General features: G+C 41.4%; 15 protein-coding genes, 1 long non-coding RNA gene and 1 other non-coding gene across 21 annotated transcripts; 10 read left to right on the top strand and 7 right to left on the bottom strand.

The window, feature by feature from the left end:
• The first annotated feature begins 6,003 nt into the window (after positions 1-6,003).
• On the top strand, positions 6,004-7,886 carry LOC107304084 (UPF0481 protein At3g47200-like). The gene has a single exon (XM_015836445.1). The coding sequence runs from the start codon at positions 6,025-6,027 to the stop codon at positions 7,600-7,602; it is 1,578 nt and encodes a 525-aa protein (XP_015691931.1). The 5' UTR covers positions 6,004-6,024; the 3' UTR covers positions 7,603-7,886.
• A 1,264-nt stretch (positions 7,887-9,150) lies between these two features.
• Positions 9,151-13,295, top strand: LOC102708988 (ubiquitin C-terminal hydrolase 22). Its single transcript, XM_006652852.3, has 3 exons — positions 9,151-10,005; positions 11,026-11,150; positions 11,713-13,295. The coding sequence occupies exons 1-3, from the start codon at positions 9,212-9,214 to the stop codon at positions 12,474-12,476; spliced, it is 1,683 nt and encodes a 560-aa protein (XP_006652915.2). The 5' UTR covers positions 9,151-9,211; the 3' UTR covers positions 12,477-13,295.
• Positions 13,296-17,079: 3,784 nt separating this feature from the next.
• Positions 17,080-20,852, top strand: LOC102708709 (uncharacterized vacuolar membrane protein YML018C). The gene is made up of 8 exons (XM_006652851.3): positions 17,080-17,519; positions 18,138-18,533; positions 18,642-18,859; positions 19,123-19,193; positions 19,263-19,364; positions 19,977-20,094; positions 20,173-20,308; positions 20,500-20,852. Exons 1-8 carry the CDS (start codon positions 17,433-17,435, stop codon positions 20,560-20,562), a joined length of 1,191 nt encoding a protein of 396 aa, XP_006652914.1. The 5' UTR covers positions 17,080-17,432; the 3' UTR covers positions 20,563-20,852.
• Positions 20,853-21,524: 672 nt separating this feature from the next.
• LOC102709643 (methyltransferase-like protein 23) lies at positions 21,525-22,435 on the bottom strand. The gene has a single exon (XM_040523598.1). It carries the CDS (start codon positions 22,382-22,384, stop codon positions 21,668-21,670), a length of 717 nt encoding a protein of 238 aa, XP_040379532.1. The 5' UTR covers positions 22,385-22,435; the 3' UTR covers positions 21,525-21,667.
• A 3,163-nt stretch (positions 22,436-25,598) lies between these two features.
• Positions 25,599-26,639, top strand: LOC102709363 (VQ motif-containing protein 31). Its single transcript, XM_015836444.2, has one exon. The coding sequence runs from the start codon at positions 25,784-25,786 to the stop codon at positions 26,390-26,392; it is 609 nt and encodes a 202-aa protein (XP_015691930.2). The 5' UTR covers positions 25,599-25,783; the 3' UTR covers positions 26,393-26,639.
• Positions 26,640-30,753: 4,114 nt separating this feature from the next.
• On the bottom strand, positions 30,754-44,129 carry LOC102708430 (protein TSS-like). The gene is made up of 23 exons (XM_040523443.1): positions 43,894-44,129; positions 43,200-43,261; positions 42,815-42,907; positions 42,519-42,591; positions 39,553-39,870; positions 39,414-39,472; positions 39,169-39,300; positions 38,971-39,012; positions 38,334-38,867; positions 38,052-38,242; positions 37,419-37,911; positions 37,111-37,173; positions 36,627-36,728; positions 36,215-36,535; positions 36,046-36,138; positions 35,851-35,952; positions 35,614-35,718; positions 35,365-35,498; positions 34,463-34,646; positions 33,767-33,898; positions 33,571-33,683; positions 33,421-33,502; positions 30,754-32,682 (listed from the first exon to the last, which is right to left on the bottom strand). Exons 1-23 carry the CDS (start codon positions 43,964-43,966, stop codon positions 31,027-31,029), a joined length of 5,157 nt encoding a protein of 1,718 aa, XP_040379377.1. The 5' UTR covers positions 43,967-44,129; the 3' UTR covers positions 30,754-31,026.
• A 1,420-nt stretch (positions 44,130-45,549) lies between these two features.
• On the top strand, positions 45,550-45,688 carry LOC121054327. Its single transcript, XR_005811731.1, has one exon. It is a non-coding gene; the product is annotated as a small nucleolar RNA Z247 (small nucleolar RNA).
• A 7,129-nt stretch (positions 45,689-52,817) lies between these two features.
• On the bottom strand, positions 52,818-54,655 carry LOC102708237. The gene is made up of 3 exons (XR_423452.3): positions 54,039-54,655; positions 53,556-53,647; positions 52,818-53,467 (listed from the first exon to the last, which is right to left on the bottom strand). It is a non-coding gene; the product is annotated as an uncharacterized LOC102708237 (long non-coding RNA).
• Positions 54,656-55,427: 772 nt separating this feature from the next.
• On the bottom strand, positions 55,428-60,495 carry LOC102707955 (synaptotagmin-5-like). 2 transcript variants are annotated; one of them, XM_015836814.2, is made up of 13 exons: positions 60,376-60,495; positions 59,203-59,307; positions 59,065-59,115; positions 58,836-58,956; positions 58,168-58,289; positions 57,622-57,723; positions 57,462-57,536; positions 57,293-57,372; positions 57,034-57,184; positions 56,708-56,938; positions 56,271-56,567; positions 56,000-56,113; positions 55,428-55,896 (listed from the first exon to the last, which is right to left on the bottom strand). In XM_015836814.2, the coding sequence occupies exons 1-13, from the start codon at positions 60,478-60,480 to the stop codon at positions 55,723-55,725; spliced, it is 1,728 nt and encodes a 575-aa protein (XP_015692300.2). In that variant the 5' UTR covers positions 60,481-60,495; the 3' UTR covers positions 55,428-55,722. The 2 variants fall into 2 exon arrangements, with proteins under 2 accessions (XP_015692300.2, XP_040379361.1); XM_040523427.1 differs by lacking the exon at positions 60,376-60,495 and adding an exon at positions 59,908-59,983.
• Positions 60,496-61,444: 949 nt separating this feature from the next.
• On the top strand, positions 61,445-63,714 carry LOC107304144. Its single transcript, XM_015836815.1, has 5 exons — positions 61,445-61,942; positions 62,372-62,533; positions 62,952-62,995; positions 63,074-63,105; positions 63,339-63,714. Exons 1-5 carry the CDS (start codon positions 61,519-61,521, stop codon positions 63,490-63,492), a joined length of 816 nt encoding a protein of 271 aa, XP_015692301.1. The 5' UTR covers positions 61,445-61,518; the 3' UTR covers positions 63,493-63,714.
• Positions 63,715-72,341: 8,627 nt separating this feature from the next.
• On the bottom strand, positions 72,342-78,067 carry LOC102707670 (putative chloride channel-like protein CLC-g). 2 transcript variants are annotated; one of them, XR_001550191.2, is made up of 8 exons: positions 77,762-78,067; positions 77,432-77,632; positions 77,171-77,348; positions 75,907-76,169; positions 75,510-75,779; positions 74,105-75,233; positions 72,664-73,158; positions 72,342-72,582 (listed from the first exon to the last, which is right to left on the bottom strand). XR_001550191.2 is itself a non-coding variant. In XM_040523414.1 (7 exons), exons 1-7 carry the CDS (start codon positions 78,010-78,012, stop codon positions 73,024-73,026), a joined length of 2,427 nt encoding a protein of 808 aa, XP_040379348.1. In that variant the 5' UTR covers positions 78,013-78,067; the 3' UTR covers positions 72,342-73,023. The 2 variants fall into 2 exon arrangements, 1 of the variants encoding a protein (XP_040379348.1); XM_040523414.1 differs by having other exon boundaries at positions 72,342-73,158.
• Positions 78,068-80,137: 2,070 nt separating this feature from the next.
• Positions 80,138-82,250, bottom strand: LOC102708520 (coatomer subunit epsilon-2). The gene is made up of 7 exons (XM_006653756.3): positions 81,948-82,250; positions 81,764-81,856; positions 81,499-81,650; positions 81,169-81,304; positions 80,901-81,056; positions 80,719-80,798; positions 80,138-80,554 (listed from the first exon to the last, which is right to left on the bottom strand). Exons 1-7 carry the CDS (start codon positions 82,125-82,127, stop codon positions 80,461-80,463), a joined length of 891 nt encoding a protein of 296 aa, XP_006653819.1. The 5' UTR covers positions 82,128-82,250; the 3' UTR covers positions 80,138-80,460.
• Positions 82,251-85,405: 3,155 nt separating this feature from the next.
• Positions 85,406-91,452, top strand: LOC102708241. 3 transcript variants are annotated; one of them, XM_040523666.1, is made up of 9 exons: positions 85,406-85,512; positions 86,158-87,145; positions 88,001-88,121; positions 88,641-88,700; positions 88,792-89,212; positions 89,281-89,342; positions 89,427-89,669; positions 89,742-90,765; positions 90,930-91,452. In XM_040523666.1, the coding sequence occupies exons 2-9, from the start codon at positions 86,289-86,291 to the stop codon at positions 91,130-91,132; spliced, it is 2,991 nt and encodes a 996-aa protein (XP_040379600.1). In that variant the 5' UTR covers positions 85,406-85,512; positions 86,158-86,288; the 3' UTR covers positions 91,133-91,452. The 3 variants fall into 3 exon arrangements, with proteins under 3 accessions (XP_040379600.1, XP_006653818.2, XP_015691333.1); XM_006653755.3 differs by having other exon boundaries at positions 85,406-85,624; positions 89,436-89,669; XM_015835847.2 differs by having other exon boundaries at positions 85,406-85,624.
• Positions 91,453-91,788: 336 nt separating this feature from the next.
• LOC102707394 (cis-3-alkyl-4-alkyloxetan-2-one decarboxylase) lies at positions 91,789-97,332 on the top strand. The gene is made up of 11 exons (XM_006652847.3): positions 91,789-92,217; positions 92,340-92,415; positions 92,934-93,019; positions 93,445-93,538; positions 93,616-93,692; positions 93,775-93,902; positions 94,719-94,790; positions 94,998-95,068; positions 96,266-96,341; positions 96,678-96,821; positions 96,991-97,332. Exons 1-11 carry the CDS (start codon positions 91,906-91,908, stop codon positions 97,028-97,030), a joined length of 1,176 nt encoding a protein of 391 aa, XP_006652910.1. The 5' UTR covers positions 91,789-91,905; the 3' UTR covers positions 97,031-97,332.
• Positions 97,333-99,451: 2,119 nt separating this feature from the next.
• On the top strand, positions 99,452-100,068 carry LOC102707115 (putative lipid-binding protein AIR1). The gene has a single exon (XM_006652846.3). The coding sequence runs from the start codon at positions 99,495-99,497 to the stop codon at positions 99,903-99,905; it is 411 nt and encodes a 136-aa protein (XP_006652909.2). The 5' UTR covers positions 99,452-99,494; the 3' UTR covers positions 99,906-100,068.
• A 2,547-nt stretch (positions 100,069-102,615) lies between these two features.
• LOC102706838 (36.4 kDa proline-rich protein-like) lies at positions 102,616-103,781 on the top strand. Its single transcript, XM_006652845.2, has one exon. It carries the CDS (start codon positions 102,714-102,716, stop codon positions 103,467-103,469), a length of 756 nt encoding a protein of 251 aa, XP_006652908.1. The 5' UTR covers positions 102,616-102,713; the 3' UTR covers positions 103,470-103,781.
• Positions 103,782-103,797: 16 nt separating this feature from the next.
• LOC102707959 (NEDD8 ultimate buster 1) lies at positions 103,798-108,362 on the bottom strand. Its single transcript, XM_006653754.3, has 11 exons — positions 107,922-108,362; positions 106,989-107,111; positions 106,818-106,914; positions 106,620-106,655; positions 106,346-106,533; positions 106,017-106,119; positions 105,703-105,884; positions 105,542-105,619; positions 104,709-104,811; positions 104,591-104,627; positions 103,798-104,498 (listed from the first exon to the last, which is right to left on the bottom strand). The coding sequence occupies exons 1-11, from the start codon at positions 108,275-108,277 to the stop codon at positions 104,110-104,112; spliced, it is 1,692 nt and encodes a 563-aa protein (XP_006653817.2). The 5' UTR covers positions 108,278-108,362; the 3' UTR covers positions 103,798-104,109.
• Positions 108,363-110,337: the final 1,975 nt, after the last annotated feature.

Below are 110,337 nucleotides of genomic sequence, written 5' to 3'. Positions count from 1 at the left end.
AACCTTGCTGCACTTCTAGTAACAGAAATGGGAGAGGACCCTGCCTTTTCTAGCTTTGAAAGAAAAAGAAACAGGTTAAATTTTCTTTTAAGCACCGTCTAAACATTGATAGTAGACCCACTAAAGTGAGTCGGCTAATTAACACGTTTATAGGCTTACCCACTTAATTTAATATCTCTGTAAGCGGGTTAATGGTTAACTCACTTATACCACTAAGTGGAGGTGAAAACAAAATACTAAACAAAAAGCTTGGTACATAGTTACGATTCTTGTATTTATGTCGATTGCATCAAACGGCACAAAACAAGAAACAGGGAATACGTTTTTCTGCGGTAGACGAAATATATCTTGGGATAAGGACGGTCCACTGCTTTATTGTCTTCAGCATCTTCGATTGTAACTAACATGCTCTCGACCTGCACGGCGGAAGGCGGGGAGGACGGAACGTAATGTCAGGAGCATAAAGAATTGCCTTCTCTTCAGTTGCATCGCCTAGTTTATGAGTTTCTCCTATAAACAAAAGGAGAAATATGTATTGTCATTTGAACCTCTAGTATATAAGCATATTTAAGTTACGGCAGGAGGAAGGCATTGAGTAAGAGAGAACAAAAATAACAGTATACCGTTGTAAGTGCTTTCTTCCTCATGAGCAACCAACGGTGGTTTTCGTAGGGATACTTGCGGCGAAGCCCATACAGAGATGAGCTGGCTGTTGGCCAGAAACAAGATGGTGAAGGTAACAAATGCTTTCGAAACCATTTTGCACTACGGTCTGCTCCGCAAAGCTGCTACCTATAAATGGGATGCTATTTCCAAGAGAGAGAGAGAGGAAAGTAGCAGCGTAATCTCTGCAACTTTGCGAGAGCTCGAACACTCCCACGTGTCGTATGTAGGTGGGATCGAAATCTAGTAGCCTGCCGACCTGTGTCGCATGTGCGGATGTGCCTTGTGAATCGTTGACAACAAATTTAGCCTGATTGTATAATTTGTAGAAAATTAAACGAAATAACTTAAAAATAATTTGTTGGTAAAATTTGTAGTATATATCATTCACAATTTAAAAGGCATGCTAAAAATAGAGTATGATAAAAAAAACCCTCAAATCAATCACTATATCTATCTATTCTACAATACAAGAGATTATTGAATATATTATTATAAATTTTAGAATTTAAATTTTGGTCGAGGCTCTTAAGCCACTGAGTAGACGATGCAGGGCATTGCTTTGGTAGTGTCATGAAGAAAAATAATAAAATATATACCCTTAGATCTTTGTGAAACAAAATTATAATGATGTAAATTGACATAAATAGTCATATACAAAATACAATAAGTCCATGTGTAGCCCTTGAACTTTGCTCAAAGCCTATTTTTCACCCGAACTACAACACCGGTTAATTTCATCCTCACTTTTAAAACTTGACAAAAGAATGCCGTGTCGAGTTTTTTTAGTGGTTTTGTTTGAAATGGAAGTCACTTTCCTATTTATTCCATTGGTTATGCATATTTTGTTGACACAATATCACATAATTACGTCTACAACCAAGGAAGAAGAGCTATCGAGAAAGCCCAAGGCTCACGGCCTGCTCAAACTCTTCTCTTCCTACGCTGGATTCGAACTTAGAACAAGCTCCAAAGGAGCTGAATCCGAGTTTGTGTGTAAGCTCGCGAATTTAAATAAGTCTCTAATAATATATATTTTTTATCATTTATTTTATAAACTAGTTAATCAAATATGCTATTTTTATATCTACATAATGAATTAATATACGTCGGTATCATATATTATCATATTCCTTTTACTCCTTTCCCATTAATACTATTAACTGATTGTTTTATTAGAATTTCTTCATAAAATATATGCCGTGTCATTTATAATTTATAAACCGAGCTCGGCCAAGCCTACTTTAAAAGCTCGAAGGTTACCTAAGCTAGACTCGGCCTTCTCATTAACGGTCCTACATGAAACTAATCTCATTTAAGTTTACACTAACATGGAACTACTAGCATGTACGTCAAAACCATTGTGCCGTATGGTTTAGGTATTATTTGTCTGGTTTTAGAAGTTGAGGATGAAAAATAACATGTTTTGAAGTTTATGATAAAAATAGATTTTGAGTAAAGTTCAAGGGCTAGAAATGGTATTTTTATAAGATCTAACTGCATATGAAGATAAGGGATAATAGTTGTATATCAAATGTAATTTAACTGGCCTCTGCAAACGCGTGGAAAAATACCCTAGTTATATATTAATAAGAAATAACATATTTTTATACACATGGCATGCTTATGGTTTAACTATACAGCTCAAGATTCATATAATGATTATTTTGAGAACATGAGCACCGGCTGGGCTTGCATTCTGCCTGACCTTATGGGCTGTACAGTGGGCCAAAGCTAAGCGTGCGTCACAATCGCCTTGATTTTCCTGCCTGCTTGGCCTATCGGCCTCCTGCCGCTCCTGCGCCACTATCTCGTTACTCTCGTATTCTCGTAGCCCGGTTCTTTCGTTCTTGGATGTCTTCAGTTAATCGCCTGGCGACGCCGGCCAAATTGTCTTCAGTTGTTTGCCCATTCGTCTTCTAATAATGGCCATTAGACCATTCACATCTGCAGCACCGCCCTGTTGAAGATCCTAAATTCGATGGAGTGATCTCGGTTCAACTTCCTAATTCACATACTTATGCTTTCGTTGTTGAATTCGTAATGTTGATCATGTCCCCTCGTTTAATGTTTGTTTTGGGCTTTCTCCCAAAAGCCGGATGGTTCATTTGCAATTCCTTTCTTAAATTTTGAAGTATTTCAGTTTTTGGTTCTTGAATTTCTCTCAGACATTTAATCAGGTTCGCTAATTTAGATCTTGGGGAATCTGTCAATTTCCACGTATGAGATTTACGTCAAAATGGACGTTTATAAACAATCATGGAGAGCCGTCCTCCCAGTTATATCATTTTCAACAGAGGCGACGGGCACGCTTCTGGAAAGAATAAAAAAACACAATATAAGAGGCTGTGTGCTGTGTGGATCACGAGGATTCAGCTTAAACCTGAATCATAGCCTACTGGTCATCTCTTATGCATACACTCACTCTTTCTCTCTCGGTGCATGTATACATCCTAGGCTCCTAGCTAAATAACTAAGTGTTGCAACTTATTATCGAAAATAGCAAATATATGTCCTTTTAAAAAGAATATTTTTAATTAGTTGAAACAAGATTATATGTGTTTCATACCGTGTTTAAAAATTACACACAAATCATTCATATAAAAAAAACAACAACAAAAGTATCGTGCTTAGAAAAATAAGTTCTAAGGCTAGTAGCAGTCAAATATTTACACATGTGTCGTGCTGTGTTGCTTGACAACAATGGTGGACCGCTACCACTAATGTCTTTTATAGTTGTAGAGATATGTCATTTAAAGCTCAATGAAATATTGTCTCCAGATTTTTGCTTGGCCTCATTGATTTTGGACCAACATTTAGCAATTTGTCTTATTTAAAATTTATGTAGAAATATACAAAATTATAACTTAGGCTTAAAATACCTAAAATAAATACAATTAATTAATTAATTAATTAGTTAAATATAGATTCAAAAGTCAATGATATCAAATGAAAATAAAATGTTGTAGTACAGATTACTTCACAAATTTCTCTAAAAAATAACATGGTATCATAGGCTCCACCCAAACTATAACCACATAATCACCACCGCCTTGAGTGATTATTTGGATTTTCCAGAAAAAGAACCAAATGGTATATTTACAAATGAAGAAAATAATTTATGAATAAAACTTTTATATACACGTTCTTAACGATTACGATTTAAAAGTAAAGAGTACAGATAAAATACGAAAGAAAACTTCAAAATCAACTCTAAGTTTAAGGTTAAAAATTTAAATTTTGGCTCGTCAAAGCAAATGTGAAACAACGGGGGTCACAGTTTCGCAGCAGTAATTCTGGTGTTTGTCAATACTAAGCAACAAACCAACAACAGCAAAGCTGATCAGTGGTCATGATCTCAAAGTCTGGGAATGTCCAAAAACATTTTCTAAAGGGCCTTCCTCAACGTCAACATCTCCGATCAATAAAAGGCCAAAGAATAGGTTGTGGGTTTAATCGTACTAAGAACCGAAAAACAATTTGTGAAGGCTATGAGTCCAATTCATTAAGGATGTGATAGTTTCCTCTTACTCTTCATTCAAGAGCAATACTTCGACAACATTTTTAACCATGGACTTTTTATTTGTCGTAGTTTGTCCTTAATCTAGTTTTTAGTTTCAAATGCAATATTATTTTATACATTGCATTTGAGGGGTGGTATCAAAAGTAATATGTGTTCAGGGTATATTAGTAATCTCTTATCTCTTATGTACACAACCTTTATGTGCCATTTAGACCCAACTCAATGGAATACACATTATTCCCTAAATTACTCTCCTAAAAGTAACATGCATGGTATTAGAGCTTAGATCCAAATTCTAACCACCATATTACCAACATCACTATCCTCGCCGTCGGTGCCGTGACCATTGACCAACTTTGCTATTGTTGCTTATTGACAAACACCAGAGTTGTTGATGTGACTAGTGATGATGGGATGATGTAGGATGTCAACGATGCCTCGCCCTGTGAAGCATCTAGGCCCCGTTGCTAATTTTGGTAATTAATGATAAGCACTAATCATGCACCAACTATTCTCTTGAGTAATACATTTTGAGATAGGACCACATGATGTGTGTGCCATGGTTGATCACCGAGGATTTAAATCGATGGAGTATAGCAAAAGGAATGAAGAAAGTAAAAGTAGCGGTTTATTTTGTTTGATCGAGGAGTTTGGGCGATCAAATTTGCTATTTTTTATATAGATTTGTCGTACTATCAAGAAGGTAATGACCTAAACTATGAAATGATCAAAATGCCACATTAGGTTATTTGCAATTGCATTTTCTGACCAGGCCCGGTCTGACCGAGGGCCCCATGCCGGTCTGACTGAAGTGTGCTGGCAGGTCTACCGGACCAGGCTCGGTCTGACCGACCCTCTCTGAGCCAGTTGGATGCCCCTGGGCTAGCGATCTAGAGCCACCAGAACCAAGATTGGTCTGACCAAGCCCCTGGAGGTATGACCGAGTTTAGGGCGGTCTGATCGACCAACCCATGGTGGTCAGACTAGGCTAGTGTCTACCAGTGCATTCAACGCACTGTAACGACTAGAAAACTAGTTGTTACGACATTGGCTGGTCTGATTGGTACCTCGAGATACTTTTTGTTGGACTGAAGCAAATCTCTCTCTATATATATCCCTAAGGTTATACAAGTTGGGTTAAGCTCACTGTAACATGGATATTACGTTACAAGGAATATTACAATGGTTTTGGAGCATTGCATATTCTTGTTCACCACTTATAAGAATAGGTGTGTGTGGTGTGGTGGGGGGGGGGGGGGGAGAGGGGTATCTCCTTTCCGTCGCCTATTCCCTTTATAGTTCATGGTCACAACAAGAAGAATTTGAGAATAATCCGTATTTCGTTGAGTTGGACCTAAATGACACATATATGGTGTACACATAAGAGGTGGGTAACTACCATGTTATGTTGTACTCTAGCACCTCAACTGGCAACTCAAATGCAATATGTATCTATACTCCTTTAAAAGAAGACAATGGTATTGATAATGTTTTTTTACTAACTACTCTATGTCCTTTAGTATTAAAAAATAATTTTTCTACATGTTATTAATATCTTATTTTATTTCTATAATATAAGTTTACCCTCTCAAAAAATCTATGGAACATTTAATGCACCGTAGCAAAACATGGGTACTAGTATAAAATAATATTGCATTTGAAACTAAACACTAGATTAACGACAAACTACTCATCCAAACAAGAAAACGTGCTATGATGCTTCATCTTCCTATGTGCTGCATGCCCTATTCCATTACTGCAATCGGTAGGCTAACTTAGATGTTTTACTACAGGTCGTGATGTCTCAGATCAGTAATGATACAAGTCGCAAAGTAGACATGAATAGACTTGTAATTTCCATGACCCATGAGCTTGATTATTACTGGTCACTGGGTGAAGTCCCTGACAATGGGCAGAAGCCATGTGTCATCTACAAAGTTCAGGAGCACATTCGCATGGTTGACAAGTTCTCTTACGAACCCTGCGTGCTATCAATTGGCCTTTATCATCATGGAGCTCTAGCCCTACAAACCATGCAGAAAGAGAAGTGGAGTTATCTAGATTATGTTCTCAATATAAACTGTGAGAAAAGCTTGCTGGATTACCTACTTGCACTCGAAGACCTAGCAAAGGCAGCAAGGAGCTGCTACTCTGATGACATAAAAATGGACGACGAAGAGTTCTTGCAAATGCTGTTACTTGACGGGTGCTTTGTCTTAGTGGCACTTGGTGGAACCAAAGGAGTTTTAGCATGCGGAAGACAAGTACAGATGGACAGTTTAAGTTCTGAAGAGGCCGTGGCGGAAACTGGAGGACAGAAGAGATCCCATCCTGATGATGTTAAGGAGGCGAACGAGATAAAGAACCAAACTTCGAGTCAAGATGACAAAGAGGGTGTTCAACGAACTAAATACGATGAAGAAATTGGACAATGGTTCTTCAGATTTTTAATCCATGATTTATTCTTGCTGGAGAACCAAATACCTTTTTTTATTGTGGAGAAGATATTCAAGGTTGTTGCTGGTGACGTCTGTATGGATCCACCATTTACTCATGATATAGCAAACTATGTGGAATGTGCTTTACGTTGGTTTCCAAAATCAATTCAAGAGTACGATAGGCCCAAAGACTTCCATCATTTGCTTCACTTGTGCCACATGTATTTTAGGCCAAGCCATAATGCCGAAGTGAACTGCCAAACAGGGCAACAGTATTTTCTAAGGTTTCTAAGCTTTGGACGTAAATATTTCAGACTTGGGCACTATCTCGACGAGACGGAGAACAGTTCGTCATTCAACCTTGAAATGCTGCCCTCACAAGATGGCCACCAACTAAATCGCTGGCGCCGAACCGCGCAGTACCTAGAAGCTGGAGCTAAATTTATGAAACGGAAGAATGAAAAATCGCAACCTCATTCACTATTAGACATTAAGTTTAGCAATGGGACAATGGAAATTCCATGCATTGTTGTAGATGAGTACACAGGAACTCTTTTCAGGAACCTTATTGCGTTTGAGCAAACGTGTCCTCAGTTTGGAGACGACTTTACATCATATATTGTTTTCTTATCTCAGCTTATAAGTATGCCTGAAGATGTCACGCTTCTTGCTCGGAGACAGATCATTGTGCATCACCTTGAAAGCGATGAAATGGTATCAGATTTGTTCACCATGCTCAGTAAGGATGTGGTCTTTGATTTTAATGGTCAATATTATCTGAAATCTTTATGCCAGACGATGGAGACGTACTATCAAAGTCGTCTTAATAGATGGATTGCATGGCTTTGGCTGAATCACTTCAGAAATCCATGGTTGGTTTTAGCTGCATTTGCCACGGCTATTGTTCTTCTCTGTACGATAGTACAGACTGTTTATGGAATATTGGCATATGTTAACCCACCAGGTTCCAACCCGTGAAGTATCAGGTTAACACGAATCAGACATATATCTCTGACCACCAGTTTATCTAACTGTCAAATTAACTTTTTATCCCGGTGATATTTTGTTCGGATGTAGCTTTACAATACTGTCATTACCTTTGCATACATTTTTTGATGATGCCCCAACCCCATCAATCTTCTGAAACTCTTCACTAATTGGCAGAAGGTCGCATTCAGAACAAATAGCATTCGTATATAAAGCTACAGGTTGTATGAACAGTAGACCTATATTTGTGAAGAATTTCATTTTCAGTCAAATGCTCTACCACTGAGCTATTTGTGAAGAATTTTTTTAAGCTATTTGTGAAGAATTGGATGGCCATTCTTGGGCCTTCCCAGCAAAAAGGAATTTCATTTGCTGCACTTAGTGGCTGTTTGGATCAAAAACTTTTTTTTGTCGTTTGTCACATCGGATGTTTGGACGTTAATTATGAGTATTAAATATAAATTGATAACAAAACTAATTGCATAAATAAAGGCTATTTCATTAGATAAATTTTGTAAGCCTAATTAATCCATGATTAGCAAATGTTTACTATAGCATCATATTCTCTAATTATGGACTAATTAGGTTCAATATATCGTCTCGCGAAATAGTCCAGAGTATGGGGTGAATTTTATTAATAGTCTATATTTAATACTTCTAATTAGTGTCTAAACATTCGATATGACAGAGACTTAAAAAAAAAGTTGAAAGGATCCAAACAGGCCCTTAGTTTCCTTCATTCTGTAAAGATTCTCAAGTTTAAATCATCTACGGATATATGTTTACCGATGCAAACCAGTATGATTGGTCGGAAGAAGTTTGCAGCATAGATGACGCTGGCTAATTTCACGCAGTCACGCTTGCAATTCAGAATGTCCCGAATTTTCGTTCAAAAAGAAATGTCCCGAATTGCATATAATGATGATTGGCACGTTTGTACTGCTCTAGCATAGTGCTTTTCTCAAAGAACACAGCTGCCATATCTCGTGAAAGCAAATGCAGATGCAGTCTTTTTAACCATAGATGTGACGATGTTGGCAAAATGCCAACATACAGCGTGGGCCTGATCCTGCATTCATATCACAAAGTTCATGAAGTTCAAGCCTGCAAGAAGCCTCTATACACGAAAGAAAATGAGACGAAAAATGGTTTTCTGATTTCTCCCAAGGCTCGATAGAGTGATTAGTGATAGAGTCCACTCTGAAAATTACATTCCATCCTGACACCTTTTGCAAGTGATGGTCATTCCTGTTTCTGGGACTGTTGGATCGGTGTTTTTCAAGTAGTTTGCGAGAGGTTTCGAGTTCATAATTTCTAACTTCGCCTGAAATTTACTGTGCCCTCTGCTACAGCGCTACACTAGACGGAGTGATCACCCGCACGGCCAGATCGCCGTGCACCGGATCCGCCTCTGCTGCAGTGTCCATGAGACGATATACAATCCATCACTCACCACGACCGCCACCGTCCCGACTACCACCACCACCACCACCACCTCCACCTCCACCTCACCCCGCGCCATCAGCAGCCGCCACTCCACGCCCCATCCCCCCCACCGCCACTCCCGCGCCGCCTCCTCCCCCCATCCCGCCCGACCCCAATGACCACCCCGTCCGCGCCGCCGCCGTGCCCGCACCTCGCCGCGTACCGCCACACCACGCGCTCGCTGCGCTTCCTCCGCCGCTGCCTCCGCGTCCGCCCGCTCGGCCGCCCCGAGATCCGCCGCGAGCCGCGGGAGCTCCCCCGCTGCTCGCCCTGCTCCTCCTCGCCCTCCTCTTCCTCCCGCCTCTACGCCTGCCTCTCCTGCGCCACCGTCTTCTGCCCCACCCACGCCGCCTCGCACGCCTCCGCCTCCACCTCGGGCCACCAGATCGCCGTCGACGTCGACCGTGCCGAGCTCTTCTGCGCGGCCTGCGGGGATCAGGTCTACGACCCCGACTTTGACCACGCCGTCGTCATCGCCCAATCCTCTTCTCTCCCTCCCCCCTCTGCCTCCGCCTCCCCCTCCCCTGCGGCTGCGCCCCGCAAGCGCCGCCGCGTCGAGTACCGCGCCTGGGCGCCAGATCCGGCCGAATTCGCGCTCATGAGCTCCGCCGATCCCACCACCTCCGCATCCGCCGCCGCGCCCGCGGGGCTGCGGGGGCTCAACAATCTAGGCAACACGTGCTTCATGAACTCCGTGCTCCAGGCTCTGCTCCACGCGCCGCCGCTCCGGAACTACTTCCTCGGCGATCGGCACAATCGCTACCTCTGCCCGCGCCAGACGCCCATGAGGCGCCGCTCAGCCGAGGCCAGCGACAAGGCTGCGTGCCTGGCGTGCGATCTCGACGAGATCTACTCCGCCGCCTTCTCTGGGGAGCGCACGCCCTACAGCCCCGCCAAATTCCTCTATAGGTCTGGATCTAGCGCTCTGTTTGCATTAGTTGATGTCGTTATGTGTTCTTTTGAGCAACGTGCTGCCTTTTATGTTGGGTTCGTTGCTTGGAAAGTTGAGATGAATCCGTTATAAGTTGGGTGCGTGATGTATTGTAACTGCGGGGAAGGAATCTTGTTTTGTATTGAATTGTATAAGTCTCTTGCAAATGATAGTGTTATTTCTAAGCTATGGCTTGAAGCTGTTTGATATAGATCATGGTTGTGTAGGTTGAAATTGGAACTACTTATCAGTTAGAACGAAATGGGATGATGTGAGCAAGATACGCTACTAAAAAATGCAAGATATGTTTCGCTAGAAAAGGGCAATGGTTTCACGTTTGGATGCATATGGCCTGCTTGATGAAATGTCACATGGTCTTAAGTATATTTGGCATGCTTAGAAATTGTTGTAATCATGTATCAAGCACAAGTACTCCAAATGCATGACCGACTTTTAATTCTTTAGAGCACCTTCTTAGCAGGTGCATTTGAAGCTGTTTGCTCTATCATTGGATATGGCCAAGTCATATTGCATAATTTAAGTTAAGTTTTGTGCGACTACATCATATCTTGCTGCTGCGAAGGATAGTGTACAAGTATGTGGCAGGTACATAAGTTATTGCTAACAGTGCTGACATTTTGTCGGGGTATATTATTATCTTTTAAATCTGATCATTTGTTTTTACAACTTAGTCCTTGTGAGTTTATGACATATGGATATGCACCAAACTATTGTCATCATTTTGTGGCGCTGTGTGGTACAAAGGGTCATTAACAACTAACAAGTTGAAGTAACAGTGTTCTAAAAAAAGCCAGGCTAATAGTTTTTAAACGCTAGTTTATATCTATGTGAAATTTTAAATATGTGAAGTCTTTTTTTGGCGGCATGTCTGGTTTGACGAACATGGACTTATGCAGTAACATGACATACTAGTTTATTCTGGTTCATGAATTAAAGTGGTTGGTTTTGTTCTGATTATTGTCATTATGGTTTCTTAGCTGGTGGCAGCATGCATCAAACCTTGCGAGCTACGAGCAACAGGATGCACATGAATTTTTTATCTCCATCCTTGACCATATCCATGAAAATATAAAGGATGATCAACACAAATCACATGCCCAAGGTAGTTAGCTTTTCTCTTCCTACTATTTGAATTAATGTTTTACCATCTATTAACTATATTGATATGTGAACAAAAAGAAGAGTTACATATCAGTCTTTTTGTTGTGAGACAATGCATCCTTGAGATACTATCAGACTGAATTAAGATAAATACGTTGTGCATATGACTGGTACATATTGTGTATGCAAAGTAACGGTATTTTTTTTCTGATGTAAAAGTGAAGCTGAATACATTTGTTGCTGGTAGAATGGTGTATATAAGTATATTAAAGGTTTTTTACTGCTTTTGTACTATTTTTATCTGTTGCTTGTACTTTTCTTTGGAGGATGAGTTGATGACCCTACAGTAGGTTCCCCACCCTAAAATGCAAACAGGCGAAGTGGAAAATACTAGTCCTGCACTGTATGGAAACTGGGGCACATATCAGACAAATGTTTTGGCCTTTTTGAAAGAAGTGGAGAGCATAATCTGTCTGTTGTTCTAACAGGCTGAACTATGATTTATCTTGATGCTGATGTGCTGTTATAGCTCTAACCATGACGTGCCATTTTTCTCCTAATAGGACATGGAGACTGTTGCATTGCACACCGGGTATTTTCTGGCATCTTGAGATCAGATGTCACCTGCACACATTGTGGGTTCACATCAACAACTTTTGAACCCTGTATGGACATCTCTCTGGACTTGGATGCCAGATACAACAATTCTCTTGGTGTTGCAAGCCCAAAGTTACATGTACGGAATGGAGAGCGGAGCTCCGGTGGCACTAATTCCAAGGTATCAACGCTCATGAGATGTTTGGAGCGGTTTACAAGGGCTGAGAGGTTGGATGCTGAACAGAAGTTCTTCTGTGAACGTTGCAAGGAGAGGCAAGAGTCCCTGAAGCAAATGTCCATTCGGAGACTTCCATTGGTTTCCTGCTTTCACATTAAGAGGTTTGAGCATTCATCTGTTAAGAAAATGTCAAGGAAGGTTGATCACTGTTTGCAATTTCCTTTTTCTCTTGAAATGGCACCATATCTATCATCCTCTATTCTCAGAAGCAGATTTGGGAACCGTATATTTCCATCAGAAGCTAGTGATGTAGATTCAGTTTCTGAATTTTCATCAGAATTTGAAATATTTGCAGTGATCACACATAGTGGTAAACTAGAAGCTGGCCATTATGTGACATATCTCAGATTAAACAATCACTGGTACAAATGTGATGATGCCTGGGTAACCAGAGTTGAGGAGCATACTGTCAGAACCTCTCAGGCATATATGCTCTTCTATGTGCAGAAGACACTTTACTACAAAGCTTGTGAAAGAGCAACTGCTGTCTGATTTGGCAAATGTTGATGGAACTATTTTGATCCGCCACAAAATATAGCCATCAGAGTGTGTACCATGTAATTTTATCCAGAGAAAAGTGCCTGTCATTTGTACAGTCACTATGTCAGGTGAGATTGAAGGTTTTTTGCATTCAGTGGTCTATGGATTCAGTTGACCAAGTGGTTTTTGGCAATTTTCTCAACAGCCAGTCACCCGAACGAAGGAGGTCAATTTTATGTGCTCAATTATCTTATTACCTGATTAATGGTTTTTTTTTGTCAATGATAAATCATAAACTGGAAGTGTTTGACACCATTTAGTCATGGGGGTGATCTAACCCTGATCATGCTGGTATTTAAGATTTTATTGAGCAAGGAAATAAGTGGACTATGTAGAAGTGAGAAAAGGGAACCGAGTTTTTTGATGTGTTCCTTTCAGTAATTGAATGCCATCCTACTAAAGGTAGAGCTATCATGTTGATGCTGGCCATTCTGCCTCCCTTAACCATTCTCCTCTCAATTTTGTTCTGTTCTGCTTGTACTCCATGGCACCATGGTCCATGGATGGGCTAAAGATATAGAGGAAACTGCTTTTTTTGGCCATCTTTGCTTTCACTCTTGTGCTGTTGTTATTCTGTGCTATTTGCATCTTACAACCTCACAGTTTGTTCCTGTCAAACAAATCTCTACTCAGGAACTCAGCTATATATTAACTACTGCATTTTGTGTCTTCGGCTGTATAACATGTTGCATAAACAGGAGCTGCTCTGCGCTTTGGTTCAGATGAAGTGTGCGGCATCAACCTTGTCACCCTGACAGCTCTTGTTCAAACTTCTTATTTAAACTTGAAATTCAGTTCTCTCATCGGCTTAACTAGGCTCAATGAAACTGAAGTCCCAAACTGATAATCAAATGCAAGCTGGTAATTGTCACTAGCAAGCTGATAAGTACTACATCCGTTTTATAATGTAAGACTTTCTAGCGTATCTTAAATTCATATAGATAGCAATGAATCTAGACATATATATATATAAACAATATACATTGGTTAATAGATGAACCTAAGCATAGCTAAAACGTTTTACGTTATGAAACGAATAAAACGGAGGGAGTAGTAAGGATTGATGCTTTAAATCTCTTTTTTTTCACTGTTTTTGCAATGGAAGATGAGTAAAAACATAAGGGCAATATATAAGCACAGTTTGAATGAATGGCTGGTTCATGTAGCGAGAACAAAATCATCCACAGGCTTTAGAAAAACACACTGTTCCCTTATTCAGTATGGAGTGGGCAAAGTCACATATTAGAGATGAGGGCATGAACATCCCTGATCAACTTTACAGAGGATCAAACCTGTAAACAATCAATGTGGTCCCGAGATCCAGATCTGATCATTATGTGAGATTCTGATCTGAGTACGGACGACTGCTTGCTGGTAAGAAAGCTTCAGCATTTGGAGTTTGGGACAGAGAAAACCTGAACCATGCAGCTTCAGTTCAGCAAACAGCACTGCACCAGCGCTACGGATTTTTGCCATGCACGGACACGCTTGACCAATTGAGCCGCAGCCAGCACTGGTGATGTCTCGTTACGTAATGGTTCACCCATCACCATCCTTAGCTTAACCTTCGCATTCCACCGACCGAACACGCGAAGAGTGAGGCATCTAGCTATTCTGCATTCTGCACTCTGAATCTGCAACTGATCAACACGAAGACGCTTTTCTGCCACTGAAAGGAACTCAACACACAGCGCATCCACACCAAGTCTTTTGCTTTCCATCTAGCTAAGCTTCGCTGGCCAGCAACTAAACCAGCACTAAAATGTGGCCCAGACCTGTCAGTTTCATGCTAATCACTCTTCGTCTCCACGTGTGTTCAGCTCTCCAAATCTCACCCAACTAGTATGGCTAGATTAAACAAAGAGTTAATGACAGAACATAAACGCAGACTTCCATTTGCTTAGATCGTTTAGTTACGTACGCTTGCATAGTCTGCTTTTCTTAACTGCGTTTGTGTATGTTCCTTGTGTGCACGCAACGGGTATGTTGCATGAAAATGACGCAAACAGTTTGTTCACACTCCTCTGAATGTGTTTTTCGCACGGTTGCATTTCAGTGAACTTTGTCTTCTCTTTAGTGTCTTCAGCAGAAGTTCAGATCAGATTGTTTTCTATGCAGCTACCCATCTCTGTCAGATAAGGGCATCTCCATATAGCTCCATATACTGTTATTCAGATATCTCTCTTATTTATATTTGATTGGATATGGGTCACCCGACATCGGATACCTTGATTGTTCTATTGGAGTAGTAGTATATACTGACAACTGACAAGTCCGTCCTACCTGAATAATTCTCTTAAGTTAATATGAAATGAATTATGCAGGAGGGTATCCATTTGGAGACCACTAGTTAAGAGGTCAGGTTGCTGTCAAACGCTCCATTAAGCACACTAATGCATATTTTCTTCTGTAGTAAAAATGAAGTAGGAATTTACGATAATCTTCCATTGCAACTGTTAATGCTACTGCACATAACCAATGCTCTAGGGACAAATTGATGACCCACCCAATCAGAAATGCTACAATGACAAACTTTGTCTGGCCAATAACGGGCCAGTTCTTAATCTTCTCTTTATCTTTTCAAGCAATGGTAGGCCACCCGTTTGTTTTGCCGTATCTATTCGTCAGGTTGGCTGCAAAGCAGAAAAGTAAAGGTTGGCAATGAATATTCTTCCCATCCGTTTCGAACTGCAGTTGAAAAGGAAATTACTACCGTCTATGAGTGAACGATGCTTTTGTTGATAAGGAATAACTACCGTGTCACTCATTTTTTCGTTTTTTTATGTTTATAAGTTAAAATTTAAATTTTTAACCTTAAATACAGAGTTGATTTTAAAGTTTTTTCACCGAATGTTATTTTCTAATCTTAGTTTTTAGAACGTTAAGAATATGTATATAAAATTTTTATTCTTGAATTATTTTTGTTTACAAGTATATCGTTTAACAATCACCCCCTCTTCATGTGTAGCCAGTTTAGCCTTTCTAAATCTGACAATCTGTAGCTGAAGCTGAAAATATGCCTTGCTGTTGTTAGTAACTGACAGGCTGTTCCGTGACTTGATAGACTTCAGTTTTCAGTTTTATTAACAATAACTCCATGCATTGATTTCGTTCCAACAATTTTTTCATGCGTTGAGCTCAATTGAAGTTAATCACGATCCGGAATTCAGTAGATCATGGAAGTTCGTTTGTCAATTCTCCTCGAAATTGTCGATCATCTTTGCAGGCCTTTCAAGTCAAGGTACACTGAAGTCCTGAACCCTCACGCGGACGACGTGTATAATACTTCTCCCCGTAAAACGCAGAGTCCAGAAAATCAGATGCAGTTACACTATGCCAGGAGATCAAAACCATCCACGTCCGTTCCTTACGAACTTGTCATAAATAAATTCATTAAATAGTAAAACGTTTAAATTACTCCTTTTGTATTATATTATACTCACTGTGTATCAAAATAAATAAACTAGCGCTGAACTTGATACTTTCTAGTGCTATAAATCTAGACTCACTATTATCAAGATTCATAGCAATTAGAAATGATAAATAAAGTATTGTTAGACATAAGAAATAATGCAACATACTTTTATGGATGAAAATTATCTGATTTTTTAGGTATGTAATAGAATAAAAGATGAAATTAACTAGTAAAAAGATAAAATATACTTTAAAAAGATGAGATAATAAATTTTTGTATATAAATATTTTATAAAAAATATACCGTTTATAGTTCAGAAGCGTGCGTGCAAAAGCCGAGAAAAATTTAGGAACAATTTGATAAAACAAACATAGTCTAAGTTACTAAGTTTGTTCTAAATTAAACCTCATTATGTCTAACAAGTTTATAAATTAACACGCCCGTCCTAAGATATACATATTTTCATAAAATTTAAATTTTATACTCAGTATTTCTGACGCTGTTTACTATATTAACGACCAGAGTGCAAAATCGCCGGCCGTCAATTACTTTTGAGTTTTGCGTCTATTGACCGGTCCAACCTAATAACCTATCCCTTTCGTCCCAAAACAAATCAACTTTTCAGTTTTTATATAATGTTTGATTTTTCGTCTTATTAAAAAATTTATAATTTATAATTTTATTCTTATTAGATAATAAAACATGAATAATTTTTTTTATGTGACTAATTTTTTTTTAATTTTTTTAAACACCGAAGCCAAAATGTTTTTTTTTAACGAAGGAAGTATCGTTCACGCCCACGAATCCAAACACACCACCCAACTCCCACCCAACAAGCCATAGCACCGAAGGCTCCGCCAATCTCTTCCCTCCGCCGCAGCCCAACACAACACCGAAGCCGACGCCCGCCCGCACGCACGCACGCACGCACGCCGAGCCCGTCCCGTCCCGTCCCGTCCCGCCTCGACAGCAACGGCCACCCCGCCCCCGTCCCACTACCACCGACACGGCACCCACCGCAATCCCACACCACGCGCGCGCCACTTGAAATCCCACGCAAAAAAGAAGAAAAAAACCTCGCCATCCCGCCGTGCCGCGCCGCGCGCTTCTCCTCCCCTCCGCGCCGTTCCGCCTCCGCCGCGCTGCCGAAAAATAGAAACTTCCACCGGTAGGTCACGCCCGCTATTAACCCCACCCACCTCCTCCCTCCTCCTCCTCTTCGCATCCCCTCTCTTTCTGTGAGGGGCGGGCGATGAGGCGAGGCCAGGGGGCGCCGCGGAGCTCACCCACCTCCACCGGGCACCGCGCCGCACGCATGCTGCCTCTCGGGGAGGAGAGGGGCAGGTGAGGAGGTGCTACCCGCCGCCCTCCGCCTCCGCCACGCCGCGAGCGCGCCCGCGCGGTTAAATTGCTCTCGCCTTTCTCGCGCGCTCCCTCACTCGGCCACCCCACCAAGGCGGGCGGGCAACGGGAAGAGGATTGGTCGGAGGGTAATGGGTTCCGGCCTCAAGTACCGTGCTGGGCTCGCCCTCATCGTGGCCGTCGTGCTCATATGGGTCACCTCCGCGGAGGTCACGCAGGTAACGAGATTTCTTCGCGTTCTCCTTGTTTCTTTTTTTACTTGTTTCGTGGATTCCTAGATCTTGGCCGGGGATGCATGCTTGGTTATTTGATAATGAATACTGGGACAACATTCTTCGTCTGACTTGTTTAATCTTTCGCGCAGTCCTTCCTGCCTGTAATTAAAAATTGTTCAGGCAACGTTAGAATCTGATCGAGTTATAGATTCTTCAATTCTGTTCTTCCCCTTACGAACTTATATGTTCATTCTAATTTGCTTGAGGTGGTTGTGGCATTTCGCATCATCAGTACCTGCCTGGTTGGAGGTGGTTATGATATCCTTGCTCACCTACAATGCATGATTAAGTAATACATGGGCAGTCTTATTTTAGTTTTTGCAACCAATATGTTTTTCTGTTTCGTTATCAAACAAAATGTTGATCCCCTTACCATTGTTCAGTACCTAAAATTGTGTTCTGAAAAAGTAAAACAAAATGTTAATTTAACTCTCAATTAACAAGCCAATTATAGCAACCCACTATTAAGATACGTTTTTGTTTCTTATAGTTTTGATATTATATCTTGCGCGATGAATGGGATTTTATTTTAGCAACTGAGCTTGACTTTTATGTGTGCAGGGAATATTCACTAAATACAAGCAACCTTTTGCAATTACTTACCTGGGGGCCTCCCTTATGATCATCTATATACCTCTGTCATTTCTAAAGGATTTTATATGCAATTTATTGAGAAGGTGTTCTTCAAGCAATAAAGCCTCAAAAGTCACAAACAAATCTTCTTTTGGTGGTAGTGCTCCTCTGAAGAGTGGTGATTTCCAGAAGATGTTGGAAATGGAATCGCAAAAAACTATAGTCATTAACTATACTGAGGTGGATATTCCTGTAATAGAAGAAACAAAACCACTTATCTGTGGAATCAACCAATGTGATAATGTTTTGAAGGAGCAAGAACTTTCCACTTGGGATATTGCAATGTGCGGATTGTATCTTTGTCCCATATGGTTTGTGACGGAGGTAATTTTCTATTATCTACCTGTTCTGAGATCATTTGATTTCAATAAAAAAAACAGCAGTTTCATCAGTAAATATTACTCATTTCTCTCTCTTTTTTAATGGGTATAGTACTTATCAAATGCGGCACTTGCAAGAACTAGTGTTGCTAGTACTACTGTACTATCTTCAACATCAGGACTCTTCACTCTTTTCATTGGTGTGCTACTTGGTCAAGATTCCATAAATGCTGCAAAAGTTATTGCTGTTTTTATTAGCATGGCTGGTGTGGTAATGACAACCATGGGCCAAACCTGGGCATCAGATGAATCAGAAGTTAGCAATTCTGGGTACGTGCATCTTATCCTCATGATATAATATTGTTTGTGTTTAATTACTTTGCTCATGAAGCCCTTACACTTGGTTGCTGCAACTAATTGGTTTTCATATAAATATAAATGCATCAAAAAACATTATATATTCCATTGTTCATGCGACATGCACATGCTGGACGAAACCGATCATCATGCTTTAGATGATTTTGTAGTTTTAAGATAGAGCTCACTTGTTAACTACAAAATTTACAACTATTTTGTGAACTTTATGAATGTAGTGGCACACAGAGAACTCTTCTAGGTGACATGTTTGGTCTTCTGTCAGCTATGTCATATGGTCTATTCACTGGTAAGTTCTGTTAATTTCCTTGTTTGATCCATCTTGGTTCAACAGCTAATTGTTTCAACATTATTTTAGTGCTTCTAAAAAAGTTTGCTGGAGAGGAAGGAGAAAAGGTTGATATCCAAAAATTGTTTGGCTACCTTGGATTTTTCAGTCTTGTTCTTCTCTGGTGGCTTGGTAAGATTTCCCTTAACCAACTGAAAGTCTAAAATATTCAGATTTCAAATTGCAGTAATGCAGTTTGTATAAACTAGCATCTACAAAAAATAGGAATCTCTAAAGGATGTAGTACCACAAAGTTGCTGGTGTTATTTTCTTATGAGAATTTTAGATTTTCTTGATTATATGATTTTGTGATAGCTATTTGAAGATATAAACAATTGAATTAACTACTACAAAGTTTTTAAAAAGGCTTTAGAAAGGTCAGATGAGGAACTTCTATATAGTTCTTTTTTTTTTTTTGCACGAAATGCACTGTTTAGGAGCTGGGGAAGCATGCCCGTGATAATCTATAATCGATAGCAAGGAAAGAACAGGGTCATTGTGTGGGCATCCGCCGCATCTCATATACTGCTAGAGGCTGAGTCTATTGTTCGTAGTCTAAATTATCTTTGATAAGCATCATGCATGCAGTATCTTTTTATTCAGGAATTGTCGTCTACTTTGTAGGATAAGCCTTTGGGGCCATGTTCTTTTTAGTTTGGTGCAAGCGCATAAGCCATTCAAGTATTCCATTTCCATGGTTGGTTCTTTGATTCAGATATGCTAAATTTTTCTCTTTTATTTCAGTCTGGCCATTGACCGCACTAGGTATTGAACCAAAGTTTACAATGCCCCACTCAGCTAAAGTGGATGAAGTGGTGTTGGCAAATGGCCTTATTGGAAGTGTGCTGTCAGACTATTTCTGGTACGCACTAAACTAGGATAGCAGTTTTGTTATATTGTTGCCAAGTTGTACTAATTTTGACATGGAACTTCTGGCCAGGGCTCTTTCTGTTGTTTGGACTACTCCCTTGGTGGCCACCTTGGGCATGTCACTCACAATTCCACTAGCGATGGTGGCTGATATGATCATTCATGGTCGTCATTATTCAGCAGTCTATATTTTTGGTTCTATCCAGGTTAACTGATGCCCTTGAGCTCAGGATTTTAAGTACCATTTTTTCAATTAAATCAAAATGAAGAAAAAACTCGTGTTATTATAATTATGAAAATCTGACTGATTAGTTCTTTTTTTAATCTTTTATTATCTGTTCTAGATCAATTTTGCTTGAACCTAGTCATTTTCTTCACCCTGCATGTGCTTTTGCAGGTGTTCTCTGGGTTCGTCATTGCAAACCTTGCGGACCGCTTTTCACGTTTTCTTGGGCTCTAGTGTCACAAAATCAACCAGGTTTTATTAGAGTGTACATCTGTAAGTGAGGATCGTTAGACAAATAGTACTGGGCACTTTGCCCCCTTTACACACAGGAATGGAAATATTTTTGTGGATAGAAAAGAGTGAAAGCTAGCACATGAAACAATGCTGTAGCAAGAAGCAACCCTTGCAACTGTAAATTCTTTTGCTATGAAGTCCTGCTCAATGTATACTACTGTAGCTTTCTACGGTAGTCTTGCTATGCTGCTTGCATATTTTAACTGAATGCATGTCTTTGTTTCGTTGAATCCTGGAATGGGAGAGTATTCTAGTCCTTCGAGGGATGTCCTCGTAACCTTTTTCTCTAAAATTCAGTGTAAATGGTTGTGACAAAATCAAAAAAAAAAGCACCACTCCATCAATATTCAAATTTGATCTACACATTGAGAAACACAAAAGATAAATTTAGATGTAAGAACAAGTTAAATAGTATTGTCAACTACTCGTTTCAATTCATCTATATTCAATCTAATAGTCAATTCATATAATCGTTATCTACAATATATCAAGGCATGGTTCTACATGTCATACATACCTGTCATACATACCCGTGTATATCTGGTTATAAATTAGTAGCCCACATCTCTCCTCTCTTATCTCTTTAAAATTATTGTACCTGCTCTAAACAGTACCATACTATTCGTACGTTGGCTTTGTCATTTCTCAAGATGATTTGGTTTTGACTTTTTTTTTTCTGTTTGGATGGTGTTTGGACATACCCGAGAGTTTAAAAACTTTGGGGTGGGGGTGATTGTTTAGATGTTTTAAGTAAAAAGCCCAATAACATATTTGTAAATAAAAAAGAATTTGTGAACAAAAATTTTATATATGTATTTTTAGTAATATAAAAATAATGGTGAAAAATAAATTTCGGTGAAAAAATTCCCAAAATCAACTCAAATGAAAAGATGGAGGTGTTACCTCTTGGAATTATTCTGTTTCATCGCAAAGTTCATTTACATTTCCTACAATAGTTGGGAGGGAAGTGCAAAATGGCTCGTGGAAAAGGAAAGGTCAAAGGTGACTGTGTTGCTGTAGTTAAACTTCCAAGGCTTTTACATATCTACAGAGTGAAGTCAACCCCTAGCTGTAGTTGTCGGCGTTGGAGACGATAGACGGCGAAGACGGCGACCTGCTCGGGGTCTCGCAGCAGCGGCCTTGTGACCCTCTCGACCTCGTCCACCTCGAAGCCTTCTTCACTGAGCACGTCCATGCAGTCCTGCACGCCGTCCCGCACCTCGCTCGCCGCCCACCCCACCGTGCCGCCGTCGTCGCTGTCGCCGCCTCTCCACAGCCCATGCAGCGTGGCCGCCATCGCCGCCATGTCGTCCGGGTCGTAGAACACGTCGGACATGAGCACCACGTCCACCTGGACCTCGGGCTCCAGCTGCTCCCCCCACCGGAGCTCACGCACGTCGGCCTGCTCCGCGGCGAGCCCGTTGACTTCGGCGTTGACCCTGAGGCCTGGCAAGAGCGGCGGCACGTCCGTGAGCACGCAGCGCGCGGCGCTGAGGCAGGCGACGGCGGCGATGCCCGGGAGGCCCGTGCCGGCGCCGAGCTCGAGGACGGTGGCGCCACGGAGGCGGAGGCCGGCGGCGCAGGACGACGCGAGGTGGGCGGCGAGGACGAGGGAGGAGTCCCAGAGCCAGGAGCCGGTGAGCGCGCGCCCCGTGGCCGGGTCGTGCGTGCCGTCGCGCTCAACCACGGCGAGCGTTCGCCCGGCCACGGCTACGTGCAGCACATCCATCATCTCGGTGGTTATCCCCATGGCCGCGCGCATAATCTTGATTAATTAGAAGAGGAGACCTAAGTTATTATTGTACTATGAGCATCTCCTCTGCCTCTCCAAGAAGATGATGATCCCACTTATCATATTTAATTTAACAATTTTGTAAAAGAAAAATGCTCTTTAAAAAAGTGGTTATTTGACTTCATATCTGTTATTCGTAGGTCCCATGTGCGTAGGATCTCTTGTCATTCTTCCTTTGCTAGGATTTTAAGAGAGGAGATAAAGAGTCTCTCAAATATGCTCTTAGAATTCGAGTTGCAAAAACTAAAAAAAATAGTTAAATTTTAATTTAGAGAGTTAAAATTTAGCCATTCTCGTACTCTAATAGTCCAGTTGTCTATTGATGAGTCCTGCTTTCCGAGTTCGATTCGATGCGCAACCAAACGAATTTATTCCGTTTGTTTACACCGTCGGGCGGTTGGGCAGGTACGATGGACGCTTCGAACCGGTGGTTTTCCATGGAAGCTTCTCATGTCTGATCCTGAGCAGCTGTGCCCCTCGACCCACGGTAACACCGACCGCTGCTAGGATTGCAATCGGACACCGAAGAAACACGCCAGAAAACCGCACCACCACGACCCACGGGTTGCCGTCGTGAAGCCGAAAGGCAACATGCGGTGCCGCTCGCGCACAGGAAACCGCGGCGGCCACTTCTCTTTGCATGTGGCTGCTTCTCTTTGCTCGGCCCATTAGCTTCTCTTGCGTTTGCGCAATACTAGGCCCACAGTCCCACGGGGTTGTAGCCGTAGTAGGTCCATGAGTCGGACCAACACAGCCTTATATGATTCCGTATCTCCAGCAAAATGAGGCTTTTGGTGCGAGAAATGGAAGCTTGATGAGTGTAGCTCTGGGTTGAGGGTTCATTTTTTATTATTCTTAAACGTCAGCCTGTTCGGACCTCTGACCATCATCCCAGGCTCATCTTAGTTAAGGGTTGATCGATCTTGATCATCAGGTTCGGATTCAACTCTTTGACGAAAATATGAAAAGATAACCAAGAACAAAAAACAACTCGCTACTAGGAGGAAATATATACTTATATGGTTGTTAGAATATCAATTCTATTGTACAATTTACAACTTTACTATTCTAATTAGAAGGTTCTATTCAATGATTCAATAGAGACAAGATCTACTATTTTTTTGTACGTATATATACATGGATTTCGACTTTAATTAGAACTTTCGGTTCCAGTCCGAATTTAACTGCCTTAAACTGTAGCCCACACGACGGGGACCCGTTTGCAAAAGACCGGACGGGACGGTGTCTCTGCGCGGATTCTCTGGCGTTGCCTCCTGGGAGCGAGTCTTCAGTCGGGTAGGCACTGCAGCGTGTCGCCGACACTACCCACATGCTTTCTTGCTTGCTTGCAGCTGGTACTACTATAGAGTTAACCCTGTACTGATCATGACTAGTGACTACTGCTGCCACTGTGCCACATGCTGCTAAGGAACTGTCAAAACTGAGCTATCTATCCATTAGCCAATTGGCCATACAAGAGAACAAACACACCACAAGTTCACAACAGACATGAATGCAGAATGCACACATACTTGCATACACTTCTCATATTAGAGCCTTAAATTTATGCATGAAAATTAACAACGACCCATACACATCCTGCTACATATTCATCACATGCATATATATATATATATATATATATATATATATATATATATATATATATATATATATATATAACGAGCAATTTTACTATTCTTGGGAAGGTACAGAAGGTAACACTATTTTCTATGTAAAATTTAATACCTCTTAATATCTTAGATACTAAAATATACTAAATTTTATATAGAAAACAATATTACCTTTTTAAAAATGGAAAAAATGGTCATATATCACCAGAGCAGCCATGACCTAGCCAGTTGACCACGCAATGCCATCGGCAATAATAATGAGCAACCTAACAACCAAGACATTATATGCTGGCCTGCCGGAGACGAAGACGACGACACTGAAGAACTGAAAGCACAAGCTAAGCTACATGCAGAAACTGGTCGGCGATCGATCGATCGACAACTCGACACAGCCATCTCAACGAGACAAACGTCTCTTTCTGGCTTCTGGGCGTCGCCGCTTCTGACAGGTGGGCCCATGGCCCCCCCGTGAACGGCCGGGGACGACGACGACGTTACGTGACAACCGGGCCATGGTGGGGTGGGGCCCCATTCGACGTGGACAACGTCGTCGCTGACAGGTCAGCTCCCATGCAGCCTCGCCGCGGCCACAGAACAGCGGACACGGTCGCCGGCCGGCAGCAGAGCCGGCGCGTGGGTGGCCGTCGCGCTCGCCCGCATCCGACGCGGCGCAGATGATCCCGGCCCCAAGCAAACACCTTCTTGTTTCCCCCACGCAAGCGCGGCCCGCTTTACTCATCCTCCCCGGATCTTCTGCAACCCTTTCCGTCCGGCCACAGAATGCAGGAGCACGTATGTTAAATACTTAGATGTATATCACCACACGCTAAATACACCAGTATTGTACGCTTAATGCCTTAAATTACGCACTGAATGACATTAACAGGACACGATATACTGATCAAAGTATTAAGAAATCTTGACGTTTAATGGTTTAATTCCTTGTGCAGGGCGTACAGGGGCTTGCTAGCTGCTTACACACAGATTGACATCGACATGCATTCGTGCTGTACCTGCTGATCTGATCTGATCTGAGCACATCATTTAAGCTAAGCAAGCAAGTGACCAACAACCACCTGTGCATTGTCATTGTACATTTGTACTGCAGTGCAGTACTGGGCCAGCTTAAACCTGAAAGAGTAGCTAATTCTGAAGTCTGAACCTCTGAAGAGAGTAGAGAGAAGGGAACTGAACACCGTAGCAACGTACCCGTCGGCCGTATCTCGTGTTCATAAGTATATACCTGAATTCACCTGAATACCTGATGGACCAGTGGAAGACAGTGAAAAGATGCTTCATGGCTTGCATCTACGTACGTACACTGGATGGATAGCTAGCAGCTGGGCCAGGTGCATAGATAGATGGATGGATGTGTGTGTGGCTGAGTTGCGGTCGAGTAGTCGACGTCGACCATAGCAGCAGCATGCACGTACGTATACAACACTGTTAGCCAGCAGTGATGCGATAAAGAGATGCAAAGGTTTTGAAGCAGATCGATCGGCCCTAGCTTTAATGCAGCCTTTCTGTCCCTTAAAAAGCTTACCTTGCTAGCTACCTCAGCCTCAGCTCGTCCATTCTTCTACTCTTCACACCATCACATGTAGTGCGTGTACTCCTCCTCTAGCTAGCTAGCTAGCTTCCTCTCTTGTTTCATTGCTAGCTTGATATCTCTCGATTCGTAGAGACTTTGGTTTGGTTTGGTTGGTTGGTTGATAGCTCGACGTGGGCGGCGGCCATGGCGTCTCACGCGCCGAGGGTGGTGAGCTCGTCGCCTGCGGCCGCTGTCACGGGCGGCTGCGTGGACACGAACACGACGTTCGTGCAGGCCGACCCGACGACGTTCCGGGCACTCGTGCAGAAGCTGACGGGCGCGCCGGGGAGCGGCAAGACGGCGGGGGAGAGGAGGCACCAGGGTGCCGGAGTGGCGCAGGCGCCGCCGCAGCCGACGAGGAGGCCAAAGCTGCAGGAGAGGCGGCGCGCGGCGCCGGCGAGGCTGGAGCTCGCGCGGCCGCAGCCGCTGTACTACAGCCACCACCACCACCGGCTCATGCACTCGCCGGTTTCGCCCATGGATTACGCCATCGTCATGGCCTCCTCGTCGTCCTGCTCCTCGCTGTCGTCATCGACGTCCTCGTCTCTCTCGCCGTCGCCGCCGGCCTCGTCGTCGTCGTGCGGGGTGGTGATCACCAAGGAGGAGGAGGAGCGGGAGGAGAAGGCCATCGCCTCCAAGGGGTTCTACCTGCACTCGTCGCCGAGGACCGGCGCCGGCGACGGCGAGAGGCCGAAGCTGCTGCCGCTGTTCCCCGTCTACTCCCCCAGGAGCTCCTCCTTAGCCAGATCTTAATTAATTAATCACCCTTAATTATCTTGTTAATCCTGGCGGTTGCCATGCTTAATTAATCCTTTGTACCACCAAGCTATCTGTATTATTAGATGATCATCAAATCCATGCGGTGCAACATCCATTGCTGGTTATGATTAGGTTTTGATCAGTTAATTAACTACTCTATATATCTCTACGTTAGTTTCAATCGAAAATAATACTCCCAATATAGAGCATAACTAGATTTATCTATGAACAAATTTATAGTACTTGAGAATATACTATGAGGTATCAAAATTTTAGTATAAAATTTGGTACCTCCTAGTACCTAAGTACCAAGAGGTACTAAAATTTTGTACTACAATTTTGGTACCTCTCATTACCTACTCAAGACTGTAAAATTGCTCTTTATCTATGGAACCATAAATGTATTTTAACATGTCTTAAAATTTATTAGCATTTATATAAGTCTAGAAAAAAATCTAAATATATTATAATACGAGACGAAGGTAATATTGCGGGTCTAGTTTCAATGGAAGCTTCAAAACATGTTGGGAATCTTAGGCCTTGTTTAGTTTACAAAAAGTTTCTGCAAAAACATCAAATCAAGTTTTTGGACACTCATTTAAAGTATTAAACGTACTCTAATTACAAAATAAATTTTAGATTCTGCCTGAAAACCGCGAGATGAATATTTTGAGTCTAATTAATCTATAATTAGTACATGTTAGTTACTGTAGCACTTATGACTAATCATGTTCTAATTAGGCTTAAAAGATTCGTCTCACGATTTCCCGTATAACTGTGTAATTAGTTTTAATATTTATATATATTTAATGCTTTATTTAGATGCCGAAAAAATTGATGTGATGTTTTTGGAACGCCTTAGAAAAATGGAGGTTTCAGTTCATGAACAGCGTCTCAGTTAATGCTTTTTCTTCTGCACACGATCTTGTCGTATAACGAGCAAGTAGTAGTCAACTCGCGAGAGCCACAAAAGTTTCACATGCTCTTCTTCCGAAGACGAGGAATTTTTTTTCTTTAAAAAAAGGCTGCATGCTCCGATCATGCAGCTGTTCAAAGCAGTTTCAGCGTAAGTTTCGAGCATATCAACCCCAAGTGATCTTGCGATGATGTTTGGTCACAAAAAGTTGGATAGGAATCGGATGCCAACGTCAAGTTATATTCTCCTCTCAGCGACAGCAACGTCTATATGCTACACACACGTAACGTACATGGTAGTCACTAGCGTGTGAGGACCTGTATATGAAAATTGAGCAATTTTGTAGTACTTAAGGTATTATAAGGTACCAAAATTTTTGGTAACTCGTGGTACATATATGTTAAAGGTACTAAATTTTACATTAAAATTTTAGTATCTCTCAGTAGCTACTCAAGAACTGTAAAATTACTTATGAAAATTGTCTCGATGAACATATATAAACAGTAAAGTAAAATATGTGCAAAAGCTTAAAGATATTTGGTCACGGGCGCCACGCCGCTGCTCTGCAGATGAACAATATATGTAGTTAAGTTTCTGATGCATACGTGATGCATTGATTAGGTTTTGGTGTGAGACAAAATTAACGGAGTGTCCGTTCACTTGAACTATGTAAACTTAACCACAAAATTATTACTATTTTGTCGAAAAATCCGTTGAGGTCCACAATATACCAACATCTCGTTGAGTTATTTCAATTCTAAATTTCTACGGCCTCTTTTGAGACGGAAGAATTTCATAGAAACTATAGAGAGATTATAAAATAATTAAAATTGGAAATCATGTTATATTACATTCAATTACTCCTTCCAGTTTACAAATATTAATATTTCTTTTTGACAAGATTGTCAAATGTTTAGAACCTCGACTACGAATAACTTTTAAATATTTTCTTTGGATATATATATATATTACTATTAAGGCACTTCAATAAAATTATGTATTTATTGATGTTTTGTATATAATTCTACTGGAAAATAGTAGTAAGTTGTAGACCAAGTCTTTGTCAAAACAAATTGCAAATTTGGCGAGTGTAAGCCCTAAACATGTAGCCGATGCATCCAGGTTAATTGAACACCTGGTTTAGGTGTGCAGCCTGGATTTGTTTAGCATACATATACTCACTCGATTTCAAATTATTTGCCGTAACTATTTGTATGTTTGACTATCAAATTTCTAAATGTAGTTTAACATCGTATATTTATGTTTATATATTCACCACGATTTTTTTTTTGCGAACAAGTAAAAAGCTCACACATCATTTGTATTAGAAAGAACCAAATTAAAGTTTTACAGCCGACAGCCCACTAGCAGCAGGTGCCAACGGAGGAAAGAGGACAATAGGGATGACAGACTGACTAACTTGGAGTAAACACAAACAGAGATGGATAATGAGTCAGCTCAGCTAGCTCAGTTAAGACTCGACTTGTTTAGGCTAGTTATCTTTGCTCGGCTACTTAACGTTATCAATCTAAAGGCCTAGCTCGGCTCACAAATTGAATCGTTAACAAGATATATATTAACATAATAAATTTGTTCTTTTATTATATATTATCATAAGAATAGACGCAAACTACTAAATAATTTACTTCAAAAACATATTGATTGTGCCTAGATTCATTTATATATCAACCTATGTTGTTTATATATATGTTTAAATTTATTAGCATCCCTATAAAACTAGATAAAGTTATAAAGTCTTACGTTTCAAAACACATTTAGTACTAAATATAATAGTTTAAATATAATTATAGCACTAATCACTATTTAATAAGTTATAAATATATAAATATAGTGATGTTTGGTAATGAGCTAAACGAGTCAATCATGAGCTAACTCGTTAAGCTCACGAGCTAAAAGCTCAAGTTGACCCAACTCATTATTGAGACTACAAGTTCAAAATGATCCGAGCCACGAGCATCCATCTTTTTATCCACCTCTACATAAAACCCCGAAAGACACATGAGAAAAGAGAGGGAAGGGGCGGTAAGACGTAGTGATCATAGAATTTATAGAAACTGATGTTCAAATATAGAAACATATTTTAATCAAGACAAAACTAAAACGGCAATTAATTTAAAACGGAACGGATGGAGTACATGTATAGGAGCATCCTATACTTAGAATTACAGGCTTAATAACGTCCTAGTTCTTAATTACCTAAGCAAAGACGGAAAGATATACTTCCATTGTCCACGAAACGCAAATTTCCAGTTTAAATTCATCATATTCGTATGGACCGTATCTCTCGCGTGCCAATTTAGCATGCACAAGCCCGAGCCCACGCGTGCACACACCGGGCCGAGCTAGGCAAGCGAGGCAGAGCAAAGCCAAGCAGCTGATGTGCATGCACAACCTGCAATAAATTCCACATTTCTTGTCACAGTCTGATGGATCAATCGGCCGGCCGGCTCGAGCTAGCTACTAGCGTAGTATATATGTATATCTGTGTATCCCTCGTTGCTTGCGTCGTCGTCCCAACCGGAATCCCGTGACTAGCATAGCTATGCCTGCCTCTCGATCGCCTGCAGCGAAATTAACTACAGCTCCGGATTGCTAGCTACAACTATTAATTAGGAGTTCAGACACACGTTCATGCTGCCATGCCAATGCCATGCCGGCCTCTCTGATCTCTTCTGAATCTGAAGGCCATAAATAAAAAGGCTTTTGCAAGCTGTGCAGTGCTCGCAGCGCAGCATGGCACAGCATTGCGTTTGCAAGAGGCAGGCAGCTAGCAGGGGTATCTCTGAATCTACTTGTGTGGTAGGAGTATCATCATCTATCGAGAGCATGCAGCTGGTGCAGAAGAATTCAGAATTCAGAATTCAGAGGTGAATGAAGCGAGCAAGACGGGAGGATATGAATGCGTCGCCATTGCATGTGCCAATGCATGGGCCGTGGTACGCAACGGGAGCAGGAGGAGAGTAATGGAGCTAATGGCTAAGGGAAGCTATTGGCCAGCAGGTGAATGGATGCATGCTGCTGCTGCTGCTGCTGCTGCCGAGTTGACCTCGTAACGAGTTAAAGAATGAGAGATGGTATGGGGAGTACAGGTGCCACCGTGACACTGCTGCAGCTTAACTGTAAACCAATTCACGTCTGGTCTGCTGCTGACTCTGAGCTCTGCTCTGCAGCAGCTTAGTAATAACTGTGATTCTGTGAAAAAGTGGTGCTGCCGCCCATAGCCTGATAGGCATCCAAAGACCACATTGAGATGATCATAGTTTAAGCAGAGAAGTCAATGGAAAACGATTCAACTTGAGTCAGCTTGGAGTTTACTCCCAGAACTGAGTTTACTAACTGGTTGCTCCAACTGCATTTGCAGTCATAAATCCTTTATGGCAGACAACTTGGCTAATGCAAAACTGCAAGTCATAAAGAATACTCATGAAACGTCTGCTGCTATATATCCGATGATTCCGTCACAGGTAATACACATGACAAATATTTTATTCAGCTCTGATGTCGCTGCTGCTACCCCAAAATTACAAAATTTATTACAGAAAAGACATTGCGGAAAGCTTTGTACAGTTTCGCTACATGTTCGCTCCTCCGGACACGGTAAAACTTTGCTACCAAGCGTCTAAGCTAAGTAATTAAGCGATACCTTTCTTCCAAAATATGGCAAGTCTCGAGAAGAGATCTACTTGAACCTTTAGCTGACAGAAGTGCAAATTGATTGCTGGGAATAGAGACCATGTATGGGATGCACAAAGTGCTGCTTGCTTCTTCGACGCTTTGAGACTACTGTAAATCCTTCTGTATCCTTATTATCACTCTTAGGTACAACGGCTGCCTTCTGATGTTTATCGAGCTCTTTGCGACCTGACGTGCTCTTGGTTATGCTGCTGCTCTGTGCATTATCAGCTTCGTCTGGTCCACTTGGTTTTCTAGCCGATTCAGCGCCAGTGGAACCTAAACTATCATGCACTGACTTGACAATAAAACTGAACAAAATCTGCCTTGCCAGCTCTGTTTTGCATGAGTTTCTAACGGCATCTTTCCCTTTGTTTTCCTTCCCTTTACCTGGAGTGGTGCTGTCACCTTGAACTGCCTGTTCTGCGGCAGGCACACCAACCTTTACATCATCTGATGTCTGTGGTGTCAACTGCTGATCTGCTGAATCAGTTACAGAAGCATCGGCACTAGGCTCTCTGTTAGCCACATCAGATTGTTGCGAAGTTTTTACAGGAACAAACTCGGCAGCATGGGGGTTCATGGTTGTCGCGGAGTTGCTACCCCTCATAAGAGTGCTCTGGCTGTGTGCGTAACCCTGTTTCCGTTGGAAGGTATGCCCAGTACGATAATACAATGTGGACCGAGGACCACGGGGTACTCTAGTATCAATGGTATGAGGGAGGATCTCCATTGCTTGACTTGGTATCGGCTGAAGAACAACGCTAGCATCATATATTGCCACTGTACTGTAAGGATGGGACATCGATAAGAGTGATCCAGGATTGAATGGAGGAGCTGAAGCTGAAAGCTTGCTTCCACCTTTTTTCTTAGTTGCAGTTGGGCTTTCATCACTGTTGCTGTCCGGACTCTTCTCCTCATGACTGATTTCATCTGGTTCACTTGAAACTTCTTTGCTGCTGCCATTACTGGGCTTTTCCTTTTCTTCAGCTGTTAACTTCCTATCTTCCTCCTCAGATGACAGTATTTGATCAGTACTTTGTCCATTATCCTTCTCCTTTGCTTCCTTCTGCTCCAAAATCGGTCTCAAGACTGTGCCAGGGGGTGACACTGCTACATCTTTGTATGATACCAACTTGGAAGCTATAGTAGCTGGCTTGTTAATTCCTGAAAGCCTTGTGCCTCGTTCTGGCTTAGATATAGCATTGAAAATTTTATCTTCAGTATTGCTGGGATCCCCATTCACCTTGTCGGTTTTTAAAAAGCTTCCAAAGGAGAGCTGGCTAGAAGAGTTTATAGCATCTTCTTTGTCTCCTTTTGTTTGTAGTTGTACACCAGCCCTATAAGCAGAACCTGTGTGACCATCTTCCAAGTGATCGACCTTTAATTTAGTGAGAGCTGGCCTTCTGTGACTGCTTTTCTTACGTACATTCGCAGATCGTCCTCTCAAATTAGCTGCTTGCCACCCTTCATCAGAATATTCTTCAGGTGATAAAGGATCAACTTGCTTCAGCTCATCATGGACAGCATAATTTTCTTCCGATACTACTGGAGGGTGCGTCTTCAATTTTACTGGTTGAAACTCTTCTTTGCTTGCCTCACGAGGAGATTCTAAGTCATGCTCAAAGCTCTCTTTTTCGTCAACTGATTCACCTTGATGGGCTCTGATATTATTCTGCATTTAAAACTATACATGGTGAAAAGGAAAGCAAAGGTAGTAAGGATAAAATAAAAGGCATGCACAATGTTTAGGCAAAAATAGCACCTCTAAGAGTTTACGAAAAAGAAATGATTTTTTCTGCTGAAGTGACTCATGAACCATGTATGGAGAAATGAGTAACTCGTAGGATCCACATATCTGTGGTTTTTCAAAAATAAAGTGGACCCTGGCCTCAAGCCCATGACATCAACCACCAAAATGCATATGTTTTACCACTATGATATATGGGCTTCCCAATTCATGAAGCATATTAGAAACAAATGATTAAATATCTGCATGTAAAGGAAATTAAATTCCCAATTAAGAATATAACGCTTTATTAATTTATTGCTTTGATGGGTTGAACAGGAACTTCTGAATAGATGCCTAGCATCAGTGAACTAGCTTTTGAAATGGGCATATTCTTTCATAGTTCATGCTCCAGATTAGTGGGTATAATCGCCATGATTATGATGTCAGTAATGGCTTGTAACCTTAAACTAGTTTAATGAACTGGATAGGATTGCTGACTTGCTGCCCAGCATATGTTCATCAATTCATATCCCATACCACCCAATACTTATTGTGCCAACCCTTTTCTCATCTAGACCTTTCATGAATGCTGACGGCATCGTCTCCATTGTGCACTGATATCTTCTAACTATATTTTGACAACAATAATTTGAAAAAAAAAAGTACATGTGTTATAATCACCTTTGCACGTCTGCACTTCCTTTGTGTATCCCTCTCTTTTCTTTCCTGGTCGGGGCTTATGTAGTCAAGTAGATCTGATACACTGGAAAAGTAGATGTTTCAATCCAGATCAACACAGTTTACAACTGATAATGCACAGTTTATTCATACCTAAGATGTCCTTTGCTTGCAATAGATGAATCAGGTTTTGGGATGCCTCTTCGGGCGGCCTCTTGTTGTTCTAATGCTTTTGACTCAAAATACTCTAGCCATGCAGCAGCATCCTGCAGAAAGAAAATTATAATGTAAAATATTCCAATAGAAAATAGCAGTATATGGACTAGTTACGTATTGTGAAGAAAAAAACCTGAGTTCGAAGGTCATCTTGCCCTAGTTTCTCCTGAAGTATCTGTAAGGTGGTTTGTTCATGTTGAACACTCAGCGAGTATGCATCCATCATTGAGAGGGCTATGGCTATGGCATGATAACTTGCAGCAGTCTGTTGTTCAAAGAAATGCAATGAAAATTCATGTTAATTAAGTCACAGGATCCTATGCATAACATATACTTCATTGACGTTATAGTACATGCATTATGTCAAACAAATTGAAATATACAGAAATGGAGGTGCTTCTGAAGGTATAGGCACCAAAATAACCTTTGTTTAAAAGACAAAGAAGTCAGGGTGGCATAGGTACTACTGAAACAAGACAATAGTTTGATTCTTGGATACACAATATACACAACTTGAAGAGTAAATCGAAAGAAACTTGGTCAGTTTGGTATGGACTTTGTGAGAAAGCAATGGAGAATATCTGAGGATATTAGAGCTAAATCAAAAGGTTTGGTTCAGACATGGACACTTATAGCCTAATGGGACAGAGTTGAATAATGCCCTTAATAAGACATGAATGACACTACTTCCATACAAATATTGGTGCAAGAGATAATGATTAGACATGCAGTTTGTTTGGATATAATAGTAACTGTATGCATGGAATTTATTTCACAAAAAACTGCAATTTATTGCACAATAATCAAGCCCAGATGCGGTTCTGTTTACCTGTATGTGATCAGCTCCTAGCAGTCTCTTGTTGCACTTCAACGCTTCATGCAAGTACCTAAGAGCAACATGAACATTTCCCATACCTTCTTCCATCATAGCCACATTTATGTAGGTGGCAGCTGAATTTGGATGTGAAAGCCCACAAGAAAATTGGAGGAGATATAGTGCACGGTTGACATACCTTTAGGAGAAAGATACCATTAGCAATACAAACAACAGGAAATACTAATAAAAAAATGTATGATGGGTGTTCATAATAAATCTAGCAAATATGTGCCCTCAGCAAGTTTTAGTGTGGAAACACAAGTACCAATCATGGATTCATGGACAATAATGCAAAACAGTGAAAGTCCAAGTCTACTGCTTAGCACAGCAGCACAAATGCAATAACACCCATTCTACAGGCAATAAATTTAATGCATGTGATGGCTAGAAATGAACCAGTGCGACGACATTCTACAGGTAATAAATTGAGTAAATTTCACAGAACTACAAGTTTAATCAAACTATCACAAACTATAGATTTAATGGTGTGTATCACAAAACTACATATTTAAGGCTTTGTATCACAAAACTATAGATTTAGCATCAATTTTATCACAAAACTGAACTGTTGTAACTTAAAAATGATAACAATTGAACTCTAACACATGTAGATCTTTAATAGTTTTACCCTAAATCTGTAGTTTTGTAATGAAGATCTTAAATCTGTAGTTTTATGAGAAATTTGTTGCTAGATCAGCAGTTTTGTGATACACAATCTTAAATCGGTAGTTTTGTGATAATTTGGTCAAGGTAACCGTAGTTTTGTGAAATTTACTCTAAATTTAATGCATGTGATCTGTGATGACTTTCGTGTTTCTACTACTAAACACCTAAATCCTAATAACAACACTTACTTTAGAGCCATTTCAATGTGCTGGAGACGGTAGTAGAAGACAGATAAATCCCCATAACTCTTCATAGTTTCTGGGTGGTCAAGACCTAGCTCTCTTTCGTTGATATCAAGTGCCTTCTGCTGATATATAGTTGCCTACAAAGAGAAAAGAAGTTTAGTGAAAAATGCAGTTGCTGAGGTTTCCATATCATGAAAAAAACATATCACTATGCAGCAGACAGAATACAGTACACCAGGTTCATTGAAGTACCTGATTAAAATCTCCAGTATGGTAAAGAACTACAGCTAGAAGACTGTATGCATTAGCAGTCAGCCGATGGTATGGACCACACACTGCTATAATTTTGGACAAGGCCTTGAACAAAAAAGAGTATATATGAGTTAACAAAGAAGATAGCTGACGACTTCACTCAACCAAGAGAAGGAAGAAAAATATATTATCACAGCTGTTAAATAATGTACAGAAAAAGGACTGGCTATTGCATACCTTTGTTCCATAGGTGACAGCATCATCAAGTTTTCCTTTATCCAAAGCCATCTTTGATGATTCTAATAAGTTTCGACCATCAATAGATGAGTACACCACATGCTGTAAGAAACGCAATGCCAAAGCAGACCTAATCAATAATTAATCCAAGAGATTGAGAGAAGTACAGTGCTAAGTCTTCCGGTAGTGAGCTACCTTGCATACAGGAATAATGTTAACAATGTCAGATTTGTCAAATGGGTTTGGGCTATTCATATCATAATCTCTCGCAACCAACTCAAGTCCAACCTGAAAAATAAACATATTCAGTACCCATGTCTAAAAAATGTATACACGAATGTTTGGAACATATTTTAAATTGTACCTTACTGCAAAGCCCTCTCAGAATGATGAATTTCCGCAAGTGAGCAAATTCATCTTTCAATTTCCAATGGTACCTTTTAGAAAGGAAGCTCTCTACCCATTTCAATCTCAAATTATGGTCACTCTCTGCACCTGTTTCAGTGTCACTTTCTAGCCTTGGACATCCTAGTAAAATGTTCAAAGTCTCAGCTATAGCTGCAGACATATTTTGCATGTCATCAACAGCTGCAATAACAGCTCGAATGATGTGCTTAAAGGATCTAATGACCATTTCATGGATGCATATTGACTGGATGTGTGGAAGCTTCTCTGCAAGCTCTACCTGTTTATTTAAGGAAAAAAAAGGCCAGGTTATTCTGGAATTTCCATCCAACCATAGAAGCAAAAGTAATTCAGAACAAATTTCAACTCACCACACGCCCTAAGGAGCACATATTAAGACCCCTTGTGTGCATGAAATCGGTCATAGTTCTTCCATCCACAGGAGAAAGTTCAAGGGAAGCAAAATCAGCAACCTGTGTATATTTTATTCGAAAAATACAAAATTAACTATCTATTATGGTCATCAAATAATATTTAAGAAATTTAAAGACAATTCAACAAGAAAACATCGTTTTTTCCTCTCTACAATAGCAATAATTTTTCAAGTGCTGTAGCTCTTTTGGACTTTGTGGTGCAAAATATTAAAGTGAACCAGGTGTATTGACTACTTTCTCAGAATTATCGATGTACTAACTCAACCCCAATACTGTAGTTAAACTACTTATTACAACAAGAAACAATATCGATGTCCAGCAAAATCCAACTACTTGTTTTCAGAGAAGAGAATGCTGAGAAAAAGGTTTGAGAATATAAATAGAGACATAGAGTTCTCCAAATAAACAACGCGAGGCTTACCAGCTTTGGAAGAGCAGTATCATCATAGAATTTATGGGCCAACACAGTGAGCTCTTCAAGGGACTAAATCAAGAAAACAATAACGTTAAGTAATTGAGCAACAAAATAACCATCATATTCCTGATTACTGAATATGATTATGTGCTTCCACTACATCATATTCAGCTTAACACAGAGCTTCTCTGGTGAAAATTTAACATATTTAGAATTTGATCCCAACCAAAATATCATGTATGAGCTTACTGGACATAGAATTAAATTATTCAAAATGGCACAATATCAATTGACGAACCATATAATTAAATTACCTTTTGATGAAGTCCAGATCCCAGACTCTTGAGACGACAGAAATCATCCTCTGACATCAGCTTGCTAATATCAGTCTCCTTAATGCTTTCAGATTCTTCCATGCCATTCATGACAGAGCAGTTACCGTCAGAGTCTTCCTTCTCACACATTGTGCCTTCAACATGGCCTTCTTTCTTCTTAATTTTCTTTAGCTGTTCAAAATGCTTACCAAGACCTTTGACAGCTGGCTCTTTTTCAATGTTCCCTGCACTTTTCTTGTCCTCAGATGCTGGAGTATCTTTTTTCTGCAAGTGTTGCAGCCAGGACGATCCCAGTTCCCATCTGATGATTCTAGGATTTTTGTCAGGCATGTTCTCCAGCTTCATCAAGCTGTTTTCAAGTACTGTGCATACTAGTTTCCTCACATGATTATCAGCATGAGACTGTGGACTAGGACACTGAGTACTAGAAGTGATGTCTGAATTGACAATTTTTGGCAGTGGCATTCTTAGACTGCACACACACGTACAGAGAGTGAGGTGTGTTAATGGAACACTATTGAGGGCCAAATGCAAGAACTAGTTACATGTAAACATTGTGTTGTCTAGTGATGGGCAAGTATGTGAAAAATAACATGAGGACATGCATCAAACCTGTTAATGTTCAAGGCATTAGAACCTCCATCTGGAAGATCATCTACATCAACATTCAAATTTCCATCAAGATGATCACAGACATCACTGGTCTGTTTGCCAACATTTCCATCCTTTGTGCGCCCTGATACCTTCACTGTTGCTGTATACCCACAATGTTTAACAATAACTACTCCCAATGTTGAAGTGTCCTGAGTGATAAACATGTTGGTGGAAATTGAAAGTTAATATTAAAAGGAAAAAATGAATTTGAAAAAAAAAATGAAAGTAGTATGCCACTACCTTGACAACAACACTTTCGTCAGAAGTTAAACCTTTTAAAAGATTTCTCTGTGATATATCCATAGCACTGGTTTGATAGAAGGCAACTCCATCAACTCTGTCCTCCAACTTTAAACTAGCATCAGCCTGATCCTTCTTTACAGTTATATGCAAGTCACCAACACGCTCCTCAATTGCTAAAGAACCATCCGGAACAGTTTGTTGGCTAGTTGAGTTGACAGGCAGATCAATGAGTCGCCGTATTGTTGATGTAGCTCTAAAAATTGCTGTATCCACAAAGAGATTGTGTAAAAGAAAAGCCTTCCGGTCTCTGACCACCCTCTCTTCCTCGGTTTTGCATGGCATTCTAGCCAAAATAGAAAATTCTTTTGCCCATCGTCTTCGGTCATACTTTCCATCTCTCCCGTTGCCACCCCCATTTCCACCCCAATTTTCATCCTCAACTGGTAATGCTGGGCACTTTGTAGCAGACTCCAAATATATAGGGGGAATAAGCCATGTGTTTGCACGAAATCCATATGGTAGATTCCCAAACTGGAGATGCAAGAAAAGTATCATCATCAAAATTTCAGCATTTCACTTGACTCAATCTATATGTTATAAGGGGGGTAAAGGAAATATCATTTAGTATAGCCACCTTGTTGTGATCCAGAAAAGCTTTCATCAGAGCGTCATATGCCTGTGCAAAATGAATTAACAGTTAACACTATCAGATAGGTTCTCCCTTACTGCAAACAGAGCAATTGCGTCTTCAACCAAAAACAGATAGGAACAGAAAGCAAATCGAGTGAACCAAAACAAATGTAATAAACATTCAGGATTCATGGTTGATTACATTGGCAAATGCACTGCTGAGCTGTTGCAACAGATCCACCAGGGAGTGGCTTATGGTTTGTGGCTTCCCTGCCAAATAGAAGCCCTTGATAGAAGCAGAAATGTGCAGAAGCTTCCCATTGCAAACTTTCACCTGGCCACACATCAACTGCGTCAGTGAAGTGCGTAGCCATAGACTCGTCACGCCGCCACAGAGTTCGCTATTGCAGACCAAGGTGCTCTATAACGTTCTGAGAGAGATCACACCTCAATTTCGAAGTAGTCGCCATCCTGAGAGGCGCCATTGCTCTCCTTCCTCCTGATAACTGCACACCGCCAAGCACACGCGTCAGTCAATCCCTGGTTCCCCTACCACACGACAAACGGAATTCAGCATTCGTCTTACAGTGGACGGGCGGGGTGAGGTGGGCGAAGGAGAGGAAGTCGTAGAACTCGCCGAGCCTGGGCGGCGGCCGGATGGCCGCCATGTCGTGCGCCTCCGATATCGGCGGCGCCTGGGAGCCCCCGCCCCCGCCAGCGCCATGGGAATCGGGGGAGGCAGCGAGCGCGGGGGGAGACGGCGGCGTGGCGGGGCGAGCGTGCTTGGACGACTTGTGCTTGGCGCCGCCGTCGCGGGGCTTGTTGGCGAATGCGGTGGTGCAGGCCACGATGTCCAGCAGCCGGCGGACGTGCGCCACCGCCGCCGCCTCCGTCGCGTAGTCCTCTGCACAAAACAGCCCATGGGCTCGATTAGCTCTACCAAAATTCAGGCCCAAAGCCGAGTTACTGTGGCTTACAATTTGCAGCCCAACAAATCAACAATAGTTAGGCTGGCCCATCAGTTCTGGAAGAGAAAAGGTGCGAGTATTTTGTTTTCCGTTTCTTTTTTCTTTTTTTTGCATGAGTTGCACTCCAATACTCCATATTGGACAAAACTCGTCCAAAGAGACACATAGAACCAGTTCAAATTTGAAAAATGAATCGATACTGTTAATAATTTCAGTCGCAAATTTGTTTTAGGGATTAAAAAAAATCACATTGTGATGACACGTGCAATGCAGGGCATACAGTAACACTGGTGTTGACGTGTTGTTATTTTGTTTCAGCAAATTTCACACTAATCGCGAAGCCGCAAACGAATTGAACCACCAAACTTAACGCTATTCATCACTTCTGCAGCGGTGTCAACTGTCAACGGGTTAGTAGAAACACGTGACTAACAACGTGATTTTGACTCGTAGCATCAGTACGACGGGTAGCAGGTCTACCACTGTGCTGACCAAATAAAAAACCAGTACAAAACAAAACAAAAAATATATACAAACCCACTTGATTCGTCAGAGTTGTGGCGATAAAATAATTGGGCACTTTGAGCTAACGCCCACCGTTGATTCCAAGAGGCGTCCCTTTTGTCCCGTACCGTCGTTTATAGAATTATACGGGACAGGACAACGGCCGGTGATGATCGAGCCATTACCTAGCTCAGTCATTCTTGGAGCAAACAACAGTACAAAAAATCGCATAATTTTGCAGTTAATTATACACTGGTACTATCAGCTTGCAGTTTCTAAATACCACATAGGACAGCCAGCATGTTGTACCGGAGTGCTAGTGAGAGCTTGGTGGGCTATACGTTCGGTTAATTAATTAACGAGCATGTATTTCCCAAAGCAGAACACGGTTCTGACCCACAAGAGAAGGTGCACAAGACGGACTTTGCCTGGGCAACTGAAATTGCCCCTCCAGTTTGTCCAAATGTTACTTAGCACTTGACGGCAGCAAAGCACAGGTCGCCGTTTTCAGTAATAAACTATGGTACTGTTGCTGTACTAGTAAAAAGCAGGTGCATTAGACTACGAGACGTGTCGGACCAACCGGGTCACCTTCCTCGTACAGTCAGTAATGCTCAAATCGTTAAGTTCTATGCACTCCAATCAGAATCAGGATGAAATTAATCAGCCCATCACTCCAGTCTCCAGCAGCAGCGTTTTGTTGTCGACACACATGGCCGCATGACACGACCGTCGCAGCCACGTTTGGTTGAAAAAACGAACGCGAAACCTTGGGCGTCCGTCAGCAGCTCAGGGCGCCGTACGTCTAGGTTCAGTTCAACCGCCTCCTATTCGTGCCGGAAAGCTAGCAAACCCGCCGTGAAAACGCTCGCGCGACGACGGCAAATGCGACGTTCTTGCTCGGCGAAAGAGACGCGATTCGCCCCGTGGAAAAGAAAATTCTTAGCCGCCCCCAACCAACCACGGAGAGGCAGATGGTGCGACGACGTCACGGCCACGATCTATCTATCTGCCATCCTAGCCAAAATATATTTTTTTAATCTTAAATTTAGAGTTGATTTTAAGACTTGTTTATCAAAGTTTATTTTTATTGGTTTTTAGATCATTAATAATATATATTTAAAAATTTTGTTTACAAACCATTTTTTATTTGTAAATATATTATTTAGTTTTTTTTAAAGAAATCCAAACAATCACCCCTACCTCCTCGGCGACAGGCGTGACACTGAAACGAGCTACCATTTGCCAGCGTCTGAAACTCGACATAGATACCTATCCGGTTACAAGTGAATTGTCTTCTTTACTCATCGATTGGTTGATGCTGCCTGCCTGCTGGTCTCGCGGGTCTAACTGATAAGAATTATGATCTACTACTAGTATGAAGTAATGAGCAGATACTTGTACCGTGTACTCGTATCTAATTCACTGGCTGTACAAGTATTGGAGAGTGATGGAGGCGCACGACTGCATTTACAAAGGAGTCGTGGGGAGGTTGCAGCTTAGCATGCGAATCTAGTGATCTAGTCATATGTGCGCGTCTGTGTTTTTCTGGGAGTTTATTCAGCCGAAAGGCCGGCGGTCCATGATCTTCGATTCAATGCTGTGCGTGGACAAATAAGGCTGCATCTATGTGCATCGCGCCGTCCCAGTTGATTATGAAGATTAGGTTTGATACGATCTACTGGCAAGTCAACCATCACGCATGTTCAGATTTCAGAGCTCATGCTTATGCTTATTTATGTTTCTTCCTTCGAGTGGGGGAAAAATTCTGGGCCTTTGGTCGATAAGGTGATCGATGATTGGTGATGAACCACTGGGACAGTAGCATGATACTAAGTTCATGGTTAAATTGTCCTCTTGTCAGGTTGCTTCTTCTACCTAAGCATCCAACTAATTGTGTGTTCTAATGCCAGCTACCCACCTCATGTTTTGACAAAGAACGGTGTAAGTGCAAAAAATAAAAAATCAATGTGAAACATTCAATGCCGCCAAGAAAAAAAAAGGGAGAAAGGAACAAAACAGGCAAGGAAGAATGAGAGAAAGAGCAGCTAGCGTGCAGATTCTTTCACCATGGACCTACCTTCCACGATGGTGATAACGCAGGGTTTCAGCGACACGATTTCGACGCCATCCTCCAGCCGCTGCCCTCGCGTCTGTGTCATACAACACACACTTAACAGATTCAGAGTTCATTCATTCATTAGAGCTCACAGAATCAAGAACATAGCAGCACATAATTTAAGTAACTGTCCTCAAATTAACCCAAAGTGAATTCCAGAAGAGTAGCAAAGAAGCTGCGGCTAAGTAGCACTTCCATTAAAGAATTAAAGTAGATACTATAGTAGCATTGCAATTGAATTAGCAGACATTAATTACCACATGCGAGAGTGAGTAGTTTGTCAGGTGGCACGTCTCCACATTCGAGCCCAGCAGCTTCCTCACGTCCAGGACACGGTCCGTAGATATCCCCTGAACACACCAGCAAAAAAAAAAAGACAGGCAAAATGTATCACACACAAAGAACAAAACAGATTATTCTTTATTCTCAGGCTCACTGTTCCATTTCAATTCTTGGATTCGTTGCAACTTTGCAAGCATGCAGTGTGGAGTAAGTAACTGGTGTGCAATTGCAAATAGCTGCAGACAATTCAGTTATCAGAATTTGGTCCGCTTTCCCAAAGATATCAGCTTTTGCTTGTCCTGTCCATTGTTTGTGTGTTCATGTGTGCAGGAAGTAGCCAGCTAATGCAGACACGCATACCTTGAGTGTAACCTGGGATTCATAGGGAGTGACAACCGTGACGTCTATGGCACTCGGCACAACTGCGAAAACAACAAGAAGAAAAAAACCGTTATCATACCAGCTGGAAAACTTGAAAATGGAGACGGCAATATGTTGTTCGAGGTGAAAGTGCAACAGAGTATTCATCGCGACGGGTGCAAAGATGAGCAACTCAGTGACCTCGCACTCGCAGAACGCATGACTCAACCGCACGACGGTGTGCGTTACACCAAGAAAAGAATCAAACACGTTGCTTGTAAGAGAACGGAATGGAACGAGAGGAGGCGCAAAGGGAGAAAATTTGCAACAATCATGAGCACAGAACACGAAGCTAAACACCAAGAATAAAGCGCTTAAACGACAACAATAATCACCGAAATCAGGGGTACGAATAGGCGAGAAAAGGAAGAAGAAAAGCAAAAGAATGAGGAATAAAGAAAAGATTACTGCTACTAATAGCCAGACCACCATCTTCTTTTACCCTTTACCCATGCAAAAAGAACCGAAACAAGAACAGCAACCACACAGCAGGAACAGCAGCAGCAGCAGCACCATCTCAATGGAGTGATGGACTCCTCCAAACGGCAACAATGTACAACTCCTCCCATGAACTGCATGCTCACCCGCGGAGCACAGCGGTTTCAGGCTCTCAGGTTCAGCGACATGTATATACCTTTCTCTTCCTTCTTCCTCCTGTCGCCTTTGCCGCCGCCCCTGCCCTTGCCACGGCCGGCCTTGGGGGCCATTGCGCCGGTCACCCCCAAACCCCCCCAACAAAACCGAAATGGAGCGCCGGCCGGAGTTCACGAGGGTTTAACGAGAGAAGGAGCACGGGACGCTGCAGCAGCAGCAGAGGAGACAGACGCCTGCCTCTGCCTCGACGACGGCTCGCGCTCGTTGGGAATGGGCGAAGTGAAGCGCGAGGGGGTCGAGGAGGAGGGGGAGGAGGAGAGGATATAGGATGTGCGGCCCGCGAGGGCGCTGGATGAAACCCACGGATTTGCGGGCAATCCCGGCCTCTCGTTCCGTCCCCCGCGCGCCTCGCCGATAGCGTCCGCCAGGTGGGGTCCAACTCCCGCACGCTACGTATCACACGCGCGCGGTGCGCCCCGCTTCCGGTGCACTGCACTGCACTGCACGGCTCGGCGCAACCAACGGCCCAGCTTACTCCTCCTCCTCCCCCCTCCCAAGTACGGTGCAGAACTCGCGGCTGGTTAGGAGTAAATAACAACAAAAAAAATGGGGTGGGGGAAAGCTGTGTGATGCAGCAACAGCACGCACACACCATTTCGACGGTCACGAGGGAGGGGAGAGCGGCGACAAGAGCAGCTGTGGGGTGGGGTGACGCGACGAGGGCGCAGCGGCAGCGGGGGGAGGTTGGAGAAACGGGGAGGGCCAGATGGCAGCCGGAGCCGTTCGATTGGCCGCCTCATCGGCCGATCCGAGGCGCCCAGCTCTGACGCTTCTGGGCCACCGTTCTCTCTTGTTTGCTTTTTTTTTTTTTGTTTGTTTGTCAGTGGGGGTGTGGAGGGTGTTAAGATACTTGTAGTATATAGATATACATGTAATCTCTATCCTCGTTATCTCCCCGTAATCCGGCTGTAACAACTTATGGTTATACACGATTGTATTAGTGATTGTATTAGAGATAGACCAAGGTAGTTACGGCTGAATTACAACAGATGTATTGCACCATGTATCGGCTATTGATACAAGCTATAAATAAACTCGCGGCACTGGAGGAAGGTGATCGCTTCCAGCACCTCTGATCACGTTAGTTTTCATGGTATCAGAGCTCAGTCTTTCCCAGCCAAATCAATCTACCGATCTGCAGAAGAAATCAATGGCGAGTTCCTCCAGTGCGCCCGCCGTTCCTTCTCTCGGCGGATTCATCGTTCCAGAAAAGCTCGGAAAGAACAACTATGCCGTTTGGAAGGCACAGGTCCTCGCGGTGATACGGGGCGCTCGTCTCGAAGGCTACATCACCGGAAAAAAGAAGGCGCCACCAGCAACTGTCGTCGTCAAGAAAGATGACAAGGAGATGGAAGTTGCAAATTCATCTTCAGCTCTTGATGATTGGATTGCCACCGATCAGCAAGTGCTTGGGTATCTGTTATCTACCATGAGTAGAGATACCCTCACACAGGTGGCGACCTGCGGCACAAGTGCAGCCACATGGAGCATGGTTGAGCAAATGTTCTGCTCGGTAACCAAAGCTCGCTCCGTCAACACCCGGATCGCTCTCGCGACCACGAAGAAAGGAGAACTCAGTATAACTGAGTATTTCACCAAGATGCGAGCTCTAGGAGATGAGATGGCGTCCAGCGGCAAGTTCGACGACGACGATCTAATCTCTTATTTGCTTTCAGGTTTAGATAAAGATTTTGAGCCCATTGTTTCTGCTCTTGTTTCAAGAGTTGAACCAGTGAGCATTGGAGAAGTGTATGCACAACTTCTCAACTTTGAAGCCCGCATGAAGCTTCGTCAAGGCAATTCTCAAGCCAATCTTGTTAATAGTGGCAGAGGAAAAGGAAACCACCAACATGGACGAGGTCGTGGTAACAACCAGCAGTAGCAGCGTGGGCGTGGCAACACCTACAGGGGCCGAGGACGCAACAATGGCAACTTCAACAATCAACGTCAAGGCTCCAATAATATTGACACACGACCCAAGTGCCAGCTCTGCTACAAAAGAGGGCACACTGTGATTGACTGCTGGTACAGGTATGATGAGGACTTTGTTCCTGATGAAAATATGCAGGCTCAGCTACAAACCATGGAGGAGATCCCAATTGGTATGTTGACACTGGAGCCACAGATCATGTCACTGGTGAATTAGAAAAACTGATCATCAGAGACAAATACAAGGGCCAAGATCAGATCCAGACAACAAGTGGAGCAGGTATGCCAATTAGTCATATTGGTTATTCAGTTGTAGATACCCCATCTCGCCCCTTGCATCTAAAAAATGTTTTATATGTTCGAAAGGCTAGCAAGAACTTAGTCTCAGCACATCGCCTTGTTACTGATAATTCAGCTTTCCTTGAATTGCATCCTAAACATTACTCTGTCAAAGATCAGGCAACGAAGGCGATACTGTTTAAGGGACGGTGTCGTGGTGGGCTGTATCCTCTTCCCGCAACCTCAGCCAATCAAGCTCGTCAGGCCAAGGAGGCACTCACCATCACCAAACCATCCCTCGATCAGTGGCATCAACGTCTGGGTCATCCCTCCTATACTATAGTAGAAAAAGTTGTCAAAGATTATAGTTTACCATGTACTCCAAATAAAGTTTTAGTGTGTGATGCTTGTCAACGAGAGTCATCAATTGCCCTTTCCTCATTCTTCTCGTGTGTTTAGCCGTCCATTAGAGTTAATATATTCAGATGTTTGGGGTCCTTCACCCACTGCTAGTAATGGAAACAAACATTATGTCAGTTTCATTGATGCGTATAGTAGATATACTTAGATATATCTTCTCAAATTTAAATCTGAAGTCTTTCGGATTTTCCATGAGTTTCAGAAACTCGTTGAACGTCTCCTCAACACAAAAATTGTGGCTGTTCAGACAGACTGGGGAGGCGAATTCCAGAGGCTTAATTCCTTCTTCCAGAATATAGGCATCACACACCACGTCTCATGCCCTCATACACACCAGCAGAACGGCTCGGCGGAGAGAAAGCACCGACACATTGTTGAAACCGGTCTGTCTCTCCTTGCCCAAGCTTCTTTACCTTTCAAATATTGGAGTGAAGCCTTCACATCCGCTGTATGTCTGATCAACAGAATGCCCACCAAAGTTCTAGCACATCATAGTCCGCTAGAGAAACTTTTCCAGGAGAAACCGATCTATGCAAATCTCCGCACCTTCGGCTATGCATGCTGGCCCAACTTACGCCCATATAATTCCCATAAATTCTCTTTTCGCTCAAAACGATGCACTTTTCTTGGATATAGTCCCATGCATAAAGGATTCAGATGCCTTGATCCATCCCTTGGTCGCATATACGTTTCTCGGGACGTTGTTTTTGATGAAACAGTCTTCCCGTTTTCGGAACTGCGCCCCAATGCCGGCGCCCAGTTCCGAGCAGAGCTCAGCCTCCTTCCTGCTAGTTTAGGGGGTCTACTTCGTGATAATCATATGACTAATTGCCCTGCAGATGTTACTAACAATTCTAATGCAAAACAGGAGCAAAACAGGCGTGCCGATGACGATATTTCATGTGCCGGCTCCAGTACAGACCATCCTGGAGCATCCGCAGACGACATCGTAGGCAGCCCACACTCCCAGGCTGATTCACTGCATGCCGCAGGAGTCTTTGACGGCATCGACCCATCATCGCCTGCCACATCACCGACTCCTCCTGCATCAATTGTTGCGGACCAATCACCGGCTGCCACATCTTCGGCATCCACCGATCCCACTGCTCCCCGCCATGATGACGATGTGGGATCTTCTGCGCCAGGGGGAGATGATCAGCGACATCAGCCGTCTCGACCGGTAACCCGACTGCAGCGAGGTATACGTAAAGAAAAACTTTACACTGATGGCACAGTGAAATATGGCTTTCTGTCCATTGCTGGTGAACCTAGAAATCTAGAAGAAGCGTTACATGATTTCAACTGGAAACAAGCCATGGATTCTGAATTTAATGCTTTACTGTGCAATAAGACCTAGCATCTAGTTCCGCCTAATACAAATAAAAATGTCATTGACTGCAAATGGGTATATAAAATAAAGAGAAAACAGGATGGGAGTCTAGACAGATATAAAGCTCGCTTGGTAGCAAAAGGGTTTAAACAGAGGTATGGTATTGATTATGAGGACACTTTCAGTCCTGTAGTCAAAGCTTCCATTATACAAGTAGTTCTGTCTATTGCTGTTTCTAGAGGATGGACTCTGAGACAGTTAGATGTGCAAAATGCCTTTCTTCATGGTATCTTAGAAGAAGAAGTTTATATGAGACAACCACCAGGATATGAGGATAGTAAGCATCCCAACTATGTTTGCAAACTTGATAAAGCGTTATATGGGCTCAAGCAAGCACCAAGAGCTTGGTATGCCAAGTTAAGTATGCTGTTACAAAAACTTGGCTTTCAAGGGTCAAAGGCAGATACTTCCCTGTTCTTCTATAATAAGAATGGACTAATCATGTTGATGATATTATAGTTGCTAGTTCAAGACAGGAAGCTATTGAACCTCTACTTCAGAACTTGCAAAAAGAATTTGCATTAAAAGATCTGGGAGAGTTACATTATTTTCTCGGTATAGAAGTGAATAAGATGCCAGGAAGTATCCTCTTAACCCAAGAAAAGTATGCAAATGATCTGTTACGGAAAGTTGGCATGATAGACTGTAAACCAGTCAGTTCTCCTTTATCAACCAGTGAGAAACTCACTGCTCATGAAGGTAACCCTCTCGGTCCCAATGATAGTTCAAATTATAGAAGTGTGGTAGGAGCATTGCAGTATTTGACATTGACCAAACCAGATATTGCATACCCTATTAATAAAGTTTGTTAGTATTTGCAAGCTCCTACTACAGTACATTGGGCAACAGTTAAGAGAATTCTAAGGTATCTTAAATCATGTATATGACTTGGACTAAAGATTAGGAAGTCGAACTCCATGGTTGTCAGTGGCTATTTAGATGCAGATTGGGCAGGATGTCAAGATGACAGAAGATCCACAGGAGGCTTTGCCGTATTTCTTGGAGGTAACTTGGTGTCGTGGAATGCTAAGAAACAAGCTACTATGTCGAGGTCAAGCATAGAATCAGAATATAAAGCCCTTGCTAATGCCACTGTAGAAATTATGTGGATTCAGACTTTGTTATAGGAACTTCAGATTGCAAGTCCAGCCGCGGCTAAGCTTTGGTGTGATAATTTGGGAGCAAAATATTTGTCGGCCAATCCAGTGTTTCATGCAAGAACTAAACACATAGAAGTAGATTATCATTTTGTTAGAGAACGAGTTCAGCGAAAATTGTTGGACATCGAGTTCGTTCCTACGGATGATCAAGTAGCAGATGGTTTTACTAAAGCATTAACTGTGCGACAGTTAGAGAATTTCAAGTACAATCTCAACTTGCGAAGTTGTGATTGAGGGGGAGTGTTAAGATACGTGTAGTATATAGATATACATGTAATCTCTATCCTTGTTATCTCCCCGTAATCCGGCTGTAACAACTTATGGTTATACACGATTGTATTAGTGATTGTATTAGAGATAGATCAAGGTAGTTACGGCTGGATTACAACAGATGTATTGCGCCATGTATCGGCTATTGATACAAGCTATAAATAAACTCGTGGCACTGGAGGAAGGTGACCGCTTCCAGCACCTCTGATCACGTTAGTTTTCAGAGGGTTCCCGAGCCTAAAACCGGTGGTAAATTGGTTTTTTGTTTTCGTAAACCACCGACTACCAACCAATCCTGGTCAAATTTTATCAAAGATTTAGGATTTAGTTTAATATTTTTTTTATCTTAGACGAAAGAACGAGCCTAGAAGACCCAGTTTTCATGAGAACAGATAGTTTTCTCTGGTTTTGTAGACCTTGGGGTCAAGTGTAGCAAACTACTCGTCGATAAACTTCTGCCGAGTCCTGTCGCAATTCAGGAGCACATTCACGATCGTAGGCCCCTTAGCCAACGTGATGATGATGCAGTTTTTGGTGATAGGATATTCTTGTGAGGTTAATTATTAGATCGGAGAATTCAGGCTCGATTGGGACATGGACGGAGGTGAACATGAGAAGAAGTCAGAGATCCTAAGCCCCTGGTATCTCAGTGGAATTTCAGTAGGCGTAAAAATTGTTTGCCATATTCGGAGAATGTGGTGTGTTGTCGATTGCCAACTGACCGACGATCGTGAAATTAGTTGTCCTTTCCAGCTATGAAAACATCGGGCCATTTCTCGCTCAATACAAGTGTTGATTTGCAAGGAAATCAATCAAAAAGAGACTTGCCTGATGGCAGTTTGCGATGGAAACGTGGACTGCATGAGTCTGGACTCTTGGTTTTTGCAGTACAGTTTTGCTTGCCTACGCATACATGCAGAGCCTGGGAACTCTGTAACACGTTGTCAGTACTGCAATTTGTGCACCACCAGCAACTTGTTTTGTTTGTGTAGTTTGATGGGCTAAACACAGCTAAAAGTTGTTCTTGTGCTGAAATTGCTTCAATGATACGTGTGGCAGCTTGTGGACGTCGAAACAAAAATGCACCTGCTGCTGATAGCTCCAACCTCCAAGAGTTGCTAGCAATCTGACAGACGATGAACAGTTGTACCATGTACGCATGCCGATATGTCATATTAGTACGGGCTGGGCAGATGCTAGTGCAATCGGTGTGAAACCGCATTGGACTTTTAACAACCTGTGATTCGTAAGAAAAATATTTTGCAACAGCCCATTGATTCAGAGAGTATTAAATAAGAGACTATTACACATGTCGCTTGCGTGTACCATAGTGACAGAACCAGTTTTGAGGCATACAAACAGTAAGTTAGTAATGTCATTTCAATGTAAGTTTTATAGACATAATTATCTATAGTGACATATCACGGATAAGACACTCATCTCCTAAGACTATCCTCAATGTAAGTTTTATGGGCATGATTACCTAGAGTGATATGTCATCTAAAAAGTTTAAATCTAGGATAAAACACCCCTCGACACAAGCTATCTAGGTAACAGTGCATAGAAGGTTTTATCCTCATAAAACTCATTTCATATTTCTCTCACATCATCAAAAATGTCTATATAACACCGTATTTATTGTCAATAAAACTTTTTATTGAGATTGAACTAAGTAATACATATAGCTGATCTCTGTGTCACATAATTAGTATATTTATGGAATTTAAATTTGCTCCAGAAGAATCCATTTGCAGGGTATTAGTTGTCTTTTCCTCAATGCTCCATTGTTAAAGCTACGCTGGCGTCGTGGGTGCTGTCAAAGCTTGACGACGAGATTGCGACATCGTGCACATAATAACCAACTAAAATAATGCCAGGTGAATCGAATCGTTTGCGTGCTTTTATTAAAAGATGATGAATCATTTTTGCGTGATAAACATATGTTTTTTGCCTGAAAATTTTAGCCGGGAGGAGCTTGCAACACGCGGGCTCGGGAGCTTGGTTTAATTGGGCGCTGGTTGATGCACACGATGATGCTCCGGCGGTAGCGTCCAAGCCCGGATGATGCTCGTGCGGCTCGTGTCCTGCCCCGGAAATATTACTACTGCAAATGTTTGCATCTGCTGTCGCTTTTAAAAAGCACGCACTCTATTTTATATTTTTATTTTAAAATACAAGTATTTATGGAATTTAAATCTTATAAACATTTAAGTATTTTCATACTATTTATGGTATACTTTATCTCTAACTACCCTCCAACTCCCATATATTCTTATTCAGGGGCAATAAGTTTTTTCTTTCTTGACTTAGTTTTTTCTAAACAATTTAGAAATAAATATATTTTCAAAATGATTATATTTTAGAATATAGTTAGCACCGTACTAATCTGCAGAATTTTCGTGCCGAAAGGGCAGCATGATAAGGTCATGAGTTGCACGAAGCTGCGTAGGTAACGGACTCTTCTTCTTACTTCCTCCGTCCCCAAATAAAATCATTTTTCAGTTTTTTCATACAATGTTTTGACTCTTCATCTTATTTGAATTTTTTTTGCGATTAATATTTTTATTCTTACTAGATGATAAAACATAAATGATACTTTATAAGTGACTAATTTTTTTTAAGTTTTTTACAAATTTTTCAAATAAGACTAATGGACAAACGTTGGACAGAAAAAAACGAAAAACGATCTTATTTCGGGACAAAGCAGGTAGGATGAGTTACTACAGCCTACGCATCCCACGCCGCTTATAGAATGCGAGTGTATTGGTGTGTTGTTAGAAAAAGAAAAAAACTAGCGCCGAAATTTGTATGGGCGCGTTAGAAAGTGACTAACCAACCCAGCTTAATTAGCATACCTAAAACGGAGAAAGTCATTAGCATATGATTATTGAGTATTAGTTTTTGCAAACTTGAAAAATGAGTTAATCTAATTTTTTCAAACAACTTTTATATAAAATATTTTTACAAAAATTACACTATTTAGCAGTTTGGTAAGCGTGCGCACGAAAAAAGAGGAAAAATTTACCATCCTTAATCGGTTGCGAACGGGCCCTATGGGTCTGTTTGGTTGCCTGTATGTTCCTAGCCTGGTCTATAGCTTACATCAGGTTGCTCTCAGCCTGGCTGAAGTGATCCAAGTTGCTCTGTTTGGTTGTCTGTATGGGTTTATCCTGGATGACATGTGATAGTGTTTGGTTGGCTGTATCTCTAGATACTGTATCTCACATATGGTGTTTGGTTGGATGTTTGGATTCAGAAGTTAAGGTTTTTATTTTCAAGCAATCCCATGTTTTTATTTTCAGGCTGGGTACGGCCAAGTTTTTGCATGGTTGTTGCTTGTACATTTCTAAACACTATTCTATTAAAACATTGGCATTAAACTAATCAACAGCATGACATCTCCTAATATGTTTTTATATGCTGAAAAATGATATCATCCCAAAAAAAATGCCTTAGAGGAGTTGTTTCTTACATGAGGGCTTCATACTAATCATAATCTGTATTTTATCAAACTCATTGTACAATCCTCAAATGATCAATTGTAGACTTACATTTGAACGCTATATTGACAAATCACTGAATTGTTCTGGTGAATGAAAAATGTACATATCAGTATCTTACGGCGTCTTGTCTTCTTATTTTTCTATCTTTAGTGTCATACTGAAGATTACACTTACTCTCCAACTGACAAACGGCTTATACACGATCTCATCAAAACCAGAAATTTACATATGGAACATTTTACTCATCCAACTCAACAGGGATTGTATTACTACGAACCCATCTGAGATACTTGCAATCATGCTTTAATCCTCTCTCGGAAACCTCTCCTTTGCCTTGACTGTAAATCAGCAGGGGCATTATTTCTCAGGATTTGTCCTCCTGTTTCACCATCCAGCAGTTGCTCTTGGTGCGGAAGGGAATGACCTAAATCTGTGATTAGATCTTCAATAGCTTTAACCAACTCATTGGTTGGTAAAGTGTCAATGAATTTAATCCAGATTTCGCAAGTTGTAAATATGGGTGCGAGAATTCTTAGGCTTGGTGAAGAATTGCATAGTTGATTTCAGACCAATTGTCAAAACCAAACCTGACAGGAGGAGAATCTGAAATCAGGCAGAAGTGAGCACATGCATATTCATCTGACTCAGATCCACAAAATTCAAGGGAAAATACAAAAGATAAGATAATTACATTTCCCATTGCAATAAGCCCCTTGTCAAAGAAGAAAACTATTCCCAGGAAGGAGAAGAATACTCCAAAGCCTGTCAGGCCTAGCCCAATCTCTGGTGAAGATAAAATACAGATGTCATGAATCATTGAAGTATTGAATAGAATGAAACCAGAACTATGCCACTACCATTGTTTCTGCAATGCTCCAGCCCTATCCCACAACAAATCTTAGGTTTCCATCTTCAGTTTGACTATTAGTTTTGCTAACTCTAGCACAAGTTGACAATCATAACACCTATATAATGTGCTTGTAGAAATCTCAGTTCACACGAACATGCAACCAAAACCATCTTCACCTATTTATGCAATGCAACCTTGGATTTGTACCTCCATGATATTTGTATAGAACAATCACACGAACATGCAACCAAAATCAACAAACAGCAAGCAGAATCGATTGAGTACAGCAAGCACAGATTAGCAAACTGGAAGAAAGGTCATTACGAGTGGAGTAGTGGGCTTCTTCCGGCGGCGGCAAACAACAAACAGCAAGAATGAATTTCATGCTGCTGGCGATGGGAAGACGATGGCGTTGGCTTCTTCTGGCGGTAGGACACTCCGTCTTTCGGATCTAGTGTGGTTTGGGGGGAGGACGGAGGAGCCATCGGCGGTCGTGCACGCAGACGACAGATGCACCGGCGGTTGTGGATCTATGGACGACCACGACGACTGACGAGGCGCCGGAGACTCCGGACGGTGCGCAGACTGAGGACGGTACTGCACAAGTCGGAGGGAGAGGGCGGCGGCGGCGCCGACCACCTTGGGTGGCAGCGGAGGATAGGACGGCGCGGTTTGGAGGCAAAAGGAGGTCGTGCGAAGGCGACGGGAGGAGGCCATGGGTGGCGACAGGAGGGCGGCGTGCCTGTCGACGACTGGCGTGGACGATGGCGCTGGCCGGTGTGAATGGCGGCCGGAGGAGGCGGCGGTGCGGATGGCGGCAGGAGGAGGACAGCCCAAACCCTAGCTCGTGGGTGGGAATCGTGAAGGAGCAAATGGGGCTGAGGGAGTTGAGGCGTGCGCGACCCCTCTCGCGTCCTGCATCCGCGCGCCCGCCTGCTGCACCCGCACGTCCCCGCGCCTGCACCCACGCAGCCCGGACCAGAAGAGATGCTCAATCCGGGCGTTTCCCTCGGGCCTGGCTGAGAGGGTGATTTTGCATGTACTGGGCAGGCCCTGGAAGACACGCAGCCAACCAAACACATGCTAGATGCACGAGTGGATGCGATGCAGGCAGCATATAGGTAACCAAACACACCCTATATATACACCAGGAAAGATTCGAGCTTAACAATGATCAACGAGGCTCAATTGAATCACATCACTCATTTTTTCGCTTATATGTATGTTTATAAGTTATAATAAAAGATTTAAATTTTCAATCTTAATTTAGAAGTTGATTTTAAAGAGTTTTTTATCAAAGTTTATTTTTTAAACTTAGGTTTTAAATCACTAAAAATATGTATATAAAAAATTATCCATAAATTAGTTTTCGTTTGCAAATATATCATTCTCTCCCTCCCCCTGTATTTGCAAGACACTGATTACACGCACTTTTTCTTAATCCAATATAATAAAAACTCTCGACTAGCTAGTTGTTCTCTCATCTATACTGCCTTAGCTGCTATTTAAGAGAGACGGGAATAAAAATCTGATTCTAATTTATATTCTAACATCTATTAAAACATATTACTAAATCACAACCGATTTGGTACCTATATTCTAGCCGAACTGTTAACGTGTCTAGTTTCATCCCTCCGAGCGTCGAAGTCTAACCACAGCCTTCATTCACATGTCGCATACGAAACACACTTGCACTCTCTCGAGACAACAGAATGCCGCTCACTCCAACAGCTCTATTTATATTTTCTACATGTACAGAAATGTGATTTGAGCATGCAATTACAGGTAAACATACACATAGTTTGACCATAACATTATAAGCTAGCTCATCAAGACCATAACTCTTTTTCCATGTTTATGTGCAGCGGATCAAATTGCAACGCAAAAATGGTGACCGAACTCGGCAGGTATTCAGAGGATAGCCACAATAATCAATTGTTGACAGGAGCCACCACATCTGGTCCGCAGAAACCAGATGCCCAGACGCATCTGTGAGCTCATAGTAAACTCATCTGAATCTTGTGACGTTGTCTTCTCGCGAATCACGGAGGATTGGTTGCGGTGACCACTTCAGATGTAAGTTCAGTTTCCCAGACTTTGCTCCCTCCAAGTTGAAGCTGCCCTTGTAATCTTCTTCGATCAAGACTTTCGTCAATGTCAGGATGCATCGCCCCATGTAATCCTACAGAAAAATATTCAGCGCCCGGTCTCAGTGGTTATCACGCATGTCTGCAATTGAACAAGCCACTAGTCCAGTAATGTGAGAAAAACTTCACTGAACTTACTCTGCGAAAGGTATCATGATCGTATACTTCCAACACAAGCATATCATGTAAACCATCTTCGACAACAAAATCAAAAGTTTGATTCCAAATTGGGTTCAAGCTTTCACTCACAACCTGCAGTTAGATTCATGATAGAAGGGTCATGTTAAATCTAGTTGTGTGTTTTCAGACAAAGGTAGTGTAATACTATAACTGTTAAATGCAATAGTTATTCATGATCAGTGAATAGTTTATTCATGATCAGTGGTTTTTCATGTGACAAGTAAATTACCCTTGTCTTGTACTTCGTTTTTGATTTCTTGAGTGAAAGTACAACATATGGGTCAGACTTCCCATTCATATCCATCGCTGGCAGATCTTCCCCAGATATCACAGTTACTGCCAGAACTCCCCGCATAATGATTTCCTTTTTCTTCCTGGAAGACAGCCTGTTAAGATCAGCGCTCCCAGACCCGTTCTCCATACTTGTCATACTCCTTTCCAAGGATGTCATAGAAAACTCCTGCCTAAAAGGATTTGGAGTCTCATCCTTCATGTCAAATGGGCAGTAGAGAAGCTCAAGATGCACCTGTTGTGGTGACATGAAAACAAGAAATGTTACATTCATTTACATCCTGGATGAATGACAATATAAGGAGCTCAAGCTATTCTGTTGCATTATAAAAAAAACAGAAAATGAGATGACATTTCCAATAATACTGCATTCACCTGACCCCGATCTTTCCTGTCCCTTTGAATCTCCAGATCTTTTACAAGCTTCAACCAGATATCCTTCACTTTGCCTGGCTGTAAATCCTTTAGTGTAACTTGAGCACAGCCAATCAATTCAGACTCCTGAATACCATCATCATCATAAATCTTCACTGTCACAGTCTGAGTATCAGAATCTTCAACAATAAACTCGAAGTGTTCATTCCAGATAGGGTTTAAGTCATTGTTCTGTACAGTTGAAGCACAAAAGCAGTTGTTAATAAGCACTCAAAACAGAAAAGAAATTGAAGCACATGAACAGGGAATATGTTGCTCATACTTACAATTGTTTTGCTTCTCTTCATTTTATCTGGCAAGGGTCGTATATATAAAATTGCAAAAGGGTCAGATTTTCCTATCAGATCTTTGTTTGTCAAGTCTCTTGCTTGTACTAGCTTGACTTCCAATGTACCAACAGGCTTCAGTTCCAAATCACTGTTACACACAATAAATTATGGACCTTTGCACCCATATGTGATGTAGCAAGTAATGACCGATGCTGTTCTGTCAAGAGAATAAAACTAGTATGTACCCAGAAATTACCTGTAGTCCCCAGGTATTATAGGAATGATTTTCCTTACTGGCCATGTTATTGAGTCTTCTATAGCATTTTTTATTGTGTCCTGTAAAAGGATCATTCCACCCACCATGTCAGCTATATGAATCACAAACTCCTTTTTTTCAGCTATAAAACATATAGGTATGGACAAACCTCAAGAGCATCCGAAATCCCAGGTATAGCAGAAATTTCACCACCAATGACCTTCAGTCTGAAATCCAGCTTTTTCTAATGTGATTTAAGAAGAAAAAACAGATTAATGAGGAAATACCTTCAAACAGAGAAAAAAAAAAACATGATCAAGAAAACGGACCTTCTTTCTTAGAGAAAAGCAAACTGCTCCAAAGCACGGCAACTGATCAACAAGTGGCTTGAAGATCAAGCGGAAAACTCCTGTAAAGCCTATGTCTTTCACCTATATGGCAAATCACTCAAAAGATCATTACGGAAACAGATAAATTTAGGTGTATGAAATACATAGGACAATTATAAAAAAAGATATTATGGTATCATTATCGAGATATCAAATCAAAGGACATGGACCAGCAGGATTGCCATACTACTCATGATGTCATACACAAACTGCATGAAGAATTCTGTAATCCAAAACAATCGGCTTATTAAATAAAACCAAATGCACCAAAGTTTAGTTGTTTGGCCATCAATTATTCACTTTTTTACCAGGGATGTTCCCTTAATTACTAGATGTCAAGATGACCAATTAAGTGTTACAATAGACAAAGCAAGCATACTGTCCAGCCTTGTGAGCTATAATTCATTTTGCATATGCCTCCTCGTATGCTATGGCAGTATTCAACTATTCATACTACAATACCAGAAACAACATGAAATAGATCACCTGTATTGGAAGTGACACACCAAGTAGAGTTTTTACGTCCAGTATGATACTTGGATTGGCATCCCAATTCATCTCTAGTTCCATGACAATACCTGGTTCACCATTTTCAATGATCGAAACACCTGCACCAAAACCAGTAGAAAAATCCGATATGGTAGCACAATATAACATGTACACCAACTATTTACTACCATTAGGTGGGAAAAAAATAAGACCCAGACCACATAAATGAAGGCAATGCTTTAAACACTTCATAAGATAACTACAATTGCATAAACTAACATTGCCCACGAATATATTGTACATCATCCCTAGAAACATGTTACTATTATCAATTGCATGAAATAAGCAGAAACATACTTTTCCATATGACGCAATTCTAGATAATGAATTATATTATTATGAATCTAAACACAGGCCTTTGCAGCCACAAAAATCAAAATTCTTTCAGTTTTTTGTGATTCTGAATATTTCATCAAACACCATGCGTACAATCTAACATCCATCAGCAGCAAACAGTTGCAGTTATTGTCGGCTATACAATCATTGTACTCTTGTTTAATGAGTGCAAAATTGTGCTGATTTACTTTGCCTACCAAAAACACTGGAGAAAACAGAACAATACAACTAACTGCTGTCAAGATATAAAATAGCTCGAAGAAACGTACCGGTAAACTGTGGTGCAACAGTGCCAAGAGTGAGTTTTGAGAACTTGAGAGAAGCTAGGACTATTGGTCGATATTGTTCAAGAACAGGCTCCACAGAGGTTTTGATCAGTTCTGATGCTGCCTGCAACAACAAATGACCAGAGAAGAAAATAAAATTTGTAAAATAAGCCACATAAAATATATTCTAGTTCTAGTCCAAGTTTTGAAACCCAGAGAAAGGAATGCATACAGTGTTCACAAATGGCCATATTTTTGTCAGCTCTTGATTGAGCCATTTTAACTGCAAAATTGTCCACCATTAGCATAGTAACATTCACATCTAGTGTGTAAGGATGAAATTGAAACCTAACTCAATACTGTCATATACCTTTTGCTGTGTTGAGAAAACAACCCATGAAGGGCACATGTCACCTGGGAGTAATTTTCGTGAATCTTCTATAGTCATCTTGGAGAAACTAGCAACTGTGGCAGCCTGCCCGAACAAACAAGCATAATTCTTCTTAGTTTCTTTCATTAATCTGAAGGAAAAGCTAAGTGATCAAAGCCATCTAAGTGTACAGAGAACTGGAAGTAATCATATAGATGACAACTGGCCTAAACAGAACGTAATATGCCATCTTGGTTACAGTGACAGGGAGAATAGTCATGGTTTTGACTGTTTTTTTGCACTATTTGACCCTTGTCGAGAACAAATTACGAAAATGAACCGGTTTGAAAACTATTTTTAAAAATGAACCGTTTGCTCTGCGCCACCCCCGAAGGCGTGGAGGTCCTTCATCTCCGCACCAGGGGGATTGGCGCGGAGGTCCCTACCATCTAGATGGGCCAAACGCCACGGCACTGAGTCAGCAAGATCCGCGCTGAGCACTAGTGCGGACATGGAGGACCTCCACGCCTTTAGGGGTGACACGGAGCAAAACGGTTCATTTTTTAAATAAGTTTTGAAACCGGATCATTTTCGTAATTACTTATAAAAAATGGTCAAATATCATAAATTTCGGTGGTTTTGAGCCTTTAAGCGCCAGCAGCATGCACCAGAATAGGTATCCAATAGAACAGCTGCAACACGGACCTAATGCCCATCGGCCTTTCACTATACATGCTAAGGCTGATTGTTGAGGAGCGCTTGCCCTTGGCCCCCACAATTTGAACACTCCCCTACAACTTGAGCCCCTCCAGTGAGTGCTTTCCAACAAGCTTTGTTTGTAGCAAACTGCAACAGCATGTTTGTACTAGTAAGTTGTAAGCTCAATAAGCCAAAACATGGCCATTTTGAGGTCAGGAAGTAATAGCTTCCCATTCGTTCGATTGGAAAAGCAAGCCGACAGGGCGGAGCGTAGCGCTCTACAGTCTCCACCTAACGCAGGGACCAGCCAGCTCAACACAACCAGCAGGGAAGGTAAGAGATCCTCACCTCGATTCGATTTAGAGGCAACGCAATTAATCTCCCCTCACCTTGGGAGCCATCGCTCCAATCTAAGCATCAACCGCATCAAAATAAAAAAAAAATCACTTCGGAGAATGAGAGGTCAGCACTTACCAGCTGCCGGCGGCGGGCGGCGCGGGAGTTCTCCACTCGGGCGAAGCCCACGATGAGCGCGACGCCCGCCGCGATCCCCAGCACCAGCCCCACCAGGAACCCCATTCCGCCCCCCTCCCCCCTCCCCTCCTCCTCCTCCTCACCTCTTCGCGAAAACCCAAACCACTACACAAGCAACCGCATCTAGCCGCGGGTGGCCGCAAGCTAAACCAGCGAACCTGCAAAGCCGCAGCGCCAGCCAGCTGCACCGCCGGCCGGAGAGCGGATTGGATTCAGCGTTTACAAGTGGAGCTCTGCGGCCGCGGCTGATGATGCCAGAGAGAAAGCGAGAGAGAGATGAAGGGGCGGCGTTTGAAGAGGGGGAGAGAGAAGAAAACGGAACGGGTCGGGGAGGGGGAGGAGGAGGAGGAGGATGCGGAGACTGTGTGTAGACAGGAGAAAGCGAGAGACGTGGGGAGGAGATCTCTTTTGACAAAGGGACCACTTGTCTTTTGTTTTCTCTTGGGCTTTCGTCAGGTGGGAGGCGGGGAGGGGGATAGGTCGTGGTGGCTGACAGGTGGGGTCCATAAGAGAGTGGGCTGGTGGGTGTGTCGAGGTGGTGGAGGTTATGACGCTCCGGGTACACATTCGTTGTATCTGTGTTCATAAGGGTGTGAGGGTTTTTTTTTTTACTGTATTTGTTTTGTTTACCTTTTCTGTGATACGTAATGTTTTTACACAGAACACGGTGTTTAGCAGTTCTTTTTTTTTCTGAAAAATAAACTGCTAACCAAAACATATCCCAACCTATACCATCGATCGCAGCCGGCATGCACGTGAATTTCGTGGTGATTCAGTGCGTCCGTGTAATAATGCGAGGCTCATGAAATCTTCGTAATCACTTGACAAATACGCCGTCAACTGCCCAAGTGGCGCATGTACGTTCGTAGGCTACCCACTCCCCAGTCCTCACCGACACAGACGCTGCTCGTGGGCCGTCGGGATCTGGGAATGTCCGACCCAAAGGCCCAACCCAAGAAGTTCAATATTTATCTCCGCTGGCACTTCGCCTTCCCGGCGTTCCCGCGACCCGCTGCCGCTCCTCTCCCGGACTCGTCGATTTTCCCAGCGTATAAAAAGCGAAAGATCGCCGAAACCCTAACCATGGCGACAGCGGCGGCGACGCCGGCCACCACGGCCTCGTCCCTCCGCTTCCCCTCCCCTGCAGCGGCCGCTGGTTTCGTGGTCTCCCTCCCCCGGCCGAACACGCGGAGCCGCGCCGCCGCCAGTGTCGGATTGCTCCGACGACGCAGCGGCAGCAGCAGCACCGTCAAGCTGTGCCGTGCGAGCCGGTCCTCTCGTACGGACAAGCCGAGGCGCTTGCCGTGGTGGGCGGAGATGCTCACGCCGGAAGAGTTCCCCCCGAAGGATCGCGTCAAGCCGACCGGGCGCGGCAAGGAAGAGATGGAAGCCATACGGAAAGCTCTCGTCACCGAACCGCTCCAGCCCATCTTGCTTGCCGTGCGTGAGATTAGGGCTTCTGGTCACTTCTTCCGGTGCCGCAGCTTCCATTATGGGATCATCGCCGGTATAATTACCATGTTTTCCGTTAGTTTCTCTATCGAGATTTTTTTTTTGAATTTTCTCTATCGAGATTTTTGAAGAGAAGTTTCACTATTGAGATTGGTTTGCAAAAAGTTTCCACTAATTTTGTTAATTATGCTGATTACCATATGTAAATTTAAGCTAAGCATCATGCTTTTATTTTTTCGGAAAACAAAATCTAATGGAGCAGGATGTAATGGGATCAGATGACATCTTAATTTTAGTTTTGTAAATTTAGGTGCTCTTATTCACGTTTTGTTCAGCTAAACTTATTTTAAATCTTATTCTGAACTAAACTTATTTTAAATCGTAACCTTGGGCAGATGTTGCCACATTGATAAAAAAAAAGGCAGGGATCAACCGAGGTCTGGGAAATTGGCAGGTGGCTTAATATAAGTTATGTTCAATGCAGGTTCGTTGTTAGTGATCGCCGGATTCTGCCAGCTTTGTAAATTAGTACCAATTCTTTGTGTGGATATAATTCTTGGAATTATATTCTACAAGCTAAGTGTTTTAGCAGCAGAATTGAAAAGGAACGGGAAGGCAAACAATATATGTGCACGGATACAGACCGGTGAGTTTTAAACTGAACTGTACATATATCAATTTGGCCAGTTTGGAATTTAGTAAAAAATTCTTTTGTTTGGAACAGGAATAACCTCTGGAATTCAATTCCTATCTCATCTATTAATGAGTAGCATACTGTTTTTTAAGTAAAGCTTGAACTATTAATATAACAGTACATAGAAATAGTATCTTAGTATCTGAACTGTATTGTGTTCGAAGTTTCAGATGGACTAGTCTGAACATGCCATTCAGCTCATATGTTTCTCCTCTTTTTTTTTAACTGGCATGTGTGGAAACGCACAGAGATGACTTAAAAATTAGTGGGGGCCTCATATGAATCTATACCTTGATTTGAGCATAATGCCTTTCTCGGTGACAACTACCCCACCTTAACTAATGACATTTGCCTTTACTTTTCAATGCAGTTATTTTGATTATTTTGTCATTCAAGGATAACAACATTTTCATGGTAAGACTTTTGAGCATGAATGCCTAAACTGCAATACAATTATATGGTTCACTAATTAACCATTTTTGGTATATGCAGGATGATTACAGAATTATCACCGAATTGGTCTGGTTAGTATTTGGGTTCATGATTTTCTATTTGCAAGATCATATCACGCCGTTACTTCTTTACTTTTGCAAGATCCTGTCACATTATACGTTATTACAGCGCCGGGGGGGGGGGGGGGGGTGAAAATGCATTTTTTGTCACATATAATTTTGGTCCATTCGTTCTGAATAATGAATGAAATAGTGCACAATACTTTAAGAAGTATTTTCTTTTAACAAATATCTGTTTATGTCAGGTTTTTTGGTATGTATGTGTACATACCGGCCGCACACTATGAAATTGCTGGCGTAGAGGATCCGAGGCTCCACATGCTAGGAATTTGGAGGATACTGCAAACAAAAGGTGGTGTTATGAAGGTCTTAAAAAATATGGTTCGTGAATTATTTTAAGGAGAGGAATGGCTTTAGTAGTGAAGTTAAAAGTTTGGCTTAGCAATGTCTAATGGTGTACCCTTATTAAAGAAGACAACGTTGGTATAATAGGAGTGAACATGTAACAGTTGCTGTTTATCTTTAAACTATTCTGATTGTTTAGCAGTATGTGTGGTACGCTATATATCACAATTTTCTCTTGGAATCACCTAGAAGCATATGCATTATGCAATAGTATAATCTGTCAATAATATTCATGTTTCTCTTTTTTTTGTGCTAATAATAAAAGAACATGCACAATAACAATAGAGAAAATACATTATGTGCCACTAACTTAAACTCAATTCTACGATTTATCACCGACTTTGTTTAGTTGTACAATATGTCATTGACTTTTACTTAACCTCTATGATTTACAACCGCGTCTAGTTTTTCTCTGCTAGTACTGTTTGGTTTTGTTATAATGGTTGAAATACCCTTGGATCGAATGCTTCTAAAATTTGGAGAAAAATCTGAAATATCACATTCTAACTTTTCGGTCAAATTTTAGATGTTTTATACAATATAATGTTTACAATATGAAATTTTAGAATATTTGGAAAAAAAAATGAAAGTTCTCGTCCCAGGGGTATTTTAAGTCATTGAAACAAAAATTGAACAGTACTAACAGATGAAGCAAAAGACAATGATATATCGTAGAATTGGAACAAAGTAAGTGGGATATATATATAGTAGATTCTCTCATAACAATGGTATATATATTAGATTCTCTCGTAACAATATCTTGTGCTTATTAAGGTTATGTTTGGTTCTTTAGTCATAGGACTAAAAATCAGTACCTAGACTAAAATCTTTAGTCCCTACTGTTTGCTTAGAGGAACTAAAAGATATTAAAAGTGCATTAAATGAGTTATGGTGCGTGGGAGGCAAGTGTGAAAAGAAAATTTTAGTCCCAATAAGTATCTCTGGAAGTGACTAATAGACTAATATAATTTTAGTCTTTTTTTAGTTGCTCGTGTTTGGGTTTTTATGGACCAAAGTAGACTAAAGTGAAGAAACTAATGTATTAGTCACCTGAACCAAACGGGTCTAAGTATACGTACAAAAGCTTGTTGACAATAATAGATCTTTACCTTTATTTGAGAAGATTTGAGAATAATAAAATGGCATGCACCTATTTCTGAAGGAACATGCAGAATCATATATTCTATGATTATGCAGAAAATTATCTTTTAGTGTGTTCAGTTGAGTTCCGGAAATATAATAATCTAAGCTCAATAAGCCAAAACGTGTTATCCCTGTCACAAGGAGCAGAAATTGGGGGAATTGAGTTGTTTTTCCATTGAGCAGAAATATGATAGATTAGCTTCATGGTATGTTGGTGTATGGACATAGCAGTTTCCAAGGGGAAACAGTATAAGTGCAAGTTCAAGAGCATAGCTAACCGCCGGCTCTAAATTATATATATAGTCAATTTAATAGACAATTTATATAATAGTATCTATAAAATAAGCAATTTTACCGTCTTTAAGAAGAGTACCTAGGTACTGGGAGGTATCAAATTTTATACTAAAATTTTAGTACCTCTTATACCTACTCAAATACGGTAAAATTACTCTATAAACATATACTACATAATTAATATCCGGTTTCACCTATCATACATATACGTGTATTGAAGTCTGTGCTGTAACTGGCTATAAACCTGTAGCCCGCTACTATTCTTTCTCCTCTATTATCTTCTTAAAATATATTTATATTTTATAGCTGGATTATAAACTGCTATTGTCATGAAACTTCCTGCTCTGTCGCTGGCTTGCTGCCCTTGAGATGCGTGCGAGGAGAGAAAAAATTGTCTTGCAGCCACTGCTTGCTATCGGCTTGCTGCTTGCCTGGAGGCCCTCGACTCCGCGAGTCATATCGGAGTTGTTGGAAAAAATGATCTCGCCGTCTCTTCGAATTAGCGACGATGAAATCAGCGCCTTGTGGAGATGAAAAAAAGCACGGAAGAAGACAAGGTCAGTAATAACGACACATGATTACATGCCCTATATAAATATTGTATCTAGATATAGACATTATATAGGACCAGCAATAAGACTAGGACTAATACATAATCATGTATAAGGATTGAGCTTTTTTACCGTCCTGGAAAAAATACCTCAAGGTATCACCTTTCTAGTATAAAAAGTATGGTACCCTGAGGTATATTGTATCTTGAGGTATTAAAAATTTGTATTAAAATTTTTAGTACTTTGAAGTACTTTTAAAGGATGGTAAAAAACCCATAAGGATAATCTATATTCATAGACATTATATATGACTAAAGTTGGGTACATGCATTGCATAGGACTAGCATTGAGCTATCAGGCTAGGGCTATCACTGGGACCAAGGCTGATACTAGAACTAGTATTGAACTAGAACTAGCATATTTGATGCATGATCTAACAAAAACAATATCAGAGTTAGATGGAATATGTATGCAGATGTATGACTTGATTTTCTGTTGCCGGAATCCTGATCCAAGGAAAAGCATAATAATATACTAACAAAAGATTTAAGATTTATGGATATTAGTACGTCGTATCCACCACTGTAGATACTACTATATCAGGAAAAATGTGATGTCTTTAAGAAGTGAACAATAGCAAAACATGTGCTAGATGGCAACAAACAGCTAGCAAACATGCTCAAAAAAATGAATTGTCGACTCTGCAAGTTGTGATCTCTGCAATCGCGAGGATGAGACTGTAGCACACATTCTTTTTTTAGCCGGGTAGGCCTAAGTCAGGCATACCAAATTTCATTTAGATTTCGGCGGAAATAAATACAAACAGAGAAAGGAGAAGGAAAAACAGAAGGGAACCGAGTCAACAATAGGTTGTTGACGCTGTTCGAAGGGGAGCTAGGTTTCCACTGTAGAAGAACCTAAAACACAGGAAACACGCAAGGTACTGCTCTAACCATTCCTTCTCGCCTAAACAATCCCGCTTGCATCCACAGAGTGATCTCGTCTCGAACATCAGTGAATAATTGCCTCGGTGATTGCTGTCGCGTTTTGCTCGTTCCATATTATCCAACAAATCAGTGCCCAAACCAAATCGAAAGCAGACTGAAACTTCTGGCAAGTATGCTTTTCTGGTGATGTACCACCGTTCTTTCAGCTCCCCACCCGAATCCCCTGGCAGTTGGAATGGTATCCCAACCCAGCTTTGCCAGTATCTCCAGATTGAATTTGTGTACGTGCACCCACTTAATAGGTGGCTGCACGACTCCTCAGATGCTCGGCACAAAGGGCATACTGGCATAGCGTCTGGTTTGGCTAGCCTCTTTTCCACAGATTTTGTGTCGTCAGACATCACCCCCGAATTGCTAATCATGAAGAATTTAACCTTGGGAGGCACCCTTGTCGCCTACAATTGCCGCCCCGCGATGTTCTTTCTTTTGTCAATAAGAACATGTCATACACTCATACGCCGAGGAGACCGAGAAAGTGCCCTTTGAGTCCAGCTTCCAAACGAGGCTGTCATCCCGATCGTGTTCCAGGCTAACTGATTGCACCACCGTGGCACCGTCCCAAGCGAAGATATTCCTGAAGGGCCTAGGAAGATAGGGATTCTCCTCACCCATTTGTTTCCTGATAGACCTTGTTGGACTGTACTCTTAGGGCATCCCCAATCGTAGTCCATAAAAATGAAATCCAGGTAGGTAGGTGGTCTTTTGCTATTGTACAATGTATAAAGATAGCAATAAGAGCAATTTACGGTCTGTGATAAGGTACCAAAATTTAAGTATAAAATTTGGTACATCATAGTACCTACTTAAGAATGGTAAAATTACTCTAGCAATAAACATAAGGTATGACTCACAAATCGTATCCAATAATCCTAGCTCTCTCACAAGAGAAGAGAGATGAGAAAAACAATATATTTTAATTCATATGGATAGTCCATATAGCTAAAGATAACTCATCCTATTTTATTTTCTAATGCTACCTTTCACAATAGTAAATTAGTTTATATAGAGATATAAATACCACTTTTAACGCACATCGTGGATTGGATGCCCTTATTTCTCTTCACAAAAGAATACATGATGTGCATTGCTTGGTGGATTGGCCCGATATCCAGCCAATTCGCTGTCCAGAACTGTGTGAGCCTACCATTGCTTGTTTTATCTCTGCCGCAGCCATTTCATTCACAATATTGCTAATATCCCATTTTGGCACTATCCAAGCCCTGTCTGGCTAAAGGTGAGATCGGATAATCCACTTTAACTTAAGTTCTTTCCCAAGATAATCCAAGTCTTTGACTTCAAGACCTTTTACTCGTAATGGTAGCACTTTAGTAAAATTTATATCTAATTATATATTTTTAAAGCAATTTTACAGTCCTTGAGTAGGTACCGAGAGGTACCAAAATTTTAATAAATTTTACATAGAAAAAAATGGTAACTTATAGTACTTTCTCAAAGACTACAAAATTGCTCGTATTTTTATAAGTATATTAAATATTTTATTCTAAATTTTGGTAAGATTTATTTATTAAATTTATTTATTTTAAAATAATATATGACACATAATTTTATCGTAAAATTATATATTTTAGTTTCAATTTTACACTTATAGAATTTTTACTATCCATATTAGCAGTATAATATAATAAAATCAAATTTGTTTGATCCAAAACAATGAACAACTCACGATCAGTTGAGGATATCTTAAAAAAATCCTTTTAGATAGGCAAGCAAGCTGAATCCCACGGCACTAGACAGTGTCCTCCATGCACCTCCCGTCATCCCTTCCATAAAAGAAACCTCGGCATTTCATGGTGGTCTCCCTCGGAGCCCATTTTGGCAGCTTGGGTGCTGGCTAGGAAAATACATGCTTTGCTATGAAAATATGTTATAAAATATCTATTTTTTATCAACTATATTAATATCATCTGTTTGAACTAAGTCTAAATTATTTTATAAAATCAAAATAATAGAGACTACTTTATAAAGAACTATAGAAAACAATAGAGTGGCAGATTCAACGACACCAGCACTGCTACTAAGAGATGTTTAAAGATAGAGATAGATAGTACTAGACTGGTACTGCAGCGCATATTCTGCTGCACTGCCCTTTCTCAGCCGCCTTCTGGGAAATAATCGGGGTCCACCCGGGCATACCATCAACACACCTTGACACCTACTACGTTGGATCAAGCCTTCGCCAAGGATGCCAGAAAACCACTTCCAGGTCTTCTACATCCTGTGCTTCTGGCTGTTATGGAACAACAAACATGAGTCTTCGGGTAGCTTCCGCTCTCCATGGGGCGTATACTAAGTAATGGCATTTCTGAAATCAATATCTGGTCGGGAAGGCTACCTGAAGGAGACAGGAGCGTGGCTGTAATCTGGAAGACCCTGCTCTCCAGCGCTCTCTCTTCTATCAGGGCTTCATCTGCAGCACTTTTTTTTTCTGGAATACGCGGCAAACTCGCGTATTTTTGTATTAAGAGGAATAAAGTTTAAAACAAAAGAACAGGGTACAGGGGGAGGGGGGGACAGGGAAAGGAAATCCACAAAAACTAAAAGAGAAAGAAGAGGAAAATTAAGCAATTGAAAGCCTAATCTCACGGTGAATGTTGGGCGACCAGTGTAGTGCTCGGGTTGCAGGCTAACCTGAGGAACGCCTCCCCTTGCAAGACGCCAGATTTCCGCCTCTGCCGCCATTGCAGATGTGATCTCCTCCCAAGTTCGTTGCTTTTGATTGAATCCTGGCGTTGCGCTCCTTCCAAATTGTCCATGCCCCCAGAGCTGCAATGGTGTCAAACCCCTTCCGGTTGTCCTTAGGTACCTTTAATCTTGTGTCACAAAGCCACCGGTGGAAGGAAGGTTTGTCCATTGGAATGCATTGAGGTATTCCGATCGCCCGGAGCACATTCCACTACAACTGCCGTGACTCTGGGCATGAGACCAAGATGTGGTCAATTGACTCATCATGCTGATCACAGAGTATACATTTCGCCGGGTACGGCAAGCCTCTCTTGCTCAACCGATCCGCAGTCCAGCAGCAAAGAAGGGCTACCAGCCAGTGGAAGTACCGGCAACGCGGAGGCGCTAGTGATTTCCAGATTGGCGTCGACTGAAAGGTGATTCTTCCCGTGAACATTGCCCGATAGGCCGATCGCGTGCTGTACTCCCCCGATTTCTCCCACTTCCATATTATGGAGTCCGGTTGAGTCGACAAATCACAGTGCGACCTTATCAGGGACCACAACCGGAAGTATTGAGAGATTCCGTGTATCCCAAGTGCGCCCTTGATGTCCCTAATCCATTGGTTAGCATGCAGTGCTTGCGATAGGGTCCTTTTTCGGCGAATACCTACGGCGACGAGAGAGGGCCAATCTAGCTGTTCCTAAACGGCTTTTTCTTTTATTCTGTCCGCAGGAATACCCCTGTACTCTGTGTATTCTGATCTTATGAAATTTGGATGGTCCACTTGGCCATCCCGGCAAAATATTTTGTGGACGCGATGCAGTCAGAGAGGGGAAAGAATAAGGACGCCCATTGCATCTCACGATCGTCATCAAACCGCTCCTGCATTTGTAATGCCAGATCCATTAAGCTAATACGACAAGAAAACGAGACAATAAGCACTATGAACTTGAGTCGAAGCACGAACAGATGGATATGTTAAAAAGAAATGTAAGCAGGTGCAGTTCAAGATTTGCGTCTTATTGATTTTAGAACTACAAACGGGTTGCAGAGAAATTTTTCTCAAGAAGTTGCCTCCGAACCAAAGGAACATCAACCGCAATTCGTAAAACCCCAAAGATTCCACCAACCACCAAAACCCCTAGCCCAAGACCAGACAGAAATGCCAATCCAACAGCAAAAAAACTGCGAATCGCATAAGCACACCGCTCCTGGTCTCGAATGCGCTTTAGTTGCTTACCCGAGAGACGCCGTTTCCGGCAGCAGCGGCGGAGTGTGGGCCGTGAGCGCTCCGCCTCGGGCCGCTATGGCGGCTCCCAAATGCTGGGGTCCCTGGCGCCCCCGCATGGAGAGCATGGACCTCGTGTCCGCCATGCGATGGAGAAGAGGCGGACGAAGGGGGGCTGACGCTTGATCGCTCAAAGACGGAGAAGGAGCGGAAGAAGGCGTAGGCGAAGACGACAAGAGAAGCCTCACGCGTTCGCCGGGGGTGCCCGGAGAAGAAGAAGCCGATCAATATTTATACCCAAAAGAGGAAGAAGGGGTTGTGGGGCCTTGGGGAAGGAGGGAATGATTTGGGATTCTCGGTTGCGTCGGCTTTTGTGTTTGTTTTGTTTTTTAAGATATTGGCCCGTTAGTTTACAGAACGAAAATTTCCGGTGTTATATTGAACCATTAACAGGATAACAAAAAATGTTTTTGACACGAATAAAAGAACAAATGTTATAGCTCGTCTAGAAACCGCGAGACGAATATTTTGAGCCTAATTAATCCATCATTATCACACGTGGGTTACTACTTACAGCTAATCATGAACTAATTAGGCTCAAAACATATGTCTCACGATTTCTCGCTTATCTGTGCAATTAGTTTTTTTCATTTATCTTTAATGTTTCATTTAGGTGTCCAGACGTGATCTTTTGGAAAAGAATTTTGGAAAGTAAACAGGGTGATACTACTCCGTCCAAAAAATAATAATTTTTTGAGTTTGTGTGTTGAGCGTTTGATCATCTGTCTTATTTAAAAAATTATTAAAAATAAAAAATTAGTCACATACAAAATAATATTCATGTTTTATAATGAAATAATAATAAAAATACTAATCATAAAAAAATTTAAATAAGACAAAGACTGAAACATTCTATCTAAAAACTAAAAAATTAATTTATTTTGGAACGAAGGTCGTATTATCGTGGAATGGTATAGTTCTGTTTTATTTAAAAAAAGTACAACATAGATGTTTATAATGCCCGCATGCTCACCTCTAGGGATGGTAATGGGCTCAACAATTTTGTCGCTAGGTTTAAAACAAGTTAAAAATAAAATTGTATAGAGTTTTGAGCTAAATTTTTTTAAGAATTAAATAGGGTTATGAAAGAACCCAATGACTTTGGCCCATTACCCCTCCTACTCACCTCTATAAGATAATTGGGTTTAGACCATCCATGGATCATATTTGAACTCCATTTTATGGCGCTATAGTCATTCATTTGAATTTGGTATAGATATTAAAAACATATTTTATGAGATACAAATAATATAACGATCAAAATAGTATTGAATGTTTCCAAAATTAAAATTTATCTTAAAATTAAAACTAACCGTGGACATACTTTATGATGTGGACTCCTTGTACAAGCGACATCCTAAGTTCATGAGTGTCGTACATCCAATTTTGTAGTTTGGGGCAGGGTTTGAAGTTTCGTTTCAAAATTCCTAAAGTTTCGGTCTCCCCAGCACAAAACTACTTAATCCAAAATTTTCGTTTTTTGAATTATTTTCCTTTTAGCGTATTTAGTTAAATTCATTTAAATTTGATCCATTTTTCTTTGAAAAATCAAATAATTTGGATTTACAAAGTGGGGACTATTTTCCCTTCCGAAATGCGTTTTAGACAAAGCAAGACGGGGAGGTAAAATATTTTATTCCTTTTATTTTCTTTTTTGTTATTTAGGCTGCATCCTTATCCCTTTTTTTTTGCACATACGCTCTCCAAACTGTTAACAAATACGTTTTTATAATAAGTTTCTATATAGATCATCATCTCATATTTTAACTGTGTATTAGATAATTCTAGTGTTTACATCATTAAATATTTATAAATAATCAGAAAATATTCCATGAGCTAGAAAGAACGCAACCTTAGACTGCATGTGGACTAGAACAAGTTTATTTGGAAAGAAATCAAATGTTTGTAGTAATAATGGATATGAAAACAGTCTGTCACCTTTTGAGTTTTGACGGCTGAGATATACCATTTCTTCTCTGGCCTGAACAGATGCTGTGATATACTACTGGAGTACATCAAAATACCCGACTATTACAGCACTAACTACTCACACGAAAACAGCCCACGCATTTCACCAAAACACACCGAGAGATTGCCCACGCAAGGATCATTGTTGCTGCATATACATACACACATAGCAATCTTGAATTTCTTCTTCCAGTAAATCAAGAGGAAGGAATTACGATCTGCTAATTACCTTAACAACATTTTCTTCTTGTTGGTTGTGATGGTAATTATTGGTTGATTAACTCAATTTGACTAACAAAATTTCTATGTTTCAAACAATGTACATTTATTTAAAAAAAAAATCAAAGGTCTGGATTTCCTACGTGCACCGTGCATTGTTCCATTGAAGCCTGAACATTTTGAATGTCATACCACCATGCCTCGGAAAAAAAACGCACTACAATTAGCTGCTAGATTCCCAAGCTGGAGAATCTACTGCATTATGTGTGGTCTTCTTGCTAGATGATTATTCTATCCAGCTAACCCAGCATAACGATGGAATTTACAGCAGTGGTGCATTCTTCAGCAACCCATCAAAGCTTAGCAAGCGTCACAAGAGGTTGGTGAATGCTGACTTGCCAAATCGCACCTTCTTCCATCTAGTCTTGAAGAGGAAAGGATGAAGACCCAATATATGCTCAGGCATGAAATCGTGCCGTGTCAATATGCCCACAACAGGGGCCCTCTGCATTGATAGAAAATAACCAATCAAAGATTTTTCAGTGCTAAGTATGAGAATTTTTTTATGATCTGAAATACTGCCCTATGTAGTAAAAACAATAATGATACTAGCATATATATATATATATATGAGTTTTTCTCCTATCCTTCCTTTTGTACCTCGAGGTACTGGTACCAAATCGTTTCTCGCCATTGGATTTAGCTAAGTTGGATGTGTACTATTGGATCCAACGATCAGAAACGATTTGGTATCATGAGGTACCGATACCTCGAGGTACAAAAGGAAGGATGGAAGTAAAACTATATATATATATATATAGAGAGAGAGAGAAAATTTTGCTAAAATGAGTCGTGACTCATGGGCTGTCGGGGGCCAAAAACATATCAAATCACCTCAAAATTTTGATTTATATGGCTCAATACATTCTTCATATCAAAATATTAAAATCTTATAGCACACAATTTTTTTCTATTTGGAGATTTTTAAGTATTTGTTTGAGATTTTTAAAAATGACTATACAATATTAATAAAATAATTGATGTGTTATGTATCATTTTAAAAATCTCAAACAAATACTTAAAAATCTTCAAAATTTTTAAAAAAATTTACGTGCTACAAGATTTTAATATAAAGAATCTATTGAGCCATATAAATAGAAATTTAGAGTTGATTTGATATGTTTTTGAACCCCGAGTCACAAAACAACCCGTGAGTCGCAACTCACCGTAGCTAGACTTGTGAGTTGTGCCACCGATCACAATGATTTGGTATAGTAATGGTAATGGTTACGAGCAACATTTTCCCAAGATAAAAATTGGAACACGGGTGCAGATGCAATCACCTTTTGGTTCTAAAAGGGCATCTAGACTTATCTAGACAAAGCAAACGAAATATAAACTAGAATTTAAAATATCTGACAAAAATATTATTTGTGAAGAGCATCACTGACCTTGGAGGATTTTGGAAGAACCAAAAGATGCCTCAATCCAACTTCACGAAAAAGCACATGAGCCTTAGCCAAAGACATAGTCTCGACCACAGTGTAAGGAGAAGTGTTTGTGAATGGATGCAAATCTACAAACATTTCCATTTCTCCTGCACTTAATTCTATTTCCTCAATTCTGTCATGCTTTCCTGAGCCACGTTTAGCAAAATCATCAGGCAAGAAATGCTTTGAAGCATCTAGCCCTGAAGCTGTGCGGTTATGGATAAAATCTTTCTTTCTCAGCAGAACAAGCAAGTGAGCTCGAAGAACTAGGCCATATAAGACAGGAGAATCTGAAAACGGTGGCTCATCAACAACAGGGAAACCATTATGTCCAGTTGTTTGCAAGACATGCACTATGTGGCCAACCTTCTCTATGCCACTGAACATCTGTAGAGGACCAGCTACAACATCACTGACCGATAATTGCCTCATGTAAGGTTCAACATAGCCTTCAAGATAAGGAAATCCTTTCAATTTAACTAGCAAATCATAGACATTTGCATTAAAAGCATCTGCCACTGTCTTCGAGATGAGAAGAACCAACATAACCAAAGGAAGCATAAGTAAATTGTTAGTCAGTTCTAGGATGACAACACAAACTGAGACAGTCATTCTCATTGATCCTCCTAGAAGGGCAGCAGAGCCAAGGACTGCAAAAAGTCCATGATCTAATGTTGATTGGGACCCAATTAACAAGCCAACCAGACGGCCATAAGCTGCACCAGTCAAAATAACTGGCACAAAAAGGCCAGATGGTAAAGCAAGACCATAGCTGAAAATGCCCAGGAAATATGATGCACCAAAGAAGATAAGTATTGAAGAGATATGGAATTCATCATCAGTGCCAGCACTGTAAAGGTTCCTAATAGTGTCATCATTGGTGTTGAAGAACAGGCTAGCCAGGTCATTGTACTCATTCATAGCACACTGATACTTCTTAAAATTACCAGATCTTCCTATGGATGGACAGGCTTCTTCGGTGTCACTTGGACAAGGTTTGCAAGAAGCAATCCACGGCAAGCCAAAGAGACAACAGGATGTACAAATGGTGACTACTGCGGCCAGGAGAAGCTTGTACTTTTTCCCTTTCCTGAAAGTGAACTGAAGAGATTAGTTGACAAGTTAATTTTGGGATATGTTTCAGTTCAAAAGAATGCATAAGTCTAACAGATAATGCAAAGTGCCAGTAGGCGAACTTTGCCGTTTTAAAGAACAGTTTACATCATCGCCTATCAGTGTTGATAAGAGATGTAGTACAGGGAAGTGATGTGCGCCCTGGCAGTTAAAGCTAATAAATGAAATATGGAAGCAGTTCAAAATTATAGAAGTTAAGGTCATTAAGGTTAGGTCAAATAGCAGTGCATACTCGTTAATAAAATTGTAGAGACGAAGAACCTTGTCCAGGAAAAAGTTGTACAAGCTTCCTAGTATTCCTCCAAGAACTCCTAGAATGATTACTGGAGGCAAATCAACCAAATGGTAGGTGATGTAACCAGAGGTCACATCAAACATTATAAGTCCACCTTTCCCAAACAAGCCACACTTGTCACTTTTGCAGAAGTCTATCAATGCCCTAAGCACAACGGCAACCATTGCTGTTGTGAAAAAGGCTCGCCAGAGTAGGGCACTCCTCCACCTACAAAGAAAGTAAAAAGGCGCTAATGGTATTTTACAGAAAACATCATATACGAATGGTACCATCTAATAGTCACAGAAATATAATAAGAACAAGGAGTCTTCACATGCATATTCAAAGTTGTTACCATGAAGACACTGTTTCAAGAGCAAACAAGACTCCACCAACTGGTGCCCGAAAAGCAGCAGCAATACCAGCACCAGCACCACAAGTAACAAGGTCCCTTCGGTCCCTATCATTCTTGAAGTACCTTAGCCATTTACATGTCAGGTGATATTTACTTGACCCACCTTGTCCAAGTATAGATGCAATGCATGCACCCGTGTGTACTAGAGGACCAGCTTTTCCAACATGCAGTGATGATGATACTGCAGCAATGCAGCCCACAACCTGTCCAAGAAACTAAATATGAAATCCAGATATATCAACAGAAAGAACAACAGTATTCTTCTCATGCAACAATTTACCAGTTATGTATAATTTTTTCTAGCTACAAATTCCCTACAATGGTTCAGCAATCCTGTCACTTTGAGTAAAACCTATCATTCTGAACCCTTTCAGCATCTCCAAATTGTACCCTGACATTCAAGTGGAATATAGGCATGTTGCATCCCATGCAAAGCTTATGTCAATACATAAAAACTACTCTAAGAAACTAAGGTTCCACACCACAATTCTCCTAAATGCCTTATCTGTTTCCCTTAAAAGCATCAGAAATTAGATGTTTAAAATGAAAAGGATTAATCTGCATTTGTCTGAAATGGAAAACTAAAGAAGGGGAACAAAGAGTCCTGCTTCACAAAGATGACAACTAATTAAGAGAAAGCAACGAGGAAAATCTTTGGATGACACAGATGACAGAACTCAGTACAAAGCATCAGGTTCTAAATTCTTATTTTGAGATGAACATAGAGTTACAACGGAAACCATACATACATGTCCTACAGTCAACAAGCTGCTCCAAAATGAACAACAAACAAGTTGCACCGCATATACAGACATTGATGTCCTGACAGAGAGCCAAACAAGATATATTTCCTAACTCTTCTATACTGCAGTTCTATACACAGTACATGATTTCTTAGGCTATACAGACCTGGTCATGTCCAACCGACCAACATTTTCAACTTATGTAAATCATCTCTCACATGATGTTGAACAAGAACAACAACAGAATGAAGTGCCAAAAAACAGTACTATTGTAGATCTAATAAAACTGTCGAACACGCAGGCTAGAAATATGTCTGCTACAAATCAACCACAGAGACAACATCCTCACAAAAATTAAACACACACGCACATAGAGAGAACTAAAGGGTCAAGAATCATCGGTACTTTTGATGAATAACTTGTAACTCGAATGAAAGAAAGAGATAGGGTTAGTAGTCTACCTTCACCACAAGGGTCTTCAGCGAGAATATGTCGGGGGCATCCACCCCGTTCAAGTAGGCCTTCACCTCAGGGATGCCTGACCCGGCCGCCGCCGGCGCCACATACACCGTCAGCACAGTTGCGAACATTGTAAGCCCGAAATTTGACACCATGAACACCGCAAACGCTGCTCCGTATCTGACCAAACCAAAAGGTCCCTCAGCTGCTCAGCTGAACCCAGTCAACTCTGAACTTGAAACCACTGTGCGACTGCTGTTTACCTGCCGGCGAGCATGAGATTGGAGGTGACGACGAACTTGGCGCCGGCGACGTTCTCGACGCCGAGGTTGGCGACGAATCCTGCCGCGGCGGCGAGGGCCCCGACGAGGAAGCAGAGGCCCCACTTGAGCGCCACGTAGCGCAGAATATGACCCCGTCCCCGCGCCCTCCAGTCCTGCTTGAACACGTCGTTCTCGATCAACCTGCAGCACCCGCGAACACCACCGCATCCATGGAGTCAAAGCGGAAATGGAAACCCAAGAGAGAGCGAGCGGATCGCGCGCCTCAAATCGGAGGAATTGGGAAGTTAACCCGAGGGCTGCCGTACGTACTCGTAGTCGAGGCTCTCGATGGGGCACACGCCGACGCCGACGAGGGCCACCTGGGAGGTGGTGTTGGACTGGGAGCGTCCGGCGAGGAGGAACCTCCGCCGCCGCCGCCGCTGCTCCTCGTCGCCCTCGCCGTCCTCGCACGCCGGGTCCTGGAAGAACGAGGAGCCGCACGAGAGGAGGGGCGCCTCGATGTCACCCTCCAGATCCACCTCGCCACCGTCCCCACCCTTCTGCTCCCTGGCGGGCGCCATCGCCGCCGCGGCCGCTCAGCTCCTCCGCTCCGCCACAGCCACCGCCGCCGGCCGGTGCCGCGCCACACACACGCGCGCGACACAAGCCGAGGAGAATGGTGGTGGTTTGGTGGGGACATGGGGTTTAACGTCACAAAATTCCCGGTGGATTGCGAGATTTTCTTTTTCATGGGTGACTGCCATGGGCCCCATTGAAACTGGGCCCCACATGTCTGTGGCTGCTGTAGGAGTCGCTGGCCGTTTGGGAAGTTTTGAGTACAGAAACGGTTTGGGACTAGGCAGCACGCTGCTTTGATCAGATTATCTGAACAGAAGAACTCAGTGGCTGGCTGGATAGATAGAGACTTTTTCGTAACTCTAATTAGAAGTATTAAATATAGGCTAATAATAAAACTAATTGTATAAATAAATGTTATTTTATTAGATAATTGTTTTAAGCCTAGTTAAGTCATGATTAACAAATATTTACGATAGCATCATATTTGCTAATTATGGACTAATTAAGTTTAATAGATTCGTCTCGTGAAATAGTCTAAAATATAATATATATTTTATTAATAGTCTATATTTAATAATTCTCATTAATATTCAAACGTGACTAAAGTCAGGAAAACAATCGTGCCCTGAAACGCTTCTCGACGAGAAGGTCCAGCGTGAGCAATTCCTCTTCTTCTCTTTTTTTATTGAAAGTTTAGAAAAAGTTTTGCACTGGGTGCTTTGATGTTTGATGGCCGTTTGGATCTGCTCCTCGTACGGTGGTCGATGGAGTGTAAGCTGGACTCTTGTCTCTTCCACTCTCGGATTCTTCCTTCCTTCAACCACCACTAACTTATGTCTCTGTCATTGATCTTTTAAATATCTTTTATATTGCGGTATTCAGTAGTACTGTGAATCTTTTAACATAATCTATATGGTTTTTGCAACAAGTGACTTATTTTTAGTCTCTTGTCCCATCGAATATTTGGACGTTTATTATAAATGTAAACGTAGACTATTAATAAAACTCATCTATAATCTTGGACTAATTTACGAAACAAATCTATTGAGCCTAATTAATCTATGATTAGTCTATGTGATGTTACAGTAAACATGCTCTAATTATGATTAGGCTTAAAAATTCGTCTCGCGGATTACCACTTATTTATGAAATTAGTTTTTTATTAGTCTATGTTTAATACTTCAAATTAATATCCAGACATCCGATATGACAAGGGGCTAAAAAGTTTAGCCCCATCTAAACAACCTCTAAGATCTAGACAGTGAGATGGAATAAGATCTAGATAGTGAGATGGAAAAGGAAAGAGACGACAAGTTTTAGAGAAAAGGAGAGATAGAAAGTATATTAGAGAAAAGGATGGGCCACCTCTCACGCATGTATAGGTAATCTCTACACAAGTTTTAGAGAAATGGAGAGATAGAAAGTATATTAGGCAAACAATGGTTGAAATTAGTGTATTAAAACCATGGTAGAGGTGATATGTTGACATCTTATTTAATGAGTTGATTATATGGATAAAATTAGAAATAAAAAACATTAGTATGCAGTTTTATTAAATATAACATTGCATATATTTTAGTACTATATTTGCTTTGGTGAAAAACGTTACTATGTTTATGTTTTTGGTAAATCTGACCAAACATAAATAGTTTTAACTTTAACCAAAAAAAAATCAAAACATCCTATAGGAGAAAGTATTAACTATTATAAATTTAAAAAATATATTTATTTGATTCGTTGATAGTTTAGGAAGTATGGTTGGGAAAAATGGAGAAGTAGCTCCTATGATAAACAAAATGAATAATACACCCCATCTTTTCGCTTTTGCTTATGTTTATAAGCTAAAATTTAAATTTTCAACCTTAAATTTAGAGATGATTTGAGATTTTTTTACCGAAGTTTATTTTTTAGCATTGACTTTTAGGTCGCTAAGAATACGTATATAAAAATTTTACTCATAAATATTTTTCGTTTATAAATATGTTGCTTACACTTAAAAAAAACCGAACAATCACCCCAAACTTATCTAGTCACTAGATTTCGTACTCCTATGAGCCATTGTAAATGTGATATATTTATCGCACTCGTCTTAATAAATTAAGGGCTACTACTATGTTATTATCGTGGTCTGTTGGTAAAGTGTCACTGTCACATGTTGGATTCAGAGTTCACATGCTATCTTGTACGAAAAACACCCTGTTGTTTTGTACGTCTACATTTATTTCCGAAGTTATTGTTAGTTTAACAACAGCTTGTTGAATTGCTAACGCATCTGTTGCCAATGCCTCAAAGAGAGAATTTTATTGACATGTATTAATGTATAGTACTTTTGTTGACTGTCCACGAAAACGCTAGTGAGCAAAATTTAGCTTGTATAGGTCGTGACAAGATCCCAGTGTTGCACTGCTTTGGTTTATCCAGCATAGAAGTAAGTTACAATGCTGCAGAAATCATGATATCGCTTGGCAAGCTCTTTCAAAGCTGTCTTCAGCAGAGGACAATCGTTTAACCAGTATGTGTTCTGGGTGTGCTAGCTTCAGTTGGCTGTAACAGTTATCAGAATTACAGCGTCAGATTAAGCACTCAAATTGCACGGAAATGTAACAATTAGTACCCTGACATCTTGAATTATCAGGAAGAAATAAAGCAAGGCTTATAGGAAATGGTCTTCGAAACGAAAATACAAAAGTGTACTAGAACCCACTTACTTCAGGTAGCGGGATGCAGACTTTCCTAGGTTCAGAGTGCAGACAATGAGGTTAGCTAAAGTTTCTGCATCTTTGGCATCCTGGACAGTTTGATCATTTTTGCTAAGCACTTGCACTCTTGAGAACCACATTATCTATAGCAAATGCTAAGATGGACAAGCTATAGCTTCATTAGACCTGACCTTGTTCAGTGATTCCAGAAGCAACCCCTCTGCATCTTGGAAGCTGCCCATGTGCATCAAGCACAACGCTTTCCCGTTAAGAATCATGCAAGTTGCTGGGTACTTCTCTGACAGATCCTGGAAGATTAAGTGTGCCTCTTGGATCTTGGACCCACCCTAGTATAGAATCCAAAGCGATGAAAGCAGTAGAACTCAGATTTCTCTCCTGCCTCCTTAATTTATCCTCATAAACAAGTCACAACCTATAAAAAGATGAATACGTGCCTACCGTGGCAAGGTCTACCCATGCGTTTGCGAGCTGCGTCAGTGTGTGGTCCTCGTCCAGCTGCTGCATGATCCTCAGCTGTTTCTCTGCGTGATCAGGCCTGTGCATCTGGATGCATATCTGAACATTCATCGCAAGCCTGAAAAACGCCAGACCTTATTGGTTCAGTGGTTTCGGTCTTCCCAAATAAATCATCACATGTACTCCTTCCGTTATATTATAACATGTTTAAATTCTACGTATATTTATCCATGTATTAATAAATATATTTTATATATGTAGCTAAATAATACTGAGCAAAATAGATCAATGACAAAAATTAATGATGCTTACAATTCCATAGTCCCACCAGAACTCGTGTGCTTCAGTGCTCCGGCATAGTCCCGCTCGTGCATGAGGACGGTCCCTGCAACCACCCGGAGAATCGGGTTGCTCCCCACCGCGTCGTCTGCCAGGAGCTCGTTCAGCTTCCCGATCGCGGATTCCTTAAAACACACGGAGATTAATTACAGAACGCACAATGAGATATATAGCGCGGTAATCGGATCCAAAAAAAAAAAAGAAATGGCATGCGCAGATGAAACACGCAGGAACAAACCTTATCGCCGGCGCCACCGGAGAGGTACACCGCGAGCAGCCTGACGGCCTGGAGCGGCGTGGCGGCGCTCGGCCCGATCTCGTCGATCACCAGCTGCAGGGGAACCAACCGCAACGAGTCGGCCAGGAATCAGAGACAGACATGCGAGTCCGACCGACGCGCGACGATTCGGTGCGTTGTTTACCTGGTGAGAGCCGATGGCGATGTAGGAGCGGTAGAGGAGGGCGTCGCGCTCGGCGAGGTCGTCGGGGGAGAGGGCGTGCTGCGCGGGGATGGCCTGGGCGCCGGCGATGACGGCCTTGTACGCGCCGACATAGAAGCTGTTGCGCAGGCCGAAGAGGTGATCGTCCGGCGCCGCCGCCATGCTGCCGCCGCCTCACGTATTCAATGCCTGCGCGCCCTGCTGCCGTGGAGGGGAGAGACGAGGTCGCAAGGTGGATCGAGCGGCGAGGTAGGCCGCGGGCGGGGGAGGTAAGGATCTCGTCGAGGCGAATCGAATTAAGCAGTGGCCAGGGAGAGTGGGGCGGGTGTCGTAACGTGTACGTGCGCGCGTTACGTGGTTACGCAAAGGGCAGCCGCGCTATCCCGAGACTAATTTTTGTTTGTTGATTTTCTCTTCAGTCATCTTGGTATTTACCTCCCTTCTAGACCTCATTATATTTATATACTAATAAATGAATATACATATATAAAATATATTTATTAATACTACCGCATTGCTCGTGCGTTGCAACGGAATTTATTTTTTCTTAAAAAATATCATAACATGTTATTAGCATTATTTTTTATTTTTTATGTGTATTTTAATTGTTACATATATTTGTTATTGACGTATACGTCTATTAGTCTCACGATTTTTTTTCTTATAATAAATAGATTATAAATAGAGTTAGTGGGAACGGTTAATATATATAATCCACCATTATTTTTTCTTTAAAATGGAGTAAATAGAGTATGGATAAAAAAAAAGTTGGTCATCACCACTAGCAATGTTTATAGTAGTATAAAATAGAGTAAATAGAGTATTGATAAAAAATGAGTTGGTGGTGGTAAACTGATACCAACACTAGCAATGTTTATAGTAGTATAGATATTGACGAATGAATCTGGTTAAAATATAACATTTTACGGTACAAGTGAGTGGTAACCCACGGCCACACAGAGCTTCATCTTAAAATAATAATATATATCAAATATATCTCACAATAAACAATTTTCTCACCCGCCTCCTTACTTCAATCAATTATAATATTTCTTCCATTTAGCTCCTCATCTTTTTTACTTATGCTTATAACTAAAAATTTATTTTTAAAAAAAAAATTATATTTAACTGTAGAGATTTTTATCATAATTTATTTTTCAATATTTGATTTTAGGTCACTGAACATGTATATAAAATGTTTATATATAACTATTCTTTAATCATTAATAGTCATTTCATTTATATGCCGAGAATAAGCAAAACGATAACTACTTCAACCTTTTCGCTTATTTTTTCATCAACTAATCGTGATAATTTATCTGCTCAATCTTATTTTCTTAAAAAATAACATAATTTAAACTATTTTAAGACAGTTGGAGTAAGTCTGTTATAGGTGCAAATATCCCTATTTCTCCAAACAGAAGCAAGGAGAAAATTGAAGCCCAGGTTTTTGGCCCATGCCAAACAAGGCCCAGAAGGGATCCACATTATATACACAGACGTACGGCCATGAGCCTACGACGAAGGAAAGCGTAAACGGCGAGCCTGAAAACCATGAATGTGATCCCGAAATATTTATGTTTTGGAACCGATGAACTTTTTTCATCGCTCAATAGTCAACGCTTAGCACCATTCGCGTGATCAGGTCGCACCTGAGCTGCAGATGATGGAGAACTTGATGGTTCATCGTTTAGGAACTACCAGTAGTATGTTTATGCAATTGCACCAACATAATTGGGCATCGGAATGATCCATCACTTGTCAGACGCAAATTTGGGCACTAAAACGTATTCATGGGTTGCTCTTACCCCGTTTGTCAAGGTTGAGTGGTCATAATCCCGTTCGTCTAGGTGCAATGATTTTCCAATATATGTACTCTCTCTATTCCGTAGTATAATATGTTTTATTTATTTTATTTTATATTTAATATTTATACAAACGATATACATTGTTACATAGATAAATATAAGTAAAATTAAAATAGTTATGATTTAGAATGGAGAGGGTAGGAAATAGTTCTTAGTAACTTGCAAATCTTTTTTTCCAAGCATGAAGTGAATCAAGTCCTACTATATTAGCCAATCAGGCCATGTTTGTTTAAACAAGGGATTATTGTAATATGAATTATTGAGTCAAATTACCGTAAGCTAGATTATTATAAGCTAAAGTAGAACGAAATGATAAAGATAGATAATTATTTTAAAGTATCCAAAAGGACAGTGGGTCTAAAGCTACTCAATAATTAAAAAAAACACTTTTGGATGAGCTTACCAGATCATAGTAATCTGAGCTCTAGATTATAATAATTTATTATAATAATCCATTTGTTTGTTTTAGCTTATTCCTAGTAAGTCAGATTATAAAAATCACAGGTTGAATTAACCAGGGCCTTAGCCGTTCATATAAGTTATTACCTACGTTGTACATTATAAGACTTTTTGTCCTTCTAAATTAATGCAAGATACTAATACATATATAAAGTATATATATTGATACGTAGAGTAAAACATTTATGTTATGAAACCAAGAGAGTACATTAACATACCATTCTAGATTTGTAGTACTACAGTATATCACATCTAGTATTATGTTGCTATAATTTAAACGGAAGAAGTAGTATGCAAGTATCCACTCTAATGTGACTATAGTTGGGCCTAGAAGAAATAATTGGGTTGATCTTCTCTTACATAGCCCAAACACATCAAGGCCCATAAAGACATATATTGCACTATATGACATAGGATTAGGGTTGGCATCCATAGCTTCGGTGCCTTTTTGTTTTGCTATTTATTAGCTTCACTCGCTCACTCTTTGGTTCTTATCTCTTATGCCTCCGCCGTCTTCCATGGAAGGTAGTCTTACCAGAGAGTTAGGAGCCTCATCAATTTCCTCTTCAAGGTATGTAGATCAAGCTGTATATGATCCCCTCCAACCTTCTCCCTCTCCCACGCCCCTCCTCGCGGTCCCCCACGCTTCTTTCCACTGTTGTGCCAATACCATCACATCATCAATTGTTCCGTAGTTTTTGTTGATGGTATTTAAGTTTTTTCTTTTAGATCCGTCGTTAATACCATGCTTTATATTTGTTATCACCACCCGATTAATTCGTGATTTTCTTTATACCATACAAGTGAATTTGTGGTGTTTTTGGTGGACGTGCAGTTGTAAACATTTAGCCCTAAATTCATACCAAATACACTTGACTTGTGGTATCTAGCCTTTTAATTTGGGATTTCGGTTCTATACTTTTTTTGGATCCAAGAGAAATCACGCTCATATGTGGTAAATGTAGTAGACACTTGGATATGCATCAGCTAGAAGTTGAATTAGTGTAGCATCCATAAGACCACAACTACAACAGGAGTGTAGGATAGGTTAGATGTGGGTCTAAAGAAAAGGGAAAAGAAAAGGTAGGAGGTCCCACCCGCATGCTACAGTGTTCCTCTGCTTCACCGTTCCGTAGTTTCACCGTCCAACTCCGACGGTTGCCGCCGTGGCCGTTCGCCTCTGCTCGACGCCCAAAACCCTCGTCCCCATCTTTCCCCAGGTGACCTCGCGCTCCCTCTTCCTCCGCTCCACTCAATTCGTCCACGGGTTCTTCTCGGAACATGAAGCTTATGGCAGCGCCAAGCCGCTGCCGCCGGATGCTTTCCCCGCTGGTAGGGTGTAATCTCGGCATAGGAAGCTTTTTCGTCAATCGAGATTCTCAAAGCTCAGTCTTTTTCTCCTTTTCTTTTATTCCTCTCGATACTGAACAATCGGAGGGGGATTAGTTTGGAATGTAAAAGTTGGCGCTACATGCTAGTCCCATAGTTCGGTAGTTCTGCTGTGATTCATCGGCTAACCGCAGTTTTCGAGATGGATGCTGGAGCCGGTGGTGTGCTAGTAGTTTCTTCAGTTAATGTTGCTTTGCCATACGGGTAATTTTTAGTTATTTGTTCGGATGGCAGCTACACGCAAAGGAGATCAACTTGTGGAGTGTTCTATTGTTTGTGCTTTTCTTTCACTGCACGGATTGTCACTAGTGAATTGATGCTCCCTATAGGACTATCTGATGATCCGAATTTCCGGAGCAATTGCGAGGATATGGTTTACATGTAGATTAGCTTGCTTATAAAGATGCCACTTTTTTTTACACACTCTTATATCAACTTCAATGATTAAGCCTTTCCTATTCACTATGTTTTGGCAGGCTTCATATTTTGGCATTTTGCTATTGCTAGAAGCATTGCTACAATCTGCAGTTGATTGCATTCCTTTAATTCCGCGTTCACAACATCTTGGAACAAACAACCGGATAATATTATTGTGTCAGACGAAAGGATGACGAGCCAAAGTGATTCCCCAGACATGATCTTTCCGGTTTATACACCTAGAAAAAGAAAATTTGAGGACTCTGTTCAGCACAGTGAATCTAGCAATACTGTTTCTCATGGATCTGGGTTAGTGGCTAGTGCCAAACATAGTCATAGAAGTGAAGAATCATCCCATCTTGGGCCTGCCCAGCCAAAAAGAAGTGAAGAATCATTTATAAAAAGTCTAGTTGGGTTTAGCTCTATTTTGAATAACTCACAGGGTTTTGGCCTTCAAGATATTCCATCAGAAACTACAGAATTGAGTGGCATTAGATATACTACTAGTCAACACCGACCAAATGAAACCATATTGCACACTATTTCGACAGATAATGGCACAACAAAATGTCAGGATCCTATCCAATCATTCTCTCTAGTAATGGAGTGTACAAATCATACAATATCAAGCAAACCTATGCATCCTCATATCACTTTTCAACTAATGCACACTAAAATAGAATCTGGCAATAGTTATGCTAAGTGTGCCGATTCAACATATCAGAGCCAGAAAGCAGTGACTCAGAATCTACTTTTGAACTGTGAAAAGGGTGATCAGAGTTTTGTAGCTATGGATCACCCTTCTCTGAGTCCCCATGATAAAACTCAACAGAAAGAGGGGATACCAAGCTATGAAGCTATAAAACATGATGTACAAGATTCTACAAAAGCAATTGATATTCCTGGTACACTGTCTCCTCATTCTTTGGATGATGAAATCACTTCAGTTGTCGGCCAGTTATCTCCTTCTGTTTATGAAAGCCTCTGGGATGGCACAATCCAGTTGAGTAGAACTGTCAAGGTGTCCGTGATTGCCTTCTTCAAAAGGTGACTTTCATGTTTACTGAGATTTATGATTCTCTAGTGCCCATATTTGTGCTTTAGGATGCATTTCATTACATCATCCGGTCCTCAGTCTAGTAAGGTCACCTCTAGCTGTTTCTTAGCTTCAGACAAACACCCTTGATAGATATAAGATTGCTAATCCTAACTTGGTGAAAGCCATGAGTATTTTTACAACCTACATTTGATTAGTGCTTGTTACTTTATGCTACAAAACTACCCCAAATTCCTAGCTGGAAGTGACTTGTGTGCCTTGTTGAGGAGTTAGGAAGGGTGTTCATTCATTTCAAAGCTGAAATGCCATATTTAACAAGATATATCGGGTTCTGGAACATACAAATTGTGCATCTCATTTTTGTACAAAACTTGGTATTCTACCAGACCAGAGTTCTAGGTTTGTGCTGCTTGGAAGCATAACTAATCTGATTGCTTTGATAATTCGGTTAGTATTTTTTGCTGGAGAAATAATAGTTCTTACCTTTGTTAAGCTACTCAATTCACTGTACCGTGTGTTGACTGCGTTCTATGATAATACAGTTATCATAGAGCAGCGTTCCTTGGTAATTATACTTTTATTTCTCTGTTTGACTTGAGTCCAAGTTATCTAGGAATAATTAACTTTTTACCACTGGACCCACATGTCATAGACACATGAGGGTCCACATGTCATAGACAGTGGGTGGCAAATATGTTATGTGCCATTTGAAAGAGGCAAATATGTTATGTGCCATTTGAAAGAGTGGCAAAAAGTTAAATGCCACAGTTATCTATGTGAATGGAAATTTTCTCCGGGCACAAATTGTTTCTTACTAAGTAGGCGTTTGCTTGTTTTCTTGGTAGCGGAGAAAAAAATCATGACATTACTTGGCCAAAAGTAATAGAAATCAAAGGAAAAGTAAAACTGGATGCGTTTGAAAAGTTTATCCAGGAACTCCGTCGATGTCAAACCCGGGCTTTGATGGTAAAATTCTTTTCTTATTTTCTCATCCATCCTTGCTGGTATATCACTAAACCTTGATAATTTATCTCCTTTCATTCTTGAAGTAGATGCTCACTATGTTCATTACTAATCAAATGCACCCCACTTTATTGTGCTTTGATGTTCTTTCTTTTAGCTTATTTACATCCGTGCACTTATGAATTTATAACTAATGCAGAAAGGGTTAAAAAAATTACCCCTATTTTTTCGCTTATGCTTATAAGCCAAAATTTAAATTTTCAACCTTAAATTTGAAGTTGATTTTGAGTTTTTTTTTCATCGAAGTTTTCCAGCATTGTTTTTTAGATTGCTAAGAATACATATGTAAAATTTTTATTCATAAATTATTTTTGTTTACAAATATAGCGTTTGACTTTTTCCATGAAAAAACCGAAGAATCACCCCTTACAGTCTTCCATAGATGACATTCTATTTTGTATCATATTTTCCACCCCAGTTAATGTAACATTGCTATTAATATTCCAACAAATGTATGTATAGGTAATTTCTCTTTGCTGGAAGTTTGGGACATCAAAAGCTGGCTTACGGGGAATGAAGGAGGTATTGGGAGCACTTAATTTTACATTTTGATCCTGTAACAGCTATGGACTTTATGGACAATGGATCTGACTCGTTTAACGCAATGGTACAGGTTGCAGAGAACTTTGAAGTGAGCCAAAAAGTTGGTTTTGCAGATATCTGTGATGGTTTCAGTCTCTACGTCTGCCCCAGAAGTGATGCTGTAATTACAATCCTAGCGAAATATGGTTTCTTTAAAGGCATGTCTGCATTTGATACAAACCAAGACACGTTGATAGGTTGTATTGTATGGCGCCGAAATCCACTGTCAAAAATTATGGACCATAACAGGTCTGAAACTATTGGAAAGGGATCTCCATGTGCTCTTCATGTTGAGTCAAGGCCTCTAGCTTCGTTGCCATTTTCAGAGGGATATGAGGCAACATCATGCTCTACCAATCCTGGCATGGACTCTAGTAGAAATGCAAGCAAGATTCAGAATGATATTGATCACACACAAGAAAATCGTGTCAAAAAGCTTGCTGTGGCAACTGGTAAACTTCTATTATTGATTTGCGCATATACATGGAGACTATTGAATTTACATTTACTTCTCATCCAGGTTTGCCATCCCAGTGTGGGCATGCTGAGAATACTGGTGAAAGAGTTCATCATATAGAAACAGTAATGCCCAATTCATTATTCAAACTTGCATCAACGCTAACCCTGCAGCTACCGTTCAAAGCACAATCACTAATAGCATGTCAGTTGTCACAGGTTCCTCCATTTGAAACGACATTACATGAATTCCCAGAAATTCAGAAAAATGTTCAGCACATCACAGATTCTCGTTCTGGATATTTTGGAGTGGGGCATCCTATTTCACATTCTCAAGAAATAACAAATTTCAATCCTGTATTTCAACCTGATAAAGCTGGTGTTAAGGGCTTGTCTCTGAAATTCTTGGATGTTCAGCAAAGAACTATTCACTATGATTTAGCTGCACAAAAGGTAAGCTGCAATCAGTTCTATTTGGTTGCAAGTGATAATCTGTTGAATGGTATTATTTTGTAAATTGTACAGAGTTATATGGTGGAGGCCTTCTCAGGCAGCTTAACGCGACAAGAATATGCACCAGATGCTGCTGAGTCTTCAAAACAACATGATAACAATCCATTTTTGCTGCATCCTAATACTTGTGGTTCTGATACAACTAATGATACGGATGATCTTCCAGAATTTGACTTCGCTAATCTCCATAAAGTTGAGGTGAAATATGATGTGCATCCACTTAACATGGAAACTGCAATAACTTCCGAGGTGCTGATTCGCCCTAAGTTGTCTGATAGTAAGTCAAGCAGACCATTACAGCAATCATCACAACCATCGTTTCAAGTTGAAGGCATCAAGAATCACGACAATGTTGAGGTGAATGTCACACACATAATGTCAAGGGGGATAATGAATCAAGTGTCTCGTTGTGAGACAGAAAACTTCAACAATAGAGATGGTATTGATGCTGAAGACATGGTAGACCGTAACTTCCAGGGGTCAGATAATGAGAAACCACATCAAAGCAATTCAACTAAACAATCATCGCCATCTTTGAAGACCTTCACAGGGTCTAGAGTACCATCACATGTGTTTCCTCTGGTTCCTGAGAGATCTAATAATCCACTTGAAAGAGAAGACATTTCTTCTGGTCATCATCCAGATATGCCACCTGGATGTTTGAACATACCGAGAGATCAAGGCTCCTTTACTCAGCATCATCCACCTGTACTAGGGGATCAACGATTAGCAGCTCGGCATCCTGCTGTACTAGCCGATCAAGCTCCCATTCCTCGGGTTCCTCCTCCTGTACTGGAAGATCAAAGCTTTGTTCGGTGTCCTCCTCCTTCATTACCTGGTGAAGGCTTCATTCCTTGGCATCCTCCTGTACCAGCAGATCAAGGCTTTGTTCCTCTGCGTCCTCCCCCGCTTGCAGATCAAGGCTCATTTCCTCGGCGTGCTCCTCCTGCACACTTCCCCCGGCGCCCTTTTCATGCAAATCAAGGCGCATTTCCTCGTCATCGTCCTCCACATCCTCGTCTTCCGTTTGCTCCAGGTAAATTTTCATTCCCCAAGAGACCATGGAAAGTTGGAAACAAACAACAACAATTTCCTCATGGACAGCATTTAACTTCATATTAATCAAGATGATTGCTAACCACATCTACCACGCGGTGGAAAAATTTTGATTTAATGGCCAATCTTCCTGCATCTTTACAGGACACATGAGGCCACCTGGCAATTTTGCACCCCCCGGGCCCTGGCGTCCAGTTCTGCATCCAGGGCAAGAACACCGACAGTATGGTCCTCCTGGAAGATCAAATAGTCCTTGTGGCTCTGGCAACGTCCCAGGCCAAGGCCATCATCGCCCCAACTTTAGAAACGGACCAGGTTGCAGGCCAGCACACCAAGCTCACAGATGACACTCTGCATGCATGATTGATTGCATAGACTGTCTCCATTCCCTATTGCATTCTGGACAGCTAGAAAAACATAGAACTTCTCTTCCGTTTGGCTCAATCTTTTCTGCGAACAGAAAAGTATTATGTATGTTTTAGATGTTGTTGCTGCCCTGATGGCAAGTTTACCAATAAGCTGTAGTGTTGTACATAGCCATGTTGGCAGTCTTACTTTGCTGAATAATGAAGTTTTGCTGTTAGAAAAAAAATATGGATTTCCTGACTGATTCAGCTGTGGCCGAATTTTTAGTACTTTTTCATCTTTTAATGTAAAACTTAAACCATTCCAGCTTTTATTTCTATTACTTATGTTCCATATTATAAGATTATCTGATCATAACTCAGAAGAAGATTCATAAAAATGCTAATAAATTTGAACACAAATATAAAATATATTTAATGATTCATGAATGAATCTAGCTATGGCCAAAATATCTTATAATATGAAACAAATTGAGCAGAAACTTATCCTTTAATTTTAGTACAGATAAAAAATTTCAATAAACAAATAAAATTCGTTGTGGCCACTAGATTTCAGTGAAGAGAGTGGCGCACCTGCGGTTGAGCAGCGGAGCCACAGGAGGAGTGATCCGGGTCGGCCCCACGGCAATCCACACGGAATCTTCTTGCCCCTGTGGCCCGTCCGTCCGAGTGTCCGACGCCGCTGCGCCAACCGAAGCGTCTCGCGGTCGCGGCCACGTCTCGCCGGAGATCGCGCGCATCCGAACGCCGCCGCCATGTCCTGCCGCCCCTCCACCACCACCTCTTCTCCTCTCTCCCTCCCGCGCTCCGCTTGCAGGAGCTGGTCCAGCGGCAGCGTCGCCTTCTCCGCGCGTGGGGGAGGAGCGAGGCGGAGGAGTGGGCATTTGGTGGTCGCGGCGAGCAGTAGCAGCGGGAGCAAGGACGAGACGGCGGAGGGGGGAAAGCAACAGGAGGAGGACTCGGAGTTCAACCCTTTTGGGTTCGTGACGGACAACCCGTCGAGCCGCGGCGCCATCCAGCTGCCGGAGTCCCCCGCCCAGGACGGCAATGTCGGCCAGATGCTCTACGTAATGCCACCTCGCCACACTTCTCCTTGATTCTGAACTATCTCTCCATAGTTTGATCATACTATGTGTTCAAGTGGTTAACCAAATCTGATCGCCCTTCTGACAAACCTCGACGCGTGCAGAGGATCGAGGACAAGGGAAGGGAGTTCGGAACGAGAGTGAAGTCAGGAAAGCTGCGATGGTTTGTGAGGGAAACAGGTACTGCCTCTTCACTTCTGTGTTGGTGAGAGAAGACATTATTGCACTGATCACTGAATCTGAACGTCAGTAAAACGTTGGATGCACATTGATTCATTGAAATGGTGTCTGTACTGTCGACGAAACAGTATTGCATTGTGAATACAACTTTAGCATTTAAGAGTAAAAGCAGATAAGATAGTGGATTTTGTCACACCGTGGAAATCAGGAATATTGGAATATTGATTTTGCCTACAGCAGTACAGTGATTCCTCTCCTTCTGCAAAACTTTCGAACGAACCAAACAATGACCTGATTTCCTATGATTCTGCTTCCATAAAATTTACCGAAAGTGTACTCGTATTGGTTGTTTGTCTTGTATCTTGTCCTTGTACAGCTGTCATTGCTGAACCAGAAAAAGAAATGCTTACTAGTTTTTTTTTTTTACTTTGTTCTGTAACCAGAGTCATCTTGCAATGGTCCCTGTTGAAGAAAAATCCCCATGTAATTGCTTCATAAATATGGTGATGCAATTGTAGGTTCCGCTGGTGCCCGACGTGGGACTGTCGTGTTTATTCACGGTGCTCCAACTCAGTCATTTAGCTACCGTATGGTTATGTCTCAGGTCAGACTCATTTATCTTGTAGTTTATTGGACAAAATTTATGGAACAATCTGTAGTTCTTGATTTGCATTACCAAACAGAAAATAGCGATGGTTCTGGCTAAAATTACTATGGGGTTCTTTCTAGAATGTTTTCTTTTGCTGCAAAGTTTAGGGTTTAGATCCATACACAGTTTAGGTGGTTCCTTTAGATATCTAACAGCTGCAGCATGTGTATGTCCTTTTGATTTTGATTTCTAGACAGAATGGGTAACCTTCCAGAGGCTATTAAAAGAAAAACATAGTTTGCATATGGAGCATATTTATGACATTATACTATAACCTTAATAAAAGAGGACCTGTGTGTCAACTAGAAACTTATTAACCATACTAATGCTTTTGTTTCTATTAGCCATTTTACCCACTAAGCAGCTATTGAAATTACTAGATGGCAGATGCTGGCTACCACTGCTTTGCTCCTGATTGGATAGGATTTGGGTTCAGTGATATGCCACAGCCTGGATATGGATTTGACTACACAGGTGTGGAAAATGTCCACAAAATTAACTGAAGCTTCCTAAAAACTCATGAGTCATGTATACTACTATATCATGTGCAGAAGAGGAGTTCCACAAGTCATTGGATGAGCTTCTTGGTACTCTGAATATCACTGAGCCATTTTTCTTAGTTGTCCAGGTACATGCCTAGAACTTGGGATTTGCATCTCCATAAAAATTCTCATATATATTTTCTGAATCATTTCTTCATTTCATTCTAGGGATTTCTTGTAGGTTCATATGGGCTAACATGGGCACTGAAGAACTCAGGCAAAGTTCTCAAGGTAGCAATTCTTAACAGTCCACTTACTGTTTCTTCTCCAGTTCCAGGATTGTTTAACCAGCTAAGGTTAGTCATTTCTGTTGGTCTTAGTTTGCACTCTTAATTGGAATGCATGTTCAGTATTTTACATTGTGCTGTCAATTCAGGCATATAATTCTATATCTTTCAGCTAAACTTAACTTGAACAAGTCATATGTCCACATACAACACATCAACCAAATCTGCTATACATAAGTGATATAAGAACCACTAGTTAAGCAGCAAATCTAAGTCAGCAGAATATACAGGCAGACGACAGCAAAGGTGCACCAGTCATCATTTTACAGGTCCATTTCCGAGCGTCAGGATTCCCATGCCTGATCCCAGCCTGAGCAGCCCAAAGCCCAACCCAAAAGTCCCCACATTGCACAATTTCATACATTGAACAATTTAACATCCAGATCTATGCAAAAAAATAAACAGTGTGCATGTTCTTTTTCTTATTGTTTTTCATCTTCAATTTTATTGGATGTTATTGTGGACTTATCATATAGAAAATGCCTTGAGGGTGGTATGTCACTGCTTCATCTCCCTTTCTCAATAAAATAAAATGTTATTGCTTCATCCAACCTTACTAGCATAGTACTTGTAACATCCTGAAAATAAACTGGGGGCCGACAGCATGGTTCCTCTATAAACCGAAATTTCCCCCTTTATTTGGAGTCTATGCAAGCTGGTTCTAACAAAGATATGTGAGTATTTGATACAGTTACAAATAGACTGTATTTTTTTACCTGTTTCCTGCTCAATATTAAACAGTATGGCTGTAGCTGATGTCATCTTACATCTTCTGCGCTTAATATTTGCATCATGTAAGTAAACTCAAGTAGCATTTCAATGCAGGTTTCCTCTTTTTGGTGAATTTACCTGCCAAAATGCTGTTTTGGCTGAGAGATTTATTGAAGCAGGAAGCCCGTATGTATCATTTTCACAGAAACTCTTCATTCTGCCCTCCAGATTTTGTTATCATTATGCTTCCTACTGATGTGTGTGCTGCTCAAAATAAGGAAAAAGTTTGGTTTATTCTTCACATTATGTTGTTCTTTATCAGTCTTGTCCATATCTATGCGGCATGCTGCTTATTCTGCATATGGGCATAAATTTTCTCCACTTGCTTGACAGCTATGTGCTGAAGTCAGAGAAAGCCGATGTATACAGATTACCATATCTATCAAGTGGCGCACCTGGGTTTGGTCAGTCTGTAATCTGTACACCTGAATCAATTGCCACCAGTACATTTTTACATTGAAGTTGTGTTGTTCTCAGCCATAAAACATACATCGTACTAAATAATTTCCAGTTATATGATTATGTTTATCAATTTAAAGAATTCACGGGAAATGCAAATTCGGCATGCACAACCATTTCCAACTAACTAGTCATCCATCAGAAGTGGAGTTGTTTGGTTGATGTCTAAGCTTGCCATAACTAAGCTTAGACAAGTTGTGGCATGTGGCAAAAGTATGGCCAAGAAATAGTTAGCCACAAATATGGCAATGTTAGTTCTAGTTATCTGAGTATGACATGTAGGACCTAAGGGTAGGAAAGTGTGACATGACACAACTATGGCATTAAAACAAACACACGCCTAAAAAACTATGCCATGACTGAAGTGTGGTGTAGCAAAGTGAAGCAACCAACCAAACACCCCCGTTTTTCACATTGGCTTGCCAAGCTTTTCACAATCTCCTCCTTTACCTGGGCTTTGGACTGGCTATATTCCTAATAAAAGCAGTGAAAATTCCACATGAGCAACTATTTCCTTATAGCTAACTCGAATAAATGTATTTCCTTTGGAAATGCTTGAAGTTTATGTTACATATTCTGGCTCAATTCCTTGATATTTTGTAAAAGAAATGACAGAGTCCAATTGTATACGTCTTTTCAATGTAAGATCTTGACTATGTTGTTTTAACCTTCATGAAGCAAGAAACTTGAAGAACCCTACTTATTACACGTGACTATTACTAATGTATCATGTTTTAATATGGTTTAGTATAAGATTTTAGGATATGTGCTTGCAATGTTTGGGAAACAATATTTATACGTAACATTAGCCTGCGTGGTCAGTATCTAGAATATCAGCTACTCAATGCTGAATATTACCATGATGATGATACTGGTTGAACTTTGGGAGGGGACGGATTTTACTTGATGAAGCCATCTGTTTAAGCCATTAAGTATTACATCATCTATATAAAATGTTGTTTTATTCATTTATGCTATGCCTTATATTGATAGAATCAAACAACTTTTAATTTACAATCTCTGCAACTTGTGTTAGATCCCTTGTGGTACCTTAATATTCTTGTCTATGATTTTTACCCAGAAATGTCATTTCTATATGAGATTATTTAACCTTAGCTACATCTCGCTCTTTCTGTTTTTAGCATTGCTTGAAGCTGCCAGGAAAGCTAACTTTCGAGATGTATTAAATAGAATTTCTTCTGGATTTTCATCCAACAGGTAACTTAAACAAATAAACAGGCACTCATATTATGGTCTCCTGTAAACTACTGTACATGTTATGGTTTCTGGTCTGATTAAAATCAGGTAACTTAAACAAGCAAACAAGCAGTCACTCATATTTATTACATGAGCTTCTCGTCTGACTAAAAACAGATGTTTATGAAGTATATTATGCAAGTTACTACTATGTCCAAAAACATATAAATGCATGTTTTAATATCACTGGTCAGTGTCAAAAGGTTCGTTCTGAATGCAACCAACCAATATTAGACAGGCAAGTCAGTTATCACGAATATTTCCAGTTCTGAAACTTCTCTCTGGTATTTCCTGCAGCTGGGAAAAACCTATATTGCTTGCATGGGGAATTTCTGATAAGTACTTGCCACTCGCCATAGCCGAGGAATTCAAGAAAGGTAATCCTGCGGCCATAAAATTGGAGGCAATAGAAGGAGCTGGTCATATGCCTCAAGAGGACTGGTAATTGTTTTTACTAGCTCAGTGTTTTCTGTCGATGTCTGTAAAATTTGTACTCATAGTTCTACATTTGCTTGCCTGCTTTGACGTGTAACCTTCAGCCTTTACCTTTAGACCTAGTATCCTTATGCTTGTGTGATTCTTAACGCATCTCACATGTTATATTATGCAGGCCAGAGAAGGTTGTTACGGCCCTAAGATCCTTCTTGTAGAGTTTGGCACTATCCTTTTTTCCAGTACAAGGTACATGCAAAAGATTGACTATAAGTTACAGGATATGCTTAACTAGGCCTCTAACATGCCAATTACCGACGGCAAATCAAATCAAGATGGGATGGATGAGTTCAAGAAATTATAGTTTTGTTCTTAGCTGAATTTCTTCTTGGTCTCACATGTTCACCAGATCTGGTCGTTTAGGATGTTACATTCCTCTATAAATGTAAAGTGTGTATTTATGCAGTTGGATATAAATACCATGGGTAAATATTTATCAGTGTACATGCAACCGCATTTTTGTTCTCCCCCAACCGAAAGTCCTCTCGATGAGCCTAGTAGTGGCGGCACACACACCCTTCCATCCATACACTTGTGTGGATAAAAGAAAAAAAACAACATAATATATAAGGTAGAATAAGAGAGAAGCGGTGTTCAGTTTTACTTATGTACCATTCGTCACGTGGGAGACGAGAACCCGTCGATTAGCATTTCCATTTCCAAAAATACCCAAGTCGCCACCGTTAGGATATCTCAGCCGTTGGATCAAAAATTTGCGTCCATTCTGCACCCTCGCTCTCGACATGTTGCATTCAAAGCCAGGACTCTGTTTTCAGAAAAAGATCTGTGTAATATCAGTACGATCAGAAATATTCATATTGGAACTGAATAAAGTTAATTCAAATTAAAAAGGTCAATAACCGAGCTAGCGTCAGAAGTGTTTTTTTTTTCAGGAATACACAGACACTCGAGCATCTTTCCACTAAGAGAGAGGCAAGTGAACTTTTCTTCGGAAACTCTAGAGGGGAAAGTATTTTAGACTCTCGAGGGATTTTCTCTCGTTATTTGTTGCATGCAATTTAAATAGTCATCAAAAAGATTGATATAAGATATAAGATATATCACTACACAAACATGTAAGTTTAAATATGACTTCTGTAATCCATAACAAAAATAATAAATTGAACTCTGAATAGTATACTAGTATACGTATACGCACAATCATGTTATTTTTGTCATGGATTGTAGAAGTCATATTTAAACTTACATGTTTATGTAGTGATATATCTTATATTAATCTATCTTCACAATTTGTTTTAAATTTTTTGATATAGATAGCATAAGATATCCCCTCGAGAGCAATGCTGAGCGTGTCATCGGAAATTCTCTCAGCAATCACGCTCAGCATTGCTATCTCGACAGCCCAATAATCCCAGAAAATATTAATTCTGCAGTTGTAAAGTTAAATTGGAATCTATAAATTAAAGGAGCTGGCATTAACTTTGCAGCATTGCTATCTCGATAGCCTAGCAACATGCTAGCTGCAGAACTGGTATAATTTCTTTATACTCACGATTAACTCAGCATATTTTCGGTTGATCCATGTCCTCATGTCCTGTTTCGCCTGCTAGCAAGCGCTAGCAGCTTAGACACACAACTCACAGGATTTGTCCGCTTGGAATGCTGCACTCACCCTGCAAATGCATGCACAGGCGCGTGTTCTAATGTACTGTGTACTTGGATGCAGCATGCTGTACTTGGTCCAATGGCACGGACGGATCGCAGCGGCACAAGCGAGGGGGCGCACGCGAGCTGCGCCGTCCGGTCGCCGGCGTCGCGCACGCGCGTTTGCCGCCGCTGCTGCTGAGAGCCGTAGCCCTCAGGGTGCTCGCGCGAGCGCATGGCGTACGACCGCGGCGCGGCTGCCGGTGCGGCGGCCGGCCGGATGCCAAATCGCGCTGCACACGGCAGAGCTTGCTTCCCATCCTGTCGATCGAATCCGTCGCGTGCCAATCAATGCATGCATGGACCGGCGTTCTTGTAATCGTCTTCTTTCCTTCTTGATCTCTTCTGCAGATTCACTGGTGTTAAATTTGTGTGGATGCTGAAGCAAACAGGCAAAGCCTGCTATACACCGATACACACACACACCTGGCACCGGTGTCGCCATTCACAGCTAGCCAGCCATGCACATCGTCTCCCCTGTCCCTGCTTTGTTCCATCGATGAAGCCATTTTCTCCTCACATGACCTAGCTAAGCTCTCGCGTACGCCGGTGATCGCGTACCTTGTGTTAGCGACGGGACCATGGCGCCATGCCTGGTTTAATGGACCACCTGAATTTGCAATCTTTCGTTGCCATCACATCGTTACAATGCTAGCTATTCGAGCGAAAATATCGGCATGTCACTACACAGCGTAGTGTACTGTGGAACACACGTCGAGCTACTTCTAGATTCTTCTAATGTACATTACTAGGTTACCACAATGGTATATGGTCCTATGTAGAAGTGAAAAATGTCATCTTTTCAGTACGTGCGTACGTATTTGCAACGTACGTATACGTAGTAGTTAGATACGTGCTCAAGCAGTCAGTACCATGCAGTCATGCACAATTGTACATATAGATGGCGAGCCGTCGCCACAGCAGTATAAAAATGTCCGCGGCGAGCACGGGCCGGGCATGGCACAAGCAAGGGTAATAATGGCCAGCCGCCGCGACACCACCGCAGCGCTCGCCATAGCCATCATGCTCGCCGCGGCATCGACGCTGTCCGTGGCCGCGGCGGCCGGCGAGCCGCGCAGGGGGCTGTGGGGGAAGGACATGCCGGTGAACCCGTTCTGCCCGTGGGACGCCGTCAAGTTCGGCGCGTGCGCCGGCGTGCTCGGCGTCGTGGACGCGCAGGCCGGCGCCCACCTCGGGAGCAAGTGCTGCGCGCTCGTGGACGGGCTCGCCGCGGCCGAGGCGGCGGCGTGCTTCTGCACCACCATCAAGGAGAGCGTGCTCGGCATCCCCACGGAGTGGACCGTCGGCGTCAGCGTCCTCGCCAGCACCTGCAAGAAGGAGCTCCCCGACAGCTTCAAATGTGTCTGACTGAATCTGCATTTTACAATTTGTCTAGTGCTCCAAGTGAAGCAGCGTTGCAATGTTTTGCCTATATTACACAAGTTTTGCATTATCCGCGATTTGATGTTAATATACTCCTCCGTCCCATAATAAGTGTATTTTTGCACTGTTTATATTTAACATTTGATCATCCGTCTTATTTAAAAATATATTATAATTAGCTTTTAAATAAGACAGACGATTAAACATTGAACATATAAATTCACACATGTAGTTATATTGGGGTGAAGTTAATACTTTGAGCAATTTTACAGTTATTGAGTAGGTACTGAGAGATACCAAAATTTTAATATAAAATTTGGTAACTTACAGTACCTAGATACCAAGAGGTACCAAAATTTTACACGGAAATTTTGGTATTTCCTGATACCTTCTCAAAAACTGTAAAATTGGTCTAATCCTTGTTTTCACTTCAGATGAAAATATAGTCACTCACTGTGTGTGTCTGTGTGCATGCACTGTGCTTCGAGTTTAGTATATGAAAAGAACAGAAAAATAATCACTTGGTAGATCAGGCTACAATGGCTTTGCAACAATGATGAACTGAGAATTGTGCACTCTGATGGCATCTCGATATTATGGCGAGCTGACGACATTAGAATCAGAAAATGCATGCCACGCGACTTGCGCGCGTCCAATCGAGCTTAACTGTCACTGACATTGTTTGGTCAATAATTAAGATTTGAAAACCTGCAGGGGCACGGGCTCGTCACATGACGATGTGCAAATCGATTTGCTTAGAGCATCTCCACCCGCTACTCTAAATTTAATTATATATATCTTTATTTAAATGATCATCTAAAATAGTTTCACTTTAGGCCTTTAGCCAATCATCCATATATAACATCCTCTATATCTTTTTAAAAAATATAGAGAGAACATCTAAACATAAAGGATGCGATAAATATTTTGCTGAAGCTTAATTTTTATCATTTATTCTCTACTTTCAGAATAGATGCCGATGTGATAGATATACTGTGAGGATGCATGCTCTTATGCACAACTCGTCAGTAGGGGCAGCTCTGCGCTGGTCTGAGTGATTAGGATGAGGGTATGGCTGAACATCAGGGAACATTTAGACGATGCAGATGGATACTTGACTGCCCTAGGTCGACCCCAGCCAGATCTGCACATCGATCTGAGGTTAATTAAGCTCAGTCATTGGCGTGTAATGGTGCAAGCAAAGCCAGGCAAAATAAGTACAGTAAACAGTGTTTCATTGTCAATATCATCATTCTGGTATACGGTGGTGTTACTGGTGTATATGCTCGCTTTCTAGTTAACATCCGATGTTAATTAGGAATCCTGAATTCTTGTAGTGCTTGCCCAGTATACATATAACCAATATCCTTCATCAATGTGCTTCAATTGGTGGTCAACCTTCGATAACTTCGTCCAGTCCGAAAGATCAAGTCGTTTCCTTTTTTTGGAAAATTAGAACAAGTCGTTTTAGACCTTTTAGAGTCAATATTATAAAATGTGGGGAAACTGTTCTAAAAAATATTACATTAGTGTGATATATGAAAGCTCTTGCTGTGAGCCTGTGAAAAACTTGAGTATATCATTCTCATTTGCCAATATGGCAATAAACTATACTTTAGACAATATTTAGAGGTCAAAGTTAATTTATGTTGACCACGCAATCCAAAATAACTGTTTTTTTTTACTGGAGGGAGTTTAATTAAGCATCTGAATCTTTGCCGGGTGCTCCGAACTTATTGGTTCTTTCTACTCTTCTAGCATAATGTCAGTGCATGAGTGCATCGGTTAGGGAGATGATTGAGCAATTCTAAACATATCGAGCTCAGACAATCTTTCTCTGAATCACATGGACGCATACCAACATTATTAGTGGATCACAGGATCAGATCGAGCGATCGATTCCACTGAAAAACGAAATAAACTGCAACGAACCTCTCTGATGGGCGCATGCATGTACAGCACGCACTGCGTCCTCGCTCTACCTCGCCATGCATGAGCTGTAGTGTGTGACAGTGTGAGAGAGAGAGCATCACCAGCATGGATTAGTTTAAGAGGCCGTCCACTCACCATCAAATAGTTACGAAGAAATTATGAAGATTAATATAATATATCATCCTACAAACATATAAATTTAAATATGACTTTTATAATTTATAACAAAAATAACAAATTTAAAGTCTGGATAGTATACACATTTCATAGTCACATTTGTTATTTTTGTTACAATTGTTTAAAGTCATATTTGAACTTACATGTTCGTGGAGTTATATATTTAGTATTACTTTATTTTCATACAATTTTTCAAATTTTTAGTAATTATTTAGATGACAAACGATGTTTCCCTAAAAGTTTGGAAGAATTTTCCTAGAGCATCGGAGCAAGCAAGAGGCGCAAGGGAAGCAAGCAGTGCGTTGCAATCATGCACGCTCATGGCCACCGCGCGCGGACAAGCGAGTGTCACACGCCGCTGCGCCTGTTTTTGGCGGCTTGGCAACGGGCCAAGGCGCCCAACACTGGCGATCCCACTGGCTTCACGTGGCCGGTCGTTCGCTCCTGCGCCCGCGCCAACCCATGCACGCCACCATTGCGCGAGCGCGAGAGCGCTCTCGACCATTGCTGGCCGCTCGATGCGTCGCCCCTCCCTCGCCTATAAAGAGCGCGCGCGAGCCGCGGCGTTCGCCTCCCGCCACACTCTCGTAGCTCGTCAGTCGTAGCGAATAAGCGAGCTCCGTTTGATTTCTTGGCTGCTGCTACCTAGTTGGTTGCATTGCATTGCTCGTGGCGGCGGCGGCAATGGAGTCCACCAAGCTGTCGGCGGTGCTCATCCTCGCCATGTTCGCGCTCTCCTCCTCCCCGCTCGCCCTCGCGTGCAACTCGTGCGGCTCCGGCGGCGGCGGCAGTGCCCCATCGGGCGGCAGCGCGCCATCGGGTGGTGGCATCGGAGGAGTGGTCGGAGGAATCGTCGGGGGAGTCGCTCCGGTCGTCGGAGGAATCGTCGGGAAAGTACCCCCGGTTGTAGGAGGCGTCGTCGGGGAAGTCACTCCGGTCGTCGGAGGGATTGTCGGTAAAGTCCCTCCCGTCGTCGGCGGAGTCGTCGGAGGAGTCGCCCCGGTCGTCGGTGGAGTCGTCGGAGGTGTCGCCCCGGTCGTCGGAGGAGTCGTCGGAGGTGTCGCCCCGGTGGTGGGAGGAATCATCGGCGGCGGCGGCAGCCCGGTGAAGCACCACGGCGGCAGGAAGGTGTGCCCGCCATCGCCCTACACCCCGTCGCCCACCCCGCCCACCCCCACGCCGTCGAGCTCGGACAGCTGCCCCATCGACGCGCTCAAGCTCGGCGTGTGCGTGGACCTCCTCGGCAACGAGGTGCACATCGGCGACGCCCACGTGCAGTGCTGCCCGCTGGTGAAGGGCATCGCCGGCCTGTCCGCCGCCGCTTGCCTCTGCACCGCCATCAAGGCCAAGGTGCTCGACCTCAGCATCTACGTGCCCATCGCGCTCAGCCTGCTCGTCAACTGCGGCTGCGACGTGCCGCCTGGCTACACCTGCGCCTAAGCCATGCACGCGTCCATCCACATGCACGTCCCAGCCATGCACGCATACATCAATTCTCTCTTCTAGAGTACAAAGTTTAATTAGTTTCAGTCAAATTTAAGGTCGTTTGGTAAAATTCGGTCGGGTGATGAAGCCACTCGCTTCCGGGATGTTAAATTCGGTGAAGAATTTATTCGATTTGCTCTTCTGGTTTTAGTTTGCATGTTAAAATTTGTACATGTAGTGCCCCTGGAAATTGTCATCAATTGTATTATGTATGCCTATATTGTACAACTATTTAATTTAATTCCCAGATGTAACTCTTGTTTGCAATGGTTCGTGTGTTATCTTGTGTAATGCAGGCAATGAGCCGCCCATTGCTATCCATGATAAATAACTTGAGCAGTAGCACACGGTAGTAACAAGTTTCAAGGTGGCAGTATGGTAAACTTATGTACAAATCGACCCTACCAAAAGCAAACTCTCCATTTGAAGTAACTACATACTTCTCTCATGAGGTTTGAGAAAACTATCTAGCTATGTTGCACGGATACTCTAAACTGGAAGTATCAGCGAAGTGTCATCCGATATGGAATACGCTAGTTTTTAGAAGCATCTAGGTAACATAGCCATCTAGTCCAGGTGGATAGATCTTTCCACATCAAGCCGTAGCAGCAGAATCCAGTAAGCTCAGGTACTCTGATATAGCCTGCCCTTCGTTGCTGACATCAATATCATAGTCATCCAAGGCATCCCCCGTCAGGTCATTAGCCAGCTCATTTTCCATCGCCACATCCCTGAATGGAGGAGGATTCGCTTCTTCACCACCCTCACTCTCAGCTTCCTCCTCAGGGTTCACAGCTTCATCACTGTTCGCAGCCTCTCCATTGTTTGCAGCTTCTTCATTGATCACAGGCAACCCAAGGCTCTCCTCCAAAGCGCTTCCATCTGGAACATTAGTTGAAGTGTCAACAAGAGCCTGTGAATTGTTCACCCCTGAACCAGTTGTAGAAGCAGCTGCCCTGGAGCTCGATGACCCTGAGCCTGAGCCTAGAAAGAGGAACAAAAGGGGGCATAAATTTACTTCATTCGACAATTTTTGATTTTACAGAGCAATGATGAATGATAAAACTGATCCATACCAGGAGATAATCGCTTCCTCCTTGACAGAATTATATTCTGAAAAATGAAAGAGACAGTAATAGAGTTAACAATAACAGAATATCTCGATATGAGTACCAAAATGGTGCAAGGAATTACTTGTAGAGCACAATTTCTCTCAGGATCTGTCAAGAGATCCAGTGCTTTCTCTGAGTCATTTTCATTGATACGAAGTGCTTCGGCAGCAAGTTTCTTCTCAAACCTTGAAGTTACAAACAACTCATTAGTCACGAAGAGGAAGTGCGGCAGCATAAATATGTGGTATTATAAAATAAGTGCTACCATACACACAAACTGGTGGCTGCAATTTATTTTGCCTTATCAATCATCAAAACTCACTATCCGTAATTTGAAGTGCAACTGGGTAGTTCATATACTCCCTCTGGTCACAGATTTAAAATTCCAACCATCAATTTTGTATTAAAATAATTTATAAATTCTAATAGGTTAATGATAATATGATAATACTTTTCTAGGAAAATTTACACATTATATCTCTTGCTTTTAAACTATGCATTTGAGTAATTATTGATAATCAAAATTTAAAAATTATGACCAAATATTGTCCAATCTGTCAAACATTTATGGCTGTAAGCATTTGAGAAAGTATCTTTCACCCCTCTGTTTCTTTCAAAATGCATATAGACTGTGAAAGCTATATGCAGAAAAGAAAAGGGCAAATAAATAACTTTCAAGCATTTCAAGATGGTATGCCTGATATCCAGAATGCATCCCTATTCAGTTTCATAAGACAAGATTTCCATCATGACTTAAGAATCCTACAATACATTAGTCAATATAATGGCTGGTAATGTATGGATGGCCAATGTTAAATCTCTCTAAACAAATCAGTCTTAATGGCTGGTAACAAAATGTTATATCAGATCATGAAAAAATCAACAATATTAATTTAGCAAGACCAACATTCTTACCCAATTGTAACCAAGCCTTTCAACTTCTGCATATTAACTGCCTTGTTCATGGGAGTTTTACCATATTTTTTTTGTTCCCTAGGATAACACCAAGTTTACACTAATCAGCAAACAGAAAAGGAAATGAGAATAGAAGAGAAACCACTTGACGTAAAACTCACAAGATCTCTTTTTGAATCTCCCTATCTTCCTGTACTCTACGAATTTTCTTTTCACGCTCTTCACATAAAAGATCAACTGAGGATTGGATATCATAGCCAGTCATCTTTAATGCTCTCTTTGCAGCTTGCGCTCCATAGCCCATGCTCATTAAGATTGATATAGCTTCATCTGGTACTTGAAGCTAAATATTGCATGCAGTTAGGAAATATATAAGCAAAAAACAGTTACTAGAAGAAGCTATGCTACTAAAGTATTCAAATACAAAATAATATTAGAAAATGCTACGGACAAAATGACAATCAACTTTAAATACCTGCATGTATTTTGCTTGGGCAGAAGTAAGGGATCCACGTGCCTTTTCAGTATTGCCATTGTGATATGCTACCACTCCTTCCAAAAGCTCCAGCCTTACATAGCTATGCCACATGACAATTTTCCATGCGTTGGGAAACAACATCAGTCAAAAGAATCCCAGGGATATCAACCTTACAGAATCATCACCATAAAAAAGTTGTGCAATCGTATCATTGAATTACAGAAAAAAAATGCTTTCATCAATTCTCAGCTAAGGAACAGCTCTCACTTCCTATAAACAACCATACATATATGAAAAGAATGGGGGATTGATAGTTAGTGACTCACATAGCAAGATCTGCATGACGGCCAGCCTGGAGTAATCTGAAACGAGCAGAGTCTTTACCATGAGAACGTTCAAATCCCGAACGAGCCTTTTCTAAGCGAGTCCCTGCGACCTCTAAGTGAGATACATCACGAAGCATGAAATAGCACCAAACTATATCTAGCTGAAGCATTGGCACATTATCAACCCTCTGCAAAATATACATGGAGTGTAAGTAAAATATTTGCAGCATTCTATGATACATGTAAGAAATGTTCTTCTCACGGTTCAATTTACCTCAATGAGTTTAGGGTCACAAAGAGAGAAAGCTTCCTGTTGTTCATACAATACAAGGATCAGGGAATATATAAATATTTGGTTGCACATAAAGCTAATCAATTCAAAAGCTGCACATGCTTACTGCCATTGGAATGAAATAATCATGCAAACTAGTGCAAGCAAGCAAGCATGGTAGGATAGAGGAAGGCAGAATACCTCAGCCATTGCTAAAACATCAAGTGCCTCCCTGTGCATGTCCCTCTTGATAAATGTTTTGCCTTTTTGATGCAGCATCAAAGCCATTTTCACAGCCCTACAGATAATAGATGATGTTCTACTATAAAAACTATAAATCATTTGAGAAAAAAAACTGTTTCAGTCTCTTACTTGATATCATCTACAGATCCAAACATCACTTTCTGGCCACTCTGATCCTCAAGATCTAAGTTGAAGTCTTCTTCAGGGAAGGAGCCATCAGTATGCCTTTGAGATAATGCTTGTGCAGCATCCCTACAAAAATTATCATACCAACCATCGACCAAAGAGAGTTTGTGAGTTTATAGCAAACCAACAATATTAGGTGGTAATACTGATACGCTATAAATCATTTAACTGTTCAATAAGAGCACACAATTTGTGCATTCTCAGCATTCCTTCAGATACAAAAGGAGCTATACCCTGCAACTTGTATGCTTCATGATCAATGCTCATACGCAACCATGGTACTCCTATGCTTCATTATCAATACTCAGAAGCAACTATTGGACCCCTACCAAATTTTGTGGTTCTTACAGCCAAAACAAAACAAAACATACAAGTAATCATGGAGGAATAAATAACAACCAAATATGATTTCTAAAGAAACATTCTTCTACTGCATTGCTTAGACCACTTGTTTTAAACTATTTGTTAGGTTTATTTCTTAAAATATTTAATTTAACCGTATAATCAAACCGATAATATGTGGCAATAATCCACTCGACAATCTAAATTAAACAGGGCCAAGAGCAGTCCTTTTACAAAGAGGACTTGATAGTTGATACCAAGTTCAGTACCCAAACCAGAAATTTTTTTTTTTTGAAAGGCCTACCCAAACCAGAAATTCGATGGAACAATGAATTACGTAACTAAAGAGTAACAAATGAACTATGATTCCCTTCATTCAAAAAAAAAAAACAAATGAATGAAGATAGTTCCTAATTTTAGGCTGCAGACCCGCTCGGCATGACTGAAATTTTGACTAGAAACATGGGGCGGAATCCTCACAATCCCGATCGATCCTCATAATTTGGTCAAACAAAGGAACGAAGAGCTCCTTACCAGAGCCTGGTGAGCCTATTGGTGTGCTCCTCCTCGGCAGCCGCTGCGGCGGCCTGGGCGGCGATGGCCTTGCCGCGATCGGGGGCGGCGAGGGTGGAGAGCACCTTGGCGTTGGCCTTGAGTCCAGCCTGCTGGAGCGACGAGGGCGGATCGTCCTTGAGCACGCGGCCGCCGAAGATGAGGCTGATGCGGTCGGGCTCCACGCCGCCGCCCGCGCGCCGCGCCACCTCCGCCCGCAGCATCGGCACCGTCCAGGCGCCGAGCTCCACCTCCAGCGCGCCCGCCCACGCCCCCACCACGCGAATCCTCTCCGCGGGCGCCGCAGCCGCCGCCGGGGAGGCCTCATCGGACGCCATCGGCTGATCGGGGTTGGGGTTTTGGCCGGTCTGTTCGGTTTGGTGGTTTTGGTTCGCCGGAAGGATTGCAACAGCCAAAACGAACGGGCTCTTTGCTTGTTTGCCAAGAAGGCCAAGATGACAGTGTGAGACTTTGCCAGTATTCTTCAGTGCTACTCCACCGGCCCATCCTCGCGGTCGCCGTCAACCTTGATTTTATTACGTTTGAGATTTGTGTGTATATAGGTGATTTTGTGTTGTATCAGATTTAGTATAATTTTGTTTAGAATAGAGAGGTATATTTTAGGATGTTTAAGATATTTTGTACGTGAATAGATATGGATGCCGATAGAGATATTATCAAAATATCATCGGTTAATTAGGCATCGGGGCAAAGTTTTTGTTTCGTAGTTTTTTTACGACGAACAAACACAATAGATATGATATTTGGCTCAACTTCGTTGCCCACTTCTTTTGTGGAACTAGAAGGTGGTCAGTCAGGAGTAGTGGTAAGAGCAAGTTCAAATACTATAGCCAACTACTAGCTCCAATTCATCTATAGTCAATCTAATAGCCCATTCATATAATAGTTGTCTATAAAATATTACTACATGGTCCCACATGTCATATACATACTCTGTTTTGGAGTTCGCGTACAGCTGACTATAAATTAGTAGCCCATCTCTCTTCTCTCTTCTCTCTTATCTCTTTAAAATATGTTTATAGCTGGTTTATAGCCTGCTATTGTACCTGCTCTAAGAGACGAATGTTGTGCGGTGTTGCACAAATGCCAAAATGCACCACTAGTTTTGGGGCACATGTATTAGATTGAGTCGGTTAGGGACCTGCCTTAGGGTTAGAGGATGACTCTAGCTTGTCCTCTCGCCTATATATTTTCCTTAGCTATTATAGAACTTCGGATTTTGTTAAACCAAAGTTTAGCTTCGTTACTTTGCCTTGTAATCCTGTGATTGGTGTGATTGGTTAGATCACTGGTTTGCTCGTTTTAAAAAACCTTTGCCAATTTATACTACATCTTTATTCTGCAATTTGAGTTGTTTTATTATCTTGTTCACACTAATTCTCAATTGCTTTATGTCGTGCTAATTGTGTATCTATTGAGTAGATTCGATGTAACGATTACTAAGACGCAATGTCCCTGCACAATTGTAGTTAGATCAGCAATACCAATCTATTCAATCGACTTATCATCTTATCAAAAGAGCGGGATACCACAACAGACATAAGAGTATATATCAATATAGGATTAAAAAGCACATTATTTTAAGAGTAAAGTACATGGCCGATCTTTAAACTTGTGGGACGGTACCACTTAGGTCCATAAACTTAAAAAATACACGTTTAGGTCCATGAACTTATTTTAATGTACTATCCGGGTCCATGAACTCGTTTTAGTGTACCATCTAGGTCCATGATTTTAGACGTTAAAATGTTCATGGATCTAAACGTGCATTTTCTAATTTTATGGACCTAAGTGGTACTACATAAGGAACAGGCAAGTACTTGACTCTTATTTTCATTATTTTTTTCAAAATCTTTCTAGGTCTTTTATAAGGTCTAGAGTTCTGGACTGGACCACTCATCCTTTTTAAGGAGGCCCATCCCAATCTTTTAGGTGGGCTAGTTCAGATTGATGGCCCAATCGGAAACGAAACTAGACTTTTCAACCGTCTGTTTTCTCTGCCCCAAACACAAGCTTTTCCTCGGAAACAAATTTTGGTCCGGTTGGAACTTGGAAGAAAAACCCGACCCGAGCTCAAGCCGACCGAAAATTTAGGTGGCGTTTAGATTGAGAAAATTTTTGAGAGAAGTGTCAAGTAAATGTTTAATCGGATGTTAGAAGGGGTATTTGGACACGAATAAAAAAACAAATTTTACGGCTAGACTAGAAACCGTGAGACGAATTTTTGAGCCTAATTAATCCACTATTAGCATATGTTGGTTACTATAGCACTTATAACTAATTATAGACTAATTAGGCTCAAAAGATTTGACTCAAGATTTTTTCCATAACCGTGTAATTAGTTTTTTGGTTCATCTATATTTATCTATATTTAATA

This window comes from Oryza brachyantha, chromosome 4 (genome assembly GCF_000231095.2).
Source record: "Oryza brachyantha chromosome 4, ObraRS2, whole genome shotgun sequence".
NCBI classification, from domain to species: domain Eukaryota; kingdom Viridiplantae; phylum Streptophyta; class Magnoliopsida; order Poales; family Poaceae; genus Oryza; species Oryza brachyantha.
The sequence above is the reverse complement of the archived record's forward strand: the minus strand, read 5'-3'. Positions and strand labels throughout refer to the sequence as shown.

Bases quoted from the DNA above. Each gene is read 5' to 3' on its own strand.
- LOC107304084 (XM_015836445.1), top strand. From the start codon at position 6,025: ATGAATAGACTTGTAATTTCCATGACCCATGAGCTTGATTATTACTGG.
- LOC102708988 (XM_006652852.3), top strand. From the start codon at position 9,212: ATGACCACCCCGTCCGCGCCGCCGCCGTGCCCGCACCTCGCCGCGTAC. The intron at 10,006-11,025 runs GTCTGGATCTAG...ATGGTTTCTTAG, and splicing joins CCCGCCAAATTCCTCTATAG to CTGGTGGCAGCATGCATCAA. The intron at 11,151-11,712 runs GTAGTTAGCTTT...TTCTCCTAATAG, and splicing joins ACACAAATCACATGCCCAAG to GACATGGAGACTGTTGCATT.
- LOC102708709 (XM_006652851.3), top strand. From the start codon at position 17,433: ATGGGTTCCGGCCTCAAGTACCGTGCTGGGCTCGCCCTCATCGTGGCC. The intron at 17,520-18,137 runs GTAACGAGATTT...TTATGTGTGCAG, and splicing joins CCTCCGCGGAGGTCACGCAG to GGAATATTCACTAAATACAA. The intron at 18,860-19,122 runs GTACGTGCATCT...TTATGAATGTAG, and splicing joins TCAGAAGTTAGCAATTCTGG to TGGCACACAGAGAACTCTTC.
- LOC102709643 (XM_040523598.1), bottom strand. From the start codon at position 22,384: ATGCGCGCGGCCATGGGGATAACCACCGAGATGATGGATGTGCTGCAC.
- LOC102709363 (XM_015836444.2), top strand. From the start codon at position 25,784: ATGGCGTCTCACGCGCCGAGGGTGGTGAGCTCGTCGCCTGCGGCCGCT.
- LOC102708430 (XM_040523443.1), bottom strand. From the start codon at position 43,966: ATGGCCCCCAAGGCCGGCCGTGGCAAGGGCAGGGGCGGCGGCAAAGGC. The intron at 39,013-39,168 runs GTAATCAACCAT...CATTTTGCACAG, and splicing joins TCAGCAGTGCATTTGCCAAT to GCATATGACGCTCTGATGAA. The intron at 33,899-34,462 runs GTAAACAGAACC...TTTGAACAACAG, and splicing joins TAGGAGCTGATCACATACAG to ACTGCTGCAAGTTATCATGC.
- LOC102707955 (XM_015836814.2), bottom strand. From the start codon at position 60,480: ATGGGGTTCCTGGTGGGGCTGGTGCTGGGGATCGCGGCGGGCGTCGCG. The intron at 57,724-58,167 runs GTGATCTATTTC...TTTGCCATATAG, and splicing joins GTGTGTCACTTCCAATACAG to GTGAAAGACATAGGCTTTAC. The intron at 56,114-56,270 runs GTAATTTACTTG...ATCTAACTGCAG, and splicing joins AAACGAAGTACAAGACAAGG to GTTGTGAGTGAAAGCTTGAA.
- LOC107304144 (XM_015836815.1), top strand. From the start codon at position 61,519: ATGGCGACAGCGGCGGCGACGCCGGCCACCACGGCCTCGTCCCTCCGC. The intron at 61,943-62,371 runs GTATAATTACCA...TGTTCAATGCAG, and splicing joins CCATTATGGGATCATCGCCG to GTTCGTTGTTAGTGATCGCC. The intron at 63,106-63,338 runs GTTAGTATTTGG...TGTTTATGTCAG, and splicing joins ATTATCACCGAATTGGTCTG to GTTTTTTGGTATGTATGTGT.
- LOC102707670 (XM_040523414.1), bottom strand. From the start codon at position 78,012: ATGGCGCCCGCCAGGGAGCAGAAGGGTGGGGACGGTGGCGAGGTGGAT. The intron at 77,349-77,431 runs GTAAACAGCAGT...TGGTTTGGTCAG, and splicing joins AATCTCATGCTCGCCGGCAG to ATACGGAGCAGCGTTTGCGG. The intron at 75,234-75,509 runs GTATGCACTGCT...GTTCACTTTCAG, and splicing joins CTCTACAATTTTATTAACGA to GAAAGGGAAAAAGTACAAGC.
- LOC102708520 (XM_006653756.3), bottom strand. From the start codon at position 82,127: ATGGCGGCGGCGCCGGACGATCACCTCTTCGGCCTGCGCAACAGCTTC. The intron at 81,305-81,498 runs GTAAGCATCATT...GGCGTTTTTCAG, and splicing joins TCTGGTGGGACTATGGAATT to GCTTGCGATGAATGTTCAGA. The intron at 80,555-80,718 runs GTAAGTGGGTTC...TAACTGTTACAG, and splicing joins TCTGCATCCCGCTACCTGAA to CCAACTGAAGCTAGCACACC.
- LOC102708241 (XM_040523666.1), top strand. From the start codon at position 86,289: ATGACGAGCCAAAGTGATTCCCCAGACATGATCTTTCCGGTTTATACA. The intron at 87,146-88,000 runs GTGACTTTCATG...TTTTCTTGGTAG, and splicing joins GTGATTGCCTTCTTCAAAAG to CGGAGAAAAAAATCATGACA. The intron at 89,670-89,741 runs GTAAGCTGCAAT...TAAATTGTACAG, and splicing joins ATGATTTAGCTGCACAAAAG to AGTTATATGGTGGAGGCCTT.
- LOC102707394 (XM_006652847.3), top strand. From the start codon at position 91,906: ATGTCCTGCCGCCCCTCCACCACCACCTCTTCTCCTCTCTCCCTCCCG. The intron at 93,693-93,774 runs GTACATGCCTAG...ATTTCATTCTAG, and splicing joins CATTTTTCTTAGTTGTCCAG to GGATTTCTTGTAGGTTCATA. The intron at 96,822-96,990 runs GTAATTGTTTTT...TATATTATGCAG, and splicing joins CATATGCCTCAAGAGGACTG to GCCAGAGAAGGTTGTTACGG.
- LOC102707115 (XM_006652846.3), top strand. From the start codon at position 99,495: ATGGCACAAGCAAGGGTAATAATGGCCAGCCGCCGCGACACCACCGCA.
- LOC102706838 (XM_006652845.2), top strand. From the start codon at position 102,714: ATGGAGTCCACCAAGCTGTCGGCGGTGCTCATCCTCGCCATGTTCGCG.
- LOC102707959 (XM_006653754.3), bottom strand. From the start codon at position 108,277: ATGGCGTCCGATGAGGCCTCCCCGGCGGCGGCTGCGGCGCCCGCGGAG. The intron at 106,915-106,988 runs GTAAGAGACTGA...TATTATCTGTAG, and splicing joins GGATCTGTAGATGATATCAA to GGCTGTGAAAATGGCTTTGA. The intron at 104,499-104,590 runs GTATGGATCAGT...TCCTCTTTCTAG, and splicing joins GAGGAAGCGATTATCTCCTG to GCTCAGGCTCAGGGTCATCG.